Here is a 140,589-nt window from a genome sequence, read left to right as displayed (position 1 = left end):
CTTACCCTGCTGTTTCCTCCAGATACCTGACCATACATCTGACCTTACTCTGCTGTTTCCTCCAGATACCTGACCATACATCTGACCTTACCCTGCTGTTTCCTCCAGATACCTGACCATACATCTGACCTTACTCTGCTGTTTCCTCCAGATACCTGACCATACATCTGAGCTTACCCTGCTGTTTCCTCCAGATACCTGACCATACATCTGCCCTTACCCTGCTGTTTCCTCCAGATACCTGACCATACATCTGACCTTACCCTGCTGTTTCCCCCAGATACCTGACCATACATCTGAGCTTACCCTGCTGTTTCCTCCAGACACCTGACCATACATCTGAGCTTACCCTGCTGTTTCCTCCAGACACCTGACCATACATCTGACCTTACTCTGCTGTTTCCCCCAGACACCTGACCATACATCTGACCTTACTCTGCTGTTTCCCCCAGACACCTGACCATACATCTGACCTTACTCTGCTGTTTCCCCAGATACCTTTTACATAAATATGACCCTATCCTGAATTTTTCTCTGACCATGGCTCCTTCAAATGCTCAGATACATTTCTTTTGTGCTTCTTACGCCACATAGGGATGAAACTAAAAACTCTCCCTGTCTCGTCCCCCTCTCTCGCTCTCTTTCACCCCCTCTCCCTCTTTTTCTCTCTCCCCCTCCCTTTCTCCCCCCTCTCCCCCTCCCCTTTCTTTCTTCCCACTCTCTCTTTCTCTCCCCTCTTTTTCTCCCCCCTCTCTCTCTCTATTCCCTCCCTCTCTCTCTCTCTATTCTCTCTCTCTCTTTCTCTCCCCTCTCTTTCTCCCCCCTCACTTTCTCTATTTCCCCCCCCCTCTCTCTCTTTCTCCTCTCTCTCTCTCTCTCTCTCTCTCTTTCTCTCCCTTCTCTCTCTCTCTCTCTATTCCCCCCCTCTCGCTCTCTCTTTCTCCCCCCTCTCTCTCTCGCTTTCTTTTCTAAATCTAAGATCTCTGAGCTGCATGTGCAAACACATTTAAAGATTGACACACAAAGACGTAAGGACACACGTACCCTAGTCCATGCTGGTCTGATCAGGTCCAACTCAGGGTGTGTGTTTACCTGAATGACACCTGAATCACCACACTTGAGTCCAGACAGGTGTGTACAAGACTGGTGATCACACACACCTGTGGCACACCTTACCTGGCCTTGTGGGGTTTCCAGTGGGTCTGGTATTGAACTGAATGGTGTTTGCGCTCTCCCTAAACTCTGTGTGTCAGATAACAGCACAGCCGCCATTCACCCGAGAGTACTCTCTCTCTCACACACACACACACACACACACACACACACACACACACACACACACACACACACACACACACACACACACACACATATGCCAATATCACTTGTTACTGTACAGGCAACTGTGTCAGTGTGAAGGATATGCCAGTGTCAGCAACGAAAGTATTTCACCAAACCAGTCATTCTTCATCACTTCCTTTTGCTAAAATGTTAAATAAAAGTATAAACCATTTCAAATTCTTTATATTAAGCTAACCAGATGGCACATTCTTCTTTTTTTTCTTTTTTGACGGATGGCAAGGGGTAGACTCCAATATCATTTACAAATGAAGCATTTTATGTTTAGTGAGTTCACCAGATCAGAGGCAGCAGGATGCCCAGGGATGTTCCCTGTTTAGTGAGTCCACCAGATCAGAGGCAGCAGGGATGACCAGGGATGTTCTCTGTTTAGTGAGTCCACCAGATCAGAGGCAGTAGGGATGACCAGGGATGTTCTCTGTTTAGTTAGTCCTCCAGATCAGAGGCAGTAGGGATGACCAGGGATGTTCTCTGTTTAGTGAGTCCTCCAGATCAGAGGCAGTAGGGATGACAAGGGATGTTCTCTGTTTAGTGAGTCCACCAGATCAGAGGCAGTAGGGATGACAAGGGATGTTCTCTGTTTAGTGAGTCCACCAGATCAGAGGCAGTAGGGATGACAAGGGATGTTCTCTGTTTAGTGAGTCCACCAGATCAGAGGCAGTAGGGATGACCAGGGATGTTCTCTGTTTAGTGAGTCCACCAGATCAGAGGCAGCAGGGATGACCAGGGATGTTCTCTGTTTAGTGAGTCCACCAGATCAGAGGCAGTAGGGATGACCAGGGATGTTCTCTGTTTAGTGAGTCCTCCAGATCAGAGGCAGTAGGGATGACCAGGGATGTTCTCTGTTTAGTGAGTCCACCAGATCAGAGGCAGCAGGGATGACCAGGGATGTTCTCTGTTTAGTGAGTCCACCAGATCAGAGGCAGTAGGGATGACCAGGGATGTTCTCTGTTTAGTGAGTCCTCCAGATCAGAGGCAGTAGGGATGACCAGGGATGTTCTCTGTTTAGTGAGTCCTCCAGATCAGAGGCAGTAGGGATGACAAGGGATGTTCTCTGTTTAGTGAGTCCACCAGATCAGAGGCAGTAGGGATGACAAGGGATGTTCTCTGTTTAGTGAGTCCACCAGATCAGAGGCAGTAGGGATGACCAGGGATGTTCTCTGTTTAGTGAGTCCTCCAGATCAGAGGCAGTAGGGATGACAAGGGATGTTCTCTGTTTAGTGAGTCCACCAGATCAGAGGCAGTAGGGATGACAAGGGATGTTCTCTGTTTAGTGAGTCCACCAGATCAGAGGCAGTAGGGATGACCAGGGATGTTCTCTGTTTAGTGAGTCCTCCAGATCAGAGGCAGTAGGGATGACCAGGGATGTTCTCTGTTTAGTGAGTCCTCCAGATCAGAGGCAGTAGGGATGACCAGGGATGTTCTCTGTTTAGTGAGTCCTCCAGATCAGAGGCAGTAGGGATGACAAGGGATGTTCTCTGTTTAGTGAGTCCACCAGATCAGAGGCAGTAGGGATGACAAGGGATGTTCTCTGTTTAGTGAGTCCACCAGATCAGAGGCAGTAGGGATGACCAGGGATGTTCTCTGTTTAGTGAGTCCACCAGATCAGAGGCAGCAGGGATGACCAGGGATGTTCTCTGTTTAGTGAGTCCACCAGATCAGAGGCAGTAGGGATGACCAGGGATGTTCTCTGTTTAGTGAGTCCACCAGATCAGAGGCAGCAGGGATGACCAGGGATGTTCTCTGTTTAGTGAGTCCTCCAGATCAGAGGCAGTAGGGATGACCAGGGATGTTCTCTGTTTAGTGAGTCCTCCAGATCAGAGGCAGTAGGGATGACTAGGGATGTTCTCTGTTTAGTGAGTCCACCAAATCAGAGGCAGTAGGGATGACAAGGGATGTTCTCTGTTTAGTGAGTCCACCAGATCAGAGGCAGTAGGGATGACCAGGGATGTTCTCTGTTTAGTGAGTCCTCCAGATCAGAGGCAGTAGGGATGACCAGGGATGTTCTCTGTTTAGTGAGTCCTCCAGATCAGAGGCAGTAGGGATGACCAGGGATGTTCTCTGTTTAGTGAGTCCTCCAGATCAGAGGCAGTAGGGATGACAAGGGATGTTCTCTGTTTAGTGAGTCCACCAGATCAGAGGCAGTAGGGATGACAAGGGATGTTCTCTGTTTAGTGAGTCCACCAGATCAGAGGCAGTAGGGATGACCAGGGATGTTCTCTGTTTAGTGAGTCCACCAGATCAGAGGCAGCAGGGATGACCAGGGATGTTCTCTGTTTAGTGAGTCCTCCAGATCAGAGGCAGTAGGGATGACCAGGGATGTTCTCTGTTTAGTGAGTCCTCCAGATCAGAGGCAGTAGGGATGACAAGGGATGTTCTCTGTTTAGTGAGTCCACCAAATCAGAGGCAGTAGGGATGACAAGGGATGTTCTCTGTTTAGTGAGTCCACCAGATCAGAGGCAGTAGGGATGACCAGGGATGTTCTCTGTTTAGTGAGTCCTCCAGATCAGAGGCAGTAGGGATGACCAGGGATGTTCTCTGTTTAGTGAGTCCTCCAGATCAGAGGCAGTAGGGATGACCAGGGATGTTCTCTGTTTAGTGAGTCCTCCAGATCAGAGGCAGTAGGGATGACAAGGGATGTTCTCTGTTTAGTGAGTCCACCAGATCAGAGGCAGTAGGGATGACAAGGGATGTTCTCTGTTTAGTGAGTCCACCAGATCAGAGGCAGTAGGGATGACCAGGGATGTTCTCTGTTTAGTGAGTCCACCAGATCAGAGGCAGCAGGGATGACCAGGGATGTTCTCTGTTTAGTGAGTCCACCAGATCAGAGGCAGTAGGGATGACCAGGGATGTTCTCTGTTTAGTGAGTCCACCAGATCAGAGGCAGCAGGGATGACCAGGGATGTTCTCTTGATAAGTGTGAATTCGGCCATTTTGCTGTCAAAATGTAACGAGTACTTTTGGGTGTCAGGCTAAATGTATGGGGTAAAACGTGCATTGTTTTCTTTAGGAATGTAGTGAAGTAAAAGCAAAAGTTGTCAGAAATATAAATAGTAAAGTAAAGTACAGATACCCCCAAAAAAGACTTAAGTAGTACTTTAAAGTACTTTACACCACTGCTGATAGTATTATTTAGTTCACCTTTATTTAACCAGGTAGGCCAGTTGAGAACACCTTTATTTAACCAGGTGGGCCAGTTGAGAACACCTTTATTTAACCAGGTAGGCCAGTTGAGAACAAGTTCTCATTTACAACTGTGACCTGGCCAAGATAAAGCAAAGCAGTGCGACACAAACAACAACACAGAGTTACACATAAACAACAACACAGAGTTATACATAAACAACAACACAGAGTTACACATAAACAACAACACAGAGTTACACAGGGGATAAATGGGATATGGGATAAACAAGCGTACAATAGAAACAAAGAAAGTCTATATACAGTGTGTGCAAATGGAGTAAGGAGGTAAAGGCAATAAATAGGCCAATAGTAGCCAAGTAATTACAATTTAGCAAATTAACACTGGAGTGATAGATGTGCAGATGATGACGTGCAACTTGGGATACTGGTGTGCAAAATAGCAGAAAAGTCAATAAAAACAATATGGGAATGAGGAAGGTAGATTGGGTGGGCTATTTACAGATGAACTATGTACAGCTGCAGCAAGCAGTTTGCTGCTCAGATAGCTGATGTTTAAAGTTAGTGAGGGAAATGTAAGTTAGCTGCTCAGAGAGCAGATGTTTAAAGTTAGTGAGGGAAATGTAAGTTAGCTGCTCAGATAGCAGATGTTTAAAGTTAGTGAGGGAAATGTAAGTCTCCAGTGATCCTGACTCCATTTTATTGCTCCCCTGCTATAGGCAAAAACTAAAACAGGAAACGCCTGTTCTCAGGCCCATCCAACGCTGGTCTGAGCAATCGGATTCCAGGCTTCAAGATTGCTTCGAACACACGGACTGGAATATGTTCCGCATAGCCTCGGACAATAATATTCACGTATACACTGACTCGGTGAGGGAGTTTATTAGCAAGTGCAGCGGATATGTGGTACCCACTGTGACTATTAAAACATTTCCTAACCAGAAACTGTGGATTGATGGCAGCATTTGCGCTAAACTGAAAGTGCGAATCATCGCTTTTCAACATGGCATAGCAACCCGGAAACATGACGAATACATTGAATACAAACAGTGTAGCTATTCCCTCCGCAAGGCAATCAAACAAGCTAAGCGTCAGTATAGAGTCAAAGTCGAGTCGCAATTCAAGGGCTCAAACACGAGATGTATGTGGCAGGGTCTACAGTCAATCACGGATCACAAAAATAATTAAACGGTCCACCCACATAGACAGCTAACCATCTGCTAACCATCTGCTAACCATGTGCTAACCATGTGCTAACCATGTGCTAACCATCTGCTAACCATGTGCTAACCATCTGCTAACCATGTGCTAACCATCTGCTAACCATCTGCTAACCATGTGCTAACCATCTGCTAACCATGTGCTAACCATGTGTATGTGACCAATAACATTTGATTTGATAGTACTAACCCCCTCTATCTCTTGCTGTTTCCTCCAGATACCTGACCATACATCTGACCTTACCCTGCTGTTTCCTCCAGATACCTGACCATACATCTGACCTTACTCTGCTGTTTCCTCCAGATACCTGACCATACATCTGACCTTACCCTGCTGTTTCCTCCAGATACCTGACCATACATCTGACCTTACCCTGCTGTTTCCTCCAGATACCTGACCATACATCTGACCTTACCCTGCTGTTTCCTCCAGATACCTGACCATACATCTGACCTTACCCTGCTGTTTCCTCCAGATACCTGACCATACATCTGAGCTTACCCTGCTGTTTCCTCCAGATACCTGACCACACATCTGACCTTACCCTGCTGTTTCCTCCAGACACCTGACCATACATCTGACCTTACTCTGCTGTTTCCTCCAGATACCTGACCATACATCTGAGCTTACCCTGCTGTTTCCTCCAGATACCTGACCATACATCTGAGCTTACTCTGCTGTTTCCCCCAGACACCTGACCATACATCTGACCTTACTCTGCTGTTTCCCCCAGACACCTGACCATACATCTGACCTTACTCTGCTGTTTCCTCCAGACACCTGACCATACATCTGACCTTACTCTGCTGTTTCCCCCAGACACCTGACCATACATCTGACCTTACTCTGCTGTTTCTCCCAGATACCTTTTACATAAATATGACCCTATCCTGAATTTTTCTCTGACCATGGCTCCTTCAAATGCTCAGATACATTTTTTTTGTGCTTCTTACGCCACATAGGGATGAAACTAAAAACTCTCCCTGTCTCGTCCCCCTCTCTCGCTCTCTTTCACCCCCTCTCCCTCTTTTCTCTCTCCCCCTCCCTTTCTCCCCCCTCCCCCCCTCCCCTTTCTTTCTTCCCACTCTCTCTTTCTCTCCCCTCTCTTTCTCCCCCCTCACTTTCTGTATTCCCCCCCTCTCTCTCTTTCTCCTCTCTCTCTCTCTCTTTCTCTCCCCTCTCGCTCTCTCTTTCTCCCCCCTCTCTCTCTCACTTTATTTTCTAAATCTAAGATCTCTGAGCTGCATGTGCAAACACATTTAAAGATTGACACACAAAGACGTAAGGACACACGTACCCTAGTCCATGCTGGTCTGATCAGGTCCAACTCAGGGTGTGTGTTTACCTGAATGACACCTGAATCACCACACTTGAGTCCAGACAGGTGTGTACAAGACTGGTGATCACACACACCTGTGGCACACCTTACCTGGCCTTGTGGGGTTTCCAGTGGGTCTGGTATTGAACTGAATGGTGTTTGCGCTCTCCCTAAACTCTGTGTGTCAGATAACAGCACAGCCGCTATTCACCCGAGAGTACTCTCTCTCACACACACACACACACACACACACACACACACACACACACACACACACACACATATACCAATATCACTTGTTACTGTACAGGAAACTGTGTCAGTGTGAAGGATATGCCAGTGTCAGCAACGAAAGTATTTCACCAAACCAGTCATTCTTCATCACTTCCTCCCCGCTCATCCTCAGACAGTTCAAAATGTCCGTCTACCTGCATAACCATGGCGGTGTTAACACCCATCAGGCAAGTAACACGTTAGCAGCCAGTAATGTTACTAGTTTGGAGAGAGGATAAGGATGATAAGTAACACTGCACTGACTCACCCAGGATGAGTCCCTCTGGAAGACTGTGTTCATCCCTGATTAGAATGAAACTAGAATGATTCTAGGTTGGATGAATTGTGTGCGTCCGAGTGACTGACCAATGTTGCATTAGCAAGACTGACTCGTCTATCCCTTTCTCTCTCTGACTCTAGAACAGTGGTCATGTCACGCCCTGGCCTTAGTATTTTGTGTTTTCTTTATTATTGTGGTTAGGCCAGGGTGTGACATGGGGGATTATGTGTTTGTCTTGTCTAGGGGTTTTGTAGATTGATGGGGTTGTGTTCCGTGTAGTATTCTAGGTAAGTCTATGGTTGCCTAGAGTGGTTCTCAATCAGAGGCAGGTGTTTATCGTTGTCTCTGATTGGGAACCATATTTAGGCAGCCATATTCTTTGGGTATTTCGTGGGTGATTGTTTCCTGTCTCTGTGGTTTTGCACCAGTTAGGACTGTTTCGGGTTTTCCACGGTTTCTTATCTTGCATATGTACATTGTTGAGGTTATCATCTTTATTAAAGATGTTCAACCATAACCACGCTGCATTTTGGTCCTCCTCTCCTTTCCCAGGAAGAAAACTGTAACAGGTCAACGACCCACTTCCTGGAAAGCTATCATGTGGCTTTTTCTACTTTTCTAGTATAGAACGCTAGTAACCTGCTGTGCTAAATTGCGACTTAACTAAATAGAAGATGCAGAAAGGCCCGGTAGATTAAAACAAAACATGCATTATTTCTAACCCTTAGTTTATATGTACTTCATTCACAAAATAGGAACATGAGAACATCAGACAAGAGAAATAGATAGGTGGGCATATTCTGAATTTTATTACATTATCAATATAGTGTAGGCCAGCATCCCGGAGTCGCCTCTTCACTGTTGACGTTGAGACTGGTGTTTTGCGGGTCAAACTAGACACTAATGTACTTGTCCTCTTGCTCAGTTGTGCACCGGGGCCTCCCACTCCCCTTTCTATTCTGGTTAGAGCCAGTTTGCACTGTTCTGTGAAGGGAGTAGTACACAACGTAAGTTTCTTGGCAATTTCTCACATGGAATTGCCTTCATTTCTCAGAACAATAATATATTGATGAGTTTCAGAAGAAAGGTCTTTGTTTCTGGCCATTTTGAGCCTGTAATCGAACCGACAAATGCTGACGCTCCAGATACTCAACTAGTCTAAAGAAGGCCTGTTTTATCCCTTCTTTAATCAGAACAACAGTTTTCAGCTGTGCTACCATAATTGCAAAAGGGTTTTCTAATGATCAATTAGCCTTTTAAAATGTTAAACTGGGATTAGCTAACACAACGTGCCATTGGAACACAAGAGTGATGGTTGCTGATAATGGGCCTCTGTACATCTATGTAGATATTCCATTAAAAATCAGCCGTTTCCAGCTACAAAAGTAATTTACAGTATTAACAATGTCTCCACCGTGTTTCTGATCAATTTGAAGTTATTTATATGGACAAAATAGCTTCAATTTTTTTAATATTTCTAAGTAACCCCAAACTTTTGAACGGTGTATGTGTATATACAGTTGAAGTCGGAAGCTCACGTACACCTTAGCCAAATACATTTAAACTTTTCACAATTCTTGAAATTTAATCCTAGCAAAAATTCCCTGTCTTCGGTCATTTAGGATCACCACTTTATTTTAAGAACGTGAAATGTCAGAATAATAGTAGAGAGATGTCATGCCCTGACTTAAGAGAGCCTTTTTTATATTTCTTTTTGGTTTGGTCAGGGTGTGATTTGGGTGGGCATTCTATGTCCTTTATTTCTATGTGTTGGCCGGGTATGGCACTCAATCAGGAACAGCTGTCTATCGTTGTCTCTGATTGGGAATCATACTTAGCCCTTTTTTCCCCCTCCTTTCAGTGTGGGGTTAGTTATCTTTGTTAGCGGCACTAATGCCCCGTTAAGCGTCACGGTCGTTTTGTATTGTTTATTGTTGGCGACATTATTCAAAGAAAATGTACACTCACCATGCTGAGCTTTGGTCTACTTCCTACGATCCCCGTGACAAGAGAATGATTAATTTCAGCTTTTATTTCTTTCATCACATTCCCAGTGGGTCAGAAGTTTACATATGCTCAATTACTATTTGGTATCATTGCCTCAATTGTTTAACTTTGGTCAAACATTTCGGGTAGCCTTCCAGAAGCTTCCCACAACAAGTTGGGTGAATTTTGACCCATTCCTCCTGACAGCTGGTGTAACTGAGTCAGGTATGTAAGGCCTCCTTGCTCACACATATATTTTTTTTTTTTGTTCTGCCAACAAATTCTCTATGGGATTGAGGTCAGGGCTTTGTGATGGCCACTCCAATACCTTGACTTTGCTGTCCTTAAGCCATTTCTCCACAACTTTGGAAGTATGCTTGTCTATTTGGAAGACCCATTAGCGACCAAGCTTTAACTTCCAGACTGATGTCTTGAGATGTTGCTTTAATATATCCACATAGTTTTCCTCCCTCATGACGCCATCTACTTTGTGAAGTGCACCAGTCCCTCTTGCAGCAAAGCACCCCCACAACATGATTGTGCCACCCCCGTGCTTCACGGTTGGGATGGTGTTCTTCGGCTTGCAAGCCTCCGCGTTTTTCCTCCTAACATAACGATGGTCATTATGGCCAAACAGTTTTATTTTGTTTCATCAGACCAGAGGACATTTCTCCAAAAACTACGATCTTTGTTCCCATGTGCAGTTGCAAACCGTAGTCTGGATTTTTTATGGCGGTTTTGGAGCAATAGCTTCTTCCTTGCTGAGCGGCCTTTCAGGTTATGCCGATATAGGACTTGTTTTACTGTGGATATAGGTACCTGTTTCCTCCAGCATCTTCATAAGGTCCTTTGCTGTTCTGGAATTGATTTGCACTTCTCGCACCAAAGTAAGTTCATCTCTAGGAGACGGAACCCGTCTCCTACGCGAGCAGTATGACGGCTGTGTGGTCCCATGGTGTTTATACTTGCATACTATTGTTTGTACAGATGAACGTGGTACCTTCAGGCATTTGGAAATTGCTCCCAAGGATGAACCAGACTTGTGGAGGTCTACAGTTTTTTTTTCTGAGGTCTTTGCTGATTTAAAAAAAAAAAAATTCCCCATGATGTCAAGCAAAGCGGCATATAGTTTGAAGGTAGGCCTTGAAATACATCCACAGGTACACCTCCAATATACTCAAACGATGTCAATTACCCTATCAGAAGCTTCTAAAACCATTACATAAATGTCTGAAATTTTACAAGCTGTTTAAAGGCACAGTCAACTTAGTGTATGTAAAACTAATGACCCACTGGACTTGTGATACAGTGAAATAATCTGTCTGTAAACAATTGTTGAAAAAATTACTTAGCCAAAGCTATAGTTTGTTAACAAGAAATGTGGCGAGTGGTTGAAAAATTTGTTTTAATGATTGTTTTAAGTCTATGTAAACGTCCAACTTCGTGTGCGTGTGATAAATCCTGCTTATCTTAATTTCCATAATAAACTTAATATAATAATGTAGGTAGTTTATGCAAATAATTATTACCTCTTACCAGTATTGCCATTACAAAAATGACAAAGGCAAGCAATTATTAATTTAGCAAACCATTGTGATACATCCTATATTGTCCCTAACATCTTTAGTCCCTATCGACAGATGTGGGATTTACACACACAATCACCCAACCTATCAGAAATCAAGGCAAGACAAAAGTGCAGACTGTGTGAAGTAACAATGTTTATTGTAACAGGGACAGGCAAACGACAAGGCAGGCAGTGGTCGATAATCCAGAGTAGGAGTAAAGGTACAGGACGGCAGGCAGGCTCAGTGAGAGGCAGAGTAGTCGGGCAGGGGGGGGGTACAGGACGGAAGGCAGGCTCAGTGAGAGGCAGAGTAGTCGGGCAGGGTGGGGGGTACAGGACGGCAGGCAGGCTCAGTGAGAGGCAGAGTAGTCGGGCAGGGGGGGGGTACAGGACGGAAGGCAGGCTCAGTGAGAGGCAGAGTAGTCGGGCAGGGGGGGGTACAGGACGGCAGGCAGGCTCAGTGACAGGCAGAGTAGTCGGGGGGGGGGGTACAGGACGACAGGCAGGCTAAGTGACAGGCAGAGTAGTCAGGCGGGGGGGGGGGGGGTACAGGACGGCAGGCAGGTTCAGTGACAGGCAGAGTAGTCGGGGGGGGGGGGGGACAGGATGGCAGGCAGGCTCAGTGACAGGCAGAGTAGTCAGGCGGGGGGGGGGGGTACAGGACGGCAGGCAGGCTCAGTGACAGGCAGAGTAGTCAGGCGGGGGGGGGGATACAGGACGGCAGGCAGGCTCAGTGACAGGCAGAGTAGTCAGGCGGGGGGGGGGGTACAGGACGGCAGGCAGGCTCAGTGACAGACAGAATAGTCAGGCAGGGTGGGGGGTACAGGACGGCAGGCAGGCTCAGTGACAGGCAGAGTAGTCAGGCGGGGGGGGGGTACAGGACGACAGGCAGGCTCAGTGACAGGCAGAGTAGTCAGGCGGGGCCGGGGGGGGGGGGGGTACAGGACGGCAGGCAGGCTAAGTGACAGGCAGAGTAGTCGGGGGGGGGGGGGGGGGGGGGGGGGGGGGTACAGGACGGCAGGCAGGCTCAGTGACAGGCAGAGTAGTCAGGCAGGGTGGGGGGGGGTACAGGTTCAAGACAGGCAAGGGTCAAAAACCAGGAGGATGAGAAAATGAGAGACTGGGAAAGGTATAAAGAGGACCCCTGGAGGGGGTGGAGACGAGCACAAGACCAGGTGAAACAGATTAGGAAGTGACACAACCCCTTTCCCCCACAAACAACCATACACTCAGATGCTCAATAGTTGTTCCATCCCAGAGCCCAACTCAAGAAAGGCCTTGATTTGGCAAAAATGGGGAGATTTGATTAACCATTGTCACGTCCTAGGTGATGGAGATCAGATTTACCCCCTTCCCCTGAAACACCCACACGCGGTCCCCCGTTGACCATATTCCCAAGTATCTCTGCAGTCAGACCTTTGATGATTTTTGTGCCACCAGGGCCACAATAATATGCCCCCTCAGAATGTCTGGGTGTGACCCCCCCCTCCCTATGCGTTACTGCAGCCAGTGTTGCCAGCACTGCCACAGCCTGGGTGGGGGCACCTCACCGGAATCCCCACCCGGCTAGGTACAAGGTCGTCAAGGTTCCCATTAGCAGTTTTGAGAATTTCCTTGTATATTATGCTCACCCATTAGGGTGCTTTGGCTTTGTAGGACCAACCCTGCTAGGCAGGCTCAGAATCTTGAGGTGAACGTGCTGCTTTAGTAGGTCTCTGATCCCATTCGTCTTTCTGATTTGGCTGCTTATACTTACAGTAGGCCCATAAAACAGATAAGGACTTCTCCTTATTGTATGGGTCTTTCAGGTGGGTGTCTAGGGTACTGTGTAGGGTTCGGGGACCATTCCATCATGATAGGACAGTAAATAAATACATATTAATAATGTATTTTCAAATGTATCTTCATATCTGCACACAATTGAAGGCCCTCTCTCATAACCGCTGCTAACAAACACACATGAGCTCTGGGATTTGCAACCATTATCCTTTCTCATCCACTTAAACTTCAAACTTTTCCAAAAACACACACCCCACTTTCCATCACATTACTGTCTTATTACTGTCTTATTACTGTCTTATTAACTGATGAAATACTATACATGGAAAGCCTGAAAACACTTCCTTTTTCAACATTCCCTATTTAGAATGGAATAGTGTAGTTGTAAGTGTATTTTTTTTAACAATTATTGTATTTGATTGCTTTTCTATATATATATTTTTATTACAATCCCTACCATGTCCAGTATTGTGTGTTTGATTATTTGACTCCTCTGAACGTTGTAATATTTACAATAGCCATGGAATAGTTGTCTCTGAACATTCGGTTATCAATCTACAGTTTATCGACTGCGAGAGCTACACGTTTCCCTTTCAATCTATTTTCCTTGAAGACTGGATTTAGGACTTTGAGCCGTTCTGCAATTACCTTCCGGAACTGATCACTCATGTCTTGTTTTCTACCCAGGCTATTAACCAATATTAAGAAAGCAAATTTGGCAATGACTGGGCTTTCATATCTCTGCCCTCTCTGTCCGAAACATAGTTTCAACCAATGAGCCAAATATGCGTGAGGGAGGGCCGAGCTAATTCACTTAGTCACACACTTAGCAGCCGTGGAGAGAGAGGAAGGACAGCTGTGAAAACAGCTGGACAATGAGTCGGAAGCACAGAAGCATTTGGATGCATTTTAATCATGTAGACAATGTTAGAGCACAGTGTAGAATTTGCCAAAACAAAATCTCATATAAAGTCGGTTCTACGGACAACCTACACTGGCATATGCGAACTGTGCACCCAACTGTGAAGCTAGCTGTAGCGGAGCTTCGAGAAACTAGCAGGTCTGCTAGTGATAGTGGTGGAGTCAGCACCTTCACACGTGGAGATGTACCCACTCAGTCAAGTAGGCCTACTCCGCGACCCACAGCAACACAGTCTTCTATGGACCAGTTTATGCCAAGTCTGTCTGTAGCAAAACAAGGCCAAATTGATATTGCATTGGCTAAAATGATTGCCACCGATTTCCAGCCATTTTCTATCATGGGGGACAGAGGTTTTAGAAATTATAGCAATAGTCTAAATCCAATGTACACAATTCCAAGCAGGAAAACACTTTCGAAATCACTTATTCCACAACAGACAGGCTTCAGTCATTTAGTCATTTAGTCATTTTAGTAATTTAATTAGAATTGTTTTGACACCAATCAAACAATCGCTAAACTGTTTGACTTGAAAAAATACAAACCATATATTTTTTTAAAGAGCCGCTTGGGAGCCAAAAGAGCCGTCTCTTTTTGGTGAGCTGAGCCAAATCCCAGTTTCATCCTAACAAGAAATCTAAATAAGAATGGTCGCATATGTGTGAGAGGGCAGCAACAACATTTCTAAAATAAGAAATAACTAAATAGGTACTTAATATTGGGAATGATGATTAAGTTGGAGTCATGAACCTGTTAAGGATAGGGCTGATTGCTGCCCCCTTTGGGGTGATTGCGTGCCCATAGTAAACAGAAAAGAAATCTGTCAAAAATTGCTAATATATGCAATAAAAAATTATTATTGAATAGAAAACACTCTAAAGCTTCTAAAACCGTTTAAATTATGTCTGTAAGTAAAGCAGAACTCTCAGGGCACTCATTCTCCCAAACTCTCTCTTGTCATCATAAAAGTTGGCCCAACTTTGACGTCATCGTCCCCACCCTTCCCAAGCACCTACAGTCCTGGGAAGAGTTCCTATGCCTTCAGCGCGGTGTCCGCTTTCAATGGGGCTTCTCATTGTGTGAATCGCGTGGCTCACGAGAGTATTGGCGGCCGAATCCTTTCGGTCACGCGAGAAAACAGGTTACTCTCATGCGCGTTCTGCTCCGGTGGTGTCTTTCTTCCAAGATTGATTAAACGATGCCTGTGTTTCTCTTCGTCCTGAGAATTGCTGTGAAGCTATATAACATGCTAACGCTGTGTTCTGAACATAGTTTGACAAGTTTAGTCGACATATAATATGTAATTTCGACGTTTTGGTGCGCACCCACTTTACTTTTTGGCTGCATTTCAACCGAAATATGTCGTGTTTGATAACCGAAAGACACAGACTTCAAAACTAAAGCTGTTTTTGGTAAGTATAAACCCTTCCAGGTCTTCTGATGGAAGAACAGCAAAGGTAAGGGAATATTTCTGTGTTAAATTTGGGTTTCTGTGGACTCCGAGATAGAGGAGCCAAAATGCTAATTCCTGAGCGCCGACTCAGATTATAGCCTAGTGAACGAAATCCGTAACGTTAAAAATAAATGTAACACAGCGATTGCATTTAGAAGAAGTGTATCTTTCTATATATATGTAGAACATGCATATTTAGTCAAAGTTTATGTTGTGTATTCCATGTTAGCTGACGGCATGTGCCGAAGCCATCGTCATTTCTCCGGACATTTGAGTAGCATTTTTTTAACATGGCGTCATTGTAAACAGAGATTTATGGATATTTATAGCATATTATTGAAAAAAAACATATGTACTGTGTAACATGTTATATTACTGTCATCTGATGAAGATTTCAAAAGGTTAGTGAAATTATTTTTCTTTTAATCCTGCGTTTGGTGATTGCATATTTTGTTCAATTTGGCTATGGAAATTAGCTGTGTCTTCGGTGTGTCTTCGGTGGTGGTTTGACATAAATATGTGCTATGTTTTCGCCGTAAAACATTTTAGAAATCTGACTTGCTGGCTAGATAAACAAGTTGTTTATCTTTCATTTGAGCTATTGGACTTGTTAATGTGTGGAGGTTAAATATTTCTAAGAATATATTTGCATTCCGTGCGCCACCGTTCCAGCTGACGGTGGGGGGGCTGATCCCCAATTGGGAACCAACATCTTTGTCTTAAAATTGCCGACAGTTTGTCATTATATACATGATTTGTATGAATGACATATTATAAATTGGTATAACAATTTTGTATCAATACACATGATTGCTATTAATTACATATAATAACATATTTCCCCTGTTTTCGTTCACCCCAAGACAATTACTTCAAACTTGGCCCATATATTTTCATATTCCTTTGACTTTACATTGGTAATAGTTTCAAAAAATTTGACAGTGTTCATTGACAGTTTGAGCCATTCTGCAAACGAGGGTGGCTGCTCCTCCTCCCAACGCCTCAAAATGATCCTTTTAGCAATTAGAGTTAGTGACCTGAGCATGGAAGCATGTGATTTATCTACTGGGAGGTTCATTCCCAACAAGATAAAGACTGCATTTTTGTGTACTCTATTTTCTATTGCTCCTTGAAATGGAGAAATATTATTTTCCAATATGCCTCCAATTTATGACCGTGTGGTGAAGAAGGCTCCACAGCACCTCTTCAATCTGAGGAGGGTGAAGAAATTTGGCTTGGCCCCTAAGACCCCTTCAACGTCATCCAGAAGGCAAGGTCAGTACAACTGCATCAAAGCTGGGACCAAGAAGCTGTTTTTTCAGCCTATATCTCAAGGCCATCAGACTCTTTAAATAGCCATCACTTACCGGCCTCCACCCAGTACCTTGTCCTGAACTTAGTCGCTGTCACTAGCCGGCTACCACCTGGTTACTCAACCCTAAACCTTAGAGGCTGCCCTACGTACATAGACATGGAACACTTTAATCATGAAACATTGGTTCCTTTAATAATGTTTACATACTGTTTCACCCATTTCATATGCATATACTGCATTCTAGTCAAGGACATCCTATTCAACTATTGCTTTACATACACTATTCTATCCTACGTACTCTACAGATATGCTATATATTCTGTCCATAATGTCTATAATGTCTATACATCCCATCACATACAGTATATATTTATACTTCGGACTCTGACATTGCTCATGCTAATATTTAATTCCATTCTTTAACTTTTAGATTTGTGTGTATTTTTAGATATTACTGCACTGTTGGAGCTAGGAACACAAGCATTTCGCTACAACTGCAATAACATCTGCTAAATATGTGCATGTGACCAATGAGATTTGATTTGAAGTGTAACCAGTTTTGGATTACCTATTATGACCTATTTTGCCTGTACCTTTTTATAATACAAATAAATGAATAGAACAGGTTTATATTGTTTTGGACTGTTTAAAACTTGACTGTTATTTTTGCAAACACAATTATTTTGGATGTAGCAGTCAGGCTAGCTAGCATTCTAGCTAACAATCATAATGGCAAAGACAGTACAGTATGACGAACTGCTTCTCCAATAGCAATCCCCGATCACACTTTTAGGTGATGTCATGGCAACGTTGGCTAGCTAAACTCAGGTGCAGAAACGGGTCATCGGGTCTAACGGTTGTCTCACGCCAAACTGCGCATGTGCAGGCCGTCAAAATCAAAGGCATTCTGTCGACATAAAGTTGATTTTGAAAAAGTATCATTTTGTCACTCATGTTGTAGTAGCCTAATAACATATTCAACTTCTTATTGAGACATCGGTTCCCAGACGTACTGCGCCTCTAGGTTTAGAATCTAGATAATGGGTTTGGTTGGCAAGCTAACTACTGTCGTCAGCCAGATTAACATCTGAATTTGAATTAGTGTAATGCAGTTGTGTGGAGACAATGGTATGAACATACACTGAGTGTACAAAATATTAGGAACACTCTACTAATATTGAGTTGCACCCCCTTTAAATCTCAGAACAGCCTCAATTCGTCGGGCCATGGACTCAAGGTGTTGAAGGCGTTCCACAGGGACGCTGGCCGATGTTGACTCCAATGCTTCCCACATCTGTGTCAAGTTGGCTAGATTTTATTCATTTATTTAAAAAAATATATTTCACCTTTATTTAACCAGGTAGGCTAGTTGAGAACAAGTTCTCATTTGCAACTGCGACCTGGCCAAGATAAAGCATAGCAGTGTGAGCAGACAACACAGAGTTACACATGGAGTAAACAATTAACAAGTCAATAACACAGTAGAAAAAAACAGTCTATCTACATTGTGTGCAAAAGGCATGAGGAGGTAGGCGAATAAGATGTCCTTTGGGCAGTGGACCATTCTTGATGGGGAAACTGTTGAGCGTGAAAAACCCAGCAGCATTGTAGTTCTTGACACACTCAAACCGGTGTGCCTGGCACCTATTACTGTAACCCTTTCAAAGGCACATAAATATTTTGTCTTGCCCATTCACCCTCTGAATGCAACACATATACAATCCATGTCTCAAAGCTTAAAAATCCTTCAGTAACCTGTCTCCTCCCCTTCATCTACACTGATTGAAGTGGATTTAACAAATGACATCAATAGATGTGTTTGCTGACAACATCACCAAAACGTTGCTCGTGCTTCATTGGGGCAGAAGTCCGTGTGTTGTTGTGATTCTGGATGGCCAGATGGCTAATAACAATTACAAAGGAACTGCCACGTGAGGAAACGTAAGGGGTTCGTTTCAGCTAGTTTCATCTTGTTCTTGATTTTGAGGTGTTTTGACTGATTTCATGTCAATGATAATATGGCTAAAATTCGCTAGCTAGCTAACCAACAACTGTAACGATGTATTTGAGAGACAAGTGCTCATTGTGCAAATGTATTTATGTTTTCAATAAACATTGGAGACAAAATATATGTTGTCAACATTCTAAGCCAACCCTGTCTTTCTTGCCCCATAGTTGGGCACATGTAGGTTTTGTTGATAAACAACCAACCAGTCTATCATAGCTTTCACCTGGATTCACCAGGTCATGGAAAAGTAATTGCTGTTCCTAATGTTTTGTACACTCAGTTTTGTAATCACGGTGCTTGCTTAGCAAGTACCACTAGTTTTTAATAGCAATAAGGCACCTCGGTGGTTTGTGGTATATGACCAACATACCACATTGTGCCTAAGAACAGCCCTTAGCCTCGTTTATTGGCCATATACCACAGCCCCTCATGCTTTATTGCGTAATTCTGTGGTGGAATTTTTATTACTTGACCTCAGAATGCAGGTAGCTGCTGTATAACGTGAACTCTGTGGTGATATTGTATTAAGCCTGTGTTCCACACACTTCAAAACTAGTTTAGTGTCATTTTCAAAGACTGAGCGGGACATTTTTATTGCTGTATCATAGCCTACTGATTAAATATTTATCAAAACGCACACACTAATTATACATTTATTCAATGCGATGTTTAGAGTATTCATTTATGTATAGCCTATTGAAGGCAATTAGCTATGTTTGTATGATTTGTTGATCAGAAGTAACAAAGGGTAAATTGGCTCATCAGGCTAGGTTCACCAAGTGTCCAGTAGCTACTCCAGGAATCCACTGAGGTGAAGCGTCCTGGCTACACAACTCATGAAGCCAATGCAGTAAATTACACTAATCTGATCCTGTCAATTCATTTTACATCTGTATCAGCAAATATCTCCCAGAAAACAACATTAACGAAAACATTAATATGTATAATTGATTGTTGCAAAATGTGTCGGTTACACATGAATTTGTCAACTAATGTTGCTAGCATGCTAGTGGTTAGTGGACATTCGGATTGCTAGCTCACTGCAGTACTTGTTGTGACAGCGGCAGACATTTTGTGTGTAGCCTATACTGCATGTCTATAGCTAAGAGGCTTGTTGTTAACCTTTTATGTTATGAACTCGTTGTGAATTTCATGACCAAATGTAGCTTCATATTAGCTATAAGTGCTATTTTGGAGTTTGTAGCTACATTTAGCTAATCATTTTGCTAGCCCAATAATATCTAGCATTACGTCACTACAGGCCGCACCCACTAGCATTACATCACTGCATGCACACTAGCTAGCCCAGCTAGCAATGAGGAATCGGCCCAGAAACCGAACTGATTGAATCGGCCCGGTGTCGGACTCGGACAGGAATCACATTGAATGACTGCCCAGAATAGGCCCGGTGCCGGACTCGGACAGGAATCACCTTGAATGACTGCCCAGAATAGGCCCGGTGCCGGACTCGGACAGGAATCACATTGAATGACTGCCCAGAATAGGCCCGGTGTCAGACTCGGACAGGAATCACATTGAATGACTGCCCAGAATAGGCCCGGTGCCGGACTCGGACAGGAATCACATTGAATGACTGCCCAGAATAGGCCCGGTGTCGGACTCGGACAGGAATCACATTGAATGACTGCCCAGAATAGGCCCGGTGTCGGACTCGGACAGGAATCACATTGAATGACTGCCCAGAATAGGCCCGGTGTCGGACTCGAACAGGAATCACATTGAATGACTGCCCAGAATAGGCCCGGTGTCGGACTCGAACAGGAATCACATTGAATGACTGCCCAGAATAGGCCCTGTGTCGGACTCGAACAGGAATCACATTGAATGACTGCCCAGAATAGGCCCGGTGCCGGACTCGGACAGGAATCACATTGAATGACTGCCCAGAATAGGCCCGGTGTCGGACTCGGACAGGAATCACATTGAATGACTGCCCAGAATAGGCCCGGTGTCGGACTCGGACAGGAATCACATTGAATGACTGCCCAGAATAGGCCCGGTGTCGGACTCGAACAGGAATCACATTGAATGACTGCCCAGAATAGGCCCGGTATCGGACTCGAACAGGAATCACATTGAATGACTGCCCAGAATAGGCCCGGTGTCGGACTCGAACAGGAATCACATTGAATGACTGCCCAGAATAGGCCCGGTGTCGGACTCTAACAGGAATCACATTGAATGACTGCCCAGGTCCAAGTACATCGGTCCGTTTCCATCAACCGGAATTCAGCCGACTTAGCCGACATCTTACAAGAATCCCCCCAAAAGTGTCCCGATGCTAATTTAAATGTATACAAAACGACCTTAGTCATTTTAAATATTACTATTCTACATACAAATTATACGCATCCACAAAATTTTTTATTTTTTTGTGTCAGAGGAAACACCATACACCTGGTGACCGTGTCAGTGTGCATGTGCCTGGTCCGCCACAGGAGTCGCTACAGCGCGATGGGACAAGGACATCCCGGCCGGCCAAACCCTCCCCTAACTGGGACAACGCTGGTCCAATTGTGCGTCGCCTCATGGGACTCCCGGTCACGGCCGGCACTGGTCTCGAACCAGCATCTGTAGAAATGCATTTGCGATAGTGTCTTAGACCACTGCGCCACTCGGGAGGCTCCATCCACAAAGTTTTTAATGCTTTTTTGTTTGTTTTGTTTTTTGCACAAAGTATCAACATACTAAAATACTACACAGAACTCAAAGAATTTCTTTAAAATGTTAATTGTGTTTTTTTGATCACAGAAACAATGAGGAAAATATAGAAAGATAAATAGGGAAATGTTAATGATCTAAAGCAGCCCGTGTAATCATCTGCCAGAGAGTAGCCAAAATCAGCGGAGCACCAACTAATACATTTGGGCCAGATAACTCTCACCGGATTCGGCCCGAGGTCAATCCCCGCATTTTAGCCATAAGTAAATACTGCCGAAGGCGGCCCAGGCTCGGGCCACATCATGTTGGCCGAAGTCTAACTCTCAGCCGAATACCATTTCCTCTTGATTTGGGCCCATACCTGATACAAACTCAGGACCTCTGCCTTGCTAGCACACGTGACCGCCCTCCTGAGGCATCTTACCAGTCGGTGCCACGCAAAAAGCAAGCTGTTCGCTGGTGCAAGTGGGGACACTTCAGGCTGAGGAGTGTGCTACACTAGCTAGCTAGTACACCACTATATAGCTAGCAACACAACACTGTGCCCCACATGCCACACACCCTAGTCTGCCGGCCACAAATATCCCCTACTCAGCTAGCCTACTTATCTGTATTCCAGTCTGTCTATGTAGCCAGTTGGCACTTTGCTATGTTAAATGTGTTATTTGTTCTAATGAATATCTCCAATTCATGAATCTTGAATGTCAAAACTGAATCTGATAAAGCACTGAAATGGCAGTTACCCACTCAATTCAACATGTATTTTTCCCTCACTAAAGTGGTTTGTCTTTATGGCTAGCTAGCCCACTATAATATCAACAACAACAAGCTGCGCGCACTACAGTCCGTGCCCAGTGAAGTGTTGACTCATACTGCAGTTTTTTTTCTTCCTTTCCATTGGAGAGCTGGATGAATGCCACACACCACTAACTCAAGCTGAAGTGAAAGAGGTGGCTGCAGCTGTGGTCTACAACAGTCTCCGCCATGACAAGAAAAGGCACGCACTGCTGTGAGGGATCCTGCCCAACCTAAATGCTTCTAAAGGCATAATTACACAAGAGGTTGTCTGTTTTGACAGATGTTTATCAAACGGGAATATTAACCCTCACGAGAGACTAAAAAGTGAATAAAATGTGTTTGATTGAAACTGTTTTATCATAAACTAATGATTCATTACATGTTGGTTACATATTTTGTTTCCTGATATGATTTAATAAATGCTGACTGCTGTCTCCAGGCCAGTCTTGTTTGGCAAATGCATTGCCAATACCGCTGTTAAGGTTTTCTGTCGAAGGAGAGGAGGACCAAAATGCAGCATGGTTATTATTAAACATCTTTAATAAAGATGATAACAAACATAAGGTGAAAACCCAAACCAGCCCTATCTGGTGCAAACAAACACAGAGACAGGAACAATCACCCACGAAACACTCAAAGAATATGGCTGCCTAAATATGGTTCCCAATCAGAGACAACGATAAACACCTGCCTCTGATTGAGAACCATATCAGGCAACCATAGACTTTTCTAGACAACCTCACTAACCACAATCCCATACCCCTACAAAAAAAAACTAGACAAAACACACCACATAAATAACCCATGTCACACCCTGGCCTGACCAAAATAATAAAGAAAACACAGAATACTAAGACCAGGGCGTGACAACCGCTCCAAATACAATACATGCTGTTATATCAGGTTTTTATTTTACATAACTTTATTTAACAAGTCATTATGTATCTCATTCATCATTAACATAAACGTCTGTGTGTGCTACGTTGTAATATGTTTTCCTGTGTTGACAGTTGCAATGGTCAAAATCACAAGTGTTACAAATGTTTTTTTCTTTGATTTTGGTCTATAAGATGTGCACTCTGCAGGGTTTTCTATCAATATGATATTACTTGTTGATGAAAAGAAAATCATATCATGTAATATAAACACACACACATATATATAGTTGTAGAGGGATGTGCTGATGACATATGTGATCGATGCCAAGTGTGTTGATGATCAATGCCAATGCCACCCCAGGTTTAAACAAGAGCATGGGGAGCTCTGCCTAGTGATACAACACAATACAGATTATTAGAATAGATTGGGGAGCTCTGCCTAGTATTACAGCACAATACAGATTATTAGAAGAGATTGGGGAGCTCTGCCTAGTATTACAGCACAATACAGATTATTAGAATAGATTGGGGAGCTCTGCCTAGTATTACAGCACAATACAGATTATTAGAAGAGATTGGGGAGCTCTGCCTAGTATTACAGCACAATACAGATTATTAGAAGAGATTGGGGAGCTCTGCCTAGTATTACAGCACAATACAGATTATTAGAAGAGATTGGGGAGCTCTGCCTAGTATTACAGCACAATACAGATTATTAGAAGAGATTGGGGAGCTCTGCCTAGTATTACAGCACAATACAGATTATTAGAAGAGATTGGGGAGCTCTGCCTAGTATTACAGCACAATACAGATTATTAGAAGAGATTGGGGAGCTCTGCCTAGTATTACAGCACAATACAGATTATTAGAAGAGATTGGGGAGCTCTGCCTAGTATTACAGCACAATACAGATTATTAGAAGAGATTGGGGAGCTCTGCCTAGTATTACAGCACAATACAGATTATTAGAAGGGGCTTCAGTTGGGTAGGGCAGCTAGCTCAAGACCAAAAATGTAAAAGTAGGCTAGAAAAAAATGGACAAAACTCATTCCAATCCCGATTAAAATACCACGGCTCTTTAGTGTAAAGGACCATGCGGAGCATCACTCAGAGGCTGCCAGCCTGTTCGCTTTGTCAGTCAGACGTTTAGGCAGTGCGTGTTGCTTTGAATTGATGTTGACATTTGAACTCGGCCTTGTAAACCTCACTGCCTGCTATTTTATGCTCTGGTTACTTGAACATTGATGTCGGCATAAGCGGCGAGGAGAAAATAAACTTCACCTAAAGTAAATTGAATTAAATTTGCGCATCAAAAAGCCTACCAAATAGCTGATTGTTGAGTTGCAGCGGTCAGTGAAAAGCACTTAAATAGGTATTTTGCATTACTTCAAACCACAATCTTTGGAAAAACATAGTTCAGAATGCAAATGGCTAATGCTGAATAGAGAAGACAAAGAAAATACTAATATGTTTATAGTTATCAAAATGCTCAACTCCCAATTAAGCGAACAGTAGACTATTTTATTGGTAACAGATGAAATCATCGGTCAAATCCCTGGTGAGTGCACACAAATTCAATATCTTTATCATTGGATCAGTTCCACTAACCACGTTTTCATCGACAGTTTTTGAGTAAAGTCATACCATATTTAAAAATAATAATAATAATAAAGACTGCTGTGATGGAAACAGGAAGTTATGGTATAATTATTTTTTTGTTCAAATCAAATGAATTTGTTCAATTCAAGTAAAATGTTATTGATCACATACACATATTTAGCAGATGTTGTTGTGCGTGTAGCGAATGTTTGTGTTCCTAGCTCCAACAGTGCAGTAGTAGGGTAGTAGGGGGTAGCTAGGCCCCTGGGGTAAGTGATGCTTACCTTCCTGTTGATGATTACCTGACATATAAGAAAAGTCTCAGCCAGGCTGATGGAAACATGAAATGCTGGTATAATTTTCAATGCCAACAGACACGTTGTTTGTTCAACATGGTGAGATCTTTTTGTGTTTGTTAAAATAAATTTTGTGAGAAATGGCTGTGGAAACATGCAGAAGAGTATTAAGGCCAAGGGATGAGAGACGATAATGGAGGGGTGGTGGTACTTGTGGCAATATTTAGAGAATAAAGTGGCAATATAATAAAGACACCATTTTGACAATGACGTTGCAGTTATATTTCAAGATTGTAGGTTGCAATGTCTCCTTGGCTCCCTGTTACTGAGCCACTGTTGAAATGTCTGAGTTAGATGACCTGGTGGAAGTATACCTTAGAATTGGCTTTGGTAACAAGGAAATCCTTGCTCTTTTAGCACCTATAAGTATTAGGACCAGGAAGAGGTTGTGCCACAGATCATTTTCAGATAGAGAGACCGTGGTTACATATAGGTAGAGATGGGTGGGTTGTGTGTGTATGCAGGTGTGCGTATGGAGGCGGTAACACGTTGGGGCAAAACAAAAGATTGGCCATCAATCTAATGATCTGATACACTAGTTCAAACAGGCGTCACTGCGCGGTGCGCACTCACTATTATAATTCATCTAATCAGGGGCGCAAATTTGGTTTTAGAAGTGGAGGGGACATAACTATTTTATTATTCAAAAAAATAAAAATCAGTTGGATAAACTCTCCAAACACTCGACTGCTCGGAGGTGTCCACATGGTCCTAAAGCACACCGTTGTCTCATTTTGTATGACATGACAATGATAAAACTGGGGACAAAAATACAATTTCAAAATGCAATTTCAGAATGTGTCTGTGGGGGTGGGGGGGGCATGTCCCCATTGAAATTTACACCCCTGCATCTAATGACTCTCACACACACACACACACACACACACACCAAGCTCCATCTGGCAATTTCAGACTATAGACATACACGTCCATGGTGCGTTATGAGTACCAACAAAAAACGTTCTTGGCACGGTCATTGAATGCGAAATGAACTGGGGTTGAGTCCCTGTCAGTCTGCCCTCCGGATTCGCTCTACAACGCTCTGTTGTGTAGCCTAGGGGCGAACACCTTGCAAAAAAAATGTCTGCATAATGGCATCTATTAACGACCTTATCCATGATGATTTACTAACAGTAGTGATTCCCCCTTAAAGGAAACTATCCTTCTAACGACTATAGGCTATTAGGCTATGGGAGCACATTGTCTTGGGATCCTGGTGGAGACCTATGGCTCTGCCCGTGTGTCTCCAACACAACACTGTTCCAGGTCAAGTTGCTCTCCAAATCCGCTACAACACCACAATTTTTCAGTCCTTTAGAGACCTATAGCTGCCCACCTGTAGGCTAATTTGACGTTACAATGGGCAAGTGAAAGTAAACTATTGGCCTATCCCACGGCTGCAGGAGGAATAAACAATGAATCAGGAGGGTTGTACGCAAACGTCTCTGTTGGAGGATAGGCAACTAAAGGACCACTCCTGCATGTGCAAAACAGGGAATCTGAGGCACAGTTTAAATATATTCCCGGATGGATTCTCCCTTTCTTGAAATAATAATTGATCTAGGCATATTAGATAAATGATGATAGGCTATGTAGGCTACAAAGAAATAATCCCTGATCTGACATGACTTGGTAGCCTAGCATAGTATATAATTTCACTAACCATTTATTGGTGATGTATTCAAGGATGGGATGAATAAAGAAAGCTATTTGTCTCAGCTATGCCGCTAATTTAGGCTACCATTTGTTTACCTTATAGAGAGGCTTGTGGCTAGATCTGTTGGCTTTTAGTAATTTTATGTTAAATTATTTTAACTTTTCTAAAATGATGCTTTACCCAAACCCCTGCCCCGTGGCAATGCAAGGTCCATGACAGGGATTTCAGGGCAGCCCTTGAGATCGACAGGGATGAGCAATCCAATCCTTCTCCGTGCAGTCCGTGACTTACATTCACAAGATAAGCACAGGCCTAGGAGGCTACTTCATTAGAACGGAAGTGTAGCCTACGTAAACAACAATGCCATTACGCTTGAACCGTATGTGTAAGTCCACAAGAGTGCTTAAATCTGATTGGGTGAGCCTGTCAGGGCCCAGTCCCCGAGTGGATGGGCCTCTGTCCAACCAGGGCCATCCATGTCTACGCAAACAGCACATGATGTGTGATCATGCCTACAGTAGCCGATGTGAGTAAGACCTTTAACTTCTTGGATATAGGGGGCGCTCTTTTAATTTATGGATAAAAGGCGAAACCAAGATGATACCTTAACCAGGAAATGGGCAGAATTTTCGAAGCTCTGTTTTCTATTGTCTCCTTATATGGCTGTGAATGCGCCGGGAATGAGCCTGCCCTTCCTATCGTTTCTCCAAGGTGTCTGCAGCATTGTAACGTATTTGTAGGCATATCATTGGAAGATTGGCCATAAGAGACTACATTTACCACGGGTCCGCCCAGTGTCCTTTGTGTAAATTCGTGCGTAATCTTCAGCCACAGGCATTTTCTCCTGGGATTCAGAGGGGATAGCAGACTTCCACGAATGATATATCATCAAAGAGATATGTGAAAAACACCTTGAGGATTGGTCCTAAACAACGTTTGCCATGTTTCAGTCGATATTATGGAGTTAATTTGGAAAAAAGTTTGACGTTTTGAAGACTGAATTTTCGTTTTTTTTTGGTAGCCAAACGAGACGCACCAAACGGAGCAATTTCTCCTAAACAAATCATCTTTCAGGAAAAACGGAGCATTTGCTATCTAACTGAGAGTCTCCTCATTGAAAACATCTGAAGTTCTTCAAAGGTAATGATTTTATTTGAATGATTTTCTGGTTTTTGTAAAAATGTTGCCTGCTAATGCTAACGCTAAATGCTACGCCAGCATGCTACGCTAACAGCGCTAGCTGTTACACAAATGCTTATTTTGCAATGGTTGAGAAGCATATTCTGAAAATCTGAGATGACAGTGTTGTTAACAAAAGGCTAAGCTTGAGAGCTAGCATATTAATTTCATTTCATTTGCGATTTTCAGGAAGTTATGGTATAATTGAGGCTGTATTCATGATCCCGGATCCGGGATGGCTCGACGCAACAGGTTAAGCAGGTCAACATTCACAAGGCTACAGGGCCAGACGGACTACCAGGACGTGTACTCCGAGCATGCGCTGACCAACTGGCAAGCGTCTTCACTAACATTTTCAACCTGTCCCTGGCCGAGTCTATAATACAAACATGTTTCAAGCAGACCACCATAGTCCCTGTGCCCAAGAACACCAAGGTAACCTGCCTAAATGACTACCGACCCGTAGCACTTACGTCTGTAGCCATGAAGTGCTTTGAAAGGCTGGTCATGGATCATATGAACACCATCATCCCAGAAACTCCGGAGCCACTACAATTTGCATACTGCCACAATAGATCCACAGATGACATAGTGCAATCTCTATAGCACTCAACACTGCTGTTTCCCAGCTTGACGACAGCTTAGCGTTCAACACCATAGTGCCCTCAAAGCTAAGGACCATGGGACTAAACAGCTCCCTCTACAACTGGATCCTGGACTTCCTGACAGTCCGCCCCCAGGTTGTAAGGGTATGCAACAACATATCCGCCATGCTGATCCTCAACACATGAGCACTTCAGGGGTGCCTGCTCAGTCCCCTCCTGTACTCCCTGTTCACCCATGACTGCGTGGCCAGGCACAACTCCAACACCATCATTAAGTTTGCTGACAACACAGTGGTGGTAGGCCTGATCACCAACAACGATGAGACAGCCTATAGGGAGGAGTCAGAAAAGTGCCAGGACAACAACCTCTCCCTAAACATGATCAAGACAAAGGAGATGATTGTGGACTACATGAAAAGGAGGACCGAGCACGTCCCCATTCTCATCGACGGAGCTGCAGTGGAGCAGGTTGAGAGATTCAAGTTCCTTGGTGTCCACATCACCGACAAACTATCATGGTCCAAACACACTAAGACAGTCGTGAAAAGGGCACGACAATGCCTATTCCCCCTCAGTAGACTGAAAAAATTTGGCATGGGTCCTCAGATCTTCAAAAAGTTCTACAGCTGCACCATCGAGAGCATCCTGACCAGTTGCATCACCACCTGGTATGGCAACTGCACCAGGCGGTATCAGAGGAAGGCCCTAAAAATTGCCAAAGACTCCAGCCACCCTAGTCATAGACTGTTCTTTCTGCAAACGCACAGCAAGCGGTACTGGTGCGCCAAGTCTAGGTCCAAATGGCTTCTTATCAGCTTCTACCCCCAAGCCAAAAGACTCCCGAACAGCTAATCAAATGGCTACCCGGACTATTTGCATTGACCCTCCCCCCTCCCTTTTTTTCTACGCTGCTGATACGCACTGTTTATTATCTATGCATAGTCACTTTATCCCTACCTACATGTACAGCTCAATTACCTCGACTAACCTGTACCCGGCACAGTGACACTACAGGTACCCCCTCTATATAGCCTTCTTATTGTTCTTTTATACTTTAGTTTATTTAGTAAATCTTTTCTTAACTCTTATTTTTCTTAACTGCATTGTTGGTTAAGGACTTGTAAGTATGCATTTCACAGTAAGGTCTACATCTGTTGTATTCGGCGCATGTGACAAATCAAATTTGATTTGATGATGGCAATTGCTAACCAACACTTCAGACAAAACATTTTCAATACCTGGTTCGTATACCCATTGTTGCCTTAGTTAGCATTTACAGCTAGATATTATCAGTTAAAATGTCTTTCCTACCTACAGGCAAAAATATTCTGTGAGCTGATCCATGCCAAAACCAGTTGAGAGCTGCATACTCTTGCTGCCTCTGCTGAAACTAGTCTGTGTGCTGCGCCCATGTGAATATATTTCACGTGCTTTGCGATTGTGTAGGCTACTTTGTGTACTTTCTCTATTGTACTACTTAACAGATAAGTCATATAACTCCACTACACTACTTAGATACGCATCAGTAGGGATTAAGAAGTCAGTAAGCAATTCCCCCCGAAAAAGTGGGTATACAGTTTATACCTGCCCTACACTCCACCACTGGCCCTTTGTGTTTTACAGAAAGAGAGAGTGTCTGGTATTACGGTGGCTGTCCTTTCAGAATCACCAACCTGTCACACACTGAAGGCCTAGAAGTTTGACACTGCGCAAACATGTCTATAAAATATAGAAAGGCTTTTAAGATATTGTTTCAAGAAAGCAGTGTACTGTATATATTTGGCCTAGTGGTTTTAGGCTCTGACATTCAGTCAGTCAGCGGTTTTAGGCTCTGACATTCAGTCAGTCAGCGGTTTTAGGCTCTGACATTCAGTCAGTCAGCGGTTTTAGGCTCTGACATTCAGTCAGTCAGCAGTTTTAGGCTCTGACATTCAGTCAGTCAGTGGTTTTAGGCTCTGACAGTCAGTCAGCGGTTTTAGGCTCTGACATTCAGTCAGTCAGCGGTTTTAGGCTCTGACATTCAGTCAGTCAGTGGTTTTAGGCTCTGACATTCAGTCAGTCAGTGGTTTTAGGTTCTGACATTCAGTCAGTGGTTTTAGGTGCTGATATTCAGTCAGTCAGTGGTTTTAGGTGCTGATATTCAATCAGTCAGTGGTTTTAGGTTCTGACATTCAGTCAGTCAGTGGTTTTAGGCTCTGACATTCAGTCAGTCAGTGGTTTTAGGCTCTGACATTCAGTCAGTCAGTGGTTTTAGGTTCTGACATTCAGTCAGTGGTTTTAGGTGCTGATATTCAGTCAGTCAGTGGTTTTAGGTGCTGATATTCAGTCAGTCAGTGGTTTTAGGTGCTGATATTCAGTCAGTCAGCGGTTTTAGGCTCTGACATTCAGTCAGTCAGTGGTTTTAGGCTCTGACATTCAGTCAGTCAGTGGTTTTAGGCTCTGACTGAATGGAAGCTGATAATTATGAGGTTTAATTATGAGGTTTTTACTCTGCAGGTCTCAGGAAGAAATGAAGAGTCTCACTGTCCGAGACTGATTTAAGACAGAGCACAAATGTATCAGACACCAAGACACTCAATATGTGGTCTCGGTCTCGACTACTACAACACCGGGGCCAGGGCCCCTAGGTACATACCCGTGTAACAGTATAACTTTAGACCATCCCCTCGCCCATACCCGGGCGCGAACCAGGGACCCTCTGCACACATCAACAACAGCCACCCTCGAAGCATCGTTACCCATCACTCCACAAAAGCCACGGCTCTTGCAGAGCAAGGGGAACTACTACTTCAAGGTCTCAGAGCAAGTGACGTCACCGATTGAAACACTATTTAGCGCGCACCACCGCTAACTAGCTAGCCGTTTCACATCCGTTACACCCGGTCGGTAATTTGGTGATGATTAGGCCTTCCACAAGTTTTAGATAGCTGGCTAAAATACCTTACCTAGCAATCAACATTTTTTTTGCTGACTTGGGCTAATTGAGTGACTGTCAGTGACTGGCATAACAAGTGGATACACTACACTATTCTTTGCTACATATTCGTGGCCAGACCTACTGGCTCCAGGTCATCTATAAGTCTTTGAAAGGTAAAGCTCCGCCTTATCTCAGCTCACTGGTCACCATAACAACTCCCACCCATAGCACATGCTCCAGAAGGTATATCTCATCCCCAAAGCCAACACCCCCTTTGGCTGCCTTTCCTTCCAGTTCTCTGCTGCCAATGACTGGAACAAATTGCAAAAATCGCTGAAGTTGGAGACTTATATCTCCCTCACTAACTTTAAGCATCAGCTGTCAGAGCAGGTTACCGATCGCTGCAGCTGTACACAGCCCATCTGTAAATAGCCCACCCAACTACCTAGCTCATCCCCATATTGTTTTTATTTACTTTTTTTGCACACCAGTATTTCTACTTGCACATCATCATATGCACATCTATCACTCCAGTGTTAATTTGCTAAATTGTAATTACTTGGCTACTATTGGCCTATTTATTGCCTTTACCTCCTTACTCCATTTGCACACACTGTATATAGACTTTCTTTGTTTCTATTGTACGCTTGTTTATCCCATATCCCATTTATCCCCTGTGTAACTCTGTGTTGTTGTTTATGTGTAACTCTGTGTTGTTGTTTATGTGTAACTCTGTGTTGTTGTTTATGTGTAACTCTGTGTTGTTGTTTGTGTCGCACTGCTTTGCTTTATCTTGGCCAGGTCGCAGTTGTAAATGAGAACTTGTTCTCAACTTGCCTACCTGGTTAAATAAAGGCGTTCTCAACTGGCCCACCTGGTTAAATAAAGGTGTTCTCAACTTGCCTACCTGGTTAAATAAAGGTGTTCTCAACTGGCCCACCTGGTTAAATAAAGGTGTTCTCAACTAGCCTACCTGGTTAAATAAAGGTGTTCTCAACTGGCCTACCTGGTTAAATAAAGGTGAAATAAAAATATAATACAAAAAAATAATACAAAATAACACCTCACCATCAAAGGTCACACAAGCTGAGCCCCACACACTTTTACATCACAGGGAATCCTACTGCATATGACACATACTGGTCCACTATAGACCTTAACTGTGAGGCACCTCATTTTCGAGAAAGAACAAGTACTTTACAACACAAAGAAGGCAGCTCGACAGGCTGGGAGGTTTCACCACCTGCTGGTCAGCACCAGTACTGCAAGGTGGCCCAGACACTTGGAACATGCAGGTAAACCTTAAACATCAAGTCACTTGGTTTCCATGACACTGCCCAATGATGTGAGAGCATTAAGGTATCAGGCATAGAATAAGAATGACTGCAATACTACAAGACATTCCCTTTCAATGGTCTATGATTCAGATTTTATGGGATTGCGCACGTGCTGGAAACACTTCCAGTTCAGAGGTCGGAGCAGCTGATTGGTCAGCCCTTTATTTGGCAACCAACGGTGACCTCAGACTGATCCCAATTCGCACTCTATTCCCCAGCCTGCACACTACTTTAACCCCTAAACCCTATGTGGCTCTGGTAGTGTACTCTATGGAGAAATAGGGTGTATTTTGAGACACAACTCTCGTACAAGGTCATGTTCAAGCACAGTTGTGGTCAATTCCATTTAAATTCCAGTCAAATTAAAACAATCATTGATCAACTTGTAATAAACCCCTGACCATGAGGTGGAACTAGTTGAGGAGGAGCTTGAGGCCATACTGTATACTCTCACATGACATGACCTTCAGGGTCGACAAGCAGCTTGTGAATGCATGTAAGCCAAACTATCTAATCACCTTTCACTAAAACGTAAAGCTGGTCCTTGTAGGCTGTCAGGTACAGCAAGCACCTGCCTTCCTGCACACTATCTATCTCTCTGTCCTAACAAATCTGCCCACATGCAATGCAAGCAAACACACTTTCCCTCTCTTCACAAATCTGAAAACACCAACCTTAAGACAAACTAACTGTACCTGTCTTGAATCTATGTTTTTGGACATCAAGAATGCAGCACCTAATGTGATGGACATTAAAATGTAATATTGAAAGTGCAACCGTGTCATCTTGTGCTATGACATTATCAACCCCCGGTTGGAGTCCCCCCATTTCACTTCAGCAATGGTTTAGTCCGGCATCCCCTCGATTGGATCTTCTTTGCATAGTCCACCCATCCACCAATCCAAACACTCTGTTAAATGATGTGTTAACACGATAATGTTTCTTCCATGTAGTCTTGGTGATATTTTCCAGATTCATACCATCAATTTGATAAATGTTGGGTGAACAATCTGTACAAAACCATTATGTTCCAGTACCTCCCAGCTCAGATATAGTCGTCTTCTCCCAGTTCAGGTCCTTCCTCAGGCCTGGTCCATGTAACACTCAGCTTTTGGCACAGTTAGTCTCCACTCTGTAGTGTAAAGATGGATTACTATTCCTACTATTCCGTGTGATGCTGAGATCTATGAACTGTCCCGGGTGAACACTCAGGGTCACAGTCAACACAAATACATGTACAGAAGGCTGTGTGTGGTTCTTCCGTACAACTGCATGCATGGTTGTGTGTGTAACTTACTGATGATTAAAAGACAAGGCTGTAGGGTGCAACTATGGCGACGACTGAAAGGAGTGCGTTTCCATGGTTATGCTGTGGGCCGTTTCTATAGCTACAGCTATGCATTGTGATGCTAAACAAAAGTGTGGCGTTGCTTAAGGCATCATATTAGATGGCTGGTTTCTTCTCCTGAGACAATACGTTTAGTTTATGAAATCTAGTCACATAGAACACAGCTGTAATCAGGTGCAGAAATCTGGTTGGCTCACCTCGTTATGACTCGTTCTCCAACAGAGACCAAGGGTCAGGGGTTAAAGGTGCCTGAGCAGAATGTACATTCTAGATCTTATCAAGGGCTACTTACAGTAGTGAATGGATCTTTTTATTTGATTTTTTATTTAAACTTTCTCATACTGGTCCCACGTGGGAATCAAACCCACAACCCTGGTGTTGCAAGCGCCATGCTCTACCCACTGAGCCACTCAGGACGTACCAAATGTCATGGAGCCAAAGATTAACGATGACCAGACCAGATACCTACCAAACTTCAGGGTGTCATTCTCCAGGTGTTCTGTCACGTTGGCGTGTTGTTCATTGCCTAGGAGACAGTTCTGAGACTCGCTGAGAGGACTGGCCTGGGACGTCTTCAGTACTGGGAATAAAATAATAGCTTTACAAACATCTGATTGATTGTGCATTACTGAACATCTGGTTACACGAGATAAAACAGTTTTAATCTCTCACGTTTCAGTTTATTCATCTACATCTGATAACCGTTTGTTGGTACTGTCACATTGATTGACATTCTGATCGACTGATCAGTTTTGATGACCTTCTATTGGCCTCTGGCTGCGGGGGGATTGTGGGCTGTTCTGGGTCAATATTGACCAGCCGTGCTGGGAACATCAGTCCATCTCCCTGACTGTAATACACCACACAGCACACCATTCACAACACATCACACAGTACCACATCACACCACATCCCACAGTACCACACCACACAGCACACCATTCACAACACATCACACAGTATCACATCCAACATCACACCACACAGTACCACACCACACAGTGCCACATCCCACAGTACCACACCATACAGTACCACATCACATCACACCACAGTACCACACCACATCCAACATCACACCACCCCACAGTACCACACCACAGCACACCATTCACAACACATCACACAGTACCACATCACATCACACCACATCCCACACCTCAGTACCACACCACATCACACCACATCCCACAGTACCACACCACACAGCACACCATTCACAACACATCACACAGTATCACATCCAACATCACACCACATCCCACACCACAGTACCACACCACACAGCACACCATTCACAACACATCACACAGTATCACATCCAACATCACATCACATCACACCACAGTACCACACCACATCCAACATCACACCACCCCACAGCACACCATTCACAACACATCACACAGTACCACATCACATCACACCACATCCCACACCTCAGTACCACACCACATCACACCACACCCCACCACACAGCACACCATTCACAACACATCACACAGTATCACATCCAACATCACACCACATCCAACATCACACCACACAGTACCACACCACACAGTGCCACATCCCACAGTACCACACCATACAGTACCACATCACATCACACCACAGTACCACACCACATCCAACATCACACCACCCCACAGTACCACACCACAGCACACCATTCACAACACATCACACAGTACCACATCCCACACCTCAGTACCACACCACATCACACCACATCCCACAGTACCACACCACACAGCACACCATTCACAACACATCACACAGTATCACATCCAACATCACACCACATCCAACACCACACCACACCCCACCCCACAGTACCACACCACACAGTGCCACATCCCACAATACCACACCATACAGTACCACATCACATCACACCACAGTACCACACCACATCCAACATCACACCACCCCACAGTACCACACCACAGCACACCATTCACAACACATCACACAGTACCACATCACATCACACCACATCCCACACCTCAGTACCACACCACATCACACCACATCCCACAGTACCACACCACACAGCACACCATTCACAACACATCACACAGTATCACATCCAACATCACACCACACCACAGTACCACACCACATCCCACAGTACCACACCACATCACACCACATCACACCACATCCCACAGTACCACACCACATCCAACATCACACCAGACCCCACAGTACCACACCACACAGTGCCACATCCCACAGTACCACATCACACCACAGTACCACACCACATCCAACATCACACCACACCTTAGTACCACACCCCACAGTATCACATCCCACAGTACCACACCATACAGTACCACATCCCACAGTACCACATCCCACAGTACCACACCACACAGTATCACATCCCACAGTACCACACCACATCCAACATCACACCACACCACACCACCACAGTACCACACCACACCAGCACAGTACCACACCACACAGTACCACACCCCACAGTACCACACCACACAGTGCCACATCCCACAGTACCACACCATACAGTACCACATCACATCACACCACAGTACCACACCACATCCAACATCACACCACACCTTAGTACCACACCCCACAGTACCACACCACACAGTATCACATCCCACAGTACCACACCACACAGTATCACATCCCACAGTACCACACCACACAGTACCACACCACACAGTACCACACCACACAGTACCACATCCCACAAAGTACCACACCACATCCAACATCACACCACACCACAGAACCACACCACACAGTACCACACCACAGTACCACACCACACAGTACCACATCCCACAGTACCACACCACATCCCACGACACAGTACCACACCACATCCCACACCACAGTACCACACCACATCCCACACCACAGTACCACACCACACATTATCACATCAGGGTGGTAGGATAGGGGGAGAGAGAGGGAGGGAGAGGAGAGAGGGTGGTAGGATAGGGGAGGGATGAGAGGGAGAGGAGAGAGGGTGGTAGGATAGGGGGAGAGAGGGGGAGGGAGAGGAGAGAGGGTGGTAGGATAGGGGAGAGAGAGGGGGAGAGAGAGGGGGAGAGAGAGGGAGAGAGAGGGGGAGGGGGAGGAGAGAGGGTGGTAGGATAGGGGGAGAGAGAGGGGGAGGGAGAGGAGAGAGGGTGGTAGGATAGGGGGAGAGAGGGGGAGGGAGAGGAGAGAGGGTGGTAGGATAGGGGGAGAGAGAGGGGGAGAGAGGGGGAGGGAGAGGAGAGAGGGTGGTAGGATAGGGGGAGAGAGAGGGGGAGAGAGGGGGAGGGAGAGGAGAGAGGGTGGTAGGATAGGGGGAGAGAGAGGGGGAGGGAGGGAGAGGAGAGAGGGTGGTAGGATAGGGGGAGAGAGAGAGGGAGAGAGGGGGAGGGAGAGGAGAGAGGGAGAGGAGAGAGAGGGAGGTAGGATAGGGGAGAGGGAGGGAGGGATGAGAGGGAGAGGAGAGAGGGTGGTAGGAGAGAGAGGGGGAGAGAGGGGGAGGGGGAGGAGAGAGGGTGGTAGGATAGGGGAGAGAGAGGGGGAGAGAGAGGGGGAGAGAGAGGGGGCGAGAGGGGGAGGGGGAGGAGAGAGGGTGGTAGGATAGGGGAGAGAGGGTGGTAGGATAGGGGAGAGAGAGGGATAGAGAGGGGGAGGGGGAGGAGAGAGGGTGGTAGGATAGGGGAGGGATGAGAGGGAGAGGAGAGAGGGTGGTAGGATAGGGGGAGAGAGAGGGGGAGAGGAGAGAGGGTGGTAGGATAGGGGAGGGATGAGAGGGAGAGGAGAGAGGGTGGTAGGATAGGGGGAGAGAGAGGGGGAGAGAGGGGGAGGGAGAGGAGAGAGGGTGGTAGGATAGGGGGAGAGAGAGGGGGAGAGAGAGGGGGAGAGAGGGGGGGGGGGTGGTAGGATAGGGGAGGGATGAGAGGGAGAGGAGAGAGGGTGGTAGGATAGGGGGAGAGAGGGGGAGGGAGAGGAGAGAGGGTGGTAGGATAGGGGAGGGATGAGAGGGAGAGGAGAGAGGGTGGTAGGATAGGGGGAGAGAGAGGGGGAGGGGGAGGAGAGAGGGTGGTAGGATAGGGGAGGGATGAGAGGGAGAGGAGAGAGGGTGGTAGGATAGGGGAGAGAGAGGGGGAGAGAGAGAGAGAGCGAGCGAATGAGAGGGGGAAAGGATGGAATTTGTTAGAGTACTTGTTAGATATTACTGCACGGTCGGAATTAGACGCACAATCATTTCGCTACACTCGCAATATCATCTGCTAACCATGTGTATGTGAGGGGATGAAAGAGAGAAAGTGTGTTAACCCTGTCAGTCCTGAGAACCCTGCAAAAAAATCTTATATTTAGCCTCACAATTAAGTATTTTAAAGAAGTGATTACCATTCGGACTCCACATTGGGGATCTGCCCTTGTCTCACAAACACCTCTCTAGCTCAGCCCACATTAAACACCGTGTTTAAAAGGGGTTAGAAGTCCAAAACCCACTGGCTTCACGGTGGGACTGTAGGTGAGGAGGACAGAGGAGAACAGAGCAGCAGGGAGGTGGCAAAGTCAGGGGTGGTGAGATGCCACAGACAGGAGGGCATGGTAGAAATGAACAGAGGGGAAGGAGAGGGGGGCAGGAGGGCATGGTAGAAATGAACAGAGGGGAAGGAGAGGGGGGCAGGAGGGCATGGTAGAAATGAACAGAGGGGTAGGAGAGGGGGACAGGAGGGCATGGTAGAAATGAACAGAGGGGAAGGAGAGGGGGGCAGGAGGGCAGGAGGGCATGGTAGAAATGAACAGAGGGGAAGGAGAGGGGGCAGGAGGGCATGGTAGAAATGAACAGAGGGGAAGGAGAGGGGGCAGGAGGGCATGGTAGAAACGAACGGAGAGGAAGGAAGGGGGGGGGGGACAGGAGGGCATGGATGACATGAACGGAGAAGAAGGAAGGGGGGGGACAGGAGGGCATGGTAGACATGAACAGAGAGGAAGGGGGGGGGGGACAGGAGGGCATGGTTGACATGAACAGAGAGGAAGGAGGGGGGGGGCAGGAGGGCATGGTAGACATGAACGGACAGACCAGGGGACAATAATCATGTCTGTGTGTGATGGAGAGAGAGAGAAAGGGGGGGGGGGGGTCAGAGGGGAGGCTAAATGTGAACAGACTGAGGGATGGAGGAGATGGGAAATCATTACTCACTGTCCAGAACTTGATGGAATACTGCAGTACGTGGCTGCAATGAACAAACAGAAATATCCCACACAGTTGTTCACCCTGAAAGAAAGACTTTGATTAATCCAATTTTGATAAACTCTCATATCAATTGGGTGAAATACCACAGTGTGCCATCACAGCAGCAAGATTTGTGACAACCAGTGAAGAACAAACACCACTGTAAATACAACCCATATTTATGTTTATTTATTTTCCCTTTTGTACAATTTGCACATCGTTACAACGCTGTATATAGACATAATATGAAATGTGAAATGTCTATTCCTTTGGAAGTTTTGTGAGTGTAATGTTTACTGTTCATTTGTTATTGTTGATTTCACTTTTGTTTATTATCTATTTCACTTTCATTGGCAATGTAAACATATGTTTCCCATGTCAATAAAGCCCTTAAATTGAAATTGAGAGAGAGAGAGTGTAAACGTGTTTTCCATGCAAATAAAGCCCCTTTAGAATGGAAGAGAGAGAGAGAGACAGAGAGAGAGAGAGAGACAGAGAGAGAGAGAGAGAGACAGAGAGAGACAGAGAGAGAGAGAGAGTCAAAAACGAAGTTGAGTTATGACCTTACTTCATCTGAACATTACAACAGTAGACTTACACATCATTGGAGATGTTTCAGGGCAGGTATCTAAAGGAAAGGTCCCTCTTTGGAGAGGTTGGCAGGACTGGTTAAGATGGTGTTCCAGTAGGACCACACAAACATGATGGACAGGTGGAAGAACACCATGTAGAGGACTGCAAGAGGCACACACTGTCCCAGTCAGAGACACATCGCAGGAAACACAGTCAAAACATTCAGGACAAATCTACGAAGGGTTGCATTTTGTAGTAGTTTCATAATTGACTCTGAACTGAGTGTGTGTGTTTGCGTGTGCCACCGAGGTTCACCGCACTGCAAAAGCTGAATCTCTCCTTTGTTCTCATCCTTCTAGATCTATCCGCTGCCTTGGACATCGTGAACCATCAGATCCTCCTCTCGACCCTCTCAGGGGCATCTCAGGCTCTGCACGCTTCTAGGACCTCTCCTCTTCTCTCTATACACCAAGTCACTCGGATCCGTCATATCCTCACACGGTCTCTAATATCATCAACATATGAGTAGGATGACAAAAACCACAGGTATCCAAGCTAAGCCCTGTTGACAGCTTTGCAGTATGTCGGTGGGCGCCATCTTTACTCTCCCATCTGAAGGGTTTCCACTAGATGGCACCAGTGCTTCATTTGAGCTGGATCCTGCCAGAACAGGATCCGGAGCATCTCGGATATGACTGTTTGTTCCGGGACCTATATGCCCAGATCCGGTACCAGTCAGATTTGACTTGGTTTGTTCCGGGACCTATTTGCCCAGATCCGGTACCAGTCAGATTTGACTTGGTTTGTTCCGGGACCTATTTGCCCAGATCCGGTACCAGTCAGATTTGACTTGGTTTGTTCCAGGACCTATTTGCCCAGATCCCATACCACTCAGAGTTGACTTGGTTTGTTCCGGGACCTATTTGCCCAGATACCGTACCCCTCAGATTTGACTTGACCTCTCGCAGCATGATTGATCAATTATTTCACTGTTCGCACGGTAGACATTCTAATAAAAGCGATCAGTGTTAAGGTCACAACGTAATCACTTCACGTAGCCTAGTCTAGTCATCTCCCTACTGAATCTGAAGCGTGGGAAAGCCAGATAAAAAATGTATAAGAAAAGGCAATTGAGTTTGAAATTTTTCAAGCCAAAAATCCAGAGAAAGAGAACCAGAGAACTATCAGTGCCGGAGGAGAGGAGTGAGGGGCAAACTGTTCCTGATGGCGATGCTAATCCCGCCAGTTCAGCATGACCACTGGCACCTCCACTAGCTAGTAGGCCTGCTAGTGAGTTAGACTTAGTGGGAGAGGGAGACGGGGAGCTGGGGGGAGGGGGGCAGTGCATCCACCTACAAAGCAAAAGTTTAACCCTGGCTTGTCATGGGGTTGGGCTGGACAACATGCAAAAAGGTATGGCGCTTGTGTCTACCAACAACTGGAGTGATTAAACTATCAAAAGAGTGGGTGGAGTGTACAGTAAATGACCGTCCTATGCATCAGACTTACAAAAAACAACGACAACAAAGAGCCCTCAGTAAAAAGATTTTGGAACATGCCTGAACCAAGGCGCATTTTGTGGCAGCAAGCCTTGTAGACAAGGCTAAAGAGGACACCCAGGTTAACACTCAAGACGAAGGAGAAGGAACAAAAGATAGAAACTACAGCCTAAGTCTTCAGAACAACCTTAGAATGAGGTTAAACATCACAGCCACAGGCCCAGCCAGTCTTCAGAACAGCTTTAGGAGGTTAAACATCACAGCCACAGGCCCAGACAGTCTTCAGAACAGCTTTAGGAGGTTAAACATCACAGCCACAGGCCCAGACAGTCTTCAGAACAGCTTTAGGAGGTTAAACATCACAGCCACAGGCCCAGCCAGTCTTCAGAACAGCTTTAGGAGGTTAAACATCACAGCCACAGGCCCAGACAGTCTTCAGAACAGCCTTAGGAGGTTAAACATCACAGCCACAGGCCTAGCCAGTCTTCAGAACAGCTTTAGGAGGTTAAACATCACAGCCACAGGCCCAGACAGTCTTCAGAACAGCCTTAGGAGGTTAAACATCACAGCCACAGGCCCAGCCAGTCTTCAGAACAGCTTTAGGTTAAACATCACAGCCACAGGCCCAGACAGTCTTCAGAACAGCTTTAGGAGGTTAAACATCACAGCCACAGGCCCAGACAGTCTTCAGAACAGCCTTAGGAGGTTAAACATCACAGCCACAGGCCCAGCCAGTCTTCAGAACAGCTTTAGGTTAAACATCACAGCCACAGGCCCAGCCAGTCTTCAGAACAGCCTTAGGAGGTTAAACATCACAGCCACAGGCCCAGCCAGTCTTCAGAACAGCCTTAGGAGGTTAAACATCACAGCCACAGGCCCAGCCAGTCTTCAGAACAGCCTTAGGAGGTTAAACATCACAGCCACAGGCCCAGCCAGTCTTCAGAACAGCTTTAGGAGGTTAAACATCACAGCCACAGGCCCAGACAGTCTTCAGAACAGCTTTAGGAGGTTAAACATCACAGCCACAGGCCCAGCCAGTCTTCAGAACAGCTTTAGGAGGTTAAACATCACAGCCACAGGCCCAGACAGTCTTCAGAACAGCTTTAGGAGGTTAAACATCACAGCCACAGGCCCAGACAGTCTTCAGAACAGCCTTAGGAGGTTAAACATCACAGCCACAGGCCCAGCCAGTCTTCAGAACAGCTTTAGGAGGTTAAACATCACAGCCACAGGCCCGGCCCGCTCGTGGCTTTGAGCAAGAAGTTGACTCTCAGGAGTTAAATGGACTTGCAACGGGGAGAGTAATCGTGGGTGGTTTTGAAAACTAAGGCAGGACACTTTTCCCTTTAACTTGTAATCTTGATATGTGCTTCATATTACCACATAGACAGGCCTATATATTCTCATGTGTGTGTTCTGCTGTAGCCTACATTGATTCATTTCATTTGAAGTTATATTCCGATATTGCGCTATATGTTTTACTGCTACATCGATGTCTTGAAAATGATATGAAATGCGGGTCTTGTGAACCCCACAGCGGGTGTTCTGCAGTGTCTTCTAAACAGTTTGTTGTACGTTGATGTCTAGAAAATTGGGCTATACGAAATTCGGACTTGTGTAAACACCGCTATACTCAAGTATGTGGGCATACTGCAGTGAATTCTAAAATACTTTGAATGAATTAGCACCTTGGAGAGTGCTGTCCGTTTCACCTCCATAGATAGTAGGCTACTTAGAGAGTGCTGTCCCGTTTCACCTCCATAGATAGTAGGCTACTTAGAGAGTGCTGTCCCGTTTCACCTCCATAGATAGTAGGCTACTTGGAGAGTGCTGTCCCGTTTCACCACCATAGATAGTAGGCTACTTGGAGAGTGCTGTCCGTTTCACCACCATAGATAGTAGGCTACTTGGAGAGTGCTGTCCCGTTTCACCACCATAGATAGTAGGCTACTTGGAGAGTGCTGTCCGTTTCACCACCATAGATAGTAGGCTACTTGGAGAGTGCTGTCCGTTTCACCACCATAGATAGTAGGCTACTTGGAGAGTGCTGTCCCGTTTCACCACCATAGATAGTAGGCTACTTGGAGAGTGCTGTCCGTTTCACCACCATAGATAGTAGGCTACTTGGAGAGTGCTGTCCCGTTTCACCACCATAGATAATAGGCTACTTGGAGAGTGCTGTCCTGTTTCACCTCCATAGATAGTAGGCTACTTGGAGAGTGCTGTCCCGTTTCACCACCATAGATAGTAGGCTACTTGGAGAGTGCTGTCCCGTTTCACCTCCATAGATAGTAGGCTACTTGGAGAGTGCTGTCCCGTTTCACCACCATAGATAGTAGGCTACTTGGAGAGTGCTGTCCCGTTTCACCTCCATAGATAGTAGGCTACTTGGAGAGTGCTGTCCCGTTTCACCACCATAGATAGTAGGCTACTTGGAGAGTGCTGTCCCGTTTCACCTCCATAGATAGTAGGCTACTTGGAGAGTGCTGTCCGTTTCACATCCATAGATAGTAGGCTACTTGGAGAGTGCTGTCCGTTTCACCTCCATAGATAGTAGGCTACTTGGAGAGTGCTGTCCGTTTCACCTCCATAGATAGTAGGCTACTTGGAGAGTGCTGTCCTGTTTCACCTCCATAGATAGTAGGCTACTTGGAGAGTGCTGTCCGTTTCACCTCCATAGATAGTAGGCTACTTGGAGAGTGCTGTCCGTTTCACCTACATAGATAGTAGGCTACTTGGAGAGTGCTGTCTGTTTCACCTCCATAGATAGTAGGCTACTTGGAGAGTGCTGTCCGTTTCACCTCCATAGATAGTAGGCTACTTGGAGAGTGCTGTCCCGTTTCACCTCCATAGATAGTAGGCTACTTGGAGAGTGCTGTCCGTTTCACATACATAGATAATAGGCTACTTGGAGAGTGCTGTCCGTTTCACATCCATAGATAGTAGGCTACTTGGAGAGTGCTGTCCGTTTCACCTCCATAGATAGTAGGCTACTTGGAGAGTGCTGTCCGTTTCACCTCCATAGATAGTAGGCTACTTGGAGAGTGCTGTCCCGTTTCACCACCATAGATAGTAGGCTACTTGGAGAGTGCTGTCCTGTTTCACCTCCATAGATAGCAGGCTACTTAGAGAGTGCTGTCCCGTTTCACCTCCATAGATAGTAGGCTACTTGGAGAGTGCTGTCCTGTTTCACCTCCATAGATAGCAGGCTACTTAGAGAGTGCTGTCCCGTTTCACCTCCATAGATAGTAGGCTACTTGGAGAGTGCTGTCCTGTTTCACCTCCATAGATAGCAGGCTACTTAGAGAGTGCTGTCCCGTTTCACCTCCATAGATAGTAGGCTACTTGGAGAGCGCTGTCCGTTTCACCTCCATAGATAGTAGGCTACTTGGAGTGCTGTCCGTTTCACATACATAGATAATAGGCTACTTGGAGAGTGCTGTCCGTTTCACCTCCATAGATAGTAGGCTACTTGGAGAGTGCTGTCCCGTTTCACCACCATAGATAGTAGGCTACTTGGAGAGTGCTGTCCGTTTCACCACCATAGATAGTAGGCTACTTGGAGAGTGCTGTCCTGTTTCACCTCCATAGATAGTAGGCTACTTGGCTGCCATGGTGTTTTGGACACTTTTTTCCTCATTGTGTTCAGGTACCTCTGAGCCCCCCGGATACCCTCACCCACCCCATCTCGCGCCGCTCACTGTGCTCTGGGCCTTCCCGATGTACAAGTTAGCACTACTATAACGTAAAAATACATTAAATATATAAAAATTTAAGGTTAGCATTGAGGTTAAAGTTAGGTTTAAAATCAAATTTTAAAGACATAAATAGTAGAAATGTGCGGCGATTATAACTTTGTAGCTGTGGTATCTGGTGACGATCCCACCCCATGGGAGAGTTTGCGTGACGTCACCGACCACACTCCCCTGTGCATTTCCCTTCGTCTCCCGGTAGAGTGTGCAAGTGTCCCACACTTATATATATATATAAGGTTTACATCCTGTTGTATTCGGCGCTAGTTTATCTGGGGTGTATTCATTACGCCGATTCTGTTGCAAAATATCCTCTCTGTTGCGCAACCGATTACATGCAATGGTAGGTCCCTTTCTGTTTGCTTCCGTCTGGTTGTTAAACGGTAATGAAGAAGCCCTGGCCCGGAAATAAAATAAAAGGAGAAGCTTTGGGAGTTCCAACTGTTTTGCTTTTGTTAATCTCTTGATTTCTAGTTTCGATTTTGGATGCCTTTGTTAAGTTAACCAGGTCCCTAGACATATTCTACTAATCTAGGCGTCTCTTTAATTAGGATTGTATATTATATGGTGTTTTAGACCTGGACCTACAATACCTGCTTGCTTTATTAGCGTTCAGTCTGCTTGGACTATTCTTTCCAAATCACTAATGATTGGTGTGTCCGCCAGGAGGCAGCACGTCCGTTTACTAGGGTAACATATAACCTTTGGCAGGACTGAAAGCAAACTGAAAGGAATATCCTACACACCACAGGAACTGCAGATTTCGCCTAATCTATTTAAAAAATCCCAGGCATAGCATATCTTCCCATCGACATTGTTCTTAAAGATACATTGTATTTTGTATAAAGTGAACGAAATATTTTACTTTTGAAAACTTTTTTAACATTTTCGATTAGAAATGGATGTTCAGAAGTATTTTCTACGCATTGGGTATGAGGGACCAGCGTTGCCAACGCCGACCTTGGACGCGCTCCAGCGTGTACACCGCTGTCATCTGAGGACTGTACCTTTCGAGAATCTCACCATCCACAACGGGGGGCGCGTACGACTCGAACTCCCGCACCTCTATGATAAAATCATTAACCACCGCCGCGGAGGGTTCTGCTTCGAGAACAACGGTCTGTTCTCCTGGCTTCTGTCGGAAATGGGATTCGAGGTCACCATCCTAGCGGGCCAAGTGAGAAACGCCATCACAGGGTGGTACGGCCCGCCGTTCGACCACTTCATCTCCATGGTGACGCTCGAGGGGCATCGGTGGCTGTGCGACGTGGCATTTGGTGGATCAGGGTTCGAGCTCCCAATGTCCTTAGAGACGGAAGAACCTCAGAAGCAGGGCCACAGAATGTACAGGATCAGACGAGCTGGAGAGATGCACTTTCTGGAGTGGCAAGATGAAGAGAGAGAAACTGGGCTCTGGACTGAGCTATACAAGTTCACTCTGGACACAAGACACAGAGGAGACTTCATAGAGATGTGTGACTACCATCAGAGCTCCCCTAGCTCCATCTTCTTCTGCAAGTCTCTCTGCTCCATGCTGAAGCCTACCGGGAGGCTCACCTACATGGGCCATAAACTCATCACCACCCAGTTTCCCTCAGATGAAGCTGGGACTGTGACTAAAGCCAGCAGAGAGCTGACTGATGAAGAGATACCTGACATACTAAAAGAGGAGTTTGGAATAATACTGGAATCTCAACTTGTCCCAAAGGATGAAACTATGACACCACCCCTCAACATTTTTTAAAATGTTTTTCTTCTTCTTCATGATAAACAACAAGACAGAAACAAATTGTCAGTTTGATTTAATAAATTAATATACATACACTTAAGATGTACAATGGTCATTGCATTAATCCAAATCTGTCCAATTTCAGACAAGTCTGCATCCAAAGTATTTACATATGTACAATCCTCAGGCTGCACTTAACACTTAGCAAGGCATGAACATTACAGGGAGAGGGGGGAAGGGGGAGAGAGAGGGGAAGGGAGAGAGAGAGGGGAAGGGAGAGAGAGAGGGGAAGGGAGAGAGAGAGGGGTGGAAGGAGGGTGAGGGAGGGATGGAGAGAGAGAGGGGGAGGGAGGGAGGACACGAGATGTGTGGTTTCCAAAAGCAAACTTGCCTACTCTGGGATAGAGTTAGGGGGAGGAACAGAGCTGGTTCCCCTAGCCTTGCGTTCGTAGTTGACAAGCCGCTGGCCAACCAGGTACCTGCAGGAAGGCAAAGAGGACATGGGCTTAAAAAAAACAGTCAAATGTCAATCACAATACTAGAGCATTTACCTAGTTTGTGTGTCAGCTGCAGATCAAGACCTTGAATAGTTAAAATCAGATGTGGAAGTGCTGGGCTGGAACAAAAGCCTGCATATCCTGAAACTCCCTGGGACCAGGGTTGTACTATCCCTATACAAGGAGCTGTTAAGGAACAGGCCAGGTATGGAGATAGGGGTGGGTGCTTACTTGTCGTTCTTGATGTGTTCGTAGAGACGTTTGAACTGTCGTATCTGGAAGGAGAGGATGCCGATGATGGACACCACCATCAGGAGGAACGGGTAGATCCTTCTCTGAATCAGAATCTGCATCTCTGGAGTCACACCTGACACACCTGACAGACCTGCCACACCAGGAGGGGAACAGATCTATTAGTAGAGTTATATCTAGAGTCACACCAGGAGGGGAACAGATCTATTAGTAGAGTTATATCTGGAGTCACACCAGGAGGGGAACAGATCTATTAGTAGAGTTATATCTGGAGTCACACCAGGAGGGGTACAGATCTATTAGTAGAGTTATATCTGGAGTCACACCAGGAGGGGTACAGATCTATTAGTAGAGTTAGAGCTGAACACTTCATACTCACCCACAAGTGTGCATGCAAACACTTCCCATGAACATGCAAACAAACAAACACGTGCACACACACACACACACACTGTTGACTGACCTACGGCAGGTACGACCCCGGCTGCTATGACGTAGGACACACACTGCACACACACACTGTTGACTGACCTACGGCAGGTACGACCCCGGCTGCTATGACATAGGACACACACTGCACACACACACTGTTGACTGACCTACGGCAGGTACAACCCCGGCTGCTATGACGTAGGACACACACACACACTGTTGACTGACCTACGGCAGGTACGACCCCGGCTGCTATGACGTAGGACACACACACACTGTTGACTGACCTACGGCAGGTACGACCCCGGCTGCTATGACGTAGGACACACACACACTGTTGACTGACCTACGGCAGGTACGACCCCGGCTGCTATGACGTAGGGGACACACAGGGACAGCAGCAGCACTGAGATGACAGGGGCAGCCAGCTTACAGATGATGAAATGGAGGTCGATGTTCCTGATGCCGTTAGCATACACCTGACAGGAGGAGAGGTGGCAATGTTACCCCTCGCCAGTCACTTTACACAGGGTCGAAATCTATTGTTCACGTAGGGGGGAAAGTTATGTCACAAGCGCCGAATACAACAGGTGTAGTAGACCTTACCGTGCAATGCCGAATACAACAGGTGTAGTAGACCTTACCGTGAAATGCCGAATACAACAGGTGTAGTAGACCTTACAGTGAAATGCCGAATACAACAGGTATAGTAGACCTTACCGTGAAATGCCGAATACAACAGGTATAGTAGACCTTACCGTGAAATGCCGAATACAACAGGTGTAGTAGACCTTACCGTGAAATGCCGAATACAACAGGTGTAGTAGACCTTACCGTGAAATGCCGAATACAACAGGTGTAGTAGACCTTACAGTGAAATGCCGAATACAACAGGTATAGTAGACCTTACCGTGAAATGCCGAATACAACAGGTATAGTAGACCTTACCGTGAAATGCCGAATACAACAGGTGTAGTAGACCTTACCGTGAAATGCCGAATACAACAGGTGTAGTAGACCTTACCGTGAAATGCCGAATACAACAGGTGTAGTAGACCTTACCGTGAAATGCCGAATACAACAGGTGTAGTAGACCTTACAGTGAAATGCCGAATACAACAGGTGTAGTAGACCTTACAGTGAAATGCTGAATACAACAGGTGTAGTAGACCTTACAGTGAAATGTAGAATACAACAGGTGTAGTAGACCTTACAGTGAAATGCAGAATACAACCGGTGTAGTAGACCTTACCGTGAAATGCCGAATACAACCGGTGTAGTAGACCTTACAGTGAAATGCAGAATACAACCGGTGTAGTAGACCTTACAGTGAAATGCCGAATACAACAGGTGTAGTAGACCTTACAGTGAAATGCCGAATACAACCGGTGTAGTAGACCTTACCGTGAAATGCCGAATACAACCGGTGTAGTAGACATTACTGTGAAATGCCGAATACAACCGGTGTAGTAGACATTACCGTGAAATGCCGAATACAACCGGTGTAGTAGACCTTACCGTGAAATGCCGAATACAACCGGTGTAGTAGACATTACTGTGAAATGCCGAATACAACCGGTGTAGTAGACCTTACCGTGAAATGCCGAATACAACCGGTGTAGTAGACATTACTGTGAAATGCCGAATACAACCGGTGTAGTAGACCTTACTGTGAAATGCTGACTTACAAGTCCTTAACCAACAATGCAGTTCAAGAAATAGAGTTAAGAAAATATTTACAAAACTAAACTAAAGTGAAAACAATAATAAGTAACAGAAGAAAATGACATAATGAGGTTATATACAGGGGGCACCGGTACCGAGTCAGTGTGGAGGTTATATACAGGGGGCACCGGTACCGAGACAATGTGGAGGTTATATACAGGGGGTACCGGTACCGAGACAATGTGGAGGTTATATACAGGGGGCACCGGTACCGAGTCAATGTGGAGGTTATATACAGGGGGCACCGGTACCGAGTCAGTGTGGAGGTTATATACAGGGGGCACCGGTACCGAGTCAATGTGGAGGTTATATACAGGGGGCACCGGTACCGAGTCAGTGTGGAGGTTATATACAGGGGGCACCGGTACCGAGACAATGTGGAGGTTATATACAGGGGGCACCGGTACAGAGTCAATGTAGAGACTATATACAGGGGGTACCGGTACAGAGTCAATGTGGAGGTTATATACAGGGGGCACCGGTACCGAGACAATGTGGAGGTTATATACAGGGGGCACCGGTACAGAGTCAATGTAGAGACTATATACAGGGGGTACCGGTACAGAGTCAATGTGGAGGTTATATACAGGGGGCACCGGTACCGAGACAATGTGGAGGTTATATACAGGGGGCACCGGTACCGAGACAATGTGGAGGTTATATACAGGGGGTACCGGTACCGAGTCAGTGTGGAGGTTATATACAGGGGGCACCGGTACCGAGACAATGTGGAGGTTATATACAGGGGGCACCGGTACCGAGACAATGTGGAGGTTATATACAGGGGGTACCGGTACCGAGTCAGTGTGCGGGGGACAGGTTTGTCAGGGTCATTTGTAAAGTGACTATGCATAGATAATAAACAGTGAGTAGCAGCAGTGTAAAAACAAATGCAAATAGTCCGGTGGCCATTTGACTAATTGTTCAGCAGTCTCATGGCTTGGGGATAGAAGCTGTTAAGGAGCCTTTTGGTTCGAGACTTGGTGCTCCGGTACCGCTTGCCGTGCGGTAACAGTGAGAACAGTCTATGACTTGGGTAACTGGAGCCTTCGACTATTTTTGGGCTTTCCTCTGACATCGCTTGGTATAGGAGGTCCTGAATGTCAGGAAGTTACTGAGCCCTATGCACTATCCACTAGCCTTACGGTCAGATGCCGAGCAGTTCAATTAGTAACAACGGAAAGAGTTGGTGAAACTTGGTGTGAGATTGATCATTGTATAAGTGATAACGACGTGGTGCAGGGTAACACACCTGTTCTATGACCGTCTTCAGCCACCACTGTGGACCCATGAGGGTGATGGCAGCGATGATTTTGGCATGGAGCACCCCCAGAGCCCAGTCCTACACACACCAGATAAAACAGTGACCTTTACTATTACACACAAAGATACGATATAAAAACCAGTGACCTTTACCACTACACACACACACACACAGTACCTGCCAGGGGTAGAAGAGAGGCGTCTGGTCCAGAGGAACGCGTAGGGGAGCAACGATGACCAGCTCAAACAGCAGGCCCAATAGTAGAGGGATAACACCAGCCACCAGCAACGCTACGACCAGGGTCTTCAGAATCTACACACACACACACACACAACATTAAAGGGAAGACATGATTGGATGTTTAAATCTAAATGATAATGGCATGAAGATATTAACCCTGGACATACAGCCATCTCCATAACTAGTACAACCTACTATACACACTTCTAGAAAAGTGGATTTGGTCATTATTAGGATCCCAATTAGCCGCTGCAAAAGCATTAGCTACTCTTCCTGGGGTCCACATGAAACATAGTACAGAATACAGTTAAAGACTGAAACACACATCTAAAAACATCACAGTCTATATATCAGTACATACAAACAATATCTAGCTGTAATACATACAGCACTACAGCACAAATTACAATACAAGATGTCTCTTCACAGTCCCCTTTGTGCAGTAAGGTGTTCTTTTGTCTCTGTTTTGAAACTGGTTTTATTGCTAGTTTGAGTTACCAGAGAGTTCCATGTAGTCATGGCTCTATTTAATACTGTGTGTTTCCCAGCCTCCGTTCTGGACCTGGGCACTGTGAAGAGACCTCTGGTTGCATGTCTTGTGTTGTACCGATGACGGTCCGAACTGTGAGCCAACTGCTTGAACAGACAGTTTGGTACCTTCAACACATTAACACCAAGACCAAAAGTGATGCAGTCAATCTCTCCTCAACTTTGAGCCAGTAGAAACTGACATGCACGTTCCTGACTCATTCCCTCCGTGTACGTCTCAGTGAGATACGTGCTGCTTTGTTCTGGACCAACTGCAATTGACCTTTGTCCTTCTCTGCCGCACATGAGCCCACAGCTGGGCAGTAGTCCAGGTGAAACTACACATGAGCCCACAGCTGGGCAGTAGTCCAGGTGAAACTACACATGACCCCACCGCTGGGCAGTAGTCCAGGTGAAACTACACATGAGCCCACAGCTGGGCAGTAGTCCAGGTGAAACTACACATGACCCCACCGCTGGGCAGTAGTCCAGGTGAAACTACACATGAGCCCACAGCTGGGCAGTAGTCCAGGTGAAACTACACATGACCCCACCGCTGGGCAGTAGTCCAGGTGAAACTACACATGAGCCCACAGCTGGGCAGTAGTCCAGGTGAAACTACACATGAGCCAACAGCTGGGCAGTAGTCCAGGTGAAACTACACATGACACCACAGCTGGGCAGTCGTCAAGGTGTGACAAAACGTAGGCCTGTTGGACATATCTGGTCAACTGAGATGACAAGGCAGAGCAACACCCTATCATGGACAGACCTCTTCCCATTTTTAGCAACCACTGAGTTGTTATGTTTTGACGATGAAAGCTTGCTATCTAGGGTTACACCTAGTAGTCGTCTCCTCAACTTGCTCAAATAGCCACATTATTCAACAATAGGTGTAAGCAAGGTTTAGCGTTGAGCGAGTGATTTGTCTGCAAAATGATGCTTTTAGTTGAGATACTTAGCGGCAGCCTATTGCTAGTTACCCATTCTAAAAGTGACTGGAGCTCTCTGTTTTAGTTGACTGTTGAGTCATCAGCGTACATAGACCCATTCTAAAAGTGACTGGAGCTCTCTGTTTTAGTTGACTGTTGAGTCGTCAGCGTACAGACACAACAGGCTTCATTCAAGGCCGGCTGCCACACTTAACTGAATTTGCACGAGAGATGCTTCCATTTAGGAAAACCCTCTGACTCTTACCATGAGGCTCCACTCCTGGACTTTGACCATGATGATGGTGGGTCCCTGGGGCATCCAGGCCAACAGCACGGTGGCACCGCGGATGGACAGCCAGCACACGTACAGACCACACGCTGCTGTATACAGCTCATGGATCTTCGAGCTGCCTGTCCAGAATGACATCAGCCAACGGCCCGCAAACACTTCAACACAAACATTAAAAACAGAACCATGGCTTTTAGTGTCCTTTCGAAACATTCAGGTTAGTCATTCCAGGTGAGATTCCTGAAGAAGTTACTCCAGTATTGAGATAATAATAATAATAATTAGATTGAAAACAATACTAAGGTGTGTCGATAGATGAGAGGTCAGTTGGGGAAGCTACTCTGAAAATATAGTTTACCAAGCTACCAATTACTGACCACTGGAAGAAGTCTAGCTACCCTTAAGAAACATATAGTTTTACTGAACTAAATGTGAGAGTTCAGTGACCAGCCGGAGGAAGACGATGCGACAGCACCCTCCTCAGGGGACAGGTACTCAGTGTAAAGCCAATTAGTACACACCTGGGCCCACTAATTGCTTTGCGTCTTCCTCTATATCGGTGTGCCAGGAGAGGAGCTGGGTGAGGATGGGGAGTAGAGGCGGGGACCTGTGAGAACGTCAGTTTTTCCTACCTCAGAGAAAGCTTCTGTGACTGGTCTGTCTCTCTGTCAATCAAGGCAGGCTTTAGGTAGAGAGAAGTGTTCCCCTTGTAGCTGTTGTCTAGACGACAGTCTAAAGACAGGAGTAGCCATTGCGTTCCCTTTTCGGCCACGGCCTTTTGGTCAACGGATTAGTTTATGTGTTTGGTTACGCTGGTGTTTCAGCGTTGGACGTTGCCTGTACTGGACTTATTTACTCGGGTGAAACAAGACCCGTTTAGTAAACGATACAAAAGAAAAGGAACCACAACCACTGCCTCTGGTCTGTTCATGTTATACCTCCCACCGGTGTTAGGGTGCGTCAGACAAGCTGATCCGTTCAAAGTTCATTTGAAAACAAACTACTTTGTGATAAATGAGCATATCTAAACATATCACTACGGAGTCAGATGTTAACAGAATGTGTAATTTAACCTATTAAAAAACAAAAACAAAAAAAATTAAAGTAAGAATTAGGCTAGGACATTCTTGACTATTTTACCCATATTTAATTTTTGAAAAAAAAACTGCTTGTTCCAGTAGTTAGCTACATGTAAAAAATTTATTAAAATGAAAACACTACCAAGATTTTCGTGGAGGGTGGTGGGAGGAGCTATAGGAGGACGGGGTCATTGGAAAGGCTGGAATGGAATAAATGGAACAGAGTCAAACCTGTGGCTTCCATATCTTTGCGGTTTGATACCGTTCCATTCCGGCCATTAGTGACCCCGTCCTCCTATAGCTCCTCCCACCAGCCTCTACTGTAAGATTTGAATTTAGTTCAACTTCCCACTGAGCTACTGCAAAATATAGTTAAATTACTCGTTGAACTACATGTTGTTCACGACTCCCCCAACAATGACTTAAGGTTGATGTCTCACCTGGTAACGTCAGACACACCAGACTGGAAACCAGCAGGGTGATACACATGAACCCGATCAGCAAGACGATCTACAGACAGGAGAGAGAGACATTCAAGCTTCCTGAAGGGGAAGCGTAGGGGACGATGGTAGTGCACTGACCCTGAGGGAGAAGCGTAGGGGCCGATGGTAGTGCACTGACCCTGAGGGAGAAGCGTAGGGGCCGATGGTAGTGTGTAGTGTAACTGACCCCGAGGGAGAAGCGTAGGGGCCGATGGTAGTGTGTAGTGTAACTGACCCTGAGGGAGAAGCGTAGGGGCCGATGGTAGTGCACTGACCCTGAGGGAGAAGCGTAGGGGCCGATGGTAGTGTGTAGTATAACTGACCCTGAGGGAGAAGCGTAGGGGCTTGGTAGTGCACTGACCCTGAGGGAGAAGCGTAGGGGCCGATGGTAGTGTGTAGTATAACTGACCCTGAGGGAGAAGCGTAGGGGCCGATGGTAGTGTGTAGTGTAACTGACCCTGAGGGAGAAGCGTAGGGGCCGATGGTAGTGTGTAGTATAACTGACCCTGAGGGAGAAGCGTAGGGGCCGATGGTAGTATAACTGACCCTGAAGGGGAAGCGTAGGGGCCGATGGTAGTGTGACTGACCCTGAAGGGGAAGCGTAGGGGCCGATGGTAGTGTGTAGTGTAACTGACCCTGAAGGAGAAGCGTAGGGGCCGATGGTAGTGTGACTGACCCTGAAGGGGAAGCGTAGGGGCTGATGGTAGTGTGTAGTGTAACTGACCCTGAAGGGGAAGCGTAGGGGCCGATGGTAGTGTGTAGTATAACTGACCCTGAAGGAGAAGCGTAGGGGCCGATGGTAGTGTGTAGTGTAACTGACCCTGAAGGGGAAGCGTAGGGGCCGATGGTAGTGTGTCTGACCCTGAAGGGGAAGCGTAGGGGCCGATGGTAGTGTGTAGTGTGTCTGACCCTGAAGGGGAAGCGTAGGGGCCGATGGTAGTGTGTAGTATAACTGACCCTGAAGGAGAAGCGTAGGGGCCGATGGTAGTGTGTAGTGTAACTGACCCTGAAGGGGAAGCGTAGGGGCGGATGGTAGTGTAACTGACCCTGAAGGGGAAGCGTAGGGGCGGATGGTAGTGTAACTGACCCTGAAGGGGAAGCGTAGGGGCGGATGGTAGTGTGACTGACCCTGAAGGAGAAGTGTAGGGGCCGATGGTAGTGTGTAGTGTAACTGACCCTGAAGGGGAAGCGTAGGGGCGGATGGTAGTGTGTCTGACCCTGAAGGGGAAGCGTAGGGGCCGATGGTAGTGTGTAGTGTGTCTGACCCTGAAGGGGAAGCGTAGGGGCCGATGGTAGTGTGTAGTATAACTGACCCTGAAGGAGAAGCGTAGGGGCCGATGGTAGTGTGTAGTGTAACTGACCCTGAAGGGGAAGCGTAGGGGCGGATGGTAGTGTGACTGACCCTGAAGGAGAAGCGTAGGGGCCGATGGTAGTGTGTAGTATAACTGACCCTGAAGGAGAAGCGTAGGGGCCGATGGTAGTGTGTAGTGTAACTGACCCTGAAGGGGAAGCGTAGGGGCCGATGGTAGTGTGTCTGACCCTGAAGGGGAAGCGTAGGGGCCGATGGTAGTGTGTAGTGTGTCTGACCCTGAAGGGGAAGCGTAGGGGCCGATGGTAGTGTGTAGTATAACTGACCCTGAAGGAGAAGCGTAGGGGCCGATGGTAGTGTGTAGTGTAACTGACCCTGAAGGGGAAGCGTAGGGGCGGATGGTAGTGTGACTGACCCTGAAGGAGAAGCGTAGGGGCGGATGGTAGTGTAACTGACCCTGAAGGGGAAGCGTAGGGGCGGATGGTAGTGTAACTGACCCTGAAGGGGAAGCGTAGGGGCGGATGGTAGTGTGACTGACCCTGAAGGAGAAGTGTAGGGGCCGATGGTAGTGTGTAGTGTAACTGACCCTGAAGGGGAAGCGTAGGGGCGGATGGTAGTGTGTCTGACCCTGAAGGGGAAGCGTAGGGGCCGATGGTAGTGTGTAGTATAACTGACCCTGAAGGAAAAGCGTAGGGGCCGATGGTAGTGTGTAGTGTAACTGACCCTGAAGGGGAAGCGTAGGGGCCGATGGTAGTGTGTCTGACCCTGAAGGGGAAGCGTAGGGGCCGATGGTAGTGTGTAGTGTGACTGACCCTGAAGGAGAAGCGTAGGGGCCGATGGTATTGTGTAGTGTAACTGACCCTGAAGGAGAAGCGTAGGAGCCGATGGTAGTGTGTAGTGTAACTGACCCTGAAGGGGAAGCGTAGGGGCTGATGGTAGTGTGTAGTGTAACTGACCCTGAAGGGGAAGCGTAGGGGCCGATGGTAGGGTTGGAAACCTATAGGTCCTCCCTGCTGTAGTATGGCCTGATGGGCTGCATGAAGCCCCTCCCCCACAGCAGGGGCGGGGTTAGCGTTGTTGTTGTTTTGGTGACCGGGAGCATGGTTGTTGTTGACAGGCTGGTTAGCATCGTCTTCCTGTTCTCCGAGCAAGTAAGAGTGGAGGTCTCTGAAAGGGGGGAGAGGAGAGGAGGTGAAAAGGAGAAGGTAGAGAAAGTGAGCTAACAAATATATACTTCATGTTACGCCTCTGTAGCTATAATGAAAGACCACTTTGGGAGTGTGTGTATAGTTGTATAGTGTGTATAGGTGTAGTGTATAGTGTGTATAGTTGTAGTGTATAGTGTGTATAGTTGTAGTGTATAGTGTGTATAGGTGTATAGGTGTAGTGTATAGTGTGTATAGTTGTAGTGTATAGTGTGTAGTGTGTATAGTTGTAGTGTATAGTGTGTATAGTTGTAGTGTATAGTGTGTATAGTTGTAGTGTATAGTGTGTATAGGTGTAGTGTATAGTTGTAGTGTATAGTGTGTAGTGTGTATAGTTGTAGTGTATAGTGTGTATAGGTGTAGTGTAGTGTGTATAGTTGTAGTGTATAGTGTGTATAGTGTGTATAGTTGTAGTGTATAGTGTGTATAGTTGTAGTGTATAGTTGTAGTGTATAGTGTGTATAGTTGTAGTGTATAGTGTGTAGTGTGTAGTGTGTATAGGTGTAGTGTATAGTGTGTATAGGTGTAGTGTATAGTGTGTATAGGTGTAGTGTATAGTGTGTATAGGTGTAGTGTATAGTGTGTATAGGTGTAGTGTATAGTGTGTATAGGTGTAGTGTATAGTGTGTATAGGTGTAGTGTATAGTGTGTATAGGTGTAGTGTATAGTGTGTATAGGTGTAGTGTATAGTGTGTATAGGTGTAGTGTATAGTGTGTATAGGTGTAGTGTATAGTGTGTATAGGTGTAGTGTATAGTGTGTATAGGTGTAGTTGTATAGTGTGTATAGGTGTAGTGTATAGTGTGTATAGGTGTAGTGTATAGTGTGTATAGGTGTAGTGTATAGTGTGTAGGTGTAGTGTATAGTGTGTATAGGTGTAGTGTAGTGTGTATAGGTGTAGTGTATAGTGTGTATAGTGTGTATAGTTGTAGTGTATAGTGTGTATAGTGTGTATAGTTGTAGTGTATAGTGTGTATAGTTGTAGTGTATAGTGTGTATAGTTGTAGTGTATAGTGTGTATAGTTGTAGTGTATAGTGTGTATAGTGTGTAGTGTATAGGTGTAGTGTATAGTGTGTAGTGTGTAGTGTGTATAGGTGTAGTGTATAGTGTGTATAGGTGTAGTGTATAGTGTGTATAGGTGTAGTGTATAGTGTGTATAGGTGTAGTGTATAGTGTGTATAGGTGTAGTGTATAGTGTGTATAGTTGTAGTGTATAGTGTGTATAGTTGTAGTGTATAGTGTGTATAGGTGTAGTGTGTATAGGTGTAGTGTATAGTGTGTAGTGTGTATAGTTGTAGTGTATAGTGTGTATAGTTGTAGTGTATAGTGTGTATAGTGTGTAGTGTATAGGTGTAGTGTATAGTGTGTAGTGTGTATAGGTGTAGTGTGTATAGGTGTAGTGTATAGTGTGTAGTGTGTATAGGTGTAGTGTATAGTGTGTATAGGTGGTGTATAGTGTGTAGTGTGTATAGTTGTAGTGTATAGTGTGTATAGGTGTAGTGTATATAGGTGTAGCGTGGATAGACCCACAGTAGGTATCCAGCGCTGACAGTCCAGGCCCTGACCAGACCTTTGAGCCACTGGCGTGTGTGACCTTGTTCCAGGAGAGCTGGCAGAACCACCTGCAGTAACAACAGCTCCAGAGACAGCTCACTGACTGGAGCATCACTGGAGGAGGAGAGGAGGGGGGAGAGAGGATAGAGGATAGAGGAGGGGGGAGAGAGGATAGAGGATAGGGGAGGGGGGAGAGAGGAGAGAGGAGGGGGGAGAGAGGATAGGGGAGGGGGGAGAGAGGAGAGAGGATAGGGGAGGGGGGAGAGAGGAGGGGGGGGGGAAAGGATAGAGGAGGGGGGGAAGAGGATAGAGGAGGGGGGGGGGGAGAGAGGAGGGGGGAGGGAGAGAGGAGGGGGGGAGGGAGAGAGGAGGGGGGAGAGAGGAGGGGGAGAGAGGTGGGTGAAGGTACATCACTTACCGGGAATACATCTATATCTAGGCATTTTGATGCTGGGCTGGAACAAAAACCTGCACACAGACACAACAGCTCTCCAGGACCAGGGTTGCTGACCATTGCTGGCCACAATTGACCCATGTGAGTGTACCTGTAAGGCGTGACGTTGTAGGACAGGAAGGAGTGTACCTGTAAATCGTGACGTTGTAGGACAAGAAGGAGTGTACCTGTAAATCGTGACGTTGTAGGACAGGAAGGAGTGTACCTGTAAATCGTGACGTTGTAGGACAAGAAGGAGTGTACCTGTAAATCGTGACGTTGTAGGACAAGAAGGAGTGTACCTGTAAAGCGTGACGTTGTAGGACAGGAAGGAGTGTACCTGTAAAGCGTGACGTTGTAGAGGAGGAAGGAGTGTACCTGTAAAGCGTGACGTTGTAGGGGAGGAAGGAGTGTACCTGTAAAGCGTGACGCTGTAGGGGAGGAAGGAGTGTACCTGTAAAGCATGACGTTGTAGGACAAGAAGGAGTGTACCTGTAAAGCATGACGTTGTAGGGCAGGAAGGCAGGGAGGAGGAGCTTGATCATCCTGATGGGCAGCCACAACATCAGGAGAACGATAGAGCCAAACACCACCTAGGAGAGGACATACACCTTTAATGATCAGCACACAATCAAAGCAGAACCATAGCTGTATGTGACTACTTTTTTACCAACAAATCTGTCTGTAGATGGACGGAGCACAGACAGGGTGAACCTGCGGAGGCAGCATTTTTATATGCTGGACAAATAAGAAATATACAGGAGCCATATGCATCGTTTGCGTAGCCTGATTAGGGTGTCCACCCATGGTTCTCAGAATGACAGAAATCACATTTAGTTTATGGTAATTCATCTTCACAGAACATGCCAGTCGGATGCAACGGCGTGCGACATTCTTACAGAGTTCCGATGAGCCAATAGACGATGTTAGAATATATAGGTGGTGTATCCATAAGGCTCGGGGAAGCTTTCCTTAAAGTAGATTTCATTAAAATAGCCAAAATTCTATAGCCTAATTAGCTTATTCCTGTCTATACAGATTTTTGTATTTATTTTTAAATTCAAAATAGCCTACTACACCAAACAGCATGTTTTGGCCACAGAATATCATTAATTGTATAATATGTAGATTGTTTTAAAATCGCATAGCCCAGTCGAAGGGCCTGCAATTTAAGCAGAGCGTGTGGTAAATACCAAAAAGATGTGTGATGAGTTTTGACAGTCAGTGAAAAGCAGAGAGACCCAGCCAGGCATATCGTAATATTTAAAAATACAATCGCGGAAAAACAGTTTAGAAAACAATTTGCTATTGCTGTAAAGAGAAGACTCCAATCTGTCTTTTAGTTATCAAAATGATCAACTTAATTGAGCGAAAAGTAGCCTATCCTATTGGCACCAGTGGAGAACATGGGCCATAACCCCATAATTCATCCAACCAGTAGTCCTAGGCCACACCCCAAAACGTCAAAAAGATCAGAATGTTTAGCATAACACTTTGATAAGCTATTATTTCTTCACATTATACGCGTGGCAATGCACACAAGGCAGTAAGCTATGCACGAAATACACACAAGGCAGTAAGCTATGCACGAAATGTTCGCCCCATTATGCAATTAGAGGAAAACACATTTTGAGCAGTTTCATGTGGCGGCAGGTAGCCTAGTGGTTAGAAATGTAGAAAGAAGAGATCTAAAGATGCAACGACTAGCATTGGTTGCTAATATGACTATTGATGCAACAACTAGCATTGGTTGCTAATATGACTATTGATGCAACAACTAGCATTGGTTGCTTATATGACTATTGATGCAACAACTAGCATTGGTTGCTAATATGACTATTGATGCAACAACTAGCATTGGTTGCTTATATGACTATTGATGCAACAACTAGCATTGGTTGCTAATATGACTATTGATGCAACAGCTAGCATTGGTTGCTAATATGACTATTGATGCAACAACTAGCATTGGTTGCTAATATGACTATTGATGCAACAACTAGCATTGGTTGCTTATATGACTATTGATGCAACAACTAGCATTGGTTGCTAATATGACTATTGATGCAACAACTAGCATTGGTTGCTTATATGACTATTGATGCAACAACTAGCATTGGTTGCTAATATGACTATTGATGCAACAGCTAGCATTGGTTGCTAATATGACTATTGATGCAACAACTAGCATTGGTTGCTAATATGACTATTGATGCAACAACTAGCATTGGTTGCTAATATGACTATTGATGCAACAGCTAGCATTGGTTGCTAATATGACTATTGATGCAACAGCTAGCATTGGTTGCTAATATGACTATTGATGCAACAACTAGCATTGGTTGCTAATATGACTATTGATGCAACAACTAGCATTGGTTGCTAATATGACTATTGATGCAACAACTAGCATTGGTTGCTAATATGACTATTGATGCAACAACTAGCATTGGTTGCTAATATGACTATTGATGCAACAACTAGCATTGGTTGCTAATATGACTATTGATGCAACAACTAGCATTGGTTGCTAATATGACTATTGATGCAACAACTAGCATTGGTTGCTAATATGACTATTGATGCAACAACTAGCATTGGTTGCTAATATGACTATTGATGCAACAACTAGCATTGGTTGCTAATATGACTATTGATGCAACAACTAGCATTGGTTGCTAATATGACTATTGATGCAACAACTAGCATTGGTTGCTAATATGACTATTGATGCAACAACTAGCATTGGTTGCTAATATGACTATTGATGCAACAACTAGCATTGGTTGCTAATATGAACCTGCGGAGGTGTCTGTAGATGTACGTACCACAGACAGGATGAACCTGCGGAGGTGTCTGTAGATAGGTAGGTGGATCATTTCCTGGACTGGGTTGAAGTCTGGATCGTTCAGGTTTCTCAGAAACCACAGGACACCAGGCCTCAGCACCTGATTCAACACAGCACCACACTATAGTCAGGAATTAAATCAACAGTACACTACAACAAACCAGACAATGGCTACGCTTCCATCCAATTGGTAACAGATTTAAGTGAATATTCTAGAATCCGCATAAAGAAAGTATGCACATTTTCCAGGTAATAAGCAGTGCGTAATGACGTAGTGCACTGCACATAAGTTACTTTATCGCATACATTTTCATGTACCGAATAAAAGCCTAAAGTTGAATGCATTTTCCATCGCATTTCAAATAAAACTGTTGCGTTAAATAGCGAAGGTTTGTGACACGTGCGTTCAACAGCTCACGGATACTGTGCAGGTAGGCTAGTGAAGCATCAAATCATCACGTCACCAGAATAAGACACTCAGTATTTTTTGGAAAGTAGCGTCAACGCTCATCGCTGTGCACTTTCACCACCCTGTGAAGTTCATCATAACATTTGACCTGTAAACAAATAAACTGCATGCTTTCCCAAGTCGTAGTGGGAGGACCACACAACATACACCACATGGCCAATAATATGTGGACACCACATCGAACATCTCATTCCAAAATTCTGGGCATTAATATGGAGTTGGTCCCCCCCCTTTCCTGCTAAAACAGCCTCCACTCTTCTGGGAAGGCTTTCCACTAGAAGTTGGAAAATTGCTGCCGGGATTTGCTTCCATTCAGCCACAAGAGCATTAGTGAGGATGGGCACTGATGTTGGACGATTAGGCCTGGCTCGCCGTCAGCGTTCCAATTCATCCCAAAGGGGTTCGATGGGGTTGAGGTCAGTGCTCTGTGCAGGCCAGTCAAGTTCGTCCACACTGATCTCGACAAAACATTTCTGTATGGACCTTGCTTTGTGCACGGGGGTATTGTCATGCTGAAACAGGAAAGGGTCTTCCCCAAACTGTTGCCATAAAGTTGGAAGCACCGTATCGTCTAGAACGTCATTGTTTGCTGTAGGGTTAAGATTTCCCATCACTGGAACTAAGGGGCCTGAACCATGAAAAACAGCCCCAGACAATTATCTTTGCAGTTGGCACTATGCAGTCGGGAAGGTAGCGTTCTCCTGACATCTGCCAAACACAGATTCATTGGTCGTACTGCCAGATGGTGAAACGTGATTCATCATTCCAGAGAACGCGTTTCCACTGCTCCAGAGTCTAATGGCGGCAAGCTTTACACCACTCCAGCCGACGCTTGGCATTGCGGATGATGATCATAGGCTTGTGTGAGGCTGCTCGGCCATGGAAACCCATTTCATGAAGCTCCCGACAAACTGTTCTTGTGCTGACGTTGATTCCAGAGGCAGTTTGGAACTTGGTAGCTTCAGCACTCGGCAGTCCCGTTCTGTGAGCTTGTGTGGCCTACCACTTCGCGGCTGAGCCGTTGTTGCTCCTAGATGTTTCCACTTCACAATAACAGAACTTACAGTTGACCGGGACAGCTTACTAGCACCTACAACGGTGCCATGTTGAAAATCACTGAGCATCTTCAGTAAGGCCATTCTACTGCCAATATTTGTCTATGGAGATTGCATGGCGGTGCGCTCGATTTATACACTTGTCAGCAACGGATGAGGCTGAAATAGCTGAATCCACTAATTTGAAGGGGTGTCAACATACTTTTTGTGTGTGTATATTAGAGGTTGACCGATTAATCGGAATGGCCGATTAATTAGGGCAGATTTCAAGTTTTCATAACAATCGGAAATCGGTATTTTTGGACACCGAGTTGGCCGATTTTTTAAAAACCTTTATTTAACTAGGCAAGTCAGTTAAGAACACATTCTTATTTTCAATGACGGAACGGTGGGTTAACTGCCTCGTTCAGGGGCAGAACGACAGATTTTTACCATGTCAGCTCGGGGATTCAATCTTGCAACCTTACGGTTAACTAGTCCAACGCTCTAACCACCTGATTACATTGCACTCCACGAGGAGCCTGCCTGTTACGCGAATGCAGTAAGAAGTCACGGTAAGTTGCTAGCTATCATTAAACTTATCTTATAAAAAACAATCAATCAATCATAATCACTAGTTAACTACACATGGTTGATGATGTTCCCTATATAGTGCACTACTTTTGACCAGGGCCCATAGGTTTCTGGTTAAAAGTAGTGCACTATAAAGGGAATAGTGTGCCATTTGGGATGTAGAGTTAATGTAGTGCACTATATGAGGTGTAATTTGGGACATGCTCTATAACCAGGTTTCCATACAGCCAATTCATGCGGGTGAATGAACAGAAGCATAAAAAAAGGCGGGACCGAGCTGATGGAAACAGGAAATGTCGGCACAATTTCATAAATGTCGACAGACAATTTGTTTGTTCAATATGGTGGGATCTTTTCGTGTCCGTCAAATTGATGTGAGAAATGGCGTTAACTGCTTTATTCACAAATATTGATAAAATAACCATCATATGGAAATAGACATGGAGTCACGATCCCTGTCCCCTACCTCTCTCAGTAGGAGGATGAAGGACGCGAAGTAGAAGACGTAGACCATTCCCACCAGCCAGTGCAGGAACATGGTGGTGCCTGGAGCAGATTTAAAACTCAGCTCTCTGTCCTTCAGAGACGCATCAAACATCTCCTGCAGAACGGACGGAAGAAGAGGTGGGAACAGTTAAAGAAAGAGACGGGTGGGGGGGAAATGGGGGGCAAGGTTGGAAGAGAAAAGGGGGAGAGAGAGAAAGAGGGATAGATATAAAAGTCTGTACGTACTAAAGAGCAGATGTCGAGCCACCAGCCACAGATGAGGGGGAAGACTCCTATCTCCACGACAACAAGCAGTGAGACCTGGAACACACACCAGGTTAAAAACCATGCACATGACCTCAGGGACTATGAAGCCCCAGGGGAAACTCAGGCAATTCCCAAAATCATGCATTGATGTCAATGGGAGATTTCCCCCCCAAAAAAATTTACGTTGACCTTTCGTCATTCATATAGATTTCATTTTATAGTCAAGTCGTTCTTCGTTTCGGGTTTACAGTAATATGAAAAGCCTAGATTTAAACCCGGAATGTTACCTTGACAACGATGTAGCAGACCCCTAGTAGACGGCGGGACCGCTGGAACCTGACCAGAGCAGCGAACCCCTGAGAAACACAAGTTAAGGACAAACACACACTTTTGTACACAAAAACAGTGGAAAGGTCACCATGGAAACACTGGATGGTCACAGGAAGGGATCCCAGTCAGTAGACGGAAGGATACATGACAGAGGATGAGCGTCATGGCCAACAGGATGTACCCTACGATGGTTGTGATCAGGCCCTCGAATTGGGAGGCTTGGACCTAGAGGACAAGACAAGAGCATTCAACCATATTTGCCATGTTGGTGAGGCCAACTTTGTTGAATGCAGAAAGTAAAACAGACCAGTCTTGACTATATCGATTAAATAATGCAATCATCTTTGTAAATACAATATATTTGTACTGTATAACATTATGTTTTGCACAGAGTCAGGAGTGGTGTATTAGAGAATGTTTCTTACATATTCCTCAAAGCCAAGGCCCATGACAGAGAAGTGACCAATGTGGTATGGACAGAACGCTGGAAGAGAACAGTGATGCATCAAACCCCACAGCCTTCTACTGAGCCCAACCACCATACATGCCTAGTTCATTGTAAGAAGGGTGCTACTTTAGGGGGAGTTAGTGTTCATTTGTGGACTCACCGAAGACCAGGATGAAGAGAGTGTTCAGAGACACAACCCAGAACACATGCTCCTGGAAGACGAGACACAAAGCAAAACGTCACCTCACTACATCCTAGTGCTACTGCTTATAGACCAGACAAACCCTTCAATGCAAATACCACGCCGTCCTGTGTGTTAATACTACTCCATTCTGTGCTAATACCACTCCATACTGTGTGCTAATACCACTCCATACTGTGTGTGCTAATACCACTCCATACTGTGTGTGCTAATACCACTCCATACTGTGTGTGCTAATACCACTCCATACTGTGTGTGTTAATACCACTCCATACTGTGTGTGTTAATACCACTCCATACTGTGTGTGTTAATACCACTCCATACTGTGTGTGTTAATACCACTCCATACTGTGTGTGTTAATACCACTCCATACTGTGTGTGTTAATACCACTCCATACTGTGTGTGTTAATACCACTCCATACTGTGTGTGTTAATACCACTCCATACTGTGTGTGTTAATACCACTCCATACTGTGTGTGTTAATACCACTCCATACTGTGTGTGTTAATACCACTCCATACTGTGTGTGTTAATACCACTCCATACTGTGTGTGTTAATACCACTCCATACTGTGTGTGTTAATACCACTCCATACTGTGTGTGTTAATACCACTCCATACTGTGTGTGTTAATACCACTCCATACTGTGTGTGTTAATACCACTCCATACTGTGTGTGTTAATACCACTCCATACTGTGTGTGTTAATACCACTCCATACTGTGTGTGTTAATACCACTCCATACTGTGTGTGTTAATACCACTCCATACTGTGTGTGCTAATACCACTCCATACTGTGTGTGCTAATACCACTCCATACTGTGTGTGTCTAATACCACTCCATACTGTGTGTGTTAATACCACTCCATACTGTGTGTGTTAATACCACTCCATACTGTGTGTGTTAATACCACTCCATACTGTGTGTGTTAATACCACTCCATACTGTGTGTGTTAATACCACTCCATACTGTGTGTGTTAATACCACTCCATACTGTGTGTGTTAATACCACTCCATACTGTGTGTGTTAATACCACTCCATACTGTGTGTGTTAATACCACTCCATACTGTGTGTGTTAATACCACTCCATACTGTGTGTGTTAATACCACTCCATACTGTGTGTGTTAATACCACTCCATACTGTGTGTGTTAATACCACTCCATACTGTGTGTGTTAATACCACTCCATACTGTGTGTGTTAATACCACTCCATACTGTGTGTGTTAATACCACTCCATACTGTGTGTGTTAATACCACTCCATACTGTGTGTGTTAATACCACTCCATACTGGTGTGTTAATACCACTCCATACTGTGTGTGTTAATACCACTCCATACTGTGTGTGTTAATACCACTCCATACTGTGTGTGTTAATACCACTCCATACTGTGTGTGTTAATACCACTCCATACTGTGTGTTAATACCACTCCATACTGTGTGTTTTAATACCACTCCATTCTGTGTGTGTTAATACCACTCCATACTGTGTTAATACCACTCCATTCTGTGTGTGTTAATACCACTCCATTCTGTGTGTGTAATACCACTCCATACTGTGTGTTAATACCACTCCATACTGTGTGTTAATACACTCCATACTGTGTGTTTTAATACCACTCCATTCTGTGTGTTTTAATACCACTCCATTCTGTGTGTTTTAATACCACTCCATTCTGTGTGTTTTAATACCACTCCATACTGTGTGTTTTAATACCACTCCATACTGTGTGTTTTAATACCACTCCATACTGTGTGTTAATACCACTCCATACTGTGTGTGTTAATACCACTCCATACTGTGTGTGTTAATACCACTCCATTCTGTGTGTTTTAATACCACTCCATACTGTGTGTTAATACCACTCCATTCTGTGTTAATACCACTCCATTCTGTGTGTGTTAATACCACTCCATTCTGTGTGTGTTAATACCACTCCATACTGTGTGTTAATACCACTCCATACTGTGTGGTGTGTTAATACCACTCCATACTGTGTGGTGTGTTAATACCACTCCATACTGTGTGGTGTGTTAATACCACTCATACTGTGTGTTAATACCACTCCATACTGTGTGTTAATACCACTCCATACTGTGTGTTAATACCACTCCATACTGTGTGTTAATACCACTCCATACTGTGTGTTAATACCACTCCATACTGTGTGTTAATACCACTCCATACTGTGTGTTAATACCACTCCATACTGTGTGTTAATACCACTCCATACTGTGTGTTAATACCACTCCATACTGTGTGTGTTAATACCACTCCATACTGTGTGTGTTAATACCACTCCATACTGTGTGTGTTAATACCACTCCATACTGTGTGTGTTAATACCACTCCATACTGTGTGTGTTAATACCACTCCATACTGTGTGTGTTAATACCACTCCATACTGTGTGTGTTAATACCACTCCATACTGTGTGTGTTAATACCACTCCATACTGTGTGTGTTAATACCACTCCATACTGTGTGTGTTAATACCACTCCATACTGTGTGTGTTAATACCACTCCATACTGTGTGTGTTAATACCACTCCATACTGTGTGTGTTAATACCACTCCATACTGTGTGTGTTAATACCACTCCATACTGTGTGTGTTAATACCACTCCATACTGTGTGTGTTAATACCACTCCATACTGTGTGTGTTAATACCACTCCATACTGTGTGTGTTAATACCACTCCATACTGTGTGTGTTAATACCACTCCATACTGTGTGTGTTAATACCACTCCATACTGTGTGTGTTAATACCACTCCATACTGTGTGTGTTAATACCACTCCATACTGTGTGTGTTAATACCACTCCATACTGTGTGTGTTAATACCACTCCATACTGTGTGTGTTAATACCACTCCATACTGTGTGTGTTAATACCACTCCATACTGTGTGTGTTAATACCACTTCCATACTGTGTGTGTTAATACCACTCCATACTGTGTGTGTTAATACCACTCCATACTGTGTGTGTTAATACCACTCCATACTGTGTGTGTTAATACCACTCCATACTGTGTGTGTTAATACCACTCCATACTGTGTGTGTTAATACCACTCCATACTGTGTGTTTTAATACCACTCCATTCTGTGTGTTTTAATACCACTCCATACTGTGTTAATACCACTCCATTCTGTGTGTGTTAATACCACTCCATTCTGTGTGTGTTAATACCACTCCATTCTGTGTGTGTTAATACCACTCCATACTGTGTGTTAATACCACTCCATACTGTGTGTTAATACCACTCCATACTGTGTGGTGTGTTAATACCACTCCATACTGTGTGGTGTGTTAATACCACTCCATACTGTGTGGTGTGTTAATACCACTCCATACTGTGTGTTAATACCACTCCATACTGTGTGTTTTAATACCACTCCATTCTGTGTGTTTTAATACCACTCCATACTGTGTGTTTTAATACCACTCCATTCTGTGTGTTTTAATACCACTCCATTCTGTGTGTTTTAATACCACTCCATACTGTGTGTTTTAATACCACTCCATACTGTGTGTTTTAATACCACTCCATACTGTGTGTTAATACCACTCCATACTGTGTGTTAATACCACTCCATTCTGTGTGTGTTAATACCACTCCATTCTGTGTGTTAATACCACTCCATACTGTGTGTTAATACCACTCCATTCTGTGTGTGTTAATACCACTCCATTCTGTGTGTGTTAATACCACTCCATTCTGTGTGTGTTAATACCACTCCATACTGTGTGTTAATACCACTCCATACTGTGTGTTAATACCACTCCATACTGTGTGTTAATACCACTCCATACTGTGTGTTAATACCACTCCATACTGTGTGTTAATACCACTCCATACTGTGTGTTAATACCACTCCATACTGTGTGTTAATACCACTCCATACTGTGTGTTAATACCACTCCATACTGTGTGGTGTGTTAATACCACTCCATACTGTGTGGTGTGTTAATACCACTCCATACTGTGTGGTGTGTTAATACCACTCCATACTGTGTGGTGTGTTAATACCACTCCATACTGTGTGGTGTGTTAATACCACTCCATACTGTGTGGTGTGTTAATACCACTCCATACTGTGTGGTGTGTTAATACCACTCCATACTGTGTGGTGTGGTGTGTTAATACCATCCATACTGTGTGGTGTGTTAATACCACTCCATACTGTGTGGTGTGTTAATACCACTCCATACTGTGTGTTAATACCACTCCATACTGTGTGTTAATACCACTCCATACTGTGTGTGTAAATAGATACGTACTAAGAACACCAAGGAGCCATCGAGTCCAAGCATCTGAGAGGTAAAAAGAGAGACATTAAGAGGTGATGATATAATCATGGACAGTGCGGTGTCATGTGTTTGATTCAGGACAGATGTGTTGGAGAAAACTAAACCAGTCTTACCCTCTCCCATGTGAGCTCCTCTGCTGCTCTGTCCCATTCTAGAGCATTCCAGTTCATATCATCTACAGACAGAGAAAGAGACAGAGGGAGAGAGAGAGAGGGAAATAAGAGGGAGAGACAGAGGGAGAGAGAGAGAGGGAAATAAGAGAGATGTAGAGACAGAGGGGAGAGAGAGAGAGGGAAATAAGAGAGATGTAGAGACAGAGGGAGAGAGAGAGAGGGAAATAAGAGAGATGTAGAGACAGAAAAATAGTAAGAGAGGAGAAATAAGAGGGAGAGACAGATCTCATACTATAACTTTTAGTATTGCTGTTGCCATGTTAGTCATCTGATGAGTGCTGGCCCTAGTCTCCTACCTTGAGCCCCGTTGTTGGCATCCACATCTTCGGCAGCAGCCCCCTCCTCTTCCTCATTGTCTAGTTCTGGCTCCTCCCCCTGTTCTGGCGGGCCATCCGGGGGCTCTGGCTCTGCCTCGTGAGCTGGGGGGTTGGCAGGGGCAGGGGGTTCATCAGCTGCTCCTTGACCGGCAGCCTGCAGGGGAGCAATGTGGATGGAGGGGCTGTAAATGTGTGTGTGTGTGTGTGTGTGTGTGTGTGTGTGTGTGTGTGTGTGTGTGTGTGTGTGTGTGTGTGTGTGTGTGTGTGTGTGTGTGTGACCTCGTTGGGCTGTTGTCCGGCTGCGTTGGGCTGGGGCTGCTGGTGGTGCTCCAGCCACAGGGGGGGACCACCATGGACTATCTGCTCCCTGAGCCACACCAGACTGATGAACGCACACAGTGTACACGTCACCACGAAACAGCCCTGCAGACAGTCTGCCAGCAGGTTATCTCTACAGGGAGACCGGATGTGAAAATGTCAAAGATCTACAAAAAAGCACTCGCACATCTTGTTGCATGTGTGTGGGAAACTGGGAATAAAGCAATAACCTCTGTAAGCTCTGACCAAAGCCAGGCGGCCGACACATAAGCTTGAATAAACAATGACGTGATCTGATACAGGAAGGAGGTGAGGAGGTAGAGTCTGATTGGCGAAGGAGGAGAATATGACGTCATGACTCACGTGGAGAGCATGTCCAAAGGCAGCGTAAGGAGCGAGGTCACAGAGCCGGTAAACAGACACTTGTAGATTCGACCTGAAGAGAGAGAGAGAGACAGAGGAGAGACAGAGGAGTGAGAGAGAGACAGAGAGAGAGACAGAGAGAGAGGAGAGAGAGAGAGAGGAGAGAGACAGAGAGAGGAGAGAGAGAGAGAGGAGAGAGAGAGTGAGAGAGAGAGGAGAGAGACAGAGGAGAGAGACAGAGAGAGAGGAGAGAGAGACAGAGGAGTGAGAGAGAGACAGAGAGAGAGGAGAGAGACAGAGAGAGACAGAGAGAGAGAGAGAGAGAGAGAGAGACAGAGGAGTGAGAGAGAGACAGAGAGAGAGGAGAGAGACAGAGAGAGAGGAGAGAGACAGAGAGAGTGAGAGACAGGAGAGTGAGAGAGAGAGAGGAGTGAGACAGAGAGGAGATATGGGCATCATCTCACCAAGGGAGAACATGCTGAAGAAAGAGGTAGTCCTTCATTAAGGAAGATCTTGGTTAGGACTGAGGACAAATGTGTTTAGGCAGGGGCAGTAACTGTATACTTAATGCTGGTATTGTAATCCACCCTATCCTAAGAGTGTAGGCAGTGGACACACAAACCAACACACCAGTAGGATTAACAAAACTGGGAAAATCCCAAAATCCCACTTCTGATCCTATTAAACCATGGACACAGCGCTAGCGTACAGGTCCTTATGTGAGTGATACTGTACTTAAGAGTAAAGTGTTGACTCATTAGTGCGTGTGTGTGTATCAGTCTACTCACATGCAGTGAGTGGGACCACCCCCAGCCATGCGAAGGCCACCAGTGTGTAGTGAAACCAGTATCGTATGGCTGTGCCCACACTGGTCAGCAGGCCAGCACAGATGTCCTGGATGGGCAGCCGGGGGGGCATGTCTGGGGAGTAGACTGGAGCAGAGCAGATAGAGGGATGAGACAATCATTTATAAATAACGGAGCAAAAATAGGAGGTTGAGACTTTTTGAAGAACACCTTTGGGTTCCAGGTAGAACCCTTTTGCGTTCCAGGTAGAACCCCTTTGGGTTCCAGGTAGAACCCTTTTTTTCTAAAAGTGTATTCAATGACAGAGCATCCCAGTCTGAAGTCAACCTCTTGCAACAGCGCACATTTCTGAGACTGACAGGTCAATGCCACGGACAGGTACTTACTTGGTGTGAAAGCAAATCTGTGCTTGCATAATTCACAGTACTCCTTCCTGCTGTGCTTCAGCCACTGGACCAAACTGTAAACAACAAAAGGTAAGAGCGGTGAATGTTAGGTGAGGAACTAACGATAGTGAGAACAACCCACACTGAACACCCTAAAAGACTCGTTCATACCACACAGCAGTCGACTCATTCAGAAGTTTAACACTTCGTAATGCTTTCTTTAATACGCAGTACAACGCTTGCTACTGCAGCCCTGAGCTGTCTAGCATTGGTGATTATGTGCTCCTAGTTTGCAATATATTAAGAATGAGATATTTCTGTCTCACACACGCCTGGTGAATGAGAACTGGTCCACACAGAGGATCCTAAAACACTGATTTGAATCCTCATGATATTGTTATTGCTGCCAGTTAGGAATATATGTTAATAACACCAAGACAACCCAAGTTACATATTGTTTTATTATTTAAATAGGCAAGTCAGCTAAGAACAAATTCTTATTTACAATGACGGCCTACCCCGGCCAAACCCAAACGACGCTTGGCCAATTGTGAGCCACCCTATGGGACTCTCAATCACAGCCAGTTATGATACGGCCTGGAATCGAACCAGGATCTGTAGTGACGCATCTAGCACTAAGATGCAGTGCCTTAAGACCGCTGGGCCACTCGGGAGCCCCAAGTTCCATGTAACTAACTACGCCGTGGTTACCTTCCTGTACATCTGGATGAATCGTGTGTGAACCAACGGAGCCCTCTGGAGATCACTGACATTATGCCAGAACAGACGGTACCAGAAATGGAATGATGACACAGTGCTCCAATGCACTTCTGTACCCTGCTCAGCAGACCACAAATGTGTAACCACGCCTGTAGTAACTGTGTAACCACGTCTGTAGTAACTGTGTAATCACGTCTGTAGTAACTGTGTAACCACACCTGAAGGCTTTTATTATGTTTCTGCGGTAGTAAACCATGGCAGTAAACCACATTATAGTAGTTCAATAGTGTCCCGACTGCTTTTCATCACTAGTGCTAGCACAGTAAATGACAGATCAGAAACTTTCACAGTCCGTTGTCCGTTGGCTTTATTGTTAATTGTTTTTCCTTTGTTAGATCCACATGGCAGAGAAAACAGCTGCGATTGCAGCAACATAAGTGGGATGATCACTTGGGACACACGTCAACATAATGGCCTCAGGACAGTCTTAGGCAATAGCGAGGCCCTATGCTGTGTCTATATCAACATTACCTCATCCTACTGACTCAAATGTGATTCTCCTATGGCCATTATATCAGAGGAGTGAGTAGGTCTCTCTATGGCTAGTACTGGAAGCTGGTGTGGGGGCTAGATTATAGTTTGATTATAAATACTAGTACAGTATATAATACAGTATAGGTAAAAAATAAAAAATTTTAACAGTATATAGTTGAGTCCTGATAGTAAGTGCACTTAAGTGTAAAACAATCTTGAGGTCGCAATTCAATGACAATGTTTGTAATTGTTCCTGATAACTGCATGTTCCCAAGCCGTGTCAATCATTCATCAGGACAGGAGTTGACAGTGATTGAGTCAGAGAGAGAGAGAGAGAGAGAGAGAGAGAGAGAGAGAGAGAGAGAGAGGTAGAGGGAGAGATACAGACAGACAGAGAGAGAGACACTCACCATTCCTGGTGGATGAACTTGATGCTGCCAGTACAAACACAGGGGTGGTACAAGGGTTTGTCTGGGGTCCCCTCTGAACGACACACGCGACATATATCCCCTACACAGAGAAGATGTGTGTCCATTGGTTCAGAGAGACAGACAAGACGACACATAGGAAGAACAGCCTTCTGTAGTAGCAATCGATTTGAAGCTACCTAATGAATTGTTCCAGTGCTTAATCAAACAATATTGTAGTTAGCTTTACACTGACAAGATAAATGGTAACACCAGCCATGAGCGCAGACATCAGCTAATAAATAGCTAGCTTGCTATGGAGTTAGCTACGTTTCATTAATTACATCGCTACTGTAGCTAGCTACATTACGTTAGCTTAACCAACTAACATGCCAGTGTTAGCAGCCGCATCAATTATCTGTACTGGGGAAATGTGCTAGGTTATATAACTAACTAGCCCCGGTCTAGCTAGCTACTGGTAGCCCATTGATGATCGATTGCTTCTAGCCAGGCCCTAACTGGTGTCACTGTGTGGGTGTCAGTGGACGGAAACTGTGCTAAAAACTGACGTTGGAAAGGTTACGTTAGTTAGAGACCACCTTTGCCTTGGAGACCGAGTACAGAATAACTAGCTAGTTTCACTAAGCTAACTTAGCTAGCCAACGTTAGTGGACTGTAAAAAAATGTTTTTACCTTCATCTGCAATGTCCATCTTCATAGAAGAGGCTCTGCCCCTCTTTTTTGGAGTTATACAGTAACGTTAGTTCGCTATCGCACACCCATCCACAACGCGAACGGCACTGTTTTTAGCCGATCTGGATCAGACTATCCTTGAAGTCCGATACATTGACTATCATAAAATGGTGTCCACTTTGAACACCAGAATCCCTCCTGTTTCGTGACACGCTCGGACCATGTATGTTGGACCGGTAGCGATTGTCAAACCGAGATCGCTAGCAGACCTCTTCCTTGCAAATTCAACACGGTAGAGGCGACGAATAAGACATTTACCCGACACAAGTGATACCTTGCGACAGTGTGCGCCGTTTTCCGTCAGCGGTCATCCGGAATCTGCGTCACATGGTACCATTTTGTGGTTTCTGGCCCGTGTAGATAGTGACATCCTGCGGTATTTAGCCGGTACTACATCATATCGATATATCTGTGACTGAATCCCATTTCTTTAAATTGATGCCTGCACCACCGCTTTACCCCGTTATGGTATTTAAAGGTTAATCTCGGAATGTAATTGCAAACTGCACACAGCTGACTTTACAACAAATGCTCACATTACCAAAGCCAGGTCAAGAATTGTTAATATCTCTAACGCACATGTCATCAGTGGCGCTGTGGCTTAGTTGGTTAAAGCGCCTGTCTAGTAAACAGGAGATCCTGAGTTCGAATCTCAGCAGTGCCTTTTTGAGACGGTAGGTTTGTACAATTCGAAATTGTCCCAGTTGAAACTTGACTCGGGCGAATTGAATGATTATTACACGTTTACATTTTCTACACTCAAAATGCAGCTTATAAAATGATCCATTTTGGTGGGTTTGGACTTCGGACTGGGAACGACGCTCACGCCGTCGAAGAGGGCGTTCCTTCTAGTCAGCCATTCACATATTTTTCACTTTTCCACCGCGGAAGAAAACTAAATTCTAACAGGAAGGGGAGAAATATACTATTTTTTAGAGTCAGTGCGCGGGGGTACCGTTTAGTTGAGGTAATTTGTACATGTAGGTAGGGGTGAAGTGACTATGCATAGATAATAAACAGCGAGTAGCAGCAGTGTACAAAACAAATGGAGGGGGGGGGGGGGGGGGGGGGGGTCAATGTAAATAGTCCGATGGCTTGGGGGTAGAAGCTGTTAAGAAGCCTTTTGGTCCTAGACTTGGCGCTCCGGTACCGCTTGCCGTGCGGTAACAGAGAAAACAGTCTATGACTTGGGTGACTGGAGTCTCTGACGATTTTATGGGCTTTCCATTGTATGTGGAAGTAACTGAGGCTTGTATGCTATGTTGCCCTCTAGAGCATAGTCAGCATGACGCACTCAGTAATGAGTGGGAACATTTTAATTACCTACTTATGTCAAAGGATTCCGTATCCCTGTATCGATGAATAAAATCCATGTGTTTCTATACATGTTTGTATGGTTATGTGGGGTGATTCTCAATGTTATCTCTTTCCAGATGGCCAATGAGGCGAAGCCGTGTCCATGTGACATGGGATACATGATGGAGTATGGAGGTGTTGGCCAGGAGGTCCAGATAGAACACATCAAGGCCTACCTGGTCAAGCCTCCCTCTGATTCAGACAAGGCCATCATCATCATCCAGGACATCTATGGCTGGCAGCTACCCAACACCAGATACATGGCTGACATGCTGGCCTCCAATGGATACATGTACGTAACAATGCATACTTAACAATGTTGTTACTTACCGTATACCTGGCATTTACTGGCGAATTACAGCACAAGTATTCCCAGTATTGTCATGCTGGCTGTCTATCTCCCCTCAGTGCAGTCATGCTGGCTGTCTATCTCCCCTCAGTGCAGTGTGTCCTGACTTCTACGTTGGAAAGGAGCCATGGAGTCCATCACAAGATTGGTCTACCTTTCAGCAGTGGCTGGAGGACAAGAAGCCCACCAATATCAACAAGTAATGCAAACATTCCCATCGGCCAGAGAGTAGTCTCAGAAAGCCAGACTCCACTCCCTTATGCCAGAGAGTTGTCGCAGAAAGCCAGACTCCATTCCATTGGCCAGAATGTAGTCTCAGAGAGCCAGTCTTCACTCCATAATTTCACATCTGTATACAGTATTAATCTCTATCAGCACACATCCACTGTTGGCCAGCAGAGGGTACCATCACGAAGCCAGACTCGTTAGTCTTATATTCTGTCAATAGAATATAACTTTATTAGAAAATAACTTTATCCCTCTGTTAACTTACAACTGAAATGTGTGTGCCCTGTGCTCCCCTAGTAACCCAACCCCTTCCTCCCCTCTCTCCCTGCTGTCTGTCTGTCCGTCCAGGGAGGTGGACGCAGTCCTGAGGTTTCTGAAGAGCCAGTGTGGGGCCCTGCGTATTGGGGCAGTGGGCTTCTGCTGGGGGGGGGTGGCCACCCACTACCTGGCTCTGCAGTACCCTGAGGTCAGGGCAGGGGTATCTGTCTATGGTAAGGGTAGGGGTCAGAGGCCTGTCCAATCAGAATACAGTAATAACCATGAGGTAGAGTGTCTACCAACGGTCGCAATCTAGGCTGATTAGATTGCAGACGCCGGCCAGATCTCGTGAGGTGTAGCCAACCACATCATATGATGTGGTCCCGTGTAGCTCAGTTGGCAGAGCATGGCGTTTGTACCGCAGTACGAAAAAGGTATGAAAATGTATGCGCTCACTACTGTAAGTCACTCTGGATAAGAGCATCTGCTAAAGGACAAAAATGTCGTTTTTTAAAATATATATTTTTTTAATATATGATTTAGCAGCCTGATTCCTGACTGCACATTCGATAATATGAAACACAACCATTGGTTGATGCAGTGCAACAGCTGCAATGTAGTCGGTCTGGAACGCAACCATTGTGCTTGCCTAGTAGACTAGTAATGCTAATGCTGTGGTGTTTGGATGTGACTGCGTGTCTGCAGGAATCATCAGAGAGAGGGAGGACAGGTATGAACTGAAGAGCCCGACACTGTTTATCTTCGGAGAGAAGGATGACGTCATCCCACTGGACCAGGTCTGGTATTATTAAATACTACACAGTACTACATTTTTTTAAAAGAATAAAGTCATTGTAGATCATTCATATATTGAAAACTATATTGAGCACCATTTATTGCAAGCCAGAGTCATCTCTTGAGTGAAATGAACCGTCATCATCAGCATCTCATTCGGTTACTGGCCTTATACCACCATTTTGTGTCATCCAATCAAATGCTTTGAGTTGTGTTTCAACCATCCTATCACCATTTAATTCATTCCCTGTTGTTTCCTTCCAGGTGAGTGTCCTGGAGAAGAACCTGCAGGAGAAGTGTACAGGTGTAGACTACCATGTGAAGGTCTTCCCAGGTCAGACTCATGGCTTTGTTCACCGGAAGAGAGAGGACATCAACACCACAGACCAGCCCTGCATCCAGGAGGCCAGGACAGACATACTCAACTGGTTGCAGAAATACATGTAGAATATCTACAGTGCAGTTGTCAATCATCTGCCGTCCATGGTAGAGTGAACAGAAAGGATAAAAATCCAAATCCAATTTCACGACACCACTAACCTTATTAAAAAGAAATAGCTAATGTAATTGATCATCAGTTCTGAGGTCATTTCCACGTATGTCCTTTCTGAATAGCAGCCTATCTGGTGATTATCATGTCCTTGATTTATCATGATCAAATTCAAGCTGACGGGGTGTTTTAATGTGGAATCTGTAGTTGCCATATTTGTAGTAGACTTTAGTTTTGTACCTTTTTCTTGCAGTACATATCTCTTCCTTGTATACATGATCTCTTCCTTGAATACATGATCTCTTCCTTGAATACATGATCTCTTCCTTGAATACATGATCTCTTCCTTGAATACATGATCTCTTCCTTGAATACATGATCTCTTCCTTGAATACATGATCTCTTCCTTGAATACATGATCTCTTCCTTGTATACATGATCTCTTCCTTGTATACATGATCTCTTCCTTGAATACATGATCTCTTCCTTGAATACATTCTCTTCATTTTATACATTCTGTATTTTTGCATACATTATCTGTTCATTTTATATGCATTGTACACATCACCTCTTCATTGTATACATTATAAAAACAAGGAATTACTTTTAATTGCAAAGTGTAAATGTCATTATATAAATGCAAGTATATTTTATTTCTGATTTGATGTTTGTGTATAATATCATGTAATACCCAAAGATATCAATAAAGATATTACGCTTCATGTTAATGTATCATTGTAATCTCATGTGCACATCTTATCCTGGATTCAGACTGGCTCAGTCTGCTCTCCAGCCACAGCTGTTGTAGAGGTGTTTACTTTGGCTGACCACAAACGACAACACAGGCTGAGCAGGAAGGGAGAGACCTTTAACTAATGCACAGGTTCACTTCTCCCACGGTCTGAGAGAATATCAGATAGTAACCTGCTATGACAATCTTTGGCACTTGATGTCTTTTTGTCAGAAACATATGTTAAATTTCCATCTAATTAGGGCTGACCCCATTTAGTCGACTGGACGATTGTTTGGTCGGTAGGCTGTTGGTTGACCGATCATTTTTTAGTAGGGCAGTTGCAAAAAATTAAAAAAATAATGATGATTGACAGCACACCAGTAGTACATTTACCATTACTTCCCATAATTTCTAATCTACCAGTGGAGGCTCTTCAGAGGAGGAAGGGGAGGACCATTCTGCTCAGTTAATTTAATAAAAATAAAAATTGTAAAGCATTAAAAAGTTATTTTTAGATAAACCTATACTAAATATAATCACATCACCAAACAATTGATAAAACACTATTTTGTAAAGGTCTACAGTAGCCTCAATAGCACTCTGTAGGGTAGCACCATGGTGTAGCCAGAGGACAGCTAGCTTCCGACCTCCTCTGGGTACATTGACTTCAATACAAAACCTAAGAGGTTCATGGTTCTCACCCCCTTCCATAGACTTACAGTCATTATTACAACATCCGGAGGACATCCTCCCATCTATCAGAGCTCTTGCAGCATGAACTGACATGCATAAGCTACAGCTAGCTAGCACTGCAGTGTATAAAATGTGGTGAGTAGTTTGAAGAGAGAAAACAGTTTTAACCAAATACATTTCTTCCAAAATGAAGGAGAAGCAAGAGAGAAATAGAGTGTCTTTTTTTAAAACTTTGAGTTTCACTTACTGAGCTAGCAAATGCAGCTAGCTAGATTAGCCAACTGAAACACCCTTCTCAAACAGAGGGAGGCTGCAGTGGCTTGGGAAAGTATTCACCCCCTTCGCATGCTTCGCACGTCATACCGCTCAGGAAGGAGACGCGTTCTGTCTCCTTGAGATGAACGTACTTTGGTACGAAAAGTGCAAATCAATCCCAGAACAACAGCCAAGGACCTTGTGAAGACGCTGGAGGAAACAGGTCCAAAGTATCTATATCCACAGTAAAATGAGTCCTATATCGACATAACCTGAAAGGCCGCTCAGCAAGGAAGAAGCCACTGCTCCAAAACCACCATAAAAAAGCCAGACTACAGTTTGTAACTGCACATGGGGACAAAGATCATACTTTTTGGAGAAATGTCCTCTGGTCTGATGAAACAAAAATAGAATTGTTTGTCCATAATGACCATCGTTATGTTTGGAGGGAAAAGGGGGAGGCTTGCAAGCCGAAGAAAACCGTCCCAACCATGAATCACAGGGGTGGCAGCATCATGTTGTGGGGGTGCTTTGCTGCAGGAGGGACTGGTTCACAAAATAAATGGGATCATGAGGGAGGAAAATTATGTGGATATATTGAAGCAACATCTCAAGACATCAGTCAAGTTAAAGCTTGGTCGCAAATGGGTCTTCCAAATGGACAATGGCCTCAAGCATACTTCCAAAGTTGTGGCAAAATGCCTTAAGGACAACAAAGTCAAGGTACTGGAGAGGCCATCACAAAGCCCTGCCCTCAATCCTATAGAAAAGTTGTGGGCAGAACTGAAAAAGCGTGTGCGAGCAAGGCCTACAAACCTGACTCAGTTACACCAGCGGTCAGGAGGAATGGGACAAAATTCACCCAACTTATTGTGGGAAGCTTGTGGAAGGCTACCCGAAACATTTGACCCAAGTTAAACAATTTAAAGGCAATGCTACCAAATACTAATTGAGTGCATGCATTTTTCTGACCCACTGGGAATGTGATGAAAGAAATAAAAGCTGAAATAAATAAATAATTCTCTCTACTATTATTCTGACATTTCACATTCTTAAAATAAAAGTGGTGATCCTAACTGACCTAAGACAGGGAATTTTTTACTAGGATTAAATATCAGGAATTGTGAAAAACTGAGTTGAAATGTAGTTGGTTAAGCTGTATGTAAACTTCCGACTTCAACTGTAGGTCATAAAATAGGCACACCTGATTACTTCTCATCCCTTGCACATATAGCCTACAGCTGTGTCTGTCCGGAGCTCACTGGTGCAGGAAACATGCAAGTTTGATAGTGCAACCTTCAGGCTGAACAAAGTTGATATAATGTTTAAAGTTCCTTGCAGACAAGCATAGACAACGTGATTGATTTTTAAATCAGGATACTTTCTACCTGCACTGTTTTTATTTGTTGGCTTTCTGTTTGGCAATTTTTTACAAACAGTAGTTGGCAATGGAAGTTACTTTTAGATTTTGCACAATTTTCCTTTTGGTTTAGATATCATTTTGAGATGAGTAGATTTTATTATAAAATACATGAAACTGTTCCATGAAAATGTGCATATAAAAATCATAATTGGCATGCAGATCGATAGAACTGGTCATTGAAATTGGCATTCCAAATGGAAAAGGTTGCTGACTCCTGGCAGAGCCAATTACTGGGAACTTCGGGATGTAATGGCAGAATGTCCAAAGGCCATCAGAAGGTGGTGGTTCGGGAAGAATTTATTTTCTTCTGGTTAGGCTATGTTGATCTCTGCCTCCCTCGAGTCCTTTGTGTTTTAATTATTCAAAATCACAGTGTTCTTAAAGCATCAGACAAGCTCAGTAGCCAACATATAATTGTTTTTATAAAAAATACAAAAAAACACGTTTTAAAATGTCTATCAGTCGATCGATTGGTCGAAAGAACAGAAGACTCTTGGTCACCAAGACTTCAAGCTCACTACGTTCTGAGTGTACAGTATATACTGTAGAGAAGGGACTGAGCCTCATCATTTCTGAAGAGGTTCCATTTCAGAATGAGGGGTGCTGAAACTGTGCCGGTGTTGCTGTTCTGTCTTTCTGGGACATGGGCTCAGGGAGAGAGTGGAAGGGTCAGAGAAAATGACATCACTCAATAGGGTCACAGTGGAGGAGACCACCACCACCCCTGACATCTGGACAGAGCTGAAGAAGCTGAGAGACCTGGTGGTGGAACAGTGAGTGGAGCGTGCTGTCACTGAACTGCAGCTCCAGAAGAACAAGGTGGAGACAGAACGCATGTTATGTTAACACCAGAACAATTTATTCTTAGATATATTCTATATTTTAAAACAGCCAGTGAGAGCGAGGTGAAGGAGCTGGAAAGAGAGAACAGTATTTACTGTGTGATCAACCTCTAGTTGTTCTGTGTTGAGCTAAAATGAAGAGTCAGGAAATTAGGGCTTCCTCGATGTGCAAATCTACTTCTCACAACCGCTTAGAACCACCCATCCCGGATCCGGTATATTTGTAGTCAGCAACGCTTAATAGCACAGTCAAATAATAGTGCTAATAATCACACTCATTCTTCAAAATAAAAGCCTGAAACTATATCTAAAGGCTGTTGACACCTTAGGGAAGCCATAGAAAAAGGAATCTGGTTGATATCCCTTTCAATGGGCAATAGGGGTGCATAGAAACACAGGAGTTTCAAAATAAGAGTCACTTCCTGATTGGATTTTTCTCAGGCTTTCGCCTGCAATATCAGTTATGTTATACTCACAGACAATATGTTTACAGTTTTGGAAATGTTTGTGTGTTTTCTATCATAAACTGTCAATTATATGCATATTCTAGCATCTGGTCCTGAGAAATAGGCCGTTTACTTTGGGAACGTTATTTTTCCAAAAATGAAAATAGTGCCCCCTAGCTTCAAGACGTAAGGCTTAATGTCTGTCGGTCATTGACTCCCTTTTCACATGCAGATGCTAGCATTAAACAACAGTAACTATAACATCTGCATCCTGATAAAGGCTGAGCGGATATCACACTGCTAGGTCTTATCCAATCAGTTGTAACCAGGGGTAACTCCTGCACGTCTGCTAGCTGGAGAGGCATGGTGCAAAAATAATGTCATTGGCATTATTCCAGCTCTTTCACTGGGACTCAGTCTCATAAAAATGACATCCTTTCTGAAGAGTTGTCATTTCACAATGAAGGTTGCTGCAGCTCCATAGAAACAAGGTGGAGGACCTGGAGAGAGGTAACACAGGTAATAAACCAATCAGATAGGTAACACAGGGCCGATTTCAAGTTTTCATAACAATCGGAAATCGTTATTTTTGGGCGCCAATTTATTTATTTACACCTTTATTTAATCTTTATTTAACTAGGCAAGTCAATTAAGAACACATTCTTATTTTCAATGACGGCCAAGGAACGTTGGGTTAACTGCCTTGTTCAGGGGTAGAACGACAGATTTTTACCTTGTCAGCTCGGGGTATCCAATCTTGCAACCTTACAGTTAACTAGTCCAACGCTCTAATCACCTGCCTCATGAGGAGGCTGCCTGTTACGCGAATGCAGTGAGCCAAGGTAAGTTGCTAGCTAGCATTAAACTTATCTTATAAAAAACAATCAATCAACGACTGTCGTTGCTCCAATGTGTACTTAACCATAAAAATCAATGCCTTAAAATCAATGCCTTAAAATCTTCATTATTTTACCGTTCATGTCTTCCATAGAGAATGTCTTGATCTACTTCAAATAAGGTCTGTGTTTCGTGCAGGCTTAAACCGCCTCTGCGTTTTGATACCCGTGTAAATCTCACTAGGATAAGGTAACGTTTGTCAAAATATTTTCATAAATCCACTCTACAAAAAAAATGATCTTCGCTTATATTTAGCCAATATTGATCAGAGTTACCTTGTCCTATGGATATCTACACAGTTATAAAATTGGCAAGGTCGTGTAAGCCTACACGAAACACAGACCTTATTTTAAGTGAATCTAAAAAATATCCTATGGAATAAATGAATGAAGGAACCGCTTTTCAGATTTTGCTAGAAGGTGTCATGGGAATTATGACACACTTTGGTAGTCAATTCTTACAATGTCCATTATTAAAATATGATTTCCTGCATATAGAAATTACAGTTGTTTTCAACATTCATCACAGGCAACTTAAACTCAATTTTTATTCAAACAGTTGAGAGTATTTGTCTCCTAAACAGACACTTCAGTATCATTGTCACTTCAGAGCTGTGTGTGTGTTTTACAGATGGCAGAGAAAAGCAGAGCACCAGTGTGGGACTATTACATGGAATTGGCACCAGGGAAAGCCAGATGTCTTATTTGTGATAAAGATGTTAGCATGGGGTCAGCAACGGCTAAATCAAAAAATACCACCAACCTGTGGAATCACCTTAAGAACACCCCTCCAAAAGCCCATATGTATTATATTAAGTTAAAATAAAAAAGTGTTCATTCAGTATTGTTGCAATTGTCATTATTACAATTTTTATATATATATATAAAAAAATTGTAATCTATATATTATATATATATTATATATATATACACACACAGTGGGGCAAAAAAGTATTTAGTCAGCCACCAATTGTGCAAGTTCTCCCACTTAAAAAGATGAGAGAGGCCTGTAATTTTCATCATAGGTACACTTCAACTTCAACTAACTAAAAAACAGAAAATCACATTGTAGGATTTTTTATGAATTTATTTGCAAATTATGGTGGAAAATAAGTATTTGGTCACCTACAAGCAAGCAAGATTTCTGGCTCTCACAGAACTGTAACTTCTTCTTTAAGAGGCTCCTCTGTCCTCCACTCATTACCTGTATTAATGGCACCTGTTTGAACTTGTTATCAGTATAAAAAGACACAACCTCAAACAGTCACACTCCAAACTCCACTATGGCCAAGACCAAAGAGCTGTCAAAGGACACCAGAAACAAAATTGTAGACCTGCACCAGGCTGGGAAGACTGAATCTGCAATAGGTAAGCAGCTTGGTTGAAGAAATCAACTGTGGGAGCAATTATTAGGAAATGGAAGAAATACAAGACCACAAATAATCTCCCTCGATCTGGGGCTCCACGCAAGATCTCACCCTGTGGGGTCAAAATGATCACAAGAACGGTGAGCAAAAATCCCAGAACCACACAGGGGGGACCTAGTGAATGACCTGCAAAGAGCTGGGACCAAAGTAACAAAGCCTACCATCAGTAACACACTGTAACACACTGACACAACCTCAAACAGTCACACTCCAAACTCCACTATGGCCAAGACCAAAGAGCTGTCAAAGGACACCAGAAACAAAATTGTAGACCTGCACCAGGTTGGGAAGACTGAATCTGCAATAGGTACGCAGCTTGCTTTGAATAAATCAACTGTGGGAGCAATTATTAGGAAATGGAAGACATACAAGTCCACTGATAATCTCTGGGGCTCCACACAAGATCTCACCCCGTGGGGTCAAAATGATCACAAGAACGGTGAGCAAAAATCCCAGAACCACACAGGGGGGACCTAGTGAATGACCTGCAAAGAGCTGGGACCAAAGTAACAAAGCCTACCATCAGTAACACACTACGCCGCCAGGAACTCAAATCCTGCAGTGCCAGACGTGTCCCCCTGCTTAAGCCAGTACATGGCCAGGCCCATCTGAAGTTTGCTAGAGAGCATTTGGATGATCCAGAAGAAGATTGGGAGAAAGTCATATGGTCAGATGAAACCAAAATATAACTTTTTGGTAAAAACTCAACTCGTCGTGTTTGGAGGACAAAGAATGCTGAGTTGCATCCAAAGAACACCATACCTACTGTGAAGCATGGGGGTGGAAACATCATGCTTTGGGGCTGTTTTTCTGCAAAGGGACCAGGACGACTGATCCGTGTAAAGGAAAGAATGAAGGGCATTGAAGATGAAACATGGCTGGGTCTTTCAGCATGACAATGATCCCAAACACACCGCCCAGGCAACGAAGGAGTGGCTTCGTAAGAAGCATTTCAAAGTCCTGGAGTGGCCTAGCCAGTCTCCAGATCTCAACCCCATAGAAAATCTTTGGAGGGAGTTGAAAGTCCATGTTGCCCAGCAAACAGCCCCAAAACATCACTGCTCTATAGGAGATCTGCATGGAGGAATGGGCCAAAATACTAGCAACAGTGTGTGAAAACCTTGTGAAGACTTACAGAAAACATTTGACATCTGTCATTGCCAACAAAGGGTATATAACAAAGTATTGAGATAAACTTTTGTTATTGACCAAATACTTATTTCCCACCATAATTTGCAAATAAATTCATAAAAAAATCCTACAATGTGATTTTCTGGATTTTTTTCTCTCATTTTGTCTGTCATAGTTGAAGTGTACCTATGATGAAAATGACAGGCCTCTCTCGTTTTTTTAAGTGGGAGAACTTGCACAATTGGTGGCTGACTAAATACTTTTTTGCCCCACTGTATATATACACACACATTTTAAAAATCGGCCGATTAATCGGTATCGGCTTTTTTTGTCCTCCAATAATTGGTATCGGCGTTGAAAAATCATAATCGGTCGGCCTCTAATTCATAGTCACTTCTCAACAATTCATAGTCGCTTCTCAATGAGTCACTTCAACGATTCATAATCACTTCTCATCAATTCAGTCACTTCTCAACAATTCATAGTCACTTCTCCATTATGGTCTTTATTTGTATATCCAAAACAAACAAATCAACAAATGGCCTGCAGCCAGCATGTCAGTCTCACCATCAAAACTAGTGCTCTTGTTAAGTTAATAAATAAATACATATGGAAACCACTAAATGTAGAGTTCATACAGCTAGTAGGCTTTCATTATAAACAGCATTGGACTGTACCACTAGGATTGGACTGTACCACTAGGATTGGACTGTGCCACTAGGATTGGACTGTGCCATGTAGCATTTAGGCCCGGTTTCATTATTCGAGAATATCTGACCAACTTTGATTTTGGGGTGAACTTTCCCTCTAAGCATCCTTTACTGAAAATTGATGAATAACTCATTTGATAGAACACAGACAAAAAGACATCACTCATTATACCTGGTGCAGTGAGTGAGACATCTGGACATGACCATGGGACAGCACATACATGCTGATCAGCCACACACTGTGGAGGGGACATCAGTTAGCAGGCCACATAAGAAACAACCTGTTGGAGACTAGCAAAACAGTGCAGTGAAATTAACGGACAAGTTTCAGCGTCAGTGTCTCCAATTATCATATCATGGCAATATATATATATATATATATATATATGATGTTTTAGTTTCCAACAGCCTAAATTGCCAGGTCTCTGGTAAAATCTCAATCTCAGGATATCTCCTAGTTAAATGAAGGTTCAATCATTTAGAGAGTAAAAGGGGGTTGTTGTTCCTGTAAGGATGTCCACATGATTGACAGGGGGCCCGGGCCAATGGCATCAGGGGAGAGAAGAAAGAGCAGGAGTCCGTGTCCAACCACTGTTCATTGTTCCGAGCGACAGTCCTGTGTTAAGGATGGTAACCATAGTGAATCCCCAAGGGTGGTTAGGGATGTTCCACTTCCGCTGTTGAAAACTTCTTTGGCCATGTACAAATCACCTTAATTGGCAAACTTTCCTCATTTCCTTTCCTTTAGGAAGGGCCACTGAAGGGTCAATGGACTAGGTAGGATACTACCATATTGCTTCATCAGCCACACCATATTAATCCAACTCTGTTTTTCCCATGAATTTCGTTCCTTCCACTATATAAACTTCAGGGAGAAAGAGCAGAATCGGAATGAGCTTGTTTTAATTTCAGCTTCTGTTGTTTAGAAGGAAAGGAGGCAAGGAAAGGAAGCTTTTTAAGACTGTTGGGAAGAGGACCAGCACAGAGGACTCGGCGTGCTGTGACTGCCTCGGTAACGCCAACAACTCATGTTATTGGCTCAGGACAGAGTTCTGCGAGCAGGTTGGGAAGCTCTACTGGTAGAAGGTCTACAGTTCACAGATCAGTAGCTTGGATAAAGAGCAGGGGTTTTGGTCCAGGTCTAGATCGTCTGCTAGCTCCCCAACTCTTTACCTCCCTCTTCTGGTGTGGATGAAGACTCCGACAGGGTCTTGCTCTTTTCAGCATCCTCTCTTTCTCCTGAGAGAGAGAGGAGAGAGCAGAAGGGCAGTTGAGTCTGTGTGTGTGTGTGCGCATGTCAATGCGTGTGTGTGCGTGCGCATGTCTACGTGTGTGCCGGTGTGAATATGTGTGTGTGTGTGTCCAATGCTCTGACCTGACTTGTTGATGTTGAGCTGTGCCAGGTCCTGTGATAGGTCGCTGGGTCCCTGTGCCTCAGGGGATTGTGGGATATCGTGTACGGCGTTCCGTCGGCCGGTCCGCCGCGAAGCGATGAAGTCTTCATATGTCGCCTCCACATCAGTCATAGCTGACACACCTCAACATAGCAGGACCTGGGAGACAGGGGAACACAGAGTATAAATACAAACACACCCTCTCAGTGTGTGTGTGTGTGTGTGTGTGTGTGTGTGTGTGTGTGTGTGTGTGTCACTTTAAAATGGAAGCCAAAGAAAAAACATTGATTTAAAATTTTAATGACTACTTTAATGACTACATTAAAAAACATTTCCTGCAGATGCAAAGTTCGTTAACAGAATTAAAGTAAAAATCTCTGTTCTATTCTGCTACCAAACTTTGTATCTGCTTAGTTTTTCATGTAAATGTGTTTTTGTACAATTGTCAATGGACATTCTTAAAGTCGTCCTTGTGCATAGAGTTGTATGCTTGTTTAAGTTGTTTTTTGTTTGGTATACAAAACTGAGTATCAGTGTAATTCCGTTACCATGGAGTCATCCTAGACTAGGGATCAACAACTAGATTCAGCCCCGGACAATTTTTTCTTGAGTGGATGGTTGGGTGTTTTTTTGTCTTATGTCCAACAAATATTATTATTTTATTTTTTTTTGGGGGGGGGGGGGCTTAGAAAACTTGGGCGTGGGGGGGGAAATAAAAACAGCCATCTGCTGAGGGGAGCCAGACAGTGGTGAATCCTGCCCTACAACAGCCATCTGCTGAGGGGAGCCAGACAGTGGTGAATCCTGCCCTACAACAGCCATCTGCTGAGGGGAGCCAGACAGTGGGGAATCCTGCCCTACAACAGCCATCTGCTGAGGGGAGCCAGACAGTAGGGAATCCTGCCCTACAACAGCCATCTGCTGAGGGGAGCCAGACAGTGGGGAATCCTGCCCTACAACAGCCATCTGCTGAGGGGAGCCAGACAGTGGGGAATCCTGCCCTACAACAGCCATCTGCTGAGGGGAGCCAGACAGTGGGGAATCCTGCCCTACAACAGCCATCTGCTGAGGGGAGCCAGACAGTGGGGAATCCTTCCCTACAACAGCCATCTGCTGAGGGGAGCCAGACAGTGGGGAATCCTTCCCTACAACAGCGTCAAGGGAAGCTAGTTTGGATTTGGCTTCACACCAATCACATCACAGTAACCAAAAAAAACAAAAAATCATTGACAGAAAAAAAAAAATTGTTGTGTCATTGTCCTCCGGTGGCTAGCTAGCTAAAAATCATCCCTTTCCTATATTAGCCATGAATGGAGATAGGGATTTGGACTTGAGGTTTTACTTAATACTCCATACTGGCCAATGATTAGAATGGTGATTCTGAACCAACCATAAATTCATACATTGTGCCCCTGGCCTGAGAGGATGGAAGTTCAACATGTAGTTGGCTGGCTAATGTTAACTAGCTGGCCTGGCACATCGCGTTGCCCATGAAAGGAAGTTAGGCTAGCGAGCAAGCATTTTAGCCAGGTAGCCTTGGACAACAAAAACTAAAAGCGTGTCAGACTGTTCAGGCAACATGAAAGGAGGATGGCATTGGCTATTCTCTACAAGTAGGGTGAGTCACCATGTTTTTTCTACTTGCACACACACAGAAATCAGTACAATGGACAGACAGCTTATTTAGCTTACGTTGAATGGAAGTAAGAGGACCACAGTGGAAGTAAGAGGACCACAGTGGAAGTAAGAGGACCACAGTGGAAGTAAGAGGACCACAATGGAAGTAAGAGGACCACAATGGAAGTAAGTCCCAGACGGTGCGTTATCCATGATTTTAGTGCATCTTTTAGGTGTCACTGTATTAGACTAAGTATAGGTGATTAGATGTTGAAATGTTGACTTTGAATCAATAGTTGTTAAGTAGTCCGAAAAGGTGGGAAACATTAACTGTTTGTTACATGCTATATGCTTTGTGTCACCAGACAGATATTGCTCTCCGGTTTGTGATGAAACATAAAAGGTGTGGTTGAATTTATTCTGCCACTGTGTCTTCTTATTTTCTCGATCTTTAGTTCTATATAGCACAGTCACAAGGCATATGAACTAACAGGTTATAGAGAAAACAACAATTATCACAACACACAGGTTGTAAGATGGCTTTTTACTCTGGTTGGCTTCCCCAGGGATTTTACCCATGCACCACTGCTGCAGCCAGAGGAAAAGCCTCACCGGTCTTTTGGTTAGCACTCAGAGAACCCAGTCCCTACAAACACACTCAATCAGTGATATCATCATCTTCCCTTTTGAACAGCTTTACATGTTTTTCTGCATTCAAAACCATCACTGTATCTAGAGTTGAAGCTGGAAGTATACATACACCTTAGCCAACTACATTTAAAATCAGTTTTTCACAATTCCTGACATTTAATCCTAGTAAAGATTCCATGTCTTAGGTCAGTTAGTATCACCACTTTATTTTAAGAATGTGAAATGTCAGAATAATAGTAGAGATAATAATTTATTTCAGATTTTATTTCTTTCATCACATTCCCAGTCGGTCAGAAGTTTACATATACTCAATTAATATTTGGTAGCATTGCCATTCAATTGTTTAACTTGGGTCAAACATTTAGGGTAGCCTTCCACAAGCTTCCCACAATAAGTTGGGTGAATTTTGGCCCATTCCTTCTGACAGAGCTGGTGTAAAGGTTTTTAGGCCTCCTTGCTCACACATGCTTTTTCAGTTCTGCCCAACAATGTCTCTATAGGATTGACGTCAGGGCTTTGTGATGGCCACTCCAATACCTGGACATTGTTGTCCTTAAGCCATTTTGCCACAACTTTGGAAGTATGCTTGGAAGACCCATTTGCGACCAAGCTTTAACTTCCTGACTGATGTCTTGAGATGTTGCTTCAATATATCCACATAAGTTTCCTCCCTCATGATGCCATCTTTTTGTGAAGTGCACCAGTTCCTCCTGGAGCAAAGCACCCCCACAACATGATGCTGCCACCCCCGTGCTTCACGGTTGGGATGGTGTTCTTCGGCTTGCAAGCTTCCCCCTTTTTCCTCCAAACATAACTATGGTCTTTATGGCCAAACAGTTCTATTTTTGTTTCATCAGACCAGAGGACATTTCTCCAAAAAGTACGAACTTTGTCACCATGTACAGTTGCAAACCATAATCTGGCTATTTTATGGCAGTTTTGGAGCAGTGGCTTCTTCCTTGCTGAGCTGTTTTTCGGGTTGACTTATTTTATTGTAGATATAGATAGTTTCCTCCAGCATATTCACAAGGTCTTTTGCTGTTGTTCTGGGAACAATTTTCACACCAATGTATGTTCATCTCCAGGATTCAGAACGCGTCTCCTTCCTGAGCGTTATGACAGCTGCGAGGTCCCATGGTGTTTATACTTGCGTGCAATTGTTTGTACAGATGAACGTGGTACCTTCAGGCGTGTGGAAATTGCTCCCAAGGATGAACCAGACTTGTGGAGGTCTATAATTGAGGTCTTGGCTGATTTCCCCATGATGTCAAGCAAAGAGGCACCAAGTTTGAAGGTAGACCTTGAAATACATCCACAGGTACACCTCCAATTGACTCAAATTATGTCAATTAGCCTATCAGAAGCTTCTAAAGCCAAGACATAATTTTCTGGAAATTTCCAAGTTGTTTAAAGGCACAGTCAACTTAATGTATGTAAACTACTGACCCACTGGAATTGTGATACAGTGAATTATAGGGGAATAATCTGTCTGTAAATAATTGTTGTAAAAATGACTTGTCATGCACAAAGTAGATGTCCTAACCGACTTGCCAAGTCGGGTGTTTAAAAACCAGTTTTAATGACTCCAACCTAAGTGTATGGAAACTTCCAACTTCAAATGTATGTTACCCACAAACTGCTGCCCCTTTGGTTAAGAAATGCAATGCATTTACGTCTTTGTTGTCTCTCTGTTGAAGCCAATCGATCCTTCTATGGGTAATGACTACAACCTAAGTGTATGTAAACTTCCGACTTCAACTGTGTATATACTCCGACAGGGCTCGTCCTAATATTTATACATTAATTAATTCCATTATTTTACTTTTAGATGTGTGTGTATTGTTGTGAATTGTTAGATACTACTGCAGTGCTGGAGCAAGGAACACAAGCATTTCGCTACACCCGTAATAACATCTACATGTAACCAATAAAATTAGATTTGACTATGAGCTTTCTTTATTTATGTGGGTTTTCCCCATTTACTGACTGACAAATGTGTTGTTATTACCACAACACATGCCATTTGCAAGATGCCAGAGCATGTCTCTGTACTGTGACTTATGTGTCAACCGTCCATAGGCCAACAGCCATGTGGTTGTGTGTGCGAACAGCATGCCAAAGCATGTCCCTGTGCTGAAGCATGTGCCAACCCTTCCACATTAAGGGCAACAGCCTTCCTAATATAGCCTTCAGACAAACTGTCAATAGCTAAATAATTTAACAATTGAATTGTGTCAAACACAAATCCTTCAAAATGTATATCTTAAAATGGCCATAACTGATAAACATGAGCTATTCACCATTTAGCTTTGAATGTGACACAATATGAAGGAACAGATTGGTTCCATCCAGTGAAAGTCTTTAAGGACAAATCTAGCTGGATATGAAATGTGAGCCGGCCCGCTCATTAGGTGGCCCCCTCATTAGGCGGCAGATTGACAAGGGCGGCATTATTCTAAGCTTAACTGGCCAACACGCACCTCCAACAACACATCAAACCTCACATATTTCTGCTTCTCTCAACTTCTCTCAACCAGTGGCATATGGGCTTTTTAGGTGAGCGCTGATGCTGCCCTGTGATAAGCAGTGCCCACTTTGTCAAAGACAGGGTCGCTAAATATTTATCTTGTCCAATCCCAGCGCAGCTCTCCAGGGTGCTGTTGGAGAGACGGATGGCTGCGGCACTCGACCAACATTCCACCCCCACCACCCCCAAAAAGAAAAATCTAACATAAATCATGTAGCAGATATGGAATAAAGAGGATGAGGCCTTTTCTGTATATCCTACAGGCTGGAGATAAAATGTATGAAAATGTAATGAGACAGAAACCGTTTAGGATATATCATGCAGGTTTCTCTGATCAAATAGCCTTTACCTAAACGGCGCGCAATCAACAACAACAACAAAAAACGCACTGTCATGTTAACAAAACAACATATCCTAAAAACAGGACAGGTCAAAGTGAAACGGACAATATGGAATGGACCAATCACAACCGTTGTCCAGGAGTTCCACCCCATTGTCATGATCAGTGGTTTCAAGTTTGTATCCGTATATTTTGACAAGCTGATCATAGTGGAATAAAGGAAATACTTCTGCATTTCCCGTTGGGTAAACACATTGCAAATAGGCTCAGGATAACTCCTGATGACGTTGGGTAAACACATTGCAAATAGGCTCAGGATAACTCCTGATGAAGTTGGGTAAACACATTGCAAATAGGCTCAGGATAACTCCTGATGACGTTGGGTAAACACATTGCAAATAGGCTCAGGATAACGCCTGATGAAGTTGGGTAGCTGATATGTAGCACTTAAATAGACTAATTGATTAGTCACAGGAATCAGCAGCAATAAAGCCAATGCAACGGTCTATTTTACAAATTGTGGGCCCACCACATGGATGGACAGTCATTAATGTCATTGGGGGTGCGACATGGTAGGCTACACCCTAGTAAGCACTGTCCCACGTCTTTTGAATATCCTTATTTGGTCCTGTCCTGTCCGGGGTGTTTTACAGGTGCCACTGTAGGCCAGGGATGCACAACTCCAGTCCTCTGGGTCCTGATTGGTGTCACATCTGACAGCAACAGTGAACTAATAATGATCCTCAGTTTAGAATGCAATTCGTCTCACCAGCTGTGTTGATTAGGGAAGGGGAAAAAGTGTGACACCACTCTGGCCCCCCCAAGGACTGGAGTCTCTCCATCCCTGCTGTAGGCTATACCTCAGTAAGCACAGACCGATGTTGACGCCTTTTGTCGTTTTTTTGCCCTGTCTGGACCAGACTTGTATATTTGGTGCAGTCTGGACCGACCTTGATTTACACATAAGTTGTTTTTTGGTTCGGTCCGAACCAATCAGATTTTGGTTTGTCTGGACCAGCCTTGATTTAGCCCAATCATAGAGGTCTAAAAACGACATATTTTCAAATTTCATTCAGAACCAAAAACGAAGCTGGGATCAACTTCTGGAAAATACACATTTTCACCTTCCACTCAGAACCTAAATTGAATAACTTCAATATTGGGAAAAATACGTATTTTAGACATCTTTACAACGTAATTTTGCTTACTGTCACTACTCTTGTAGGGGTTGCAATTTTTTGTCTCACCTAGGGTAGCAGAAAGGCCAGGACCGGCCATGATGAAAGGCTTGGAAATCCCCCCCATTACGATATTTCTCTAATTCAATTTGAACGAATGTGGACTAGAGCGCGACAGTGAGTGTATTTTGTTGTTACAACGTTTACATGCACACACAATTAAATATTAAACGGATTACGGCAGTAGGTAGATTAAACAAATCATGTAAACACCATACTCTGTTTATCTTAATCGGCACAAGGTCAATATTGCCGATTAAAAACACCTGGTTTTCTGAGCAATCTTTAACTCGTAGAACATGTAAACACCTTAATCGGCGTTCCAGTGTTGCATTCTACCTGCGAATGTGCTAGCACCAGCCGAGCGAGCCTTCCTCTAACGCGAGTGAATTGTGTTCTGAACAACTGAATGTATGCGTCTTTTAGAAGTAGTTTTCACATATGAACTTTAATGTCCTTACATGTTCGCTGTGGTAGAAAGAGCGTTTATTTTGATTGGCGATGTTCTACATTTTAGAGAGCCATTATGTAGCCTGATTTCATCTGCAAACAGGATTATTATGGAAATCGTTCTTGCAAAGCATGTACACGTTTTAATCGAACTATTATTAATCTGCCTATCCACAATCGCATTATTGTGTGCATGTAACCGTACTAATTAATGTTTCAACTCTAATAGCATTAACGTCCGCTGTATGGCAACATTGTAATCACATTTGTGGCGATGTATCATTTGCAAAACAAGGGGACGAGTTTCAACCGGCCTAAATCAAAACACCAGAAAATATCGGTAAATATTGACAAATACTTCTCTGCAATCTGTAGTTTGACAGCCTTTGAGGCTGTCGAAAGCGGCACCATTTAAACCGATTACATACACCGAAACTTGACACGTTATTAAATCTTACCCTGTGTGTGTTGAGGACTTCCAAACAAGCTGCTTTGCACGGTTAATCACACAGCGACATAAGCGGTCATTTGTTTTCTGTCGCATCTACAGATGCAACTGGACCTCTTCTGGCGCACGTGGGCATGACGTCTGAGCGCTAGGCGGTTGGGCACGGCTCGTGCACTGGCTCGCGTGTTCAATTAGGCTACTAATGCAATATGTATTTTAATAAATGTCATTCAATTACGTTATTTTTTTTTTCTTAGCCTAATAATTGTTCCAACACGACTCAATATCAGATTTAAAAAATATATATTATAGGCCTACTATTAGGAATGAAAAACTACATATTGTGTGTGTCAAAGAAAGCGCGCCTGAGCAGTCAGTGTAATGCTTACTGTTCTTTTTTAAAATGGTTTATTTCCCATTTGTTTATTATCCATTTCACTTGCTTTGGCAATGTTAACATATGTTTCCCGTGTCAATAAAGGCCATAAATTGACATTTAATTGATACTGACCGGCACAGCCAAGAAGCAGGACCGAGTTTGGGAAAGCCAAAGTCTGTTGTTACCTACCTCAATTTCATGCAACAGCAGCAACCGACACAGACAAGCGAGATGGTGGGTTTTAAGGGTAAGACGTTTAACGCTTGTAATTAATCAATTGAGGACTTAACCAGTTATCGACTTTGCTGTTTCATAAATGTTTTTTTTTTTTGTGTTGTTTTTCAGGAATTTTCTTTACCGAAAACGTTCTTTGCTGTGTCAAGCCAAAACAGGGCGGACTAGTCTATGACTAGCTAGGGTGTTATGATAACATTCGTGGCACTTGTTGTTCGTAATGAAGGCATTTACATGAATTTGAATAGTTGATTGCTATTTGGTAACTCAGAAGCTATTTGATAGCCTTACATGTTGGCTACAGCGCTTGAGCGAAGGACGTAATGTATGCTTAGAATGGCAGCATCATGCTAAACTTCAAGCCAACATTGATCTACTGGTAGGTTTTTATTAATTTTTTCACCTTTATTTAATAACCAGGTAGGCCAGTTGAGAACAAGTTTTCATTTACAACTGCGACCTGGCCAAGATAAAAGGTAATTCCATCTCACGACCAAAACAAGAGCCTAAAAATGGGCCTGGTTTAACCTACATGTATAAAGGTGCCCAATGTTGACCTATTTTTTCAGACCACGAGACATCCATGTCATCATCACAGGAAAAGATAAACAGTTTAGTTTGATATACTTTAAAAGCTTACAAACGGGGTTGCAAAACTATTTTATAATTTCTTGAAAGAAAGGTTTAAAATGTTTGATTTTAACCTTTAATCTCAATTCTCAAAACATTTTTTTTTCTTCATATAAGCATAAGTTGTAGCTTAGAACCTCATCTAATGTGTTTGTTGTGCCTGCCTTCGGTTGAAACACAACAAGCTCTTGAATACAGGGTAGGTGTCATTTTAATCATTGAAACAGATTTCATAAAATGGACCTATCCCTTCCAACCACTGCAGTTTAGCTGGTGCATGAAATTTAAATTGAACTGAAAGTGTCACTTCTAATTACTACCACAAAGATGGCCGCCGGTCCACCCACCTTCAAATGCCTTTTTCTATGGTGTCATAGTGATCCGCAAACAATCTTTTAAGTGCATGCTGCTACCTACTGTGCTGGAATGTACGCTCAATCATGATCTGCCCAATTCTGTACTATCATAAAAATACAATTCTAAACCAAACCAAATGAATCCCTAACTTCTACCTTCATTGTGTCTCAACTGATAACAGGCACAACACTAAAACCTCAGATGATATCAAATAGGGTCTAAGCTACAACATAGGCTAGGCAAATATATGGAGAAAAAAAAGGGTGTTTTTAGATCATTTACATTTAATAGGTTAAAAAAAAGTCAATATTTATTAAACATTTTAAAATATTTAAGCTTTAATATGTTGTCAATCTCAACCGTTAATATTTTCCAATGATGAAGACATGGATGTCTCATTGTATGGTGGGGTATGCAAAATAGGTCAACTTTGAGCACCTATATTATCTTTGAGAACCTTTTATCTATCTTTTATCTATTTTGACATTGAGGTCCAAAAAGTCACTTTTTGAGCACTTCTACCAGAGGAGGTTGGTGGTACCTTTTTTATTTGGGAGGAAGGGCTCGTGGTGATGGCTGGAGCGGAATTGGTGGAATGGTATCAAATACATCAAACGGAAGATTTCCATGTATTTCCCCTATATAGTCAACTATTTTATGCAGTTATTTATGCTGTTTTGAACCAATGCATTATAGTGTTTGTTACTTGAGTACATTTCACTTGTGATGTTGCAGACTGAGAATTTATAATAGAATTAGATAAAAATATATTTCACATAAACCGACAAATGACATTGCGATGTACAGAAGGCGAAACAGCCCATCCATTCCTTCCTGTACAGATGTGGAGGAGGCTCTGCACTCCAATGGAGAGCTGATCCCTTGTAAGATCTATGGAAGGACCTTCTACACTACAGTCCTGGGAAGACAAACACACAGATTTGTGTACAGATTCATGTTGCTTTCTCTGGTGAGCCACAGCTGTCTCACTGATATACACATCCCCCAGGCTTCATAATTACACCCTTCCCTCTGCAGCAGAGTAAAACATTGATTATGTTTTGATATGCTTACCAAACACTGGTGAGGTTAAGTAGCCATGTTTACAGTAGCTAAAAAAAAAGGGAAGGCGGTGATGAAATAATGACCACTATCTGTGTTCTGGTGCCAATTTCCACAGCAGTTGTCATCAGATGGAGGACAGAGTCAGCAGCAGCTGCTAGTCATTGTGTTGCTGTATTGCTGACTGAGTTAAGGTGTGACTCCCTCCACAGATTAGTCAGGGGTATTTTGTACTGTATCAACGTAGACACACGTAGCTCTATTTGTGTGAAATGTCACTACTTTTTGGGGAGTAAAAACATTTGACCATTTAGAAATGGTATTTTCCCTACACCTAACCATTACCTTAACCCTAAACGTAACCCTTGAGCTTAAAATAGCATTTGAACAAATTCAGGACATTAAAATAAGTCCTGACTTTTCAAAAAAGTTGTTGTTTTCCTACCTTGTCAAGATATTTGGGTGAATTTGTTTGGACACTGGGGCCCTGATCAGGTAGAAAAACAAGTACACACACACACTGTAGCAGTTGCATGCTTGTATTCAGGTTTAAACCTCCTTGCCACTTTCCTTGTCCCCCTGTAGAAGAAACATACCCCCCCCCATCTGTCAGAAAGTACCAGCTAAGAAGAGGAAGGTGGTTGACTTTGGCAAGCAGAAGGCTGAGGGAACAGAGATCTACATGACCAAACGTGAGACAACACATCACACGGTTCATAGTAGGAGAACAGCTCCAACAACCATGCCAAAGCTTGCCCCAGACTACTGTGAAAGAGGCTGTGGAAGGGACCCAGTGATGAATTGAATGAAGACAAAGACCCACTCTACTGTAAAACAAGCCCACATTTATTAGCTAAATGTGACCTATATATGCAAAAGTATGTGGACACCCATTCAAATGAGTGGATTCTGTCATTTCAGCCACACCTGTTGCTGACAGGTGTATAAAATCGAGAAAGAAAAAAAACAGTTTACAGATTTTTAGAGAATTGATGTTTTAATAGGTTAAAAAAAGGAAAATTTTTAGTAAACAACAATTTAAAATATTTAAGCTTTAATATGTTGTCAATCTCAACCGTTATTTTTTTCCAATGATGAAGACATGGATGTCTGATTGTATGGTGGGGTATGCAAAATAGGTCAACTTTGAGAACCTTTTATGTATCTTTTATCTATTTTGACATTGAGGTCCAAAAAGTCACTTTTTGAGCACCTCTACCAGAGGTGGCTGGTAATGGCTGGAGAGGAATAGGTGGAATGGTATCAAATACATCAAACGGAAGATTTCCATGTATTTCCCCTATATAGTCAACTATTTTATGCAGTTATTTATGCTAACTCTACTGTAAAACAAGCCTACATTTGTTAACTGTGACCTACACTATATATGCAAAAGTATGTGGACACCCCTTCAAATTAGTGGATTCAGCTATTTCAGCCACACCCGTTGCTGACAGGTGTCTAAAATCGAATACACAGATATGCAATCTCCATAGACAGACATTGGCAGTATAGTGGCCTTACTGAATGTGGCACCGTCATGGGATGCCACCTTTCCAACAAGTCCGTTTGTCAAATGTCTGCCCTGCTAGAGATGCCCCGGGCAACTGTAAGTGCTGTTATTGTGAAGTGGAAACTTCTAGGAATAACAACAGCTCAGCTACTTAAGTGGTAGGTTACACAAGCTCACGGAATGGGACCGCAGAATACTAAAGTGCGTAGCAGGTAAAAATCGTCTGTCCTCGGTTGCAACACTCGCTACCGGGTTCCAAACTGCCTCTGGAAGCAATGTCAGCACAATAACTTTTCGTCGGGAGTTTCATGAAATGGGTTTTCATGGCGGAGCAGCCGCACACAAGCCTAAGATCACCATGAGCAATACCAAGCGTCGGCTGGAGTGGTGTAAAGCTCGCTGCAATTGTACTCTGGAGCAGTGGAAACACATTATCTGGAATGATGAATTCACATCTGGCAGTCCGACAGAAGAATCTGGGTTTGGCAGATGCCAGGAGAACGCCAATGCGTCGTGCGAACTATAAAGTTTCATGGAGGACGAATAATGGTCTGGGGCTGTTTTTCATGGTTCAGGCCCCTTAGTTCCAGTGATGGGAAATCTTAACCCTACAGCAAACAATTACATTATAGACGATTATGTGCTTCCAACTTTGTGGCAACAGTTTGGGGAAGACCCTTTCCTGTTTCAGCATGACAACGCCCCCGTGCACAAAGCAAGGTCCATACACAAATGGTTTGTTGAGATCGGTGTGGAAGATCTTGACTGTCCTGCACAGATCCCTAACGTCAACCGCATCAAACACCTTTGGGATGAATTGTAACGCAGACTGTGAGCCAGGGCTAATCGCCCAACATCAGTGCACGACTTCATTAATGCTCTAGTGGCAGAGTCTCTGCAGCAAAGGGGAGACCCAACTCCATATTAATGCCCATGATTTTGTTCAACGAGCAGGTGTCCACATACTTTTGGTCATATAGTGTATAATTTCTGTTTCCAGATTTGTTATAATTTAGCGCAAACAACTACCTCTTTCCTTACTGTATTTAATTAATTTATTTATTTTGCTCCTTTGCACCCCATTATTTGTATTTCTACTTTGCACATTCTTCCATTGCAAATCTACCATTCCAGTGTTTTACTTGCTATATTGTATTTACTTTGCCACCATGGCCTTTTTTTGCCTTTACCTCCCTTCTCACCTCATTTGCTCACATCGTATATAGACTTGTTTATACTGTATTATTGACTGTATGTTTGTTTTACTTCATGTGTAACTCTGTGTCGTTGTATCTGTCGAACTGCTTTGCTTTATCTTGGCCAGGTCGCAATTGTAAATGAGAACTTGTTCTCAACTTGCCTACCTGGTTAAATAAAAAAATATATACCTTAAACCACTTATGTATTTCAGTCAAAACTAGGGCTGTGAAAGTAAGTTGAATAGTCTTTATTTTACGTATGTTTGTGTGGTTATGAAACAGATCATTGCTGTGTGTATTAGCTAGAGTATTCAAATGTGTATTGGCCCAGCCCTTTGGGCACTGCATCTTGCTCTATTGTGTTAGAAGCATAATTAGAAACAGTAGCCTGACATCGGTAGTGCTGGCCCGTAGCCTGACATCGGTAGTGCTGGCCCGTAGCCTGACATCGGTAGTGCTGGCCCGTAGCCTGACATCGGCAGTGCTGGCCCGTAGCCTGACATCGGCAGTGCTGGCCCGTAGCCTGACATCGGCAGTGCTGGCCCGTAGCCTGACATCGGCAGTGCTGGCCCGTAGCCTGACATCGGCAGTGCTGGCCCGTAGCCTGACATCGGCAGTGCTGGCCCGTAGCCTGACATCGGCAGTGCTGGCCCGTAGCCTGACATCGGCAGTGCTGGCCCGTAGCCTGACATCGGCAGTGCTGGCCCGTAGCCTGACATCGGCAGTGCTGGCCCGTAGCCTGACATCGGCAGTGCTGGCCCGTAGCCTGACATCGGCAGTGCTGGCCCGTAGCCTGACATCGGCAGTGCTGGCCCGTAGCCTGACATCGGCAGTGCTGGCCCGTAGCCTGACATCGGCAGTGCTGGCCCGTAGCCTGACATCGGCAGTGCTGGCCCGTAGCCTGACATCGGCAGTGCTGGCCCGTAGCCTGACATCGGCAGTGCTGGCCCGTAGCCTGACATCGGCAGTGCTGGCCCGTAGCCTGACATCGGCAGTGCTGGCCCGTAGCCTGACATCGGCAGTGCTGGCCCGTAGCCTGACATCAGTACATAGGTCAATTTAGTGTATGTAAACTTCTGACCCACTGGAATTGTGTAACAGTGATTTACAAGTGAAATAATCTGTCTGTAAACAATTGTTGGAAAAATGACTTGTGTCATGCACAAAGTAGATGTCCTAACCGACTTGCCAAAACTATAGTTTGTTAACAAGAAATTTGTGGAGTGGTTGAAAAACGAGTTTTAATGACTCCAACATAAGTTTATGTACATTTCCGACTTGAACTGTACATGACCCTCTCTCCCTCAGTGACATTGTTAGTTTCTACGATCTCCACCCATACCCTCATCAATGCCTTCCACCTGTAATCCCTTCCATGCACTCAACACATTACAATATTAGTTGCACACACTATATATCTTCCTCCTATAACACTTAACTTCTGGTAGACCCGCTACGCTAACCTGACAGCTAACTGAGCTAGCTATGCTAACCTGGTGGCTAACTGAGCTAGCTACACTGCCTGACATCTAACTGAGCTAGCCACGCTGCCTGACAACTAACTGAGCTAGCCACGCTGCCTGACAACTAACTGAGCTAGCCACGCTGCCTGACAACTAACTGAGCTAGCCACGCTGCCTGACAACTAACTGAGCTAGCCACGCTGCCTGACAACTAACTGAGCTAGCCACGCTGCCTGACAACTAACTGAGCTAGCCACGCTGCCTGACAACTAACTGAGCTAGCCACGCTGCCTGACAACTAACCCAGTTTAATCACTGAGGGATACAAGCGTGTGATCTGAGCTGTAACCAGATATGAGTTGACTGCGAGTGTCATGTGACCAACCGTGAAGTGGTATGATGCCAAACCACTTCTGTCACTAGTGGTAAATCTCAGCGTCCAGGAAGACCTAAAGTACTAGTAAAGAGGACTTTACAATATATTCTGGCCAAATATATCAGCATCACAATCAGGGGACAAAACAATTTCTTAGAAGCAAGTGAGAGACTTTGCTCAGAGGATTCTTGGTGTTGCTCAAGGCACCAAAAAACAACAACAGCCACCAACACACTGTGACGGCACCACCTCGGACCTAGTTAGCCCTTCATCATTCTCCACCAATGCATCACTGAAGTGTGTGTGTGTGTGTGTGTGTGTGTTCCAGCCAGAGCCTTCCAAGAAGCTGTCCAACTGGCGTAGGAAACACGAGGACTTCATCGCCACCTCAGAGCTACCAAGGGCCTCACTCAGGTTATGAAGGAGGAGGGGGGGGTTACCCCCTCCTCCACCCTCCTCCTATGTACCAGGTAACACCACCCTTATCTCCACCTCCACCCCCCCTCCTATGACCCAGTGATTGTGTTGTTCCAGATTAATTCCAGTGACTGTGTGATTGTATTGTTCCAGATTCCATCCGGTGACTGTGTGATCAAATAAAATTGTAGTTGTCACATGCGTTGTAAAAAACAGGTGTACATTTACAGTGAAATGCTTACTTACAGGCCATTCTCAACACTGCAAAGAGAGAAAAAAGAAATAATAGAAAAATAATATCACAAGGAATAAATACGCAATGAGTAACGATAACTTGGTTATACACACGGGGTAACAGTACCGAGTAAATGTGCTGGGGTACGAGGTAATTGAGGTAGATATGTACAGTGCCTTCTGAAAGTATTCAGACCCCTTGACTTATTCCACATTTTGTTACGTTACAGCCTTATTCTAAAATGTTTTTTTTTATCCTCAGCAATCTACACACAATACCCCATAATGACAAAGTGAAAACAGGTTTGTAAAATTTTTTGAAAATGTATGTCACGAACCTCGCTGAAGAGGGTGCCTCTTCCTGTTCAGGTGGGGCTCGGCGGTCGTCGTCACCGGCCTATTAGCTGCCATCAATTCTTTTTCCGTTTGTGTTTGTTATTGGTTAATTGGGTACACCTGTTTTGTATTAGGGTTTGTTTGTAGGGTATTTAAGGGCACTAGGCCTGCTGGGTATTTTGTGCGGGCTTGTTAATTGTTACTCTGTGTTTGATGGTGTATTTGCTTTTCGTGTTCTTTATTTATCCGGTCTATTTTGTCCTGTTGTTTTTGGACTGGCAACTTATACGCCTTGTGTGTTGGCGTCATCATTTTGGTTGCACCGGTGAATAAATTTTGATAAACGACAGAACCCTGCTCTCTGCGCCTGATTCCACCCACCACTCATAGTTAATCGTAACAGAAGCCCGCACCGAAGAAATGGAATCAGCAGGAGCAGCGACCACCCCTCTCCCCACTATGGAGGAGCGCGTCCATCACCACACAGCTGTCCTCCATCGGATTGGTACGGCGATGGATCAGATGATGGAGAGGATGGAACGATGGGAAAGGAGTGGTCTACCGACGTCTATCTCAGCTCTCCCACTGCCGACACCACCTACACCACCTACATCGTCCTCTGGGTCCGGCGCACTGCGTCTCACTCCCCCGAGGGAATACGAGGGAGCAGCGGCTGGGTGCCAGGGGTTTTTGCTCCAGCTAGAGCTCTACCTGGCTACCGTGCGTCCGGCTCCCTCGGGTGAGGAGAGTGTGAGCCTCCTCGTCTCCTGTTTAACGGGCAGGGCCTTGGACTGGGCTAACGCGGTCTGGAACAGTCCAGACTCGGCTCGGGACAACTACCTGGAGTTCACCCGCCGTTTCAGAGCTGTGTTCGATCATCCACCAGAGGGAAAAGCGGCGGGTGAGAAACTGTTCCACCTCAGACAGGAGATGAGGAGTGCGCAGGACTTCGCGTTGGAGTTTAGGACCCTAGCTGCTGGTGCTGGGTGGAATGACAGGGCCCTGATGGATCATTACCGGTGTAGTCTCCGGGAGGACGTCTGCCGGGAGCTAGCTTGCAGAGACACAACTCTCTCCCTGGATGAACTTATAGACATGTCTATTCGATTGGACAACCTGCTGGCTGCCCGCGGGCGTTCGGAAGGGGTCCTGTTAATTCCACCCTCCAGCTCTCCCACTCCCACTCTGATGGAGTTGGGAGGAGCTGCATCTAGGGGAACCAGAGGGGGCTCCTCCTGCTCCTATTGTGGACGTAGAGGACACACTTCGGACCGGTGTTGGAGGAGTCCCTCTGGGAGTCGAGATGGTCGGCGGAACACTTCTCGGCCACCCCAGGTGAGTAAGCACCAAACTCACTCAGAGCTCCTTGTTGGTCACATGTTTTTGTTAATTTTTTCCCCTGCGTTTTTCCCCTCTCTTCAGCATAAGGCGCTAGTCGATTCAGGCGCAGCTGGGAGTTTTATGGATCGTGGACTCGCCCGTAAATTGGGTATTCCGTTAGTGCCGATAGACCCACCTGTCCCCGTGCACTCCTTAGATAGCCGACCGTTAGGGTCAGGGCTGGTCAGGGAGGCCACGATTCCGCTGGACATGGTAACGCAGGGGAATCATAGGGAGAGGATCAGTTTCTACCTTATTGATTCACCTGGGTTCCCGGTGGTGTTGGGGGTTCCCTGGCTGGCTATTCACAATCCGGTTATTTCCTGGAAACAGGGGGCTCTTAAGGGGTGGTCAGACGAGTGTTCGGAGAGGTGTATAGGAGTTTCCATCGGTGCCACGACAGTGGAGAGTCCAGACCAGGTTTCCACCGTGCGCATTCCCCCAGAATATGCCGATTTGGCTATCGCTTTTAGTAAGAAGAAAGCGACCAAATTACCACCTCATCGACGGTGGGATTGCGTGATAAACCTCCTGGAGAACGCTGCACTTCCCCGGAGTCATGTGTACCCACTATCACAGGAGGAGACGTTGGCTATGGAAACATATGTCACGGAAGCTCTGAGACAGGGGTACATTCGGCCCTCCATGTCACCCGTCTCCTCGAGTTTCTTTTTTGTGAGGAAAAAGGAGGGAGGTCTGCATCCGTGCATTGATTATCACGGGTCTCAATTCGATCACAGTGGGTTTTAGTTATACGCTACCTCTCATCGCTACGGCGGTGGAATCATTCCACGGAGTGCGTTTCTTAACAAAACTGGACCTCAGGAGCGCGTATAATCTGGTGCGTATTCGGAAGGGAGACGAGTGGAAAACAGCGTTTAGTACCACATCAGGCCACTATGAGTACCGCGTCATGCCGTATGGGTTGAAGAATGCTCCAGCCGTCTTCCAATCCTTTGTAGATGAGATTCTCAGGGACTTGCACGGGCAGGGTGTGGTAGTCTATATTGATGACATCTTGATTTATTCTGCCACACGCGCCGCGCATGTTTCCTTGGTGCGCAAGGTTCTTGGGCGACTGCTGGAGCATGACCTATACGTCAAGGCTGAGAAATGTGTGTTCTCCAAACCAGCCGTTTACTTCCTGGGTTATCGCATTTCCAGTTCGGGGATGATGATGGAGTGTGACCGCGTTAATGCCGTGCGTAATTGGCTGACTCCGACCACGGTAAAGGAGGTGCAGCGGTTTTTAGGGTTTGCCAATTACTACCGGAGGTTTATCCGGGGTTTTGGCCAAGTAGCGGCGCCCATTACCTCACTGCTGAAGGGGGGACCGGTGCGTCTGCGGTGGTCAGCAGAGGCTGATGGAGCCTTCAACCAGTTGAAGGTACTGTTCACTGGAGCTCCCGTGTTGGCGCATCCGGACCCTTCGTTAGCATTCATAGTGGAGGTGGATGCGTCCGAGGCTGGGGTTGGGGCCGTGCTGTCTCAGCGTTCGGGCACGCCACCGAAGCTCCGTCCCTGCGCTTTCTTTTCTAAGAAGCTGGGTCCGGCGGAGCGGAACTATGATGTGGGGGATCGGGAGTTACTAGCTATGGTAAAGGCCCTGAAGGTGTGGAGACACTGGCTAGAGGGGGCTAAACACCCTTTTCTCATCTGGACTGACCACTGTAATCTGGAGTATATTCGAGAAGCGAGGAGACTGAATCCGCGTCAGGCTAGGTGGGCCATGTTTTTTTACACGTTTTAGATTTACAATCTCTTACAGACCAGGTTCCCTCAACACTAAGGCCGACGCACTGTCCCGTCTCTATGACACAGAGGACCGGTCCATCGAACCCACTCCCATCCTTCCAGCCTCTCGGCTGGTGGCCCCAGTGGTATGGGAGGTGGACGCGGACATCGAGCGGGCGTTGAGGGTTGAACCTGCGCCTATACAGTGTCCGACTGGTAAAAGTTACGTACCGCTTGGTGTCCGTGATAAATTGATTCGGTGGGCTCACACACTACCGTCTGCGGGTCATCCGGGGATTGATAGAACGGTGCGGGGTCTTAGGGGGAAATACTGGTGGCCTACTTTAGCTAGGGATGTGAGGATCTATGTCTCCTCCTGTTCGGTATGCGCCCAGATTAAGGCTCCTATTCACCTTCCTAGAGGGAAGTTACAGCCCCTCCCAGTTCCACAACGGCCATGGTCCCATCTCTCGGTGGATTTTCTTACTGATCTTCCTCCATCTCAGGGAAACACTACCGTTCTGGTCGTTGTGGATCGGTTCTCTAAGTCCTGCCGTCTCCTCCCATTGCCTGGTCTTCCCACGGCCCTACAGACTGCAGAGGCTCTATTTACCCACGTCTTCCGGCACTATGGGGTTCCAGAGGATATAGTCTCCGATCGGGGTCCCCAGTTCACGTCCCGGGTTTGGAAGGCGTTTATGGAGCGTTTGGGGATCTCGGTCAGCCTTACCTCTGGTTATCACCCCGAAAGTAATGGGCAGGTGGAGAGATTAAACCAGGAAGTGGGTAGGTTTCTGAGGTCGTATTGCCAGGATCGGCCAGGAGAATGGGCGAGGTACGTCCCGTGGCCAGAATTGGCCCAGAACTCTCTTCGGCATTCGTCCACAAATATGTCGCCATTTGAATGCGTACTGGGCTACCAGCCGGTCCTGGCTCCGTGGCATCAGAGTCAGACCGAGGCTCCTGCGGTGGAGGAGTGGGTACAGCGCTCTAGAGAGACCTGGCAGGCAGTCCAGGCTTCTCTCAGGCAGGCCAGTGAACGGCAGAAGAGAGTCGCTGACCGCCACCGCAGTGAGGCCCCGGTGTTCGCACCAGGGGACAGGGTCTGGCTCTCGACCCGAAACCTGCCCCTCCGCCTGCCCTGCCGGAAGCTGGGGCCGCAGTGTGTGGGGCCATTTAAAGTCCTGAGGAGGATAAATGAGGTTTGTTATAGATTGCAACTTCCCTCTTATTATTGCATTAACCCCTCGTTTCATGTGTCTCTCCTCAGGCCGGTGGTAGCTGGTCCCCTACAAGACAATGAGGTACCGGAGGTCCCTCCACTCCCTCTGGACATCGAGGGGTCCCCGGCGTACACAGTACGAGCTATTCTGGACTCGAGATGCCGGGTGAGGGGCCTGCAGTACCTCGTGGACTGGGAGGGGTACGGTCCGGAGGAGAGGTGCTGGGTACCGGGGAGGACATTTTAGATCCTTCCCTCTTGAGGGATTTCCACCGCCTTCACCCGGATCGCCCCGCGCCTCATCCTCCGGGTCGTCCTCGAGGCCGAGTCAGGGGGGGGGGGGTACTGTCACGAACCTCGCTGAAGAGGGTGCCTCTTCCTGTTCGGGGGGGGCTCGGCGGTCGTCGTCACCGGCCTATTAGCTGCCATCGATTCTTTTTCCGTTTGTGTTTGTTATTGGTTAATTGGGTACACCTGTTTTTGTATTAGGGTTTGTTTGTAGGGTATTTAAGGGCACTAGGCCTGCTGGGTATTTTGTGCGGGCTTGTTAATTGTTACTCTGTGTTTGATGGTGTATTTGCTTTTCGTGTTCTTTATTTATCCGGTCTATTTTGTCCTGTTGTTTTTGGACTGGCAACTTATACGCCTTGTGTGTTGGCGTCATCATTTTGGTTGCACCGGTGAATAAATTTTGATAAACGACAGAACCCTGCTCTCTGCGCCTGATTCCACCCACCACTCATAGTTAATCGTAACAATGTATTAAAAATAAATAACCGAAATACCTTATTTACATAAGCATTCAGACCCTTTGCTATGAGATGCGAAATTGATCTTGGAAAGGCACATACCTGTCTATATAAGGTCCCACAGTTGACATTGCATGTCAGAGCAAAAACCAAGCCATGAGGTTGAAGGAATTGTTTGTAGAGCTCCGAGACAGGATTCTTTCTTTCGAGGCACAGATCTGGGAAAGGGTACCAAAACATTTCTGCAGCATTGAAGGTCCCGAAGAACTCAGTGGCCTCCACCATTCATTTAATGGAAGAAGTTTGGAACCACCAAGACACTACCGGCCACCCAGCCAAACTGAGCAATCGGGGGAGAAAGGCCTTGATCAGGGAGGTGACCAAGAACCCGATGGTCACTCTGACTGAGCTCCAGAGTTCCTCTGTGGAGATGGGAGAACCTTCCAGAAGGACAACCATCTTTGCAGCACTCCACCAATCAGGCCTTTATATTAGAGTGGTCAGACAGAAGCCACTCCTCAGTAAAAGGCACATGACAGCCTGCTTGGAGTTTGCCAAAAGGCACCTAAAGACTCACAGACCATGAGAAAAATGATTATCTGGTCTGATGAAGCCAAAAGTAAACTCTTTGGCCTGAATGCCAAGTGTCACGTCTGCAGGAAACCTGGCACCATCCCTACGGTGAAGCATGGTGGTGGTGGCAGCGTCATGCTTTGGGGATGTTTTTCAGGGACAGGGAGACTAGTCAGGATCGAGGCAAAGATCAACGGAGCAAAGTACAGAGATCCTTAATGAAAACCTGCTCCAGAGCGCTCATGACCTCAGACTCAGACCCTAAGCACACAGCCAAGACAATGCAGGAATGGCTTCGGGACAAGTCTCTGAATGTCCTTGAGTGGCCCAGCAAGAGTCCAGACTTGAACCTGATCTAACATCTCTGGAGACACCTGAAAATAGTTGTGCAGCAATGCTCCCCATCCAACCTGACAGAGCTTGACAGGTTCTGCAGAGACGAACGGGAGAAACTCCCCAAATACAGGTGTTCAACGCTTGTAGCATCATACCCAAGAAGACTCAAGGCTGTAATCACTGCCAAAGGTGCTTCAACAATGTACAGAGTAAATGGTCTGAATACTCATGTAATGATGTTTCATTTTATATGTATGGATACATATATTCCTCTCTATATAAAATTAGCAAAAATGTCTACCTATTTTTGCTTTGTCATTATGGGGTATTGTGTGTAGATTGATGAGGGATGAAAAAAATGAAATCATTAAGACTGTAACCTAACAAAATGTGGGAAAAGTAAAGGGGTCTGAATATTTTCCGAAGGCTCTGTAGGTGGGGTAAAGTGACATGGCAACAGGATCAGGGCTGTAACCAGGGTTTTAGTGCTTTTCTATACAATAAAAAAGAAATAAACATTAATGTGCTATTTGGAGAACAGCAAAAACAAGCCAAAATGACCACAGCCATTGTCACCGTGGCTGCTGTAGGTTCATTCACCTCTGTCCATCAACAAACACATAGCCTATTAGCTTTACAATTGTAATGTTTTACCCCTGAAAGAGGGGAAATATGATTCACACTGACACTTAGCATTAGCGATAAAACAAGTGTTTTGCATTTTAATATAGGCTGTAGGTTTATAGGAGGCCTAGGCCCATGTGGAGATCTTCATATTGATTGGTAACTTTTTTCATAAGATTAGTAAAGATTTTCTCATGGGACCCCAACCCCAAGGGCCACTGTACTAACCTCTATCTGTCTCCACTGCTTCCTCTCTCTGTCTCCACTGCTTCCTCTCTCTGTCTCCACTGCTTCCTCTCTCTGTCTCCACTGCTTCCTCTCTCTGTCTCCACTGCTTCCTCTCTCTGTCTCCACTGCTTCCTCTCTCTGTCTCTACTGCTTCCTCTCTCTGTCTCCATGGCTTCCTCTCTCTGTCTCCATGGCTTCCTCTCTCTCTCCATGGCTTCCTCTCTCTCTCCATGGCTTCCTCTCCGTCTCCACTGCTTCCTCTCCGTCTCCACTGCTTCCTCTCCGTCTCCACTGCTTCCTCTCCGTCTCCACTGCTTCCTCTCTCTGTCTCCACTGCTTCCTCTCCGTCTCCACTGCTTCCTCTCAGTCTCCACTGCTTCCTCTCTCTGTCTCCACGGCTTCCTCTCTCTGTCTCCACGGCTTCCTCTCTCTGTCTCCACGGCTTCCTCTCTCTGTCTCCACGGCTTCCTCTCTCTGTCTCCACGGCTTCCTCTCTCTGTCTCCACTGCTTCCTCTCCCTGTCTCCACGGCTTCCTCTCTCTGTCTCCACTGCTTCCTCTCTCTGTCTCCACTGCTTCCTCTCTCTGTCTCCACGGCTTCCTCTCTCTGTCTCCACGGCTTCCTCTCTCTGTCTCCACGGCTTCCTCTCTCTGTCTCCACGGCTTCCTCTCTCTGTCTCCACGGCTTCCTCTCTCTGTCTCCACGGCTTCCTCTCTCTGTCTCCACTGCTTCCTCTCTCTGTCTCCACTACTTCCTCCTGCATGCATTGCAGCTTGCCTCAGCCTCACCGCTGAGCGCTGTAAAGCAAAGTTAGTCTGAGTGTCCATCCTGCCAGCGGCGGTTCAGTGAGAACGCAGCAGACACATTAAATTCTGTAAGGAGCTGCACGCACACAGATAGGACGGACAGCACTGACCCATGGGTATGAGTGAAGGACAGCACTGACTCATGGGTATGAGTGAAGGACAGCACTGACTCATGGGTATGAGTGAAGGACAGCACTGACCCATGGGTATGAGTGAAGGACAGCACTGACCCATGGGTATGAGTGAAGGACAGCACTGACTCATGGGTATGAGTGAAGGACAGCACTGACCCATGGGTATGAGTGAAGGACAGCACTGACTCATGGGTATGAGTGAAGGACAGCACTGACTCATGGGTATGAGTGAAGGACAGCACTGACCCATGGGTATGAGTGAAGGACAGCATTGACTCATGGGTATGAGTGAAGGACAGCACTGACTCATGGGTATGAGTGAAGGACAGCACTGACCCATGGGTATGAGTGAAGGACAGCACTGACTCATGGGTATGAGTGAAGGACAGCACTGACTCATGGGTATGAGTGAAGGACAGCATTGACTCATGGGTATGAGTGAAGGACAGCATTGACTCATGGGTATGAGTGAAGGACAGCACTGACTCATGGGTATGAGTGAAGGACAGCATTGACTCATGGGTATGAGTGTTTAACACTTATTTTAAGTGTGTGAGCCATGCACAGCATAGAACAGTGTGGGTGTGTGTGTGGGCACACATGCAATCTCCACAGTTCTTCTGTGAAGAAGGCCAACTCTCCTGCTGTGTCCTACTCTTCCTCCTGTTTACCCCAGAGATCTGGCCTGGCCCAGCACTCCGGTAACACACACACAAGCACACACACGCTGGTCCTCACAGTAAGATGATGGTAGAGATATTTGTGTAACCCAGGGGTTATTTCACATGCTTGTCTCTTTCTGCTCAGTCTCTTTTACAAAACTGTCTCTGTCTGCTAGAGGACATCTCAAAATAGACCCAGTCTCTTCTGTGCTAGGCCACACTGACAGAAACTAACACCGGCACTAGCACTCTAGTACTAAACTAACACTGGAGCTAGCATTCTCTAGTACCAAACTAACACTGGAGCTAGCACTCTGTAGTACCAAACTAACACTGGAGCTAGCATTCTCTAGTACCAAACTAACACTGGAGCTAGCACTCTGTAGTACCAAACTAACACTGGAGCTAGCACTCTGTAGTACCAAACTAACACTGGAGCTAGCACTCTGTAGTACTAAACTAACAGATTCAGATACAACGTCACTGAACTAAAGCCACTTTGCTGGAGAGATACGACTGTCATGCTTTATGTCTACACCCTGTATTCCTCTCCCCTCTTCGCCTCCTCATCTCCTCTCTCCCCATCTTCTCTCCGCACGTCTTCTCTCCACTCCTTATCTCCTCTCTCCCCATCTTCTCTCCGCACGTCTTCTCTCCACTCCTCCTCACATCTTCTCTCTGCACGTCTTCTCTCCTCTCCTCTCCCATCTCTTCCTTTCCTCTCTCAGCACCTCCTCTCTCCCCTCATCTCCTCACCTCCTATCTCCCCTCGTCTCCTCCTCTCGTCTCCTCCCCTCTTCTCGCCGCTCCTCAAAAAATAAAATGTCACACATGGTTAGCAGATGTTAATGCGAGTGTAGCAAAATGCTTGTGCTTCTAGTTCCGACCATGCAGTAATATCTAACAAGTAATCCTCCTGTCTCCTCTCCGCTCTCCTACTTTCCTGTCCTCATCCCCCATCTTCTCTCCTCTCTCCCCTCATCTCCTCCCCTCTCCCCTCATCTCCTCCCCTCTCCTCTCATCTCCCTTCCTCTCTCCGCTCTCCTCTCATCTTCCTTCCGCTCTCCTCTCATCTTCCTTCCTCTCTCCGCTCTCCTCTCATCTCCCTTCCTCTCTCCGCTCTCCTCTCATCTCCCTTCCTCTCTCCGCTCTCCTCTCCCTTCCTCTCTCCGCTCTCCTCATCTCCCTTCCTCTCTCCGCTCTCCTCTCCCTTCCTCTCTCCGCTCTCCTCTCCCTTCCTCTCTCCGCTCTCCTCTCATCTCCCTTCCTCTCTCCGCTCTCCTCTCCCTTCCTCTCTCCGCTCTCCTCTCCCTTCCTCTCTCCGCTCTCCTCTCCCTTCCTCTCTCCGCTCTCCTCTCCCTACCTCTCTCCGCTCTCCTCTCCCTTCCTCTCTCCGCTCTCCTCTCCCTTCCGCTCTCCTCTCCCTTCCGCTCTCCTCTCCCTTCCGCTCTCCTCTCCCTTCCTCTCTCCGCTCTCCTCTCCCTTCCTCTCTCCGCTCTCCTCTCCCTTCCTCTCTCCGCTCTCCTCTCCCTTCCTCTCTCCTCTCCCTTCCGCTCTCCTCTCCCTTCCTCTCTCCGCTCTCCTCTCCCTTCCTCTCTCCGCTCTCCTCTCCCTTCCTCTCTCCGCTCTCCTCTCCCTTCCTCTCTCATCTCCCTTCCTTTCTCTGCTCTCCTCTCTTCTCCCTTCCGCTCTCATCTCCATTCCTTTCTCTGCTCTCCTCTCTTCTCCCTTCCGCTCTCATCTCCATTCCTTTCTCTGCTCTCCTCTCTTCTCCCTTCCGCTCTCATCTCCATTCCTTTCTCCGCTCATCTCCCTTCCGCTCTCCGCTCTCCTCTCATCTCCCTTCCGCTCTCCTCTCCCTTCCTCTCTCCGCTCTCATCTCCCTTCCGCTCTCCTCTCCCTTCCTCTCTCCGCTCTCATCTCCCTTCCTCTTTCATCTCCCTTCCTCTCTCCGCTCTCCTCTCATCTCCCTTCCTCTCTCCGCTCTCCTCCCTCTCTCCACTCTCCTCTCATCTCCCTTCCTCTCTCCGCTCTCCTCTCATCTCCCTTCCTCTCTCCGCTCTCCTCTCATCTCCCTTCCTCTCTCCGCTCTCCTCTCATCTCCCTTCCTCTCTCCGCTCTCCTCTCATCTCCCTTCCTCTCTCCGCTCTCCTCTCATCTCCCTTCCTCTCTCCGCTCTCCTCTCATCTCCCTTCCTCTCTCCCACTCTCCTCTCCCTTCCTCTCTCATCTCCCTTCCACTCTCCTCTCTCCCTCTCCTCTCATCTCCCTTCCTCTCTCCGCTCTCATCTCCCTTCCTCTCTCCGCTCTCCTCTCCCTTCCTCTCTCCGCTCTCCTCTCCCTTCCTCTCTCCGCTCTCCTCTCCCTTCCTCTCTCCGCTCTCCTCTCCCTTCCTCTCTCCGCTCTCCTCTCCCTTCCTCTCTCCGCTCTCCTCTCCCTTCCTCTCTCCGCTCTCCTCTCCCTTCCTCTCTCCGCTCTCCTCTCCCTTCCTCTCTCCGCTCTCCTCTCCCTTCCTCTCTCCGCTCTCCTCTCCCTTCCTCTCTCCGCTCTCCTCTCCCTTCCTCTCTCCGCTCTCATCTCCCTTCCTCTCTCCGCTCTCATCTCCCTTCCTCTCTCCGCTCTCCTCTCCCTTCCTCTCTCCGCTCTCATCTCCCTTCCTCTCTCCGCTCTCCTCTCCCTTCCTCTCTCCGCTCTCATCTCCCTTCCTCTCTCCGCTCTCCTCTCCCTTCCTCTCTCCGCTCTCATCTCCCTTCCTCTCTCCGCTCTCCTCTCCCTTCCTCTCTCCGCTCTCATCTCCCTTCCTCTCTCCGCTCTCATCTATTCTCCCTTCCTCTCTCCGCTCTCATCTATTCTCCTTTTCTCTCTCCGCTCTCATCTATTCTCCTTTTCTCTCTCCGCTCTCATCTATTCTCCTTTTCTCTCTCCTCCCTATAGGGATCCCATCCATTAAGGTTACCTCTGCAGGATCAGTGAGGAGCGCCCCTTATCTCACTGCTGCGTCTGGCCTGACTAGTCCTCCTTTAGGGTTAAAACAAGCACGCACGCGTCAATAAATCCTGTCAATGTGTAACACACTATAAATGTAAGACCACCAGCAACAACTATTCCCTGTTCTTCCTTCTTTCCCTCATTCATTCTCCTTTCATTCCTTCTCCTCTCATTCTGTCTCTCCTCCTTACTCCTCCTCTCAGTGTTGGAGGTAAGCCCCGTCCAGAAGGTTCCTACGGCTCTGTGAAGAACTGTCTGTCAGCAGGGGGACTCAACAAAACAGGAAAGCAGACAACTCCAACTCCAGGTAGGAAAGGGCCTGTCTGAGTGACTGGGAGTGTATTGTGTGTGTGATGATTGTGATGAAGTGTTAGACAACTCCAAGTCTGGAGAATGAATACTGATCTCTTGTGGTATTGCTCAGCATAATTAAACCTCTGCAGTGGTTGCCCTCTCTCTCGCTCTCTTTGCCTTTCTCCCCTTCAGGAACGATGCTAAACGCGACAACGATGTGGATAATGATGGAATGATGTCAATGTTCTGCCATGAGTGTGGATCCAAGTACCCTGTGGACTGGGCCAAGTTCTGTTGTGAGTGTGGATCCAAGTACCCTGTAGACTGGACCAAGTTCTGTTGTGAGTGTGGATCCAAGTACCCTGTAGACTGGGCCAAGTTCTGATGAGAGGAGAGATAGAAGGGAGGAGGAGGATAGGAGAAAAGAGAAGTGGGGAGGAGAAAAATAGGAAATGAAATTGAAGGGGGGGCAGTTTACTGGAACCCTGGGCTATATTGGTGTTATGACACATAATACTGTTACCTAGCTAAAATAGCACAAGGCCAGCCAGACATCTTTTTTTTTTTTGGGGGGGGGGGGGGGGGGGGGGGGTCCTAACATCACAGTCAATTTGGCATCAGTTGCCATAACTTTTTATGACACTATTAGGACAGGGTTATGTTGGCTTAATTTCCACTATATACATGAGTCCATCCAGTCTCTATGAACCATGGTCTATAAAACCTCTCCAGAGGAAGTCACACTCTCATCCCATCCACTCCCTCCCTACCGTTTCTCTTATACATTACTTATTCAATGTGTTACTATTGAAGTGCAATATGATTGACTTCTGATTTTTTTTTTTTTTAAGCGTTTCATTATTTTATAATGAAGCTGAATGGAATGTGTCATTTGTGCTAAGGGGATGCATTATTTTAATTGGGTCATGAGTAGAATGACATTTTACGTATTTGGCAAATACATTATTTTCACTGGGACCAATGTGAGGCCATTGCTGTTAAATAGTTGTGGTACAGGTCAGGGTTTTAAAGTCCACCATTTCAATACAACATACACAATACAAAGCTTTGAAATGGACCTAAACCCTAATATTTCCACATACAGTTGAAGTCGGAAGTTTACATACACTTAGGCTGGGGAGTTTTTCCTAGCCACCGTGCTTCTACACCTGCATTGCTTGCTGTTTGGGGTTTTAGGCTGGGTTTCTGTACAGCACTTTGAGATATCAGCTGATGTACGAAGGGCTATATAAATAAATTTGATTTGATTTGGAGTCATTAAAACTAGTTTTTCAACCACTCCACAAATTTCTTGTTAATAAACTATCATTTTTGCAAGTCGGTTAGGACATCTACTTTGTGCATGACACAAGTCATTTTTTTCTAACAATTCTTTACAGACAGATTTTTCACTTATAATTCACTGTATCACAATTCTGGTGGGTCAGAAGTTTACAAACACTAAGTTGACTGTGCCTTTAAACAGCTTGAAAATTCCTGAAAATTATGTCATGGCTTTAGAAGCTTCTGATAGGCTAATTGACATAATTTGAGTTAATTTGAGGTGTGCCTGTGGATGTATTTCAAGGCCTACCTTCAAACTCAGTGCCTCTTTGCTTGACATCATGGAAAAATCTAAAGAAATCAGCCAAGACCTCATAAATTATTTGTAGACCTCCACAAGTCTTGTTCATCCTTAGGAGCAATTTCCAAATGCCTGAAGGTACCACGTTCATCTGTATAAACAATAGTATACAAGTATAAACACCATGGGACCACACAGCTGTCATACCACTCAGGAAGGAGACGTGTTCAGTCTCCTAGAGATGAACGTACTTTGGTGCGAAAAGTGCAAATCAATCCCAGAACAACAGCAAAAGACCTTGTGAAGATGCTGGAGGAAACAGGTACAAAAGTATCTATATCCACAGTAAATCGAGTCCTATATCGACATAACCTGAAAGTCCGCTCGGCAAGGAAGAAGCCACTGCTCCAAAACCGCCATAAAAAAGCCAGACTACTGATTGCAACTGCACGTGGGGACAAAGATCGTACTTTTTGGAGAAATGTCCTCTGATGAAACAGAAATAGAACTGTTTGGCCATAATGACCATGGTTATGTTTGTAGGAAAAAGGGGGAGGCTTGCAAGCCTAAGAACACCATCCCAACCGTGAAGCACGGGGGTGGCAGCATCATGTTGTGAGGATGCTTTGCTGCTGGAGGGACTGGTGCACTTCACAAAATAGATGGCAACATGAGGGAGGAAAATTGTGGATATATTGAAGCAACATCTCAAGACATCAGTCAGGAAGTTAAAGCTTGGTCGCAAATGGGTCTTCCAAGCATACTTCCAAAGTTGTGGCAAAATGGCTTAAGGACAACAAAGTCAAGGTATTGGAGTGGCCATCACAAAGCCCTGACCTCAACCCTATATACATTTTGTGGGCAGAACTGAATAAGCGCAAGGAGGCCTACAAATTTGTTGTGGGAAGCTTGTGGAAACGTTTGACCCAAGTTAAACAATACTAATTGAATGTATGTGAACTTCTGACCTACTGGGAATGTGATGAAAAAAAAAAAAAGCTGAAATAAATCATATTCTCTACTATTATTCTGACCTTTCACATTCTTAAAATAAAGTGGTGATACTAACTGACCTAAAACAGGGATTTTTTTTACTAGGATTAAATGTCAGGAATTGTGAAAAACTGAGTTTAAATTTATTTGACTAAGGTGTATGTAAACTTCCGACTTCAACTGTACAAGGGTAAGGGCCGTAATTCATATCCTGCTATTTCCACATACCTGGGTAAGGACCGTAATTCATATCCTGCTATTTCCACATACCTGGGTAAGGACCGTAATTCATATCCTGCTATTTCCACATACCTGGGTAAGGATCGTAATTCATATCCTGCGATTTCCACATACCTGGGTAAGGACCGTAATTCATATCCTGCTATTTCCACATACCTGGGTAAGGACCGTAATTCATATCCTGCTATTTCCACATACCTGGGTAAGGACCGTAATTCATATCCTGCACACACTACAGCCAGCCAGGACCAGGGATGAAGAACATGTTCACTACAATCACTTCCAACCACATCTGTCAGTTTCTATCTGGAAGTAAACTAAGACGTACAGTATCTGCCTGCTACCCAGCTCATTGTAATGATAATTTTACACTAAATTTAGCAAATTTCATCACTGACGTCGTTTTCATCTTTAGTATATTGAGCTGTATCAAAACATCTTAATGTGTCATTTAAAAAATGTTCAGTGACTCCCTGATGCAGGCATTATTACTGTAAAATGATCCCTGATGCAGGCATTATTACTGTAAAATGATCCCTGATGCAGGCATTATTACTGTAAAATGATCCCTGATGCAGGCATTATTACTGTAAATTCGCACTGATGCAGGCATTATTACTGTAAAATGATCCCTGATGCAGGCATTATTACTGTAAAATTATCCCTGATGCAGGGATTTTTACTGTAAAATGATACCTGATGCAGGAATTATTACTGTAAAAATATACCGTAGAAGGTATTTGCTGTTGAATATAAAAATATACACTGGACAAATATATAAACGCAAGATGTATAGTGAAAACTTGTTCCAAGGATCAAGCAGAGCTCATTTTCCAATCGAGTTTATTCAAGCAATTACAAGGAAGTTCTCTCTCTTGATATAGTGGGGAGGAACTTGCTTATTTACATAGTCTTTATATACTGTATATACACACACAAAAGTATGTGGACACCCCTTTAAATTAGTGGATTCGGCTATTTCAGCCACAAGCGTTGCTGACAGGTGTATAAAACCGAGTACACAGCTATGCAATCTCCACAAACAAACTAGCACTAGAATGGCCTTACTGAAGAACTCAGTGACTTTCAACGTCGCACCATCAAAGGATGCCACCTTTCCAACACGTCAGTTCGTCAAATTGCTGCCCTGCTAGAGCTGCCCCGGTCAACTGTAAGTGATGTTATTGTGAAGTGGAAACGTCTAGGAGCAACAACAGTTCAGCTGCGAAGTGGTAGTCCACACAAGCTCACAGAACGGGACTGCCGAGTGCTGAAGCACGTAGCGCGTAAAAATCGTCTGTCCTCGGTTGCAACACTCACTACCGAGTTCCAAACTGCCTCTGGAAGCAACGTCAGAACCAAAACAGTTTGTCGTGAGCTTCATGAAATGGGTTTCCATGGCCGAGCAGCCTCACACAAGCCTAAGATCACCATGCGCAATCTCAAGTGTCGGCTGGAGTGGTGTAAAGCTCGCTGCCATTGGACTTTGGAGCAGTGGAAACACGTTCTCTGGAATTTGTATTTTATTTTTTATTTTTAACATTTTATTTCACCTTTATTTAACCAGGTAGGCTAGTTGAGAACACCTTTATTTAACCAGGTAGGCTAGTTGAGAACACCTTTATTTAACCAGGTAGGCTAGTTGAGAACACCTTTATTTAACCAGGTAGGCTAGTTGAGAACACCTTTATTTAACCAGGTAGGCTAGTTGAGAACACCTTTATTTAACCAGGTAGGCTAGTTGAGAACAAGTTCTCATTTGCAACTGCGACCTGGCCAAGATAAAGCATAGCAGTGTGAGCAGACAACAAAGAGTTACACATGGAGTAAACAATTAACAAGTCAATAACACAGTAGAAAACAAAGGGGGAGTCTATATACAATGTGTGCAAAAGGCATGAGGAGGTAGGCAAATAATTACAATTTTGCAGATTAACACTGGAGTGATGAATGATCAGATGGTCATGTACAGGTAGAGATATTGGTGTGCAAAAGAGCAGAAAAGTAAATAAATAAAAACAGTATGGGGATGAGGTATGTGAAAAAGGGTGGGCTATTTACCAATAGACTATGTACAGCTGCAGCGATCGGTTAGCTGCTCAGATAGCTGATGTTTGAAGTTGGTGAGGGAGATAAAAGTCTCCAACTTCAGCGATTTTTGCAATTCGTTCCAGTCACAAATCAAATCAAATTTATTTATATAGCCCTTCGTACATCAGCTGATATCTCAAAGTGCTGTACAGAAACCCAGCCTAAAACCCCAAACAGCAAGCAATGCAGGTGGAGAAGCACGGTGGCTAGGAAAAACTCCCTAGAAAGGCCAATACCTAGGAAGAAACCTAGAGAGGAACCAGGCTATGTGGGGTGGCCAGTCCTCTTCTGGCTGTGCCGGGTGGAGATTATAACAGAACATGGTCAAGATGTTCAATGTTCATAAATGACCAGCATGGTCGAATAATAATAAGGCAGAACAGTTGAAACTAGAGCAGCAGCACAGTCAGGTGGAAGTTGAAACTGGAGCAGCAGCATGGCCAGGTAGACTGGGGACAGCAAGGAGTCATCATGTCAGGTAGTCCTGGGGCATGGTCCTAGGGCTCAGGTCAGTTGAAACTGGAACAGCAGCATGGCCAGGTGGACTGGGGACAGCAAGGAGTCATCATGTCAGGTAGTCCTGGGGCATGGTCCTAGGGCTCAGGTCCTCCGAGAGAGAGAAAGAAAGAGAGAAGGAGAGAATTAGAGAACGCACACTTAGATTCACACAGGACACCGAATAGGACAGGAGAAGTACTCCAGATATAACAAACTGACCCCAGCCCCCCGACACATAAACTACTGCAGCATAAATACTGGAGGCTGAGACAGGAGGGGTCAGGAGACACTGTGGCCCCATCCGAGGACACCCCCGGACAGGGCCAAACAGGAAGGATATAACCCCACCCACTTTGCCAAAGCACAGCCCCCACACCACTAGAGGGATATCTTCAACCACCAACCTACCATCCTGAGACAAGGCTGAGTATAGCCCACAAAGATCTCCGCCACGGCACAACCCAAGGGGGGGGGGGGGGGCGCCAACCCAGACAGGATGACCACAACAGTGAATCAACCCACTCAGGTGACGCACCCCCTCCAGGGACGGCATGAGAGAGCCCCAGCAAGCCAGTGACTCAGCCCCTGTAATAGGGCTAGAGGCAGAGAATCCCAGTGGAAAGAGGGGAACCGGCCAGGCAGAGACAGCAAGGGCGGTTCGTTGCTCCAGAGCCTTTCCGTTCACCTTCCCACTCCTGGGCCAGACTACACTCAATCATATGACCCACTGAAGAGATGAGTCTTCAGTAAAGACTTAAAGGTTGAGACCGAGTTTGCGTCTCTGACATGGGTAGGCAGACCGTTCCATAAAAATGGAGCTCTATAGGAGAAAGCCCTGCCTCCAGCTGTTTGCTTAGAAATTCTAGGGACAATTAGGAGGCCTGCGTCTTGTGACCGTAGCGTACGTATAGGTATGTACGGCAGGACCAAATCAGAGAGATAGGTAGGAGCAAGCCCATGTAATGCTTTGTAGATCAGCAGTAAAACCTTGAAATCAGCCCTTGCTTTGACAGGAAGCCAGTGTAGAGAGGCTAGCACTGGAGTAATATGATCAAATTTTTTGGTTCTAGTCAGGATTCTAGCAGCCGTATTTAGCACTAACTGAAGTTTATTTAGTGCTTTATCCGGGTAGCCGGAAAATAGAGCATTGCAGTAGTCTAACCTAGAAGTGACAAAAGCATGGATTAATTTTTCTGCATCATTTTTGGACAGAAAGTTTCTGATTTTTGCAATGTTACGTAGATGGAAAAAAGCTGTCCTCGAAATGGTCTTGATATGTTCTTCAAAAGAGAGATCAGGGTCCAGAGTAACGCCGAGGTCCTTCACAGTTTTATTTGAGACGACTGTACAACCATTAAGATTAATTGTCAGATTCAACAGAAGATCTCTTTGTTTCTTGGGACCTAGAACAAGCATCTCTGTTTTGTCCGAGTTTAATAGTAGAAAGTTTGCAGCCATCCACTTCCTTATGTCTGAAACACATGCTTCTAGCGAGGGCAATTTTGGGGCTTCACCATGTTTCATTGAAATGTACAGCTGTGTGTCATCCGCATAGCAGTGAAAGTTTACATTATGTTTTCGAATAACATCCCCAAGAGGTAAAATATATAGTGAAAACAATAGTGGTCCTAAAACGGAACCTTGAGGAACACCGAAATTTACAGTTGATTTGTCAGAGGACAAACCATTCACAGAGACAAACTGATATCTTTCCGACAGATAAGATCTAAACCAGGCCAGAACATGTCCGTGTAGACCAATTTGGGTTTCCAATCTCTCCAAAAGAATGTGGTGATCGATGGTATCAAAAGCAGCACTAAGGTCTAGGAGCACGAGGACAGATGCAGAGCCTCGGTCCGATGCCATTAAAATGTCATTTACCACCTTCACAAGTGCCGTCTCAGTGCTATGATGGGGTCTAAAACCAGACTGAAGCATTTCGTATACATTGTTTGTCTTCAGGAAGGCAGTGAGTTGCTGCGCAACAGCCTTCTCTAAAATTTTTGAGAGGAATGGAAGATTCGATATAGGCCGATAGTTTTTTATATTTTCTGGATCAAGGTTTGGCTTTTTCAAGAGAGGCTTTATTACTGCCACTTTTAGTGAGTTTGGTACACATCCAGTGGATAGAGAGCCGTTTATTATGTTCAACATAGGAGGGCCAAGCACAGGAAGCAGCTCTTTCAGTAGTTTAGTTGGAATAGGGTCCAGTATGCAGCTTGAAGGTTTAGAGGCCATGATTATTTTCATCATTGTGTCAAGAGATATAGTACTAAAACACTTGAGCGTCTCTCTTGATCCTAGGTCCTGGCAGAGTTGTGCAGACTCAGGACAACTGAGGTTTGGAGGAATACGCAGGTTTAAAGAGGAGTCCGTAATTTGCTTTCTAATAATCATAATCTTTTCCTCAAAGAAGTTCATGAATTTATCACTGCTAAAGTGAAAGTCATCCTCTCTTGGGGAATGCTGCTTTTTAGTTAGCTTTGCGACAGTATTAAAAAAGAATTTCGGATTGTTCTTATTTTCCTCAATTAAGTTAGAAAAATAGGATGATCGAGCAGCAGTAAGGGCTCTACGGTACTGCACGGTACCGTCCTTCCAAGCTAGTCGGAAGACTTCCAGTTTGGTGTGGCGCCATTTCCGTTCCAATTTTCTGGAAGCTTGCTTCAGAGCTCGGGTATTTTCTGTGTACCAGGGAGCTAGTTTCTTATGAGACATTTTTTTTGTTTTTAGGGGTGCAACTGCATCTAGGGTATTGCGCAAGGTTAGATTGAGATCCTCAGTTAGGTGGTTAACTGATTTTTGTCCTCTGGCGTCCTTGGGTAGGCAGAGGGAGTCTGGAAGGGCATCAAGGAATCTTTGTGTTGTCTGTGAATTTATAGCACGACTTTTGATGTTCCTTGGTTGGGGTCTAAGCAGATTATTTGTTGCAATTGCAAACGTAATAAAATGGTGGTCCGATAGTCCAGGATTATGAGGAAAAACATTAAGAGCCACCACATTTATTCCATGGGACAAAACTAGGTCCAGCGTATGACTGTGACAGTGAGTGGGTCCAGAGACATGTTGGACAAAACCCACTGAGTCGATGATGGCTCTGAAAGCCTTTTGGAGTGGGTCTGTGGACTTTTCCATGTGAATATTAAAGTCACCAAAGATTAGAATATTATCTGCTATGACTACAAGGTCCGATAGGAATTCAGGGAACTCAGTGAGAAACGCTGTATATGGCCCAGGAGGCCTGTAAACAGTAGCTATAAAAAGTGATTGAGTAGGCTGCATAGATTTCATGACTAGAAGCTCAAAAGACGAAAATGTCATTTTTTTTTTTGTAAATTGAAATTTGCTATCGTAAATGTTAGCAACACCTCCGCCTTTGCGGGATGCACGGGGGATATGGTCACTAGTGTAGCCAGGAGGTGAGGCCTCATTTAAAACAGTAAATTCATCAGGCTTAAGCCATGTTTCAGTCAGGCCAATCACATCAAGATTATGATCAGTGATTAGTTCATTGACTATAATTGCCTTTGAAGTAAGGGATCTAACATTAAGTAGCCCTATTTTGAGATGTGAGGTATCATGATCTCTTTCAGTAATGACAGGAATGGAGGTGGTCTTTATCCTAGTGAGATTGCTAAGGCGAACACCGCCATGTTTAGTTTTGCCCAACCTAGGTCGAGGCACAGACACGGTCTCAATGGTGATAGCTGAGCTGACTACACTGACTGTGCTAATGGCAGACTCCACTATGCTGGCAGGCTGGCTAACAGCCTGCTGCCTGGCCTGCACCCTATTTCATTGTGGAGCTAGAGGAGTTAGAGCCCTGTCTATGTTGGTAGATAAGATGAGAGCACCCCTCCAGCTAGGATGGAGTCCGTCACTCCTCAGCAGGTCAGGCTTGGTCCTGTTTGTGGGTGAGTCCCAGAAAGAGGGCCAATTATCTACAAATTCTAACTTTTGGGAGGGGCAGAAAACAGTTTTCAACCAGCGATTGAGTTGTGAGACTCTGCTGTAGAGCTCATCACTCCCCCTAACTGGGAGGGGGCCAGAGACAATTACAGGCAGCAGAGTATTGGAACGAAAGGCGGCCAAATGAGGTGTTGACTTTAGGGATGATCAGTGAGATACACCTGCTGGAGCGGTGTTGCGGATGGGTGTTGCCATCGTGACCAGTGAGCTGAGATAAGGCGGAGCTTTACCTAGCATGGACTTGTAGATGAGGAATGAGGAATCACGCTTCACCATCTGGCAGTCCAACGGCCAAATCTAGGTTTGGCAGATGTCAGGAGAACGCTATCTGCCTGACTGCATAGTGCCAACTGTAAGGTTTGGTGGAGGAGGAATAATGGTCTGGGGCTGTTTTTCATGGTTCAGGTCCCTTAGTTCCAGTGAAGGGAAATCTTAACACTACAGCATACAATGACATTCTAGATGATTATGTGCTTCCAACTTTGTGGCAACAGTTTGGGGAAGGCACAAAAGTGAAGTCCATACAGAAATGGTTTGTCGAGATTGGTGTGGAACAACTTGACTGTCCTGCACAGATCCCTGACTTCAACCCCATCGAACACTGATTTAGCCAGGCCTAATCACCCAACATCAGTGCCCGGCCCCGAAGCAATTCTTAAACATCTAGTGGAAAGCCTTCCCAGAAGAGTGTAGGCTGTCGTGGCAGCAAAGGGGGGACTAACTCCATATTAATGGCCATGATTTTTGGAATGAGATGTTCGATGAGCAGGTGTCCACATACTTTTGGTCATTTAGTGTAGTTCATGTACAAAAAGAGCTATACTCACTTCTGGGAGAGGTAATCTTACAAAGGAGAATGGATAACATCCTGAGGTTCCACATCCTTAGAAGAATTGCACAAACAAGAACCAGTTCTAACCAGTTCTCACAGCATTTGTGTCGAAGATAGGGGAGTGATAAGATCTTTAGAGTCTAAACAAACAGAACAAGAATTTAGCCTGATTGCTAACGAGACAATAACAAATCACTCCTTTCTGGGGTGTATGAAGAGGTTACTGGACTACAGGGGAAATTATTATTCAACTCAAGCATTTCATAGCATTTTAGGCTAACGAAACCATTTTACCCCCACACTACCTTACAAAGCTTGAAATCAAGATAAGCATCGTTCATCAAATAAGGGGAGAAGACCTGCATGAAGGCTATGGCTGAATTTCACAAGATCTAAGTAGGATTTACATTTTTTTGGAAGGCTTTAGTAACTTGGATTTCATTTAAGAAACCAGAGTTGAAAGTATTCAGCCTTGCAGGTTTGCTTTGGGGTAATTGCCCTGTGCCACATGCTTACCATTGCAACAGAACGACTCCCACATTGTCTTTAATATTATTTGCCACATACATATTTTCCCCTTTTGTATATTATCTATTGAACAAAAATATAAACGCAACATGCAACAGTTTCAAATATTTGTTTAAATTACAGTTTAAATGAGGAAGTCAGACAATTGAAATAAATTCATTCAGCCCTAATCTATGGATTTCACGACTGGAAATACAGATCTGTTAGTCACTGACTGATACCTCTGCGGTTGTGATGCCTGTTGCACCTAGTGCCAAATTCTCTAAAATGACGTTGGAGGTGGCTTATGGTAGAGAAATGAACATTCAATTATCTGTCAACAGCTCTGGTGGACATTCCTGCAGTCAATATTCCAATTGCACGCTCTCTCAACTTGAGACATCTTTGGCATTGTGTTGTGTGACAAAACTGCACATTTTAGAGTGGCCTTTTATTGTCCTCAGCACAAGGTGCACCTGTGTAATGATCATGCTGTTTATTCAGCTTATTGATATGGCACACCTGCCAGGTGGATGAATTATCTTGGCAACGTAGAAATGCTCACTAACTGGGATGGAAACATATTTGTGAGATATAAGGTTTTTGTGCCAATGGAACATTTCTGGGATCAATTATTTCAGCTTATGAAACATGGCACCAACATGTTGGGTTTTTATTTTTGTTCAATATAGTAAATTCCATAGAATTGAGCATTTTTTCAAAACACGTTTTTGGCAGGATTATACGACCTCAAAGGACTATATATAGACTATACTACCTTACAGGATGATATAGTATACTGTACATAGACTCCTACCTCACAAGACCATACAACCTTTAAGGAATATACACAACGTATAGACTATACCACCTTACAGGATTCTACTGCCTTACAGGCCTATATACTACATATGGCCTATACTACCTTATAGGAATATATACTATATATAGACTATACTACCTTACAGGAATATATACTATATATAGACTATACTACCTTACAGGACTATATACTATATGTAGACTATACTAACTTGCAGGACTATTAATATACGTAGACTATACTATGTTACAGGACTATATACAATATACCCACACAGACAGTGTCGTGAAGAAGGCGCAGCAGCGCCTCTTCAACCTCAGGAGGCTGAAGAAATTTGGCTTGTCACCAAAAGCACTCACAAACTTCTACAGATGCACAATCGAGAGCATCCTGTCGGGCTGTATCACCGCCTGGTACGGCAACTGCTCCGCCCACAACCGCAAGGCTCTCCAGAGGGTAGTGAGGTCTACACAACACATCACCGGGGACAAACTACCGGCCCTCCAGGACACCTGATGTCACAGGAAGGCCCTAAAGATCATCAAGGACAACAACCACCCGAGCCACTGCCTGTTCACCCCGCTATCATCCAGAAGGCGAGGTCAGTACAGGTGCATCAAAGCAGGGACCGAGAGACTGAAAAACAGCTTCTATCTCAAGGCCATCAGACTGTTAAACAGCCACCACTAACATTGAGTGGCTGCTGCCAACACACTGACTCAACTCCAGCCACTTTAATAATGGAAATTGATGTAATAATATATCACTAGCCACTTTAAACAATGCTACTTAATATAACGTTTACATACCCTACATTACTCATCTCATATCTATATGTATATACTGTACTCTATATCATCTACTGCATCTTTATGTAATACATGTATCACTAGCCACTTTAAACTATGCCACTTTGTTTACATACCCTACATTACTCATCTCATATGTACAGTGGGGAGAGTATTTGATACACTACTGATTTTGCAGGTTTTCCTACTTACAAAGCATGTAGAGGTCTGTATTTTTTTTTATCATAGGTACACTTCAACTGTGAGAGACGGAATCTAAAAGAAAAATCCAGAAAATCACATTGTATGATTTTTAAGTAATTAATTTGCATTTTATTGCATCACATAAGTATTTGATACATCAGAAAAGCAGAACTTAATATTCACAATGAATTGTTGTGCAATTTAAATGTTTAAATATGAAACTATCTTTGAAAAGGTTACATGTTATTTTAGCTTCTAAATGAGAGAATTGAATTGTTTCCATAAGGTAAACTCTGTTCACTCAGTGGCCCCGCCCAAGTGAACAGACATTGGTTGTGAACTATGAAACACGACCTTCTCTTCCCTACTACATAAGCCCCTTTATGAAAATATAACATTTGTGTTCCCAAGGATGTGAGGACTGCTGTCCATACGTTAAAAGGGCTAATATCAACTACAGAACTAAGACAATAACCTAACGAAATTAGCATCGTGTTCCGAGAACGTGAGGACTGCTGTCCATACGTTAAAAAGGGCTAATTTCAACGTGGAGGTGACGATCGACACACTGGAGGGGTGAATTTTGACTATACCAGCCAGAATATAGCATGAGCTTATAGTATGGCAACTTGGTATGAACTTTGAACTCTTATTCACTAAAGAAGTGATACCTCCTAGCCGTTGAGTTAGCAGCAGCAGCTGTAAACGTGGACTAGGAAAGGACGGACAAAGTATCTGTCCCTCCACATGATGACGGTACTACAACGTATCCACTCTACCACCAGACATTCTTCAGAGGACAAGAGATCAACGACCAACCTGTTGAAGCGCAACTCAGAGTAATTATTTCCTGCGTTTTCCTTTTCCAAATAGGCTGTTATTTAGAATGCATAAGATTCTGTATTTACGATAGCATAGCTGCATTGGGTCCAATAGAGACCCAAACCTTTTGTGCCTCAGTCTTCCAGCACCTTCATTTCACCCAACCCCATTTCTTTGTGTAAACAGCAGTCATATCTGTTCCATCCGCAAGGGACGTTTTCGTGTATGACATAATTAGTAATCAGTGTATGATCCATCCTGTGTATATGTAATTCTGTGTGATTATTTAGGTATTTAGTAAATAAATAATTAAACCAAATTGTGTATTGCTGATTCAACTTGTTAGCCAAGGTTCGTGAAGATAACCAAGAATTCTACGACTTTCAGATGAGACTGAATAATGTGACAATTAGTAATTGACTGCCATTGATTTAAAAGATTACCAGGTCTTTAAGAGTTTATTCGGAAGATAACAGCTCTATAAACATTATTTCCTGGTGCCATGACTTTCTAGTTAATTACATTTACATGATTAGTTTAATCAGGTAATGTTAATTACAGAAATGATTATTTTATAAAATAGCATGTCATATCACTTAATCTGGCATAGCAAAGACACAACATACCTTACAGGACTATATACTACCTTACAGGACTATATGCTATATATTTTGTATTTATTATTGATCCCATTACCCATTAGCAGCTACTCTTCCTGGACTCCAGCAATATTAAGGCAGTTTATACAATTTTAAAAACCTAAAAATACATTCACAGATTTCACCACACACTGTGTGCCCCCAGTACTTAATCAATGTGTATGTATAATGCATATGTTATCGTGTGTGTGTGTGTGTATGCATGTGTCTGTGCCAATATTTGTGTTGGTTCACAGTCCCCGCTGTTCCATAATGTGTCTTTTCAATCTGTTTTTAAATCTAATTTTACCGCTTGCTTCAGTTACTTGATGTGGAATAGAGTTCCATGTAGTCATGACTCTTTGTAGTACTGTGTGCCTCCCATAGTCTGTGCTGGACTTGGGGACTGTGAAGAGACCTCTTGTGACATGTCTTGTGGGGTATGCATGGGTGTCCGAGCTGTGTGCAGCTAGTTTAGACAGACAGCTTGGTGCATTCAACATGTCAAAAACTCATAAATAAAAGTAGTGATGAAGTAAATCTCTCCTTCACTTTGAGCCAGGAGAGCATGCATATTGCACATGCATATTTTTAATGTTAGTTCTCTGTCTACATCCAAGGACCAGCCGTGCTGCCCTGTTCTGAGCCAATTGCAATTTTCCTAAGTCCTTTTTTGTGGCACCTGACCACACAACTGAACAGTAGTCAAGGTGCGACAAAACTCGGGCCTGTAGGACCTGCCTTGTTGATAGTGTTGTTAAGAAGGCAGATCATCGCTTTATTATGGACAGACTTCTCCCCATCTTTGCTACTACTGCATCAATATGTTTTGACCATGAAAGATCACAATCTAGGGTTATTCCAATAAATTTAGTCATCTCAACTTGCTCAATTTCCACATTATTTATAACAAGATTTAGTTGAGGTTTAGTGAGTGTTTAGTTCCAAATACAATGCTTTTAGTTTTAGGAATATTTAGGGCTAACTTATTCCTTGTCACCCACTCTGAAACTAACTGCAGCTCTTTGTTAAGTGTTGCATTCATTTCAGTTGCTGTTGTAGCTGATGTGTATAGTGTTGAGTCATCCTCATACATAGACACTCTGGCTTTACTCAAAGTCAGTGGCATGTCGTTAGTAATAATTGAAAAAAGCAAGTGGCCTAAACAGCTACCCTGGGGAATTCCTGATTCTAACTGGATTATGTTTGAAATGCTTCCATTAAAGAACACCGTCTGTGTTCTGTTTGACAAGTAACTCTAGAACCACATTATAGCAGGTGGTGTAAAGCCATAACACATATGTTTTTCCAGCAGCAGACTATGATCGATAATGTCAAAAGCTGCACTGAAGTCTAAAAAGTCCCCAATCATTTTATCATCAATTTCTCTCAGCCAATCATCAGTCATTTGTGAATGTGCTGTGCTTGTTGAATGTCCTTTCCTATAAGCGTGCTGAAATTCTGTTCTGTAGTTTACTGTGAAATAGCAATGCATCTGGTCAAACACCATTTTTTTTACTACCTTACAGGACTATTTACTATATGTAGACTATATTACCTCACAGGACTATTCTACCTTACAGGACTATATATCAATCAATCAAATGTATTTATAAAGCATTTATCAGCCGATGTCACATAGTGCTGTACAGAAACCCACCCTAAAACCCCAACCCCAAATAGCAAGCAATGCAGATGTAGAAGCACGGTGGCTAGGAAAAACTCCCTAGAAAGACCGGAACCTAGGAAGAAACCTACAGAGGAACCAGGCTCTGAGGGGTGGCCAGTCCTCTTCTGGCTGTGCCGGGTGGAGATTATAACAGAATATGGCCAAGGTGTTCAAATGTTCATAGATGACCAGCAGGGTCAGATAATAATAATCACAGTGGTTGTAGAGGGTGCAACAGGTCAGCACCTCAGGAGTAAATGTCAGTTTGCTTTTTATAGCCGATCATTCAGCGTTAGAGACAGCAGGTGCGTTAGAGAGAGAGTCCAAAATAGCAGGTCCGGGACAAGGTAGCATGTCCAGTGAACAGGTCAGGGTTCTATAGCCGCAGGCAGAACAGTTGAAACTGGAGCATGACCAGGTGGACTGGGGACAGCAAGGAGTCATCAGGCCAGGTAGATAGAGAGATAGAGATAGAGAGAGAGAGAGAGAGAGAGAGAGAGAGAGAGAGAGAGAGAGAAAAAAAAACTTAAATTCACACAGGACACCGGATAAGACAGGAGAAATACTCCAGGTATTAGACTGACACATAAACTATTGCATTACTGGAGGCTGAGACAGGAGAGGTCGGGAAACACTGGCCCTGTCCGATGATACCCCCGAACAGGGCCAACCAGGCAGGATATAACCCCACCCACTAGAGGGATATCTTCAACCACCAACCTACTACACTGAGACAAGGCCGAGTATAGCCCATAAATGTCTCCCCCACGGCACAAACCCGAGGGGGGCACCAACCCGGACAGGAAGATCACGTCAGTGACTCAGCCCCCATAATAGGGTTAGAGGCAGAGAATCCCAGTGGAGAGAGGGGAACCGGCCGCACAGAAACAGCTAGGGCCGTCCCTCCAGTGCCTTTCCATTCACCTGGAGCTCTATAGGAGAAAGCCCTGCCTCCAGCTGTTTGCTGAGAAATTCTAGGCAGTAAGGAGGCCTGCGTCTTGTGACCGTAGCGTACGTGTAGGTATGTACGGCAGGACCCAATCGGAAAGATAGGTAGGAGCAAGCCCATGTAATGCTTTGTAGGTTAGCTGTGAAACCTTGAAATCAGCCCTAGCCTTAACAGGAAGCCAGTGTAGGGGGGCTAGCCCTGGAGAAGTATAAAATTTTTTTTGGGTTCTAGTCAAGATTCTAGCAGCCGGGTTTAGCACTAACTAAGTTTATTTAGTGCTTTATCCGGGTAGGCGGAAAGTAGAGCATTGCAGTAATCTAATCTAAAAGTGACAAAAGCATAAAATACATTTTTCTGCATCATTTTTGGATAGAAAGTTTCAGATTTTTGCAATGTTTGGAAAAAGCTGTCCTTGATCAGGGTCCAGAGAGATCAGGGTCCAGAGTTACACCAATGTCCTTCACAGTTTTATTTGAGATGATTGTACAACCATCAAGATTAATTGTCAGATCCAACAGAAAATCTCTTTGTTTCTTGGGACCTAGAACTAGCATCTCTGTTTTGTCCGAGTTTAAAAGTAAAACATTTGCCGCCATCCACTTCCTTATGTCTGAAACACAGGCTTCCAGGGAGGGCAATTTTGGGGCTTCACCATGTTTCATCGAAATGTACAGCTGTGTATCATCCGCATAGCATTGAAAGTTAACATTATGTTTCCGAATGACATCACCAAGAGGTAAAAAATAATAGTGGTCCTAAAACGGAACCTTGAGGAACACCAAAATGTACAGTTGATTTGTCAGAAGACAAACCATTCACCGAGACAAACTCATATCTTTCCAACAGATAAGATCTAAACCAGGCCAGAACTTGTCCGTGTAGACCAATTTGGGTTTCCAATCTCTCCAAAAGAATGTGGTGTTCGATGGTATCAAAAGCAGGAATGGAAGATTCGATATGCATATATTTTCTGGGTCAAGTTTTTGCTTTTTCAAGCGAGGCTTTATTAATGCCACTTTTAGTGAGTTCCGGTGGATAGGGAGCCTTATATTATGTTCAACATAAGAGGGCCAAGCACAGGAAGCAGCTCTTTCAGTAGTTTAGTTGGAATAGGGTCCAGTATGCTGCTTGATTGTTTAGAGGCCAAGACTATTTTCATCAATGTGCCAAGAGATATAGTATTAAAAAACTTTAGTGTCTCCCTTGATCCTAGGTCCTGGCAGTGTTGTGCAGACTCAGGACAACTGAGCTTTGGAGAAATACGCAGATTTAAATAGGATTCCGTAATTTACTTTCTAGTGATCATGTTCTTTTCGTCAAAGAAGTTTGTGAATTTATCACTGCTGAAGTGAAAGCCATCCTCTCTTGGGGAATGCTGCTTTTTAGTTAGCTTTGCGACAGTATACACATTTAATTTTGGATTGTTCTTATTCTCCTCAATTAAGTTGGAAAAATAGGATGATCGAGCAGCAGTAAGGGCTCTTCGATACTGCACGGTACTGTCTTTCCAAGCTAGTCGGAAGACTTCCAGTTTGGTGTTGCGCCAGTTCCGTTCCAACTTTCTGGAAGCTTGCTTCAGGGCTTGGGTATTTTCTGAATACCAGGGAGCTAGTTTCTTATGACAAATGTTTTTTGTTTTTAGGGGTGTGACTGCATCTAAGGTATTACGCAAGGTTACATTGAGTTCCTCAGTTAGAGTACAAAAATCAGTTAACCACCTGATGTCCTTGGGTAGGTGGAGGGAGTCTGGAAAGGCATCTAGGAATCTTTGGGTTGTCTGAGAATTTATAGCACAGCTTTTGATGATCCTTGGTTGGGGTCTGAGCAGATTATTTGTTGCGATTGCAAACATAATAAAATGGTGGTCCGATAGTCCAGGATTATGAGGAAAAACATTAAGATACACAATATTTATGCCACGGGGCAAAACTAGGTCCACAGTATGACTGTGGCAGTGAGTAAGTCCGGAGACATGTTGGACAAAACCCACTGAGTTGATAATGGGTCCGAAACCCTTTTGGAGTGGGTCTGTGGACTTTTCCATGTGAATATTACAGTCAGCAAAAATGTGAATATTATCTGCCATGACTACAAGGTCCGATAGGAATTCAGGGAACTCAGTGAGGAACGCTGTATATGGCCCAGGAGTCCTGTAAACAGTAGCTATAAAAGGTGATTGAGTAGGCTGCATAGAGTTCATGACTAGAAGCTCAAAGGACGAAAAAGCAGTTTGTTTTTTTGTAAATTGAAATTTGCTATCGTAAATGTTAGTAACACCGCCTTAGCGGGATGCGCGGGGGATATGGTCACTAGTGTAACCAGGAGGAGATGCCTCATTTAACACAGTAAATCAGGCTTACGCCATGTTTCAGTCTGGCCAATCACATCAAGATTATGACCAGTGATTCGTTTATTGACAGTAACTGCCTTGGAAGTGAGGGATCTAACATTAAGTAGCCCTATTTTAAGAAGTGAGATATCATCTCTTTCAAGAATGAAAGGAATGGAGGAGGTCTTTATTCCAGTGAGATTGCTAAAGCAAACAACGCCATGTTTAGTTTTGCCCAACCTAGATGGCACAGAAAATTTGAGGCACAGATGAGGTCTCAATGGGGATAGCTGAGCTGACTACACTGACTACGGTAGTGGCAGACTCCAGTAAGCTGGCGGCGTGGCAAACAGACTATACAGCTTACACCATTATATATATATATATAAATATATATAGACTATATAGACTATACTACCTTACCTGACTATATATATACTATTTTCCGTTTTTGATTTGTTAAAAAAGTTTGAAATATCCAATAAATGTCGTTCCACTTCATGATTGTGTCCCACTTGTTGTTGATTCTTCACAAAAAAATACAGTTTTATATCTTTATGTTTGAAGCCTGAAATGTGGCAAAAGGTCGCAAAGTTCAAGGGGGCCGAATACTTTCGCAAGGCACTGTATATAGACTATGCTACCTTACAGAACTATATATAGACTATGCTACCTTACAGGACTATATATAGACTATGCTACCTTACAGGACTATATGTAGACTATGCTACCTTACAGGACTATATGTAGACTATGCTACCTTACAGGACTATATGTAGACTATGCTACCTTACAGGACTATATGTAGACTATGCTACCTTACAGGACTATATATAGACTATACTACCTTACAGGACTATATATAGACTATACTATCTCACAGGACTATATACTATATATAGACTACACTACCTTACAGTACTATACTACCTTACAGGAATATATACTATATATAGACTATGCTACCTTACAGGACTACACTACCTTCCAGGACTATATACTATATATAGACTACACTACCTTACAGGACTACACTACCTTCCAGGACTATATACTATATATAGACTACACTACCTTACAGGACTACACTACCTTACAGGACTATGAACTATACAGTCCCCTTGGAAAATTTGCAGATCCCTTGACTTAAATATATCATTATCCTCAGCAATCTACACACAAAACCCCATAATGACAAATCGAAAACAGGTTTTTAGACATGTTTGGAAATTCATAAAAAATAAAAACAGAAACCTCATTTACATAAGAATTCATACCCTTTGGTCTGAGACTCGAAATTGAGCTCAGGTGCATCCTGTTTCCATTGATAGTCCTTGAGATGGTTCTACAACTTGATTGGAGTCCACCTGTGTTAAATTCAATTGATTGGACATGATTTGGAAAGAAACACACCTACAGTGGCTTGTGAAAGTATTCACCCCCTTGACATTTTTCCTATTTTGTTGCCTTACAACCTGGAATTCAAATATTTTTTTGGGGGGGGGTTTGTATCATTTGATTTACACAACATGCCTACCACTTTGAAGATGCTAAATATTTTTTATTGTGAAACAAACAAGAAATAAGACCAAAAAAAACAATTGACTTGAGCGTGCATAACTATTCACCCCCCAAAGTCAATACTTTGTAGAGCCACCTTTTGCATCAATTACAGCTGCAAGTCTCTTGGGGTATGTCTCTATAAGCTTGGCACATTTCGCCACTGGGATTTTTGCCCATTCTTCAAGGCAAAACTGCTCCAGCTCCTTCAAGTTGGATGGGTTCCGCTGGTGTACAGCAATCTTTAAGTCATACCACAGATTCTCAACTGGATTGAGGTCTGGTCTTTGACAAGGCCATTCCAAGACATTTAAATGTTTCCCCTTAAACCACTCAAGTGTTGCTTTAGCAGTATGCTTATGTTCATTTTCCTTCTGGAAGGTGAACTTCCGTCCCAGTCTCATATCTCTGGAAGACTGAAACAGGTTTCCCTCAAGAAGTTCCCTGTATTTAGCCATCCATCATTCCTTCAATTCTGACCAGTTTCCCAGTCCCTGCCGATAAAAAACATCCACACAGCATGATGCTGCCACCATGGTGTTCTCAGGGTGATGAGAGGTGTTGGGTTTGCGCCAGACAGCGTTTTCCTTGATGGTCAATTTTAGTCTTATCTGACCAGAGTACCTTCTTCCATATGTTTTGGGAGTCTCCCACATGCCTTTTGGTGAACACGAAACGTGTTTGTTTATTTTTTTTCTTTAAGCAATGGCTTTTTGCTGGCCACTTTTCCATAAATCCCCACTCTGTGGAGTGTACGGCTTAAAGTGGTCTTATGGACAGATACTCCAATCGCCGCTGTGGAGCTTTGTAGCTCCTTCAGGGTTATCTTTGGTCTCTTTGTTGCCTCGCTGATTAATGCCCTCCTTGCCTGGTCCCTGAGTTTTGGTGGTCGGCCTTATCTTGGCAGATTTGTTGTGGTGCCATATTCTTTCCATTTAAAAAAAATGGATTTAATGGTGCTCCGTGGTATGTTCACCACTTGCTTGGTGGTGCCCTATGTGGTATTGAAGTCCCAGCTGCCTTTCAGAACCGGTGTATATATACTGAGTTCATGTGACACTTAAATAAAGTCCACCTGTGTGCAATCTAACTAATTATGTGACTTTTGAAGGTAATTGGTTGCACCAGATCTTATTTAGGGGCTTCATAGCAAAGGGGGTGAATACATATGCATGCACCTCTTTTCCATTTATTTATTTTTGGAATATTTTTAAACAAGTAATTTTTTTCATTTCACTTCACCAATTTAGACTATTTTGTGTATATTCATTACATGAAATCCAAATAAAAATCAGTTTTAATTACAGGTTGTAAAGCAACAAAATAGGAAAAATGCCAAGGGGATGAATACTTTTGCAAGGCACTGTATCTATATAAGGTCCCACAGTTGACAGTGCATGTCAAAGCAAAAACCAAGCCATGAGGTCGAAGGAATTGTCTGTAGAGCTCCGAGACAGGATTGTGTCAAGGCACAGATCTGAGGAAGCGTACCAAAAAATGTCTGCAGCATTGAAGGTCCCCATGAACACGGTGGCATTCATCATTCTTAAATGGAGGAATTTTGGAACCACCAAGACTCTTCCTAGAGCTGGCCGCCCGGCCAAACTGAGCAAACGGGGGAGAAGGGTCTTGGTCAGGGAGATAACCAAGAACCCGATGGTTACTCTAACAGAGCTCCAGAGTTCCTCTGTGGAGATGAGAGAACCTTCCAAAAGGACAACCATCTCTGCAGCACTCCACCAATCAGGCCTTTGAGGTAGACTGGCCAGACGGAAGCCAGTCCTCAGTAAAAGGCACATGACAGCTCGCTTGGAGCAAAAAGACACCTAAAGACCCTCAGACCATGAGAAACAAGATTCCCTGGTCTGATGAACCCAATATTGAACTCTTTGGCCTGACTGCCAAGTGTCACGTGTGAAGGAAACCTGGCACCATCCATACGGTGAAGCATGGTGGTGGCAGACTCATGCTGTGGGGATGTTTTTCAGTGGCAGGGACTGGGAGACTAGCCAGGATCAAGGTGAAGATGAACGGTGCAAAGTACAGAGAGATCCTTGAAGAAAACCTGCTCCAGAGCGCTCATGAACTCAGACTGGAGCGAAGATTCACCTTCCACAGGACAACGACCCTGAGCACACAGCCAAGACATTGCAGGTGTGGCTTCGGGACACGTCTCTGAATGTCCTTGAGTGTTCCAGCCAGAGCCCGGACTTGAACCTGATTGAACATCTCTGAAGAGACCTGAAAATACCTGTGCAGCAACGCTCCCCATCCAACCTGACTAAGCTTGAGAGGATCTGCAGAGAAGAATGGGAGAAACTCCCCAAATACAGGTGTGCCAAGCTTGTAGCGTCATAGCCAAGAAGACTCGAGCCTGTAATCGCTGCCAATGTTGCTTCACCAAAGTACTGAATATTGGGTCTAAATATTTATGTAAATGTGATATTACACGTGATTTTTTTTTAATACATTTACAAAAATGTCTACAAACTTGTTTTTGCTTTGTCACTATTGGGTATGGAGATTGATAAGGGGGGGAAAAAACAATGTATTACATTTTAGAATAAGGCTGTAACTGTAGGAGCGAAACTCATGCCAATGATTACATTTCCAGTATTCGGACTGACCACTTTGAAGCGTTGAGACAGAAAAACATATATAACGAATAAGACATATGTGACGCGGAATATCTGCTGAGCTCAGATAAATGGACAGAGCTAGATAAACATAGTTGACCATTAGACGACAGTAAAAACATATTGTCAGCAGAAAAGACGGAATTCATCACCAGACATGTAGAAATTGCATGTCAGCAGGAAAGGTACATGAAGCTGATAACCAAACATGTAGAAACAGGATGTCAGCAGAAAATGTAACAAAGAAACCATGGTTGTACTGATCTAGGATCATCGGAAAATAACTAATACTGGAGACATATGTATGCAATAAATGTATGATTTTTTTGTATCAAGATAATGGTGGCGCAAGCCCAAGGGGACTTATTCATATACATACAAGGGAGTGACTATATGTGTTATGTTAAGAAGGAAAACTAGACAGAGCTCTGTGATGAGAAAGGGGGGGTTGTTCCATGGATTTGCTTCGCTCTGTTACTTTGTAATGAAGTCGAATTGAATTTACAAGTTCTGGTATCTGTGAAATATTTTGAGTCGATATTCCACAACATAAAGTAACACAATGTGGAAAAAGTCAAAGGGTCTGAATACTTTCCTGAAAGCCCTGTATACAGACTATACTACCTTACAGGACGTTTACTATACACTTTCTTTTTACAGTAACTGTATACAGACTATACTACCTTACAGGACGTTTACTATACACTTTCTTTTTACAGTAACTGTATACAGACTATACTACCTTACAGGACGTTTACTATACACTTTCTTTTTACAGTAACTGTATACAGACTATACTACCTTACAGGACGTTTACTATACACTTTCTTTTTACAGTAACTGTATACAGACTATACTACCTTACAGGACGTTTACTATACACTTTCTTTTTACAGTAACTCTATACAGACTATACTACCTTACAGGACGTTTACTATACACTTTCTTTTTACAGTAACTGTATACAGACTATACTACCTTACAGGACGTTTACTATACACTTTCTTTTTACAATAACTGTATACAGACTATACTACCTTACAGGACGTTTACTATACACTTTCTTTTTACAGTAACTGTATACAGACTATACTACCTTACAGGACGTTTACTATACACTTTCTTTTTACAGTAACTGTATACAGACTATACTACCTTACAGGACGTTTACTATACACTTTCTTTTTACAGTAACTGTATACAGACTATACTACCTTACAGGACGTTTACTATACACTTTCTTTTTACAGTAACTGTATACAGACTATACTACCTTACAGGACGTTTACTATACACTTTCTTTTTACAGTAACTGTATACAGACTATACTACCTTACAGGACGTTTACTATACACTTTCTTTTTACAGTAACTGTATACAGACTATACTACCTTACAGGACGTTTACTATACACTTTCTTTTTACAGTAACTGTATACAGACTATACTACCTTACAGGACGTTTACTATACACTTTCTTTTTACAGTAACTGTATACAGACTATACTACCTTACAGGACGTTTACTATACACTTTCTTTTTACAGTAACTGTATACAGACTATACTACCTTACAGGACGTTTACTATACACTTTCTTTTTACAGTAACTGTATACAGACTATACTACCTTACAGGACGTTTACTATACACTTTCTTTTTACAGTAACTCTATACAGACTATACTACCTTACAGGACGTTTACTATACACTTTCTTTTTACAGTAACTGTATACAGACTATACTACCTTACAGGACGTTTACTATACACTTTCTTTTTACAATAACTGTATACAGACTATACTACCTTACAGGACGTTTACTATACACTTTCTTTTTACAGTAACTGTATACAGACTATACTACCTTACAGGACGTTTACTATACACTTTCTTTTTACAGTAACTGTATACAGACTATACTACCTTACAGGACGTTTACTATACACTTTCTTTTTACAGTAACTGTATACAGACTATACTACCTTACAGGACGTTTACTATACACTTTCTTTTTACAGTAACTGTATACAGACTATACTACCTTACAGGACGTTTACTATACACTTT

General features: G+C 44.5%; 3 protein-coding genes, 1 long non-coding RNA gene and 1 other non-coding gene across 6 annotated transcripts; 3 read left to right on the top strand and 2 right to left on the bottom strand.

Moving 5' to 3' along the window:
* Window positions 1-45,297: 45,297 nt before the first annotated feature.
* On the top strand, window positions 45,298-46,861 carry LOC109899201 (arylamine N-acetyltransferase, pineal gland isozyme NAT-10). Its single transcript, XM_020494255.2, has one exon. It carries the CDS (start codon window positions 45,931-45,933, stop codon window positions 46,774-46,776), a length of 846 nt encoding a protein of 281 aa, XP_020349844.1. The 5' UTR covers window positions 45,298-45,930; the 3' UTR covers window positions 46,777-46,861.
* LOC109899202 (E3 ubiquitin-protein ligase MARCH6) lies at window positions 46,818-75,072 on the bottom strand. Its single transcript, XM_031836368.1, has 26 exons — window positions 74,705-75,072; window positions 74,015-74,114; window positions 72,351-72,424; window positions 71,947-72,090; window positions 71,159-71,231; window positions 70,757-70,928; window positions 70,457-70,631; window positions 70,101-70,162; window positions 69,958-69,990; window positions 65,619-65,670; window positions 65,436-65,494; window positions 65,155-65,235; window positions 64,968-65,036; window positions 64,660-64,734; window positions 64,394-64,528; window positions 61,811-61,930; window positions 59,475-59,575; window positions 58,526-58,663; window positions 56,747-56,957; window positions 54,440-54,509; window positions 52,897-53,078; window positions 51,109-51,243; window positions 50,920-51,009; window positions 48,289-48,421; window positions 47,490-47,643; window positions 46,818-47,240 (listed from the first exon to the last, which is right to left on the bottom strand). Exons 1-26 carry the CDS (start codon window positions 74,727-74,729, stop codon window positions 47,153-47,155), a joined length of 2,751 nt encoding a protein of 916 aa, XP_031692228.1. The 5' UTR covers window positions 74,730-75,072; the 3' UTR covers window positions 46,818-47,152.
* Window positions 75,073-75,354: 282 nt separating this feature from the next.
* trnat-agu (transfer RNA threonine (anticodon AGU)) lies at window positions 75,355-75,428 on the top strand. The gene has a single exon. It is a non-coding gene; the product is annotated as a tRNA-Thr (tRNA).
* On the top strand, window positions 75,357-78,962 carry cmbl (carboxymethylenebutenolidase homolog (Pseudomonas)). Of its 2 annotated transcripts, none has more exons than XM_020494254.2 (6): window positions 75,357-75,438; window positions 76,198-76,412; window positions 76,561-76,668; window positions 77,046-77,188; window positions 77,661-77,752; window positions 78,015-78,962. In XM_020494254.2, exons 2-6 carry the CDS (start codon window positions 76,198-76,200, stop codon window positions 78,195-78,197), a joined length of 741 nt encoding a protein of 246 aa, XP_020349843.1. In that variant the 5' UTR covers window positions 75,357-75,438; the 3' UTR covers window positions 78,198-78,962. The 2 variants fall into 2 exon arrangements, with proteins under 2 accessions (XP_020349843.1, XP_020349842.2); XM_020494253.2 differs by lacking the exon at window positions 75,357-75,438 and adding an exon at window positions 75,478-75,731.
* A 7,602-nt stretch (window positions 78,963-86,564) lies between these two features.
* LOC109898985 (uncharacterized) lies at window positions 86,565-95,644 on the bottom strand. Its single transcript, XR_002256408.2, has 3 exons — window positions 95,472-95,644; window positions 88,172-88,349; window positions 86,565-88,035 (listed from the first exon to the last, which is right to left on the bottom strand). It is a non-coding gene; the product is annotated as an uncharacterized LOC109898985 (long non-coding RNA).
* Between the last annotated feature and the right edge of the window lie 44,945 nt (window positions 95,645-140,589).

Source organism: Oncorhynchus kisutch, linkage group LG11 (genome assembly GCF_002021735.2).
Source record: "Oncorhynchus kisutch isolate 150728-3 linkage group LG11, Okis_V2, whole genome shotgun sequence".
Taxonomy (NCBI): Eukaryota; Metazoa; Chordata; class Actinopteri; order Salmoniformes; family Salmonidae; genus Oncorhynchus; species Oncorhynchus kisutch.
Note: the sequence above shows the minus strand (reverse complement) of the source record. Positions and strands in the feature narration are given on the sequence as shown.

What these genes read in the sequence shown, in the direction of transcription:
- LOC109899201 (XM_020494255.2), top strand. Translation starts at nt 45,931, where the DNA reads ATGGATGTTCAGAAGTATTTTCTACGCATTGGGTATGAGGGACCAGCG.
- LOC109899202 (XM_031836368.1), bottom strand. Translation starts at nt 74,729, where the DNA reads ATGAAGATGGACATTGCAGATGAAG. An exon ending in CCCTACGCTTCCCCTTCAGG is followed by an intron (nt 54,510 to 56,746) that starts GTCAGTTACACT and finishes TCCTGTCTGTAG; the next exon opens with ATCGTCTTGCTGATCGGGTT. An exon ending in CGGGGTCGTACCTGCCGTAG is followed by an intron (nt 47,644 to 48,288) that starts GTCAGTCAACAG and finishes CTGGTGTGGCAG; the next exon opens with GTCTGTCAGGTGTGTCAGGT.
- cmbl (XM_020494253.2), top strand. Translation starts at nt 75,543, where the DNA reads ATGATCCATTTTGGTGGGTTTGGACTTCGGACTGGGAACGACGCTCAC. An exon ending in CTGGCCTCCAATGGATACAT is followed by an intron (nt 76,413 to 76,560) that starts GTACGTAACAAT and finishes ATCTCCCCTCAG; the next exon opens with TGCAGTGTGTCCTGACTTCT. An exon ending in GGCAGGGGTATCTGTCTATG is followed by an intron (nt 77,189 to 77,660) that starts GTAAGGGTAGGG and finishes GCGTGTCTGCAG; the next exon opens with GAATCATCAGAGAGAGGGAG.